At 47.7% G+C, this 121,896-nt stretch overlaps 1 protein-coding gene across 1 annotated transcript; it reads right to left on the reverse strand.

Annotated features, from left to right (window-relative positions):
• Nucleotides 1-56,658: 56,658 nt before the first annotated feature.
• On the reverse strand, nucleotides 56,659-120,653 carry LOC134936690 (scavenger receptor cysteine-rich type 1 protein M130-like). Its single transcript, XM_063931869.1, has 8 exons — nucleotides 120,520-120,653; nucleotides 95,051-95,172; nucleotides 86,545-86,689; nucleotides 86,263-86,373; nucleotides 82,618-82,751; nucleotides 72,961-73,136; nucleotides 58,531-58,796; nucleotides 56,659-58,374 (listed from the first exon to the last, which is right to left on the reverse strand). The coding sequence occupies exons 1-8, from the start codon at nucleotides 120,569-120,571 to the stop codon at nucleotides 58,124-58,126; spliced, it is 1,257 nt and encodes a 418-aa protein (XP_063787939.1). The 5' UTR covers nucleotides 120,572-120,653; the 3' UTR covers nucleotides 56,659-58,123.
• Nucleotides 120,654-121,896: the final 1,243 nt, after the last annotated feature.

Consider the following 121,896-nt stretch of genomic DNA (forward strand, 5'->3'; position numbering starts at 1 on the left):
TCTGTTACTACTCTGTGAACTTAGCAAGTTTGCGGCTGTATTCTAAGACTTGCCTGTCTAATCCTGTCTCACTGTGCTAGGTGTCAGGGGTCAGTTTAGTGGCAGTAAGCTAAAACCTGTGCACTGCAAGTGAGAATTAGGATTGTGGAGATTCTCCTTGTGTCTATCATTCCATCTCTGACCAAGGAGTTTACTGCCACACCCGTTGGTAACCCTTTAGGGTTTTGCTGTTGCCCTTAGCAACAGCATTTCGGGTTCTCTACGTATTAAAACACAACATCTTGCTTTTCCATCTGAGCAGTTCTAATACAAGGGAGATACCCAGTTCCTTAGCCTCTGGGCTTCTCTGTTCACTTTGTGTGTATTTTGTTACCCTATCACCTTCTGTGTACGTTATGTCATATCCCCCAGTTTGTCTGTGAGTCCATCTGTTTTGCATAACAGTTCAAACACCAGTACATTCCTGCAGACACTGGAGTGCATAACAGTTCTGACACCAGTACTTTCCTGCAGGCACTGGTGTGCATAACATATTCAGCAGCCTAATACTCCTGTTGAAATTTTGTGGGAATATGGAGCATACCCCTCAAAATACGTTGCAACAGGTGGTCGATCAGGTGCAGGTCCTGACTCGACAATTTAATGATTTGTCCATTAAAATGCACACCTCCCAGGCTGCTGGCGGAGCTCCCGCAGCAGCAGCACCTGCAGGGGTTAAGGAGCCGAAAGTAAATCTCCCGGATCGTTTTTCTGGAGATCGCTCGCAGTACTTTTGTTTCAAGGAGAGCTGCAAGCTATACTTCCGGCTTAGGCCTCAGTCTTCTGGGTCGGAGATTCAGCGGGTGGGCATAGTGATTTCCTTGCTACAAGGAGACCCACAGGTCTGGGCATATGGGTTGCAGCCTGACTGTCCGTCGCTTAAAAGTGTTGATGCTTTTTTTACGGCACTGGGCATGTTGTATGATGACCCTGACAAGACGGCCTCAGCCGAGGCTCAGATTTCGATCCTTAAGCAAGGGCGAAGGCCAGTTGAGGTTTACTGTACGGAGTTTCGGAGGTTGGCCCATGATACCCAGTGGAATGACCCAGCCCTGAGACACCAGTACCGAAGAGGTCTTTCTAACCAGATAAAGGACCAACTGGTACAATATCCCTTGCCTGATAGCTTGGATCAGCTCATGCAGTTATCCATCCGGGTGGATAGACGGCTGAGAGAGCGTAGGCTTGAAAGGGAGACTGAGATTTCCTTCCTTCCCAAGGGAACCTCAGACTCTGAGGAATTTTCTGAGGAGCCTATGCAGATTGGGGCTACCCGCCTCTCCTCGCGTGAGAAGACGCGGAGGAGACAGCAGGGGTTGTGTTTGTACTGTGGGAATAAAGGTCATGTGGTAGTATCATGCCCAGAAAAGCCGGAAAACTTCAGGGCCTGAGGGTGATGGGAAATATCCTGTCAGGCCAGAAGTCAGAATTTCCCAAGAAGACTTTTATCATTCCGGTGACCTTGAAGATCCTCGGTCAAACTGTCAAGACTGAGGCCTTTGTGGACATTGGGGCCGACGGGGTTTTTATGGACCGCCAATTCGCCCTGAAACACTCTGTTCCCTTAGTACCCTTGGCATCGGAAATTGAGATTTGTGGGTTAAACGGGGAACCATTATCCCAAGGTAAAATTACCTCTTGCACTAGCCAGATTTCTTTGTTTATTGGAGCCACACACTCTGAAAAATTGTCCTTTTATGTGACTGTCTGTACTTTTGCCCCATTGGTGTTGGGGTTACCCTGGTTAAGGGCCCACAATCCTCAATTTGACTGGGTCTCTGGGGAGATTCTTAGTTGGGGTACTGATTGTTTCAGGAGTTGCTTGAGCCTTCCAGTCAGGCTCTCGCAGCTAAGTTTGCCAGGATTGCCAGGGTGTTATGCAGATTTTGCGGACGTGTTCTCCAAAAAAGTTGCAGAGGTACTACCTCCCCATCGCCCCTATGACTGTGCCATTGATTTGTTGCCAAATGCTAAGCTTCCCAAGAGCAGGTTGTACTCCCTGTCACGTCCTGAGACTCAGGCTATGGCAGAGTACATTCAGGAGAACTTGGCTAAGGGATTTATCAGACCTTCACAGTCTCCAGTTGGGTCGGGGTTCTTCTTCGTGGGTAAAAAGGACGGTTCGTTGCGACCCTGCATCGACTTCAGGGAATTGAACCGTATCACGATTAAAAACTCATACCCACTGCCTCTCATTTCGGTCTTGTTTGACCAGCTTCGTACTGCCACCATTTTTTCTAAGATTGACCTACGCGGTGCGTACAATCTAATCCGAATAAGAGAGGGGGATGAATGGAAGACTGCCTTTAATACCCACTCAGGGCATTATGAATATTTGGTGATGCCTTTTGGGCTCTGTAATGCCCCGGCAGTCTTCCAGGATTTCATGAATGATGTGCTCAGGGAATATTTGGATAGATTCTTAGTTGTATACTTAGATGACATCCTAATCTTCTCCCATTCCCTGGAGGAACATCAGAAGCATGTACGCTTAGTCCTCCAGAAACTCAGAGACCACCGGCTTGGGGCGAAGCTGGAGAAGTGCGAATTTGAAGTTCAGCAAATCGCATTTCTAGGATATATTATCTCCCCAGAAGGTTTCCAAATGGAGGGTTCCAAGGTACAGGCAGTCCTGGATTGGGTGCAGCCCACTAGTTTGAAGGCGCTTCAGCGTTTCCTGGGCTTTGCGAATTTTTATAGACGATTTATCGCTGGATTTTCGTCTATAGTGGCGCCCTTGGTGGCACTCACTAAGAAAGGGGCGGATGTTGCTCACTGGTCTTGTGAGGCTAAAGCGGCTTTTGCCCGTCTCAAAAGGGCATTTGTTTCGGCCAAGGTGCTGCGACACCCAGATCCAGAGCGTCCTTTTGTGGTGGAGGTGGATGCCTCTGAGATGGGTATTGGGGCAGTGCTTTCTCAGATGGGAGTGTCTGATAATCGCCTTCATCCCTGTGCTTACTTTTCCCGTAAATTTTCGCCTGCCGAAATGAATTATGACGTGGGTAACCGGGAATTGTTGGCTATTAAGGATGCACTCGAGGAGTGGAGACACTGGCTTGAGGGGGCTAAGTTTGTGGTCTCAATTCTCACTGACCATAAGAATCTGGCATATTTAGAGTCAGCGAAGCGTCTCAATGCCAGGCAGGCACGATGGGCTTTGTTTTTTGCTCGCTTTAATTTTTTGATAACATATCGCCCTGGGTCAAAAAACATCAAGGCTGATGCGCTCTCGCGGAGTTTTGCTCCAATCCAGGAGACCACCGAGGAGCCGTTGCCCATTGTTTCCCCATCATGTATTAAAGTGGGCATTACCCAGGACCTCTTATCATTAGTCCTTAGAGCACAGGAGCAGGCTCCTCCAGACCTTCCGGTAGGTCTTTTGTTTGTGCCTCCTAGGTTAAGACAGCGAGTGTTCCTGGAATTCCATGCCAAGAAGTCGGCAGGTCACCCGGGTATTGCCAGAACTCGGGAGTTGCTATCTAGGGCGGTGTGGTGGCCCTCGGTGGCTAAGGATGTGGATCAGTGGGTTCGGGCATGTGACATCTGTGCCCGAAATAAGACTCCTAGAGGGGTTCCTGTTGGCCCATTACATCCACTCTCTATCCCATCTAAGCCATGGACCCACATTTCAATGGATTTTGTGGTGGACTTGCCCAAATCCTCGGGGATGACAGCCATCTGGGTTGTCGTTGACAGGTTTTCGAAGATGGCGCACTTCGTTCCACTGGTTGGGCTGCCATCAGCCAGACGCCTGTCTGAATTATTTATGCTGCATGTTGTGCGTCTCCACGGGTTGCCACTTGATGTGGTCTCTGACCGCGGATCCCAGTTTGTGGCCAAATTCTGGAGGGCATTTTGTTCCGATCTCCAGATTTCTGTCAGCTTGTCGTCAGGCTACCATCCGCAGTCTAATGGGCAGACTGAAAGGGTGAACCAGTCCTTGGAGCAGTTCCTCAGGTGTTATGTCTCCAAGTGTCAGACTGACTGGGTTGCTCATCTGTCCATGGCGGAGTTTGCCTATAACAACGCGGCTCACTCTGCTACAGGGATCTCTCCCTTCCTTTGTGTGTATGGGCATCATCCTAAGGCCAATTCTTTTGACCCCCTGGACTCCACGCCTGGTGGTTCCTCTGTGGTTTCGGTCCTTAGAGGTATTTGGCGGAAAGTGAAGAAAGCCCTTGTGTCTGTGTCATTAGTGACCAAAAGGATTTTTGATAAGCGGAAAAGACCCTGCAGCTTCAAATTAGGAGACTTCGTCTGGTTGTCTACCAAGAATTTGAAGTTGAGACAGCCATCTCATAAGTTAGGGCCCCGGTTCATCGGCCCTTATAAGATCACCAGGGTTATCAATCCGGTGGCATTTCAGTTAGATCTGCCCCGTTCTTTGGGTATCAATAAAACATTTCATTGTTCCCTTTTAAAACGGGCGATTAGTAATCCTTCTTCCAGTGGAAGACCTTCCCCTCTTCTGATACGTGGCCAGAGGGAGTTTGTTGTTGAAAGGATTCTTGACTCCAAGGTGGTTCGGGGTCGGCTGTCATTTTTGGTGCACTGGAAGGGGTATGGCCCGGAGGAGCGGTCGTGGGTGCGCAGTTGTGATCTTCATGCCCCCAGACTGATACGCTCTTTCTTCTCGCAGTTCCCCGATAAACCCGGTGGTAGGGGTTCTTTGACCCCTCGTCAGAGGGGGGGTACTGTTAGGGTCTCCTGCCCTGTGCTGCCACGTCGTCATGGCAACCGGGAGACAAGTGCTAGTGGAGTAACCTGAGCGCAGCTGATACTCCGGTTCGGGTCTTTTGCTGTGCAGTGGTTATAGGCTCTGTGCACGGCAGGGGATCCGGTGCTGGTTTTTGTGCTCACAGTCTGTGAGGTCTGAGTGGGGCGTGGACAGCACCTGCTTTATAAGGCCTCTTTTCAGGGTAAGCAGATGCTGCTGAATCTTTGTTGGTTAGTCAGTTCATGAAAGTTAGCCAGTACTGTGTAGCTTTGTATTTGTTTGTTGCTTACTGCAAATAGGCCTGGGGATTTGGTATTACACTCTGCCAATCCAGACCTAGCAGTAAGACTGGAGTCAGTCGTTTAGCTTGCTGGGGTTCTGTTACTACTCTGTGAACTTAGCAAGTTTGCGGCTGTATTCTAAGACTTGCCTGTCTAATCCTGTCTCACTGTGCTAGGTGTCAGGGGTCAGTTTAGTGGCAGTAAGCTAAAACCTGTGCACTGCAAGTGAGAATTAGGATTGTGGAGATTCTCCTTGTGTCTATCATTCCATCTCTGACCAAGGAGTTTACTGCCACACCCGTTGGTAACCCTTTAGGGTTTTGCTGTTGCCCTTAGCAACAGCATTTCGGGTTCTCTACGTATTAAAACACAACATCTTGCTTTTCCATCTGAGCAGTTCTAATACAAGGGAGATACCCAGTTCCTTAGCCTCTGGGCTTCTCTGTTCACTTTGTGTGTATTTTGTTACCCTATCACCTTCTGTGTACGTTATGTCATATCCCCCAGTTTGTCTGTGAGTCCATCTGTTTTGCATAACAGTTCAAACACCAGTACATTCCTGCAGACACTGGAGTGCATAACAGTTCTGACACCAGTACTTTCCTGCAGGCACTGGTGTGCATAACAAAAATCCACTTGCGAGCGAACAACTCGGAATGACCCCCCAAGTCCAAGAAACCTGCGGCTGCAGATTCCCAATAACAGAAACCTGCTTCAGGTACACCAAAGACCTCCGCATGACGGTGGACTGTACGCCCCAGAGGTGGGGCCAGTGGGAGCAAGACTCAGGCATTTCAGTCACGTCTGGGTGTCATCCGGCCTGGACCCCTGGGTGCAAGATATTGTGTCTCATGGGTACAGGCTGGAATTTCAAAATCTCCCTCCCTTCAAATCAGGTTTTCCAGCTCTGCTGGCGGACAGGACTGTCCTGTAAGAAGCCGTCCAGAAGTTGGTGGAGGAACAGTTCATTGTGCCAGTACCACCTCATGTGCAAAACAAAGGTTACTATTCGAACCTTTTTGTGGTACCGAAACTGGATTGTTCGGTCAGGACCATTCTGAACTTAAAATCACTAAACCCCTTTCTGAGGGTGTTCAAGTTCAAAATGGAGTGTCTGAGGGCAGTGATATCAGGTCTGGAGGAGGGGGGATTTCTGGTATCCCTGGATATCAAGGATGTATACCTCCACATTCCAATTTGGATGCCGCATCAGGCTTATCTTCGATTCACACTGTTAGACTGTCATTTTCAGTTCTAGGCCCTGCCATTCGGCCTCTCCACAGCACCGAGGGTATTCACCAAGCTGATGGCGGAAATGATGATTCTCCTCAGCAGACGGGGTGAACATAATTCCATATCTGGATGATCTGCTGATAAAAGCATCGTCCAAGGAGAAGCTGTTATGGTCCATAGCTCTCATGATCAGCTTCTCAGGGAACATGGCTGGATCCTGAATCTTCCAAAATCACATTTGGAACCAACCATGAGGTTGTCCTTTCTGGGAATGATCCTCAGCACAGAAGTGCAGAGAGTGTTTCTTCCAGAGGAAAAAGCGTTGGCGATATAAACAATGGTCCGGGATGTCCTGAAGCCAACCCGGGTGTCGGTTCATCAGTGCATTTCACCTTCTGGGAAAGATGGTGGCCTCTTACGAGGCCCTGCAGTACGGGAGGTTTCACGTTCAGTCCTTCCAACTGGATCTCCTGGACAAGTGGTCGGGATCCCATCTACACATGCACCAGAGAATACGTCTGTCACCAAAGGCCAGGATTTCACTCCTCTGGTGGCTGCAACTGCCTCACCTTCTGGAGGGCCGCAGGTTTGGGATTCAGGACTGGATCCTTCTAACCACAGATGCAAGTCTCCGGGGCTGGGGCAGTCACTCAAGTCTGGAAGCCGGCCTGCCGATAAACATTCTGGAACTAAGAGCCGTCTACAACGGTCTTCTTCAAGCGGCCCATCTTCTGAGAAATAGGGCCATTCAAGTGAAGTCGGACAATGTGAGAACAGTGGCTTACATAAACCGACAGGGCGGTACGAAGAGCAGAGCTGCAATGTCAGAGGAAACAAGAATCATCCTCTGGGCAGAAAAACACACGTTGGCGCTGTCAGCAATCTTCATTCCAGGAGTAGACAACTGGGATGCAGACTTCCTCAGCAGACACGATCTCCATCCAGGGGAGTGGGGTCTCCATCCGTAGGTGTTCAAGGAGATAACAGATCTTTGGGGCGTACCCCAGATTGACATGATGGCCTCAAAGTGAGTGGGTGAGGAGGCTATTATGGGGTGCTTGAAGGGAGAGGAGGATGACAGGAGTAGGCTGAATGCTGCTGGCATCAGGAGTATGAGAGGAGGCTGGCATGAGGGCAGAGGAGGCAACATGCTGTTAGAATTGGGGAGTGGGTGAAGAGAAAAGATGATGGTGTGGCTGAGAGATGCGAGGGGGAGATGATGGTGTGGCTGAGAGACGTGGGGGGAGATGATGGTGTGGCTGAGAGATGTGGGGGGAGATGATGGTGTGGCTGAGATATGTTTGTGGGGAGATGATGGTGTGCTGAGAGACACAGAGGGCAGGAGGTGACATAAGCCTGGTTGAACTTCTGTTGTATGATGATGACATTGGTTTTATATATATGCACTAAAGGGCATCTTTCTGGACCGTGTGACATCCTACATGAGTAGTGACTACCGATTGAAGAAGCCGTCTGCCCAGGGTGAATACATTTCTTCAGAGGAGAGGTTCCCCATTGTGAGAAACCATCGTATAAGTAAGGTGCATATGGAATAGAAAGGAATGCCAATATGTGGTGCCAGACACTGAATAGGTAGTGCTAGATACACCCCTCCAATGGAGCACGCCCTAATGTTGCGCACTACTATGGTGATGCATTATCCATCGGCGACCCTGAGCTGCCGAGTCACAGTGCGGGTAGGGCAAGGGGTACCTGCTTGTTTGAGATGGAGGAGCTGTGTTAGTGACACTGCAGCTACCTCTTGATATCTCGGTATTGCAGGAAGCTGAATCTAAGGGAAGCTGCAGCGCGCAGGCTCTTCACAGGCTTTTTTGAGAGCTGGCACTCTCCTCGTCAGCTCTGGTAGGTCTGTGTGTGCATTTTTAAATAAGTGAAAGTGGTGTGTGTACAGTACATTTTTTTAAACTTCTGACTGGTATTTCAAGTAGGCAAAACATTGTTTCAAAATTTGAGAGCTACTAGTGTGGTTATTGTAGGGCAGGGTTAAGGTTGCCGATGGCCTTACCAGCTGTACTGGGGGCTATATAGACTGTGTTAAAACATAAATAATATATACTGTATACATAGAAATGGTGGCATTCAGACTTTTCATCACCCAAACAATGAAGATTCACAGATGCCCACAGGCTATTGGGGGGTAACTGGGGCAAACTTACGCCACTTCGTGTGCTTTCTGGGCATGTGTGAGTCTTCTGAGAGCAAAATAAGATGGTAACTACAATCAGCAAAGTAAGTGATATGTTGATAGTCATGAGCTGAACATTGGCCTGCCCAGTTGCATATGAGTCTCCTGAGCATTCTGAGCCTGTGTGAGCCTTCTGAGCTCGTGTGAGCCTTCTAAACCTGTGTGAGACTTTTGAGCCTGTGTGAGCCATTTCAGCATGTGTGAGCCTTCTGAGCCTGTGTGAACCTTTTGAGCCTGTGTGAGCCTTTTGAACCTGTATGAGCCTTCTGAGCTCTGGCGTTTCTATAATTGGCGCAGTGTATGCGGTGCACATGGGCCCCTGAGTCCAGAGAGGGCCCCGCACCGCACACGCTGCACCCATTTTCTAAATACTCACCCCTCCGGAGTCCCGAGCCAACGTCCACGACGGTGTTAAAACTCTGTGAAAATGGCGTAGCAGGGATTTTCACAGAGTTCTGCGCATGCGCAGTACAAAAATCACTGGAAAAATGGCCACCGCGCCATTTTCCCGGATATCTGCGCATGCGCAATAGAGTCTGAGTGCTCTAGTGCTCAGACTCTAAGTGCTGCCGGTAGAGAGGCAGGGGACCGAAACGGATGAGGCTGTACCCGGACCTTCTCCTCTCTTAAAGCGCCCCTGCTTCTGAGCATGTTTGAGTCTTCTGAGAGCAAAATAAGATGGTAACTTCAATCAGCAGAGTAAGTGATATGTTGATAGTCATGAGCTGAACATTGGCCAGCCCAGTTACATATGAGTCTCCTGAACATGTGGGGCCTTCTGAGCATGTGTGTTTTGAGCATATGGGAGTCTTCTCATGTGTGAGCCTTTTGAGCCTGTGCCACCGGCATCCCGACAGCTGGGATGCCAAATACATCCCTTCTAAGCTTATGGGAGCCTTCTGAGCCTGTGTGAGCATTCTGAACCTTCTGAGCCTGTGTGAGCCTTTTGAGTTTGTGTGAGCTTTCTAAACCTGTGTGAGCCTTCTGAGCCTGTGTGAGCCTTTTGAGCATATGTGAGCCTTTTCAGCATGTGTGAGTCTTCTGAGCCTGTGTGAGCCTTTTGAGCATGTGTGAGCCTTCTGAGCACTGGCGTTTCTATAATGGGTGCAGTATGTGCAGTGCATACGGGCCCCTGAGTCCAGAGGGGGACCCCAACGCACACGCTGCACCCATTTTCTAAATACTCACCCCTGCGGAGTCCCGCGCCGACATCCACGGTGGTGTTAAAACTCTGTGAAAATGGTGCAGAGGGCAGTTTCACTGAGTTCTGCGCATGCGCAGTACAAAAATCACTGGAAAAATGGCCACCGCGCCATTTTCCTGAAGATCTACGCATGCGCAGTAGAGTTTGAGTGCTCTAGTGCTCAGACTCTCAGTGCTGCCGGCAGAGAGGAGGGGGCCTGAATGGAGGAGGCTGCACCTGGGCCTCTTCCGCTCTTAAAGCACCCATTCTTCTGAGCATATGGGAGCCTTCTGAGCATGTGTGAGCCTTCTGACCATATGTGAGCCTTTTGAACATGTGTAAGCCTTTTGAACCTGTGTGAGCCTTTTGAGCCTGTGTGAGCCTTCTGAGGATATGGGACACTGTGTGAGCCTTCTGAGCTTGTGTGAGCCTTCTCAGTATATGGGAGCCTTCTGAGCATGTGTAAGTCTTCTGATGGCAAAACTGGGGACTGCCAAATAACTTCAATTCCAGGCCCCATAGCAGCATCTCCGTTTACAGTAGCAATGGTTCTACTACTGGAGGCAGCCATGTTATGCAATGCATGGCATTTTCTACCAGTGTATCGGCCACATCCTGGATACTATTGCTCAGTAATAAAAGAAATACATTTATATTCAGTATTACTGCAAGCACTGTTATCTATTCAGATGTCTACCACATAATTAGGAGGTTATTCAAGTCGCATTGCTAAGTAATATGACTGCAATTTCCCCTCTGGTGCACAGGTCCCATCCTGCACCTGCGCACCCGGCCAATGCGATTACATAACAAATGCATCATCCTGATTGACTGGCAGCGACGGACCATTGTGGGAGAGATGCGAGCAAAACATGGGCAGGGCAGTGGCGTTTTCGGGCTGCTGCATGACGTCACGCAGACGCTCCGATGGGAACAATGTCAGTGGACCGTCTGCATATGCAGCCCAGCTGCGGCTGCAGAGGGTCGTCCGCAGGTGCTGCGACCGCTAGGCAGGCCATTCAGCATGCTCGGCGACTATGCCCTGTGAAAGGCGTCCCCCAGCATGTAATAGAAAGGATTGCAGATTCTGCTTTTTACTGAATAACCCCCTAAGTATAGAGCACCAAGGCCTTGTATTTATTTCCAACTTTAGTGTTCCCGTTTACTTCCACAATTCTGTGGTGTATTAGGCTTGTGACTACGTTATAGGGCTTTATTTGCATTGCCTTGCACATGAAAGGATTTATCTGATGATGGATTTCCCATCGCCTTTTTTCATGTGAAACCTCTTTTTACAGGTACTTGAACTGTAACAAACCCTTTTCTCTTATCACCATCTCAAGATAGCGATTACAAATCCCATTAATTAAAAAATGCTTTTTCTTCAAAATTTTCATGTTAATGTAGTAATAATAATAATAATAACCTGTCTTAACATATTTGAATGGCTCTCCTGAATGAAATTCAACATGATTGTTAATTTTAAACCCAACGCCTATTTAGAGCAGCCATTCCACAAAAGCTTTCTTTATGTACCTTTAAAGTAAACATGTATCTGATAGTGATAACAAAAAATGACTATCTCCTTTTCAAAATCTCTCTCTAGAGGAAAGATCAGTATGACTGCCAGTCACACACTTAGGGCCTAATTCAGATCTGATTCCTGACTTCTTTATTTCATGAGATAATACTGCTTCTGTTTTTCTCACTGATTTCCGAAAGCAAAAACAGGAGTTTGATTTACTTATACCGCTTTTCACAAACCCTGCTTTTAGGGGGTAATTCTGAGTTGATCGCAGCAGAAAGTTTGTTAGCAATTGGGCAAAACCATGGTGGTCATTCCGTGTTGTTCGCACGGTAAATTTTTTCGCATCGCAGCGATTTTCCGCTTAGTGCGCATGCGCAATGTCCGCAGTGCGACTGCGCCAAGTAAATTTGCTATGCAGTTAGGTATTTTACTCACGGTTTTTTCTTCGTTCTGGTGATTGTAATGTGATTGACAGGAAGTGGGTGTCTCTGGGCGGAAACAGGCCGTTTTATGGGCGTGTGGGAAAAAACGCTACCGTTTCTGGGAAAAACGCGGGAGTGGCTGGAGAAACGGGGGAGTGTCTGGGCGAACGCTGGGTGTGTTTGTGACGTCAAACCAGGAACGACAAGCACTGAACTGATCGCAGATGCCGAGTAAGTCTTGAGCTACTCAGAAACTGCACAGAGATGTCTTTTCGCAATATTGCGAATCTTTCGTTCGCAATTTTAAGAAGCTAAGATTCACTCCCAGTAGGCGGCGGCTTAGCGTTTGTAAAGCTGCTAAAAGCAGCTTGCGAGCGAACAACTCGGAATGAGGGCCCATGTGCACTGCAGGGGGGGCAGATATAACATGTGTAGAGAGAGTTAGATTTGGGTGGGTTATTTTGTTTCTGTGCAGGGCAAATACTGGCTGCTTTATTTTTACACTGCAATTTAGATTGCAGATTGAACACACCACACCCAAATCTCTGCACATGTTATATCTGTCCCCCCTGCAGTGCACATGGTTTTGCCCAACTGCTAAAAAGTTTTCTGCTGCGATCAACTTGGAATTACCCCCTTAAAACGTTTCTTAAAACGGGTCTGAGCAGTTAAACCCCCTTCACATCGTATGTTGTAACCAGTATATTACCATTTCATTACCGTTTTGGTACCTTTCACACTGAACCCGTTTCACCCATAGAAAACAGTGGTTGTCATTTTAAATGGACTTTTCTGGCCCACACATTATTAATAATTATTAATTATTAATAATTTGACTAGTCGTACGATGGAACCCAGCAGCTTCAAGCATCTTTACCATGTTTTTGTAGATTACTGCATCCTTCACTATCCCAGTGATTTGTCTACATATTGCTTCATCCCCCCTGATCCTAAGCAGCTCCCTAGCCTCCTCATCACTCCAATTTGCCATTTTAAACTGTATTCTGTATAATAAAATGCTTCTTCACTCTCATGTGTTTCCTCCAGTTTATTTCCTGCTTCTGCCTTGTGACATCATGCATGGAGACAGCCTATCACCTTCTGTGGTTTGGAAATACCGTTTCTGAGCCTTTCACATTGCACAATGAAACGGGTCTGAACCATGTAGGACCCTGCTTTTTAACCGTTTTAAAATACCAGTATTCTGTAACAGGTAAATTCAATGTGGCCCTCTCACACCGCAGCTAGAACCGTTTTGGAAGGCTTAAAAAACTGCAATTTACCGGGTTATAGCTGCGGTGTGAAAAGGGTATTAGTGATGCCAAACTAAAAAAAAATGCCCGTAGCTCCAGATAATTAATTTAGGCCGTAATTCAGACCTGATCGCAGCAGCAAATTTGTTAGCTAATGGGCAAAACCATGTGCACTGCAGGGGGGGCAGATATAACATGTGCAGAGAGAGTTAGATTTGGGTGGGGTGTGTTCAAACTGAAATCTATATTGCAGTGTAAAAATAACTCTCTCTGCACAGTTTATACCTGCCCCCCCCCCTCCCCCCTGCAGTGCACATGGTATTGTCCATTAGCTAACAAATTTGCTGCTGCGATCAGGTCTGAAATAGGCCCTAAGACTCACAGCTCTCAGCATGTCATGTCATTGCAGAGGAGGGAGAAGTTGGAGGAGAGTTTTATAATTTTCATTGCTCACTACATTTTGTGCCATGTGACTGTGGTTGTCATTGTAATCACATCACATGACACTGTTAAAACTCTGCAGAATTATGAATCATTAATAGCATAGCACCCTAAAGAAACATAAGGACAAAGGATGATTAGAAAACCTAGTCTTACAGGAAGCACATATGATTTACCGGCAGCGGCATCCTGTCTGTTGATACGCTCGCCACAATATGGCCCGGTGTCTTGCTGCACTCACCACAGGTTATATTCCCACTCGGTTGGTGGCATGGACCCACCAACCGAGTGGGAATACCCCGCATTTGACGGGATTCCGTCTGGCGGCATTTCACTAACCAGTGGCAAACGCAGGATTTCCATGGGGGGGTATCTGCACATGTATGTAATTATGCATACGTGCATATACAGTATAAATGTACTATATATATATATATATATATATATATATAGTTCTGGTTAAAAAAAAAAAGGCAGGGGCACTCAGATTTTTTTTTTTTTTTAACTTAAATGACGCAAAGTCACAGCATACCAACATATAGGGGCTGTGCAGCTCAAAACGTTGATATGCTGTGTCCTTGCATCATTACAGGGTTTTTTTTTACAAAATCTCTGAGTATCCCTGCCTTTTATATCAGGATTACAATTATTTACAGAGAGCACCAGAGTATCACTATGTATGTCAGAGGAGTGCCGGACTGCCATACAGCAGCATACTTACACACGCACACAGTATACACCACACATATATACACAGTATACAGCACACATACATGCACACACAGTATACTGCACACATACATACATGCATACACACACACACACACAGTATACAGCACAAATACATATACACACAGTAAAACATACATACATATACAGACACACACAGTATACATGCACACAGAATGCATACATACATACATACATACATATATATATATATATATATATACACACACACTATACATGCACACAGAATGAATACTTACACACACACAATGCATACTTACACACGCAGTATACATCATACTTACCTACATTGTATTTCTCCTCTCCGGGAGAAGCCCGGGAGAGGAGACGCTGCAGGTGTCTTTGGGGGGCGGGGCCGGACTGTGACATCACCAAGCCCCGCCCCCCACATCGGGAAATGCCGCTATTCGCGGGTCCGCGGGAAGGGGCGAGGCTAAAATGACGCAATCTCTCGATCCTGCTTGCATCACTAGAGTGCGAGCAGGATGCGGGAGGCCTGCCCACTCTTCCGGGGGTGCGGGGGGCTACCCCAAAAAACGGGAGCCTCCCGCAGCTTCCGGGAGAGTAGGTAAGTATGGTATACATACACACACACTCACACACACACACACACACACACACACTATACATGCACACAGAATGCATAGACAAGCAGTATACATGCATACATACATACATACATACATACATACATGCAGCATACATACATACATACATACAGTACATGCATGCATATACACACACATTAAAAGGAAGCACATCCCCACCCACTGCTGCAGAAATAGGAATAGTATGTAACTCACCCAGCCAGCATATTTTAGTAGTGGACACATGCAATACCTGCCCTCACCACTCACCAGGCTCTATCTGTCTCTATCAAAACGGCATGTACTGCCTGAGAGGAGCTGTGCGCTGTCGCTGCAGCTCCCCCTACAGGCACCCAGCAGCGAAGCTTCTCTCACTGTGTAAGGAGGGAGCTGCTGCAGGCGCGTGGGTGCAGCCTGTGTGACGCCTTCTTACACTGCATACACGCAGATACGTTTAGCAGCACTGATGGATCGGCGACCAGGGTGTGTTTCTAGGTACTCGGAAACCCCCCCTGCGTGTGCGTATGCTAACTGTCGGGATTTCGGCGTCGGTCTCCTGAACGCTGGAATCCCGACAGACGGTATATTAACTGCATCCCTCTAGTGTGCCAGAATCATTTACAGTATGTTGGAAAAGAACCCATGTTTGCATAGCAATGCTGCTTTAGTAAAGAGCACCTGTGCAAAAGTTTTTTACGTTTTAAGGTCATGCTTGAGCACAGTTGACTTAATTAGTATCTCAGTCAATCTGATTTAACCATCTGGCCTCAAGCATGAATATACTTTTAACATGGACTGTAATGTCAGAGTTTGAGAAACTGTGGTGTAAAGAGTTTGTGCAGATTGGTAGACCAAAACATTGAATATGTGGTTTATAACATGGACATAGCAGCACTGCCATCTGCTGGACAAAACAGAGCATGACCTACACTGTGGTGCATATTGGGGGTAATTCCAAGTTGATCGCAGCAGGAATTTTGTTAGCAGTTGGGCAAAACCATGTGCAGGGGAGGCAGATATAACATGTGCAAAAAGAGTTAGATTTGGGTGGGTTATTTTATTTCTGTGCAGGGTAAATACTGGCTGCTTTATTTTTACACTGCAAATTAGATTGCAGATTGAACACACCACACCCAAATCTAACTCTCTCTGCACATGTTACATCTGCCTCCCCTGCAGTGCACATGGTTTTGACCAACTGCTAACAATATTCCTGCTGCGATCAACTTGGAATTACCCCCCTTCATCAATATGCAGTGTTGAAAATGGAAATGTAAAAGTAGCGATATGGAAAGCGCGAGTGAATGGAATTTGATAATTTTCCAATGAAAGCAGTAGGAGAAGTGGCAGTATAGCTCACCACTGTAAATTGGACCACTTTGGGAATGTATCTAATGTTGGCGATACAGAGGATTATTTGAGGCTACGGATTGATACTAGCCTGGGGCGGAAAATAAGCAGCGCTGCTCTCTAGCATTTCTTACTATTACTTCGCTGGTCCAGCTTCCTCAGATGTGTGCATGAAGACTAGGGGTGGGCAACGTGCGGCCCGTGAACCGATTCTGCCTGGCCCCGCTGTCTCACACCAGTGTGCAATGACAAGCGGCCCGACTGGCTGAGCTGCTCGTCATTTACGCTACATAGCTCCCAGACGCGGCGCCGCAGAGGAAATCCCGGTCACGTCACAGGGTCTGCTGACCGGGATTTCCACTGCGGAGTCAGGCGCTGGGTGGCACGGGGGCAGGGCCATGGCAGGAGTGGGCAGCAGGCAGCAGCAGCGACTCGGTGCGGCACAGCGGGCAGCGGGCAGCAGATCATCTGGGCAGTGGATCTGCCACTGTGTAAAAAAGGTAAAGGGATCTGTGGCTAACTTTAAAAGACTGCTTTATTGGTTCAGGGTAGGGGGGGGGGATTAGGGACTGCTATATGGGTGCAGGGGAGGAGGGTGAAGAGGGGTAGGGACTGCTATATGGGTTTAGGGGAGGGGGGAAAGGGGGGTAGGGATTGCTATATGAGTTTAGGGGAGGGGGGGAAACCGGGTTTTGAGAAGTATGGGGTTTCAAATCCCACTGCTATGCCTCTCACCCCAACTCCGTACCCTAGAAAGCGTACACTTGTCCATATAATGCATATATATGAGGGGTCCAACATATGTTTAAGGCTATTGGGGATGAGGAATTTTATTATATAAATGTATATACATGTATATAATGAATGCCTTCCCACTGTGTAGGGCGTTAAACTCCTTATTTGGGAAAACCTGAGCACACCCAGAGATATTATCCACATCCATATAGAGTGTCTAAATTGTCAAATATGGTTGTCTTACCTGTCCCTGGTACAACCTCCATAAAGGCTGATCACCTACTGAAACTAATCTCTAATAATGTACACTGCTGCAGGTGTGACTCGGGGACCCACTTTTTGCGTACATCTCTGGGGCTATTGTAACATGGTCAGGCTCCTTACTTGATGATTTAGATTCTATGTGTAGAAGTGACTTGTACTTGTTTCTTTGTCACATACAGGATTCTACAGGCTTCACGGCTAGACGCCATGAAGGAGATTGACCTGCATAACGCAGGGACCACTGCTCTGGCAGTTTCAACACGCAGGGGATAGTGGCTACACCAATGGACTGCGGATACAGAATCCGAGTAAGGTAGGACAGGTCCGCCCTTCACAGGTAAGACCTGTTGGGACGCACGGGATACATGATTATCCATGCCAACTGCAGGTAAGTCGGTATGTCTTCCTTACGCAGCTGCACAGACCAGGAAATTATATCCTAAACCTTCACTGCAATTCCTTTGAACGTGATTCCACTTATTCCTCCACTTCCTTTAGAGGACGTTGGGGAAATCCAGAAAACCTGTGCCGCCAGGTTCCCAGGGACGGATTTCAAATTTGCCCTTTTTCAAACCCTTCGGTTTGTCGGTGGACCTCACTGCCTGGGGATCAGGCAGGTGGGAGCGAGACTAAAGAGATTCAGTAACACATCTGGGAGATATCCTGCCTGGACCCCTGGAAACAGTTGGGTTGCGCAGGGGTGCAGACTAGAATTTCTAGTATTCCTGCCTCACAGATTATTCAAATCAGGCTTACTAGCGTCTCAGGCAGAAATTGTACTACTACTGGAAGCTATCATAACATTTGTCAAACTAATGTCATTATTCCAGTTCCACCTCATTTACGTAACAGGGGTTACTACTCAAACCTGGGGTCATTGATTCCCTACTGGTGGGTGTTCAATTCGGGATGGAGTCTGGGAGTGGTGATCTCTGCTCGAGATGTAGAGGAATTCTTGGTATCTCGGGAAATCAGGGGTGTTATGGGCCACGGCAGTGGCTCATTCCTGTCTTGCATTTTGATTATGTATTTTATGTTATTCTTCTGTTTCTGTTCCCCTTGGCATTTATGGGGTGTCCAGAGTTTCACCCTTAAGGAGAGGGTACTGTTATGAACCACAAGCAGTGGTTCATTTTTGTTACTTTCTGTTCATGTATTTTGTATTATAGTTCTGTTTACATGCCAGGATTTCCCCTGTACCTGTTTAGAAGACTCTTGTTGGCTGCCGGTGGTGAGTCGTTGTAATTGCAGCCTGTTTCTATGTGTTTAGCCTCACCTGTCTGATAGTTGATCATTATGTGGTGAGTCTCTGTACTGGCTCTTGTCTGTGTTAGACTCACCTGCAGATGTTTGTGCAGTTACCTTGTGCCTAGCTTCCAGCCATCCTGATTGGGGCGTGTTCCCTTATTACCTAGCTACCTCTGCAGTTCTGAGCTGGTGATAGACGTTTGTAAAAGATACCTGTATGTTCCTGGTTGGTTTCATGTCCAATATTGTATCGGTGTCCAGGTCTTGTTTGATAGTGGAATCCTGCATACTAAGTTCTGGCAGAATCTGGAGTTTACTACTGTCCACCTGCATTCCTACCTTCAGTGAGAACCTGTCAGCTTCTGGTGAACTGCTTCCTGCCCTGGAGCGTTCCTGTCCTGGAATCCTGTAGTTTGCTTATCCTGATCCAGTAATCCTGTGTCTTGGTGTCCACCGGACTGTAGTCGGAATTCTGCCGGTCCTCCGGTCCAAAGAGCCAGTGTCTGCAGCTTTGGGGGTTCTTGTCCATCTGCCAGTATTCATACCGGTTTCGTGAGTAGCGGCTCTGCCGCATCCCTCGGCCTAGGCCGCAGCGTCTTGTTATATTTGTTTTGGAGTTTCTGCAGAGGGTTCTGCATTGGCTGTCCCCGCCAGTATACGACAGTCTCGTGTAGGCGTGTGGATAGCATTGCCTTTGCTGTTGTTAGTCTTGGTGGCTGAGCCGCACATACTTTCATTTAGTTCTGTATCGCCCCTAACTTTGTATTTCTGTCTTTAGTTAAAGGTTCCCCTTGTTCTTGCCCCGTCTCAGTTTATGCCTTGTCTCCTACTAAGACCAGGGGGCATCGGAGTTGGGCAGACATAATCCGCCCTTCAAACACGGCTGCCATGGGCCCAAGCAAACATAGTCTCACAGGCGTAGACTGACCACGTGGGTGAGACAACAGAGTCATTGGTTCTGTAGGGGTTGCTGCTGAACTCCGTTCCTAGCCGCAGCATTATGTTCCTATACTTGGGGCTCATCCCCCAGTTTCAGGAGTACCAAGTACAGTGAACGTAACATTATCACCAGCCATACAAAAAAAAAGAAACAAAGCTAAATAGTAGTTTTTTATTTTTTAATCCAGTCCAGTGTTCAGAATCCAGTCCAGTGTTCAGAATCCAGCCCAGTCTTGTTTTGTCTAGTTCAGAATCCAGCCCAGTCTTGTCTTGTTCAGAATCCAGCCCAGTCTTGTCTTGTTCAGAATCCAGCCCAGTCTTGTCTTGTCTAGTTCAGAATCTAGCCCAGTCTTGTCTTGTCTAGTTCAGAATCCAGCCCAGTCTTGTCTAGTTCAGAATCTAGCCCAGTCTTGTCTTGTCTAGTTCAGTATCCAGCCCAGTCTTGTCTTATTTAGTTCAGAATCCAGCCCAGTCTTGTCTTGTCTAGTTCAAAATCCAGCCCAGTCTTGTCTAGTTCAGAATCCAGCCCAGTCTTGTCTTATCTAGTTCAGAATGCAGCCCAGTCTTGTCTTGTCTAGTTCAGAATCCAGTCCAGTCTTGTCTTGTCTAGTTTGAAATCCTCCTATGCCTACTATGCAAGCCCTGCAGGCGTCTCAATCAGCCCTGAACTCTGCTTTCAGTGCTTTGAAACCTAAGCGGTTGGAAGTTTTGCAGCAATCCTTAAAGCAACTGCAAAACCTTCTGACCAAAATTTTGCTTATTCTGCCTGAATTTCTTGAGAGTTCATCTATCTCTAAAGAGACTCTTGCTTATAATATTGTGACAAGAGAATCCTCAGGTTTGGTTGGAGAGAAAAGGTTTAAAAGTTTTCTGCGGCCCAGGCTCTCAGAAGAGGAGCGTCTGCACCGCAGAAACTTAAATTTATGCCTATACTGTGGGGGTTTAGGCCACTATCTGCAGACCTGTGAGTTGCGCAAGCCAAAGTGTGGTGACAAGTCCTACCCTCTGGCCAAGTTGAGTCAGGATTCAAGACCTACTCCTGTCTCTACTGTGGCAGAGGTACTTGTCACAAAACCCACACTAAAAAGCAATCTCTCCTATAATTGGGGTCCTTGGGATAGGGAGCCCCATTATAGATTCAGGAACCAAAGGAGAATGTTTCTCTCATCTCTTGCCTTTCCTGTTGAATCAGAGTTGCAAACCCCGGTAGGGGAAGCGGTGCCCGATGCCCAGGGTCCTGAAGCGGTGCCCGATGCCCAGGGTCCTGAAGCGGTGCCCGATGCCCAGGGTCCTGAAGCAGAGCCCCTTGCCCAAGGTCCTGAAGTGGTGCCCGATGCTCGGGGTCCTGGAGTGGTGCCCGATGCTCGGGGTCCTGGAGTGGTGCCTGATGCTCGGGGTCCTGGAGTGGTGCCTGATGCTCGGGGTCCTGAAGTGGTGCTCGATGCTCAGGGCCTAGGAATGGTGCCCGATGCTCGGGGCCTAGGAGCAGTGCCCAATGCTCAGAGTCGAAGAGGGGCATCGAATATAATAGCTCAGGTGTCAATCCCAGAAGGGGTCATAGAAGCTTTTACCCCAGGTAGGGACTTTAAAGGCACAACCCCAGAAAGGGTATATAGAGCCATAGCCCCAGAAGGGAACTTGAGAAGTACAACCCCAGAAGGGATCTTTGAAGCTATGTCCCCAGGTGGGGTCTCGAGGGGCACAGCCCCAGAGAAGGGTCTAGAGGTAGTTTCCCAGAAAAGGACTCAAGAGGCATAGCTTTAGTGGAGGTTTTGAAGGTCAGAGCTTCAGCAAAAGTCCCGGAGGTCATAATCCCGGGAGAAGTCTCAATAATTATCGACTTAGAGAGGGAGTCCGATGGTCCGGCCCCAGCAAGAGAATCCGAGGCCACTGCCCCAGAGGGGGTCCCGAAGGCCACTGCCCCAGAGGGGATCCCGAAGGCCACTGCCCCAGAGGGGGTCCCGAAGGTCACTGCCCCAAAGAGGGTCCCGAAGGCCACTGCCCCAAAGAGGGTCCCGAAGGCCACAGCCTCGAGTAAGGTCAGTAGTGACCTGGTCCTAGCAATGCACTCCAGTCAGTCAGATAGGAAGGAAGCAGATCCTGACTCTGTTGATATCTCAACATCTATAGTCTTTGATGGGGACTTAGTCCAATTTCTGGTGCTTTACAAACACTACTTCACCATTATGCTGCCTAGGCCATTTTTGGGCATCACTTCAGAGAACCTTGTGCTCCATCTGATATATTCCTTTAGAAGGGAACCTTTGGAATGGGCGTCCAGCTTGATGGAAGCTAAAGATCCCATTTATCAGGATTCCCCGGCATTCAGTGATGCAGTTATTAGGAGATATGGTTCCAAAGAAATTGGTTCAGGTTCCTCTAGGTCACCCATCTTATCTGCTGAGACTCCACCTAATGTTACAAACTCGGCACAAAAGTCTCAGCCTGTTGCTTTGACTGCGGGATGTGCTTTTCTATCATGTAGCAATACTTCTTCTGAAGGTTCAGCCCCCAAGGGTAAAAAAAACAATAACTGGACTGAACACAGCATTGCTGGAAGGTAATATCAGTTCAGACAATGTTTGGGGAATTACTTTGATCAGACCTCAAGAACCATGTAAAAAAAAAAGAAGAAAAATAAATAATTGCTGACTATTGCCTTGTTAAAGAAAAAAAAAGGTTTTTTTTCCCTGTCTTGTGTCCAGTGGTCACCGTCAAAGAGGGGGGGGCGGGGGGGGGGGGCACTGTTGCAAGCTGTTACCACAGCTTGTTTCTGTTGTCTTGCCTGTTAGACCAGTGTGTCAGGTTTTTTTTATGTATCCCTTGTTTTGGAAGACCTGAATTTTGGGGTCCTCAGGGGGGGGGGGGTACTGTTATGAGCCACGGCAGTGGCTCATTCCTGTCTTGCATTTTGATTGATGTATTTTATGTTATTCTTCTGTTTCTGTTCCCCTTGGCTTTTATGGGGTGTCCGGAATTTCATCCTTAAGGAGAGGGTACTGTTATGAACCACAAGCAGTGGTTCATTCTTGTTACTTTCTGTTCACGTATTTTGTATTATAGTTCTTGTCACGATCCGGGTATCTGGACGCCATTACTTGCCTTTTAGATGTCTCCTGAGGCTGGCTCAGCGTTCCAGGGCCGGATCTCATCTGTGTTACTGATGTCCACACTCTGCATCTCCCTCCTGTCACTCTGAGACGCTGTCACAGCGGAGCCATATTTAATCTCTGAAAGGCGCCTCTCGCCCTCCGCTGCCTCCGCCGCCGTTCCTGTGTTCCAGTGTACAGTGTGGCGTCTCATGCCTGCCGCGGCCTCCGCTGTCATCCATGTGTTCCAGTATACAGTTGTCAGTCTGGCGTTTCCTGTCCTCCGTGGCCTGCGCCGCCATTGCTGCTGAATCTCCACATGGTTTTCCAAACTGTCTTTCCCTCCAATTGCTAACATGGGCACAGCCATGTTGGTTTCAGTCACATGACTCAGTCTCCACCAATCCCCTGCGCTGTTGAGTCTGCATAATTGTTCAGCCAATGCCTGCCTTGCTGCAGGTATAAGTATCCTGTGCCTGAACCAGGAAATCGTCAGTGCTGTGGTTGTCAAACCTAGTCCCAGTCTCTCTCTCTCCTGTGGTTGTTTCTCCAGGTTTCCAGCTCCTGATTCCAGCCTCCACTAAGAGACCCGCACCTGCTTTACATCCTGCGGTGCAGCCTGACTCTGCAGTCCTCCGTGATTGTTCCAGTTTCCAGCTACAAGCCCATCTGCTTCCAGCGGTCAGCTTTCAGCAGTATCCAGTCTTCTTAAAGTGCTGGTGTTGTTCCAGCGGATTCCTACCTACCGGCAGTATCCACAAACCATCGGTACCCTCCTTTCATCTCTTCCTATATACACGCTCTCTAGCATCATCCTATCACCTGGCTGATTCCATTCAGCATCCACTCCGTGTTCTATCACCTGGCTGATTCCATTCAGCATCCACTCCATGATCTATCACCTGGCTGATTCCATTCAGCATCCACTCCGTGTTTCTACCATCTGGCTGGTTCCATCCAGTATCTACAGCAGTCCGCTCAAGCTACAGTGTTACCAGCTTCACCTGTTACACCTGCTGGCAAGTTCCTCGGCTACCCTCACTACTACAGACAGGCCTGGTAAGGATATTCCATCAATGGGACTTTAACATCCGTTCCTCAACCTACCAGTGCTCTGTAGCTCCTACCAAGGTTATAGTGATCCAGGAACTGTATTATTTATCACTATTCATTCTCATATTTAATTACTGCTGTATTAATACAGAGTTTGTTAATAAATCTTTTATTGACTTTTAAACCTTGTTGTCATGGTCACACCTTCGGGTAATCATTCTACACTTACATGTCCAGGGGTCTGATCAAACCTCCCAAGTTCAACTTTGTCTCAGCCCCTACAACTGAGGCTTCCTCCTGTCAGCCTAGACCCTCAGTTGTGACAGTAAGCACTGACCTGATGAATCCAGCCGGAGACCAGGATCAAGCGGCCAGGCCGATGCAAGAACTGGCAGCCAGACTCGAACATCAGGAGGCTGCACAAGGCCATATCACCCGCTGTCTCCAGGATCTCTCTACTCGGCTGGATGGGATCCAAACGACCCTCCGGGGATCAGGCGCGTCCGGTGCGTCCACCACAGTGACACCAGCTGTAACCCCACCCACCTTACCCATTTCTGCTCCACGTCTTCATCTTCCGACGCCAGCAAAATTTGATGGATCTCCAAGACTCTGCAGGGGATTTCTCAATCAATGTGAAATCCATTTTGAGCTACAACCTGGCAATTTCCCCAGTGATCGTCCTAAAATTGCTTATATTATTTCCCTTCTCAGTGGCTCAGCCCTTGACTGGGCATCACCTTTATGGAAGAAGTCCGATACCCTGCTGTCTTCCTATACTGACTTTGTAACAACATTCAGGCGCATCTTCGACGAGCCAGGCCGGGTAACTTCAGCTTCATCTGAGATTCTCCGTTTACGCCAGGGAACGCGTACTGTGGGACAGTATCTTATACAGTTCAAGATCCTGGCATCCGAACTGGCATGGAACGACGAGGCCCTGTATGCTGCATTCTGGCATGGCTTATCAGAACGCATCAAGGATGAATTAGCTACCAGAGACTTGCCCTCTAAGTTGGATGAGCTAATCTCACTATGCACAAAAGTTGATCTACGGTTCAGAGAAAGAGCATCTGAGCGAGGAAGATCATCTACTCCAAAATCTTCTGCTCCTCCTCCTCGTCAACCGTCTCCATCCAAAGATGAGCCCATGCAAATTGGTCGTTCCCGTCTATCTCCCGCTAAGCGCCGAAGACGTCTTTCTGAGTCTCTCTGTCTCTACTGTGCAGCTCCGTCTCACGTCATCAATGCCTGTCCCAAACGTCCGGGAAACTTCAAATCCTAGCTCGCCAAGAAGAGGGCCGGCTAGGAGTAATGATCTCCTCTCCATCTCCTCATGATTGTAATCTCCCAGTCTCGCTTCAAATTGCTCAACGTTATAGGAACGTCATTGCCCTCCTAGATTCCAGAGCAGCTGGGAATTTCATTACTGAAGCATATGTTAAACGGTGGTCCCTACCCACCGAGAGACTTTTTGACGCAGTTATTTTTTCTAAGGACTCTACCAGTTCGTCTGAGAGTATGAGTTCTTCATTCAGAATTTATTTCTTTTCTAGTGATTCCAAGAGCCACACATCCAGTGGTTTTGGGCCTTCCATAGCTTCGTCTCCACAATCCATCGATTGACTGGACGACTACGCAAATACTAGCATGGGGTTCCTCCTGTGCTGAGACCTGTTTGTCCAAAGTGCTTCCTGTTTGTTCTTCCTCCTCCAGGTCGTCTGATGTTCCACATCCTCCATATCAAGACTACACGGACGTGTTCAGTAAGGCTTCTGCTGATATCCTTCCTCCTCACAGTGAATGGGACTGTCCAATTGATCTCATCCCAGGGAAGGTTCCACCTCGAGGCCGAACTTATCCGTTGTCCTTACCAGAGACACATTCCATGGAGGAGTACATCAAAGAGAATCTGGCGAAGCGTTTTATTCGACCTTCTTCTTCCCCAGCTGGCGCAGGTTTCTTTTTCGTTAAGAAGAAAGACGGTGGCCTGCGGCCGTGCATCGTCTATAGAGGTTTGAACGACATTACCGTCAAGAACCGATATCCTTTACCCTTGATTACAGAGCTCTTCGATAGAGTTAGCGGAGCAACCATCTTTACAAAGTTGGATTTGAGGGGTGCCTACAATCTCATCCGGATCCGAGAGGGTGACGAGTGGAAGACCGCCTTTAACACCCGTGATGGACATTATGAGTACCTCGTTATGCCCTTCGGATTGAGCAACGCTCCAGCTGTCTTCCAACATTTCGTGAATGAGATCTTCAGAGACATCCTATACCGCCATGTCGTGGTTTATCTAGATGATATCCTTATCTTTGCCAATAATCTAGAGGAACATCGTTTCTGGGTAAAGGAGGTTCTGTCGCGTCTCCGTGTCAATCATCTCTATTGCAAATTAGAGAAATGTGTTTTTGAAGTCAAATCCATTCCGTTTCTAGGTTACATTGTGTCCGGTTCCGGACTAGAGATGGATCCTGAGAAACTTCAAGCAATCAAGAATTGGCCAATACCCTTAACCCTCAAAGGGGTCCAGAGGTTTTTAGGATTCGCCAATTACTACAGAAAATTTATACGAGACTTTTCCACCATTGTGGCGCCTATCACTGCGTTGACCAAGAAGGGTGCTAATCCGTCCAAGTGGTCTGAAGAAGCTACGCAAGCTTTTCATCTATTAAAGCAACGATTCACCTCTGCACTGGTTCTGGAACAGCCCGACATTCACTCTCCTTTCATCCTTGAGGTGGATGCCTCCTCCGTTGGAGTAGGAGCGATGTTATCCCAGAGGGCTAAAGATGGTCATCTACATCCTTGCAGTTTCTTCTCCCGGAAGTTCTCCCCAGCTGAGCGCAACTATGCCATTGGCGATCAGGAGTTGCTAGCCATCAAGCTCGCTCTAGAGGAGTGGAGATATCTGTTGGAGGGAGCGTCTCATTCAATCACTATACTTACCGACCACAAGAATCTTTTATATCTGAAAGGCGCACAATGTCTTAACCCTCGTCAGGCCAGATGGGCACTTTTCTTTTCCAGGTTCGACTTTAAACTCCAGTTCTGTCCGGGCTCTCAGAATCGCAAGGCCGATGCCCTTTCCCGCTCTTGGGAGCAAGAAAATGAGTCGGAGTCTTCGGACAAGCATCCTATTATTAATCCGTTGGCATTCTCCACGGTAGGGATGGACTCTACGCCCCCACCAGGGAAAAGTTTTGTGAAGCCGGTGTTAAGGAAGAAGCTCATGCATTGGGCCCATGCTTCCCGTTTTGCCGGACATACAGGCATTCAGAAAACCCTTGAGTTTATCTCTAGGTCTTATTGGTGGCCAACTCTGAAGAAGGACGTCATGGAGTTTATTGCATCTTGCCCAAAACATGCCCAACACAAAGTATCCCGCCAGTCGCCTGCGGGGCAACTGGTTCCATTATCTGTTCCCCGTCTACCATGGACCCATTTGTCGATGGACTTTGTTACAGACCTGCCTATGTGCAACAAGTTTAATACCATCTGGGTGGTAGTTGACCGGTTCACCAAGATGGCACATTTCATTCCTCTCACCGGTCTTCCGTCAGCTTCCAAGTTGGCTCAAGTGTTTATTCAAGAGATCTTCCGACTCCACGGTCTTCCTGAAGAGATCATCTCTGATCGAGGAGTACAATTTGTAGCCAAATTTTGGCGAAGTTTGTGTCAAGCCCTCCAAGTCAAATTAAAGTTTTCCACAGCTTACCATCCTCAGACCAATGGTCAAACTGAGAGGGTGAATCAGGACTTGGAGGCCTTCCTCCGCATCTATGTGTCTTCCTCTCAAGATGACTGGGTTCAACTACTTCCCTGGGCCGAGTTCAGCCATAACAACCAATATCATTCCTCATCTTCTTCAACACCATTCTTCATCAACTATGGATTCCACCCTAAAGTTCCAGAATTCCAGCTGCTTCCAGCAACTTCTGTACCAGCAGTGGATGTCACCTTGCGCCAGTTTTCAAATAACTGGAAAAATGTACGAGCGGCTCTGCTCAAAGCATCATTTAGATACAAGAAGTTTGCAGATAAGAAGCGTAGGGCAGTTCCTGCTCTCAAGGTGGGTGATCGTGTGTGGTTGTCTACAAAGAATCTGAGGTTAAGAGTTCCCAGCATGAAGTTTGCACCTCGTTACATCGGTCCTTTTCAAGTTGAACAAGTCGTCAATCCTGTTGATTACAGACTCCAGTTACCCCCCTTCTTGAAAATACCCAGGACATTCCATGTCTCCCTTCTGAAACCGCTGATTCTGAATCGATTTCATTCTGCACTAACTCCGGCTCCTAAAGTTCAAACTCAACGAGGAGTTGAGTATGAAGTTGCCAAGATTCTGGATTCACGTTTCCGCTACGGTCAGTTGCAATATCTTATTGACTGGAAGGGCTATGGTCCTGAAGAACGCTCTTGGACCAATGCTTCAGATGTCCATGCTCCTGCCTTGGTTCGGAATTTCCACTCCAAGTTTCCTCAGAAGCCTAAGAAGTGTCCTGGGGCCACTCCTAAAGGGGGAGGGTGCTGTCACGATCCGGGTATCTGGACGCCATTACTTGCCTTTTAGATGTCTCCTGAGGCTGGCTCAGCGTTCCAGGGCCGGATCTCATCTGTGTTACTGATGTCCACACTCTGCATCTCCCTCCTGTCACTCTGAGACGCTGTCACAGCGGAGCCATATTTAATCTCTGAAAGGCGCCTCTCGCCCTCCGCTGCCTCCGCCGCCGTTCCTGTGTTCCAGTGTACAGTGTGGCGTCTCATGCCTGCCGTGGCCTCCGCTGTCATCCATGTGTACCAGTATACAGTTGTCAGTCTGGCGTTTCCTGTCCTCCGTGGCCTGCGCCGCCATTGCTGCTGAATCTCCACATGGTTTTCCAAACTGTCTTTCCCTCCAATTGCTAACATGGGCACAGCCATGTTGGTTTCAGTCACATGCCTCAGTCTCCACCAATCCCCTGCGCTGTTGAGTCTGCATAATTGTTCAGCCAATGCCTGCCTTGCTGCAGGTATAAGTATCCTGTGCCTGAACCAGGAAATCGTCAGTGCTGTGGTTGTCAAACCTAGTTCCAGTCTCTCTCTTCTGTGGTTGTTTCTCCAGGTTTCCAGCTCCTGATTCCAGCCTCCACTAAGAGACCCGCACCTGCTTTCCATCCTGCGGTGCAGCCTGACTCTGCAGTCCTCCGTGATTGTTCCAGTTTCCAGCTACAAGCCCATCTGCTTCCAGCGGTCAGCTTTCAGCAGTATCCAGTCTTCTTAAAGTGCTGGTGTTGTTCCAGCGGATTCCTACCTACCGGCAGTATCCACAAACCATCGGTACCCTCCTTTCATCTCTTCCTATATACACGCTCTCTAGCATCATCCTATCACCTGGCTGATTCCATTCAGCATCCACTCCGTGTTCTATCACCTGGCTGATTCCATTCAGCATCCACTCCGTGATCTATCACCTGGCTGATTCCATTCAGCATCCACTCCGTGTTTCTACCATCTGGCTGGTTCCATCCAGTATCTACAGCAGTCCGCTCAAGCTACAGTGTTACCAGCTTCACCTGTTACACCTGCTGGCGAGTTCCTCGGCTACCCTCACTACTACAGACAGGCCTGGTAAGGATATTCCATCAATGGGACTTTAACATCCGTTCCTCAACCTACCAGTGCTCTGTAGCTCCTCCCAAGGTTATAGTGATCCAGGAACTGTATTATTTATCACTGTTCATTCTCATCTTTAATTACTGCTGTATTAATACAGAGTTTGTTAATAAATCTTTTATTGACTTTTAAACCTGGTTGTCATGGTCACACCTTCGGGTAATCATTCTACACTTACATGTCCAGGGGTCTGATCAAACCTCCCAAGTTCAACTTTATCTCAGCCCCTACAACTAAGGCTTCCTCCTGTCAGCCTAGACCCTCAGCTGTGACAGTTCTGTTTACATGCCAGGATTTCCCCTGTACCTGTTTAGAAGACTCTTGTTGGCCGCCGGTGGTGAGTCAGTTTAATTGCAGCCTGTTTCTATGTGTTTAGCCTCACCTGTCTGATAGTTGATCATTATGTGGTGAGTCTCTGTACTAGCCCTTGTCTGTGTTAGACTCACCTGCAGGTGTTTGTGCAGTTACCTTGTGCCTAGCTTCCAGCCATCCTGATTGGGGCGTGTTCCCTTATTACCTAGCTACCTCTGCAGTTCTGAGCTGGTGATAGACGTTTGTAAAAGATACCTGTATGTTCCTGGTTGGTTTCATGTCCAATATTGTATCGGTGTCCAGGTCTTGTTTGATAGTGGAATCCTGCATACTAAGTTCTGGCAGAATCTGGGTTTACTACTGTCCACCTACCTTCAGTGAGAACCTGTCAGCTTCTGGTGAACTGCTTCCTGCCCTGGAGCATTCCTGTCCTGGAATCCTGTAGTTTACCTTTCCTGATCCAGTAATCCTGTGTCTTGGTGTCCACCGGTCTGTAGTCGGAATTCTGCCGGTCCTCCGGTCCAGAGAGCCAGTGTCTGCAGCTTTGGGGGTTCTTGTCCATCTGCCAGTATTCATCCCGGTTTTGTGAGTAGCGGCTCTGCCGCATCCTTCGGCCTAGGACGCAGCGTCTTGTTATATTTATTTTGGAGTTTCTGCATAGGGTTCTGCATTGGCTGTCCTCGCCAGTATACGACAGTCTCGTGTAGGCATGTGGACAGCATTGCCTTTGTTGTTGTTAGTCTTGGCGGCTGAGCCGCACATACTTTCATTTAGTTCTGTAGCGTCCCTAACTTTGTATTTCTGTCTTTAGTTAGAAGTTCCCCTTGTTCTCGCCCCGTCTCAGTTTACGCCTTGTCTCCAACTAAGACCGGGGGCATCGGAGTTGGGCAGACATAATCCGCCCTTCAAACGTGGCGTAGACTGACCACGCGGGTGAGACAACGGAGTCAGGGGTTCTGTAGGGGTTGCTGCTAAACTCCGTTCCTAGCCGCAGCATTACGTTCCTGTACTAGGGACTCATCCGCCCAGTTTCAGGAGTACCAAGTACAGTGAACGTAACAAGGGGTGAGTACTTCACATTCCAATCTGGCCGCCTCTCTAGGCCTATCTAAGATTGCACTACAACTATGTCACTTACAGTTCCAAACACTGAGCTTATAAGCAACACCGGGGGTGTTCATCAGGGCCATGGCAGCCTTTATACTCCCGCTCCACAAACCAGGAGTGGACATAATTCCATATCTGGGTGACCTTAACATCCTCCAGGAAAATGTTGTTACAGAGTGTTGCTCTCTTAAATCAACTGTTCCGGGATCTTGGGTGGATCCTGAAGCTTCCAATTTCGCATTTGAAGCCGTTAAGGAGGCGTTCCTTCCTATTTATTTATTTATTACCAGTTATTTATATAGCGCACACATATTCCGCAGCGCTTTACAGAGAATATTTGCCCATTCACATCAGTCCCTGCCCCAGTAGAGCTTACAATCTATATTCCCTATCACATGTACACGAACACACATTCACACTAGAGTTAATATTGTTGGGAGCCAATTAACCTACCAGTATATTTTTGGATTGTGGGAGGAAACCGGAGTACCCGGAGGAAACCCACACAAGTACGAGGAGAATATACAAACTCCGCACAGTTAGGGCCATGGTGGGAATCGAACCCATGACCTCAGTGCTGTGAGGCAGTAATGCTAAACATTACGCCATCCATGGTCCGTGATGTCCTGATGCCAGCCTGGGTATCGGTTCATCAGTGCATTCACCTTCTGGGGAGGATGGTTGACTCCTAAGAGGCTCGACAGTACGGAAGATTCCTTGCACGGTCTTTCCCACTGGATCTCCTGGTCTTATCGTCAGGATCTCATCTTCACATGCACCAGCGGATACCCCTGTCGCCAAAAGCCAGAATTTCACTCCTCTGGTGGCTGCAAACTTCTCACCTACTCGATGGCCGCAGGTTCGGGCTTCAGAATTAGATTAATCTAACCACGGATGCAAGTCTCAGGGTTTGGGAAGCAGTCGCTCAGGGGAAAACTTCCAAGGAAAGCGGTCAGTTCAGGAATCTCTCCTTCCAATAAACATTCTGGATCTGAAGGCCGTGTATAATGACCTTCTACAAGCGGCACCTCTTCTGCGAGATCAAGCTGTTCAGATTCAGTCGAACAACGTCACAGCGGTGTTCTACATAAACAGGCAGGGCGGAATGAAGAGCAGGGCTGCAATGTCAGAGGTGACAATAATCCTTCTCTGGGCAGAGAAGCATGCGCGGGCGCTGTCAGCAATTTTAATTCCAGGAGTGGACAACTGGGAAGCAGACTTCCTCAGCAGACAGGATCTCCATCCAGGAGAATGGGGCCTCCACCCAGAGGTATTCGCAGAGGTAACAAGCCGATGGGGTGTACCTCTGATAGACATGTTGGCCTCTCGCCTCAACGGGAAGTTTCAGAGGTACTGTTCCAGGTCACGAGACTCACAAGCAGTGGCGGTGGACGCCCTGGTACCTCCGTGGGTGTTCCAGTCAGTGTAAGTGTTCCCTCCACTTCCACTCATCCCATGGATTCTCAAGCTAATAAAAAGAACATGAGTTCAGGCGATCCTCATTGCTCCGGACTGGCCAAGAAGTGCTTGGTACGCGGACCTTCTGGTGTTACTGCTGGAAGTTCCGAGGCCTCTTCCTCTTCACGAGGACCTTCTGCAACAGGGGCTGTTCGCTTAGCAAGACTTACCATGGCTACGTTTCACAGCATGAAGGTTGAACGCCAGATCTTAGCTCGGAAGGGCTTTCCTAACAAAGTCATTCCTACCCTGATATAGGCTAGAGAGAGGGTAACGTCTAAACATTACATCGCACTTGGAAAAAGTACATGTCTTGGTGTGAATCCAAGAAGTTTCCTTCGGTGGAGTTTCAACTAGGACGGTTTCTTCTCTTTCTGCAAGCAGGTGGGGTTGTGGGCCTATGCTTGGACTCCATAAAGGTCCAGATTTTGGCCTTGTCTATTTTCTTCCAGAAACAATTGGCTGCTCTCACTGGGGTTCAGACTTTCTTGATAGGGGTTCTGCACATCCAGGCACCCTTTGTGCCTCCTACGACACCTTGGGATCTTAAGGTGGTGCTGCAGTTCCTGCAGTCGGTTGGGTTCAAGCTTTTACAGGGGGTGGAAGTTAAGTTTCTAACTTGGAAGGTGGTCACACTGTTGGAATTGTCATCTGCTCGACGGGTGTCAAAATTGGGTGCATTGTCATGCAAGAGCCCCTACTTGGTTTTCCATGAGGATGGAGCTGAGCTCAGAACGCGTCAGCAATTTCTTCCAAAGTTTGTGTCGGTTTTTCACTTCACCAACCTATTGTGGTGCTAGTGGCTACTGACTCCTCAATTACCTCACAGTTGTGAGGGCTTTGAAAGTTTCTGTGAAGAAAACTTCTCATCATAGGTAGTCGGATGCTCTGTTTGTCCTTTATGATCCCAACACAGTTGGGTGTCCTGCTTCTAAGCAGACATTTGCTCACTGGATCGGGTTTACTATCCAGAATTCTTATTCTACGGCAGACCTGCCATGTCCAAGATCTGTTAAGGCCCACTCTACTCGTACAGTGGGTTGTTCCTGGGCAGCTGGGCTTTACAGCTTTGCCAACCAGCTGCTTGGTCAGGGTCGAACACGTTTGCTGAAGTTCTACAAGTTTGATACTTTGGCATCTGAGGACCTAAAGTTTGGTCTCTCCGTTCTGCAGGATCCTTAGCACTCTCCCTCCCATACTGGGAGCTTTGGTACATCCCCATGGTACTAAATGGAACCCCAGCATCCTCTAGGACGTAAGAGAAAATAGGATTTTAATTACCTACTGGTAAATCCTTTTCTCGTAGTCTATATAGGATACTGGGCGCCCACCCAGTTCTTCGTTTTCCTGCGTTGCTACTTGGTTAAGTATTGGTTCAGCTGTTGCTGTTCCTCTTTCATGCATGGTTAGCATGGTTTCTTCAGGTTACATGATAATTGGCATGGTTGCTTCCTATTTCATGCTAGATAACATGTTTTCTTCGTGTTGCCTGCTGGTTGACATGGTTTCTTCATGTTTCATGCGGTTTTGCGTGGTTTCTCCATGTGGTTTTCCCCATCAAGGTAGCGTGTAAACAATGTAAGAACATTAAAATTTAAACTTAGTAGTTATCACCAGTGCTGTATTAAAGATTGTCAAATGTATACTGTATGTCACACATATTGTATGTGTATAATGATGTAGGTGTGATATCAGTATTATGCTCTGCTGTGTAATGTATTTCAGTATGTAGCCCTCCTGTGTGATGTCAATGTGTAGCCCTGCTGTGTAATGTTGATGTGATGTCAGTGTGTAGTCATGTAATGTATCTATGATGTCAGTGTATAGTCATGTAATGTATCTATGATGTCAATGTGTAGCCCTGTTGGTAATGTGGGTGTGACGTCAGTATGATTGAGAGTAGATACGCCCATAGGTGGCGGCAGAACGGTGGCATGGCTGCGGGATTGCATCATGTAAGCCACACCCCCGCTGTGTAATGCCGCCATTACCGGAATTATACAGCAGGGGGCGTGGCTATGATGACAAGATTCAACAAGAATCACGTCATCGCCTGCCCGGACCGCCCACTCTACTCGCTAAGTGGGCGGCTGGGCAGGGGGGGACCCCTGAAATCAGGAGACTTGCCTGCTCTTCTGGGGGTCTGGGAGGGTCACCCGATTTTCGGGAGCCTCCCGGCCATTCCGGGAGAGTAGGCAAGTATGGGATGGTCGTTGTCAGAAGGGGGTTGCCATCTGACCCCCATTTTCATCATTTTGGGGGCGTGCCCAGCGCTTCCTGAGCAGCTGGGCAGCCCCCACCTCACTCCGCAACACTGTTTAGATGCCGTGCAGCATCTGTTCAGTGATCACTGGCTGCTTTGCAGAGCAGCAGTGATCACAGGATAACCCATCTGTCCCCCCCCCCCCCGTCTCCCCCCCCCACACACACACACCCACGGGACACTGCGACCCACGGGTGGGACAGCGGACAGTATCCGAATAGCGGGACTGTCCCGCTGAAATTGGGACAATCGGGAGGTATGCTCACATGCTTTTTCAAAAGCAGCCAAGTATGGTGTATATGCTACAGTAGATATTGTTTTTCCTGTTATGTACATATCTTTGTTTCAAAACTGATGAGAGAAATGAAATAGTTCCCGCATTAAAGGAAATAATCTGACAATGTCACAGACTGTTGTTTCAGCAGTGTCCACTAGGTGGTGGTGAAGGAGGATGAATTGTGTTTTCTGTCTTTTGTAGCTCCTCAATAAACATCACTTAGGATATCCATTGTTATTGTCTTCATCTGGAAGATGATCATCAGTGTTTGTCATTTCAGTCAAAGCTATTATCATGTGAATCACTACCTTTTGTTTTTTTCAGTTCCTCGGACTACAGTACCTGTGAGCAGCTTCAGCGGCGTCTGGAGCAACACCGCAATCAGCAGGAGGCTTTGAAGATGGTGGTAGGCCGGAGAGCACAACAGAGGGTCAGCGCCATAGGAGCATTCAGCAGGAAGGGAACAGGCAACCGTGAGTAATCCAGAGCCAGGAATAGAAGTTCCACCAGACAGCGGGGCCACAGTCAGGTGAGCAGAGTAATAGTATGCGCAGTTTGACGATATAGGCACTGTCCATCTCTGAATAAGGTCCAATGGGGCAGATGTATTCACCTGGAGAAGGCATAAGGAAGTGATAAACCAGTGATAAGTGCAAGGTGATAAACACACCAGCCAATCAGGTCCTAACTGTTAATTTACATATTGGAGCTGATTGGCTGGTGCCTTTATCACCTTGCACATATCACTGGTTTATCACTTCCTTATGCCTTCTCCAGGTTAATACATCTGCCCCAATTATCCTCTACTGAACCAGGACCTGGCAGCTCAGCATTACCACCAGCACCAGTCTCATCCTTTTCAGCAAGAGTCCACTGTGTGTTTCTGTCCTCCAACTGGATACTGTGCACGTCTATAGAGAGTGGATGGGACTGAAGCCTAGGACACCCTGTGACTTATATCTAGATGAGCAAGCAGGATCCTAATCTTAACAATAGCAAATGTTACAGTGTGTTTGACCCCAAGCATTGTACATTCTATTTGTATGCCAGTTAGTGCTGGCATTGGTGCAGTTATCTGCTGGCACCTGCTCATTTCACAAAAAAGAAATTAGGTTGTGGTCTCCCAAATGATGTTATAGAAAGTTTTGATGACCCAATTGATAAAATATGTATCTGAGAATAAGATTCCAGTCTTAGGATTCCCCAGGCATCAATTTTCAATAACTTTAAACACATGTTGGGTTCTTACATAATTACATATACCTGTATATCTGTTCCTCTTCTTCTCAATGTATTGTATATCTTACCCATCTACTCTCACCCATATGTAGACGAGGGCTAAAGAGAAATTTCTAAACGTTATTATGAATATTTTTTCTCATAGTAGCTGCTATTGTATTATTTTGTAACTGATTATCAGCCCATCACTGATTGTAATAATGTCGCTCAATCTATACAGTTCCTACATCTTTACAGCATCTTATTTCCTATTGGCTGCTCCTGTCTGAGGAAACTATTTGCAGAGCTTAAGACAAAACTAAACAGGTCAGAATCTGTATGTATCATATTGTCAGGTGTCTGATGTGTGCAGTAATATGACATCTTTTACTAGATTACAATTTATTTGGGTACATTGATGGGAGAATCAGGGTTGTACTGTAGTTTTTAGTCTAGTGACAATTTTGTGACACATTTCTTCTAAATAGATAAACAAGATTTAGTTCTGTAAGGAACATCTATAATCTGCAAGAGGCGTTTATCTTATGTGTGAGGTACCATAGAGGATTTGTACTGCACAAAAGGTCTCCCAATATGATGATATTCAATACTTTCAACAGAATGATGTTTGCTCATTTTAGGTGTATTATTATTATTATTATTATCTATATATGGTACCATTGTCTGAGCAGGGCATGTACCAATTTAAGGGTCTTGGGGGGGTCATTCTGACCTGATTGCATGCTGCCGTTCATCGCAGCGCAGCGATCAGGTCAGTAGTGCGCATGCGCCGGTGCCACAGTGCGCCGGCGCATGCCAGACAGCCGACGGCTGTCGTAGCCCATCGATTGCCTCTGTCTGATTGACAGTCAGAGGCGTTCGCTGGGCGGGAAGGGGCGGCATGGTGGCGTTTGGCCGCCGTTTTGTGGGCGCAGGCCGGCCAACACAGACGTGGCCATACCATGCGGGGGGCATGCCACAGCGGCTGCGTTACGTCACACACAGACGCTATGACCATCACAACGATGAGAAACTGCTGGCCAGCACACAGGAGCTGCGCTGGCTGGGAGTTACTCTTCAAGTACAAAAGCATTGCCGCTGTGCGATGCTTTTGTACTTGTGCGGTGGGGCCCTGGGCCTGATATGCGGGGTGGACTAGTTCTGTGCTGGGCGTCCCCCCACATGTGAGTGTAGATGATCGTAGCTGTGCTAAATTTAGCACAGCTACGATCAGGTCTGAATCACCCACTTGGTCCGTAGATTTGCATACAAATATTGGCGTTGTAATTGGTGGCTTGATTTTGGACTTATGTGGCAAAACATCTGCCTGCCATTTACAAAGCATCACCATAGTGCTCTGGAAAATGTGACAGTTGGTGAACTCTCCCTATGCACCTGCTGGGTGATCTGCAACATTTGACCTGCTGGGAGGTCTAGAAACTGTAACAGTTATTTGCAGCCACCCACTAAGCAGGGATTTTCAGAAATTTGACTCCAAGCAAATTTCACTCAGCAAACCTTTTCCCAGTTGAAACCAGGCCCATGTGGTGGTTGTTGTTGTGGTTGTTGTTGTTGTTGTGGTGGTGGTTGTTGTTGTTGTTTGTTGTTTTTTACTTAAATAGAGCCAAAGGGATTTCATAGTGCTGGTTGTACAAGGGGAATAAAACTGACAATAAATCAGTTACTAAAGTATAGATGGATAAAAACAAGTAATCAGTTTTACATAAACATTATTACAATGTGCAATTAGTATAACTATGTAAAGTAGACAATGGGGAGAGGGCCCTGCTCACAATCAATAGAGGATATGGGTGGACACAATAAGGGAGAGAGGGCGAAGTAGCAGATGGCAAAGATCAGAGAGGTTTAGAGGAGGAGGGGTGGAAAGCTAGCAAAAAATGTTTTAAGGGCATGTTTGAAGGTCTGGAGGCTGTGTGAAAGGCTAATGGAGCTAGGGATGGCATTCCAAACATCATGATGTCACGTCTAGGGGGCGGAGTTACTGGCACTGGGAAATCTGCAGTAGCTCTACTACTGTGGTTCCAAAACTCAGTCCTCAAGGACCCCTTACAGTCCACGCTTTCCAGGTCATCCAGCAGGTGCACTGTGTATGACCAACTGCTACATTTTAAAAATCCACAGGTGACCTGGAAAAAGTGAACCGTTTTGAGTCCTTGAGAACCGAGTTTGGAAACCACTGCTCTAGTGGCTGTAGGGCACCAATCCAAGCACACTGCAAGCCACATGTAGGTGCGCTTGCACCCTGTGTGACAACAGTGCTGGCACACCCCCTGCCTGAAGTGATCCTACAAGCTGGTTGATAGAACAAACACATTATTGCATCCTAGTAGAGTATTATACTTTCTAAAATAAATTTCTGTCTGTGCCCTACTTGCCTACTCTAGTGATTAAAAGGGGGGGATGGGAGGGTGCAAGGGACACTGTACCCCTGCCCCCCACTGTCCGGGGGCTCCCGGCCGGAGCACACTGACATCACTTGCTCTTCCTATTGTGCAGCAGCAGATCCAGGAAGCCAGAGTGCAAACAGGACACTATACAGTGCAGGCAGAGACACAGGCATATCAGGTTTCGTAAAATACCAACGGAACTACCCAACCAGAGGAGAGATAGGAGGGGGAGAAAGCTGTAAGTGACCCAGGGATCTCAGCTTCTCCTCTTCCCTGCCTAGGTGTCTGGGTCTTGTGTAACCGGTTTTCCAATGAGAACATTTGGGTCATGAGAGAGACACAGAGTCCTACTGAGTCCTGTACCACTGTATAAGTAGTATAGAAGCTGCTGCTATTCTTACATATGACAAGATAAATTATTGATTTTATTTTTCAATGTGTATTTTAAGGTTGTTTAAGTTGTCTTAGGTTGTTCCACTGCAAGAAAACTTTATAAAATAATTGTCTCTCAATTAGGTGGAGCTATAAATTGTACCCTGGCATTCTTAAACTATTAGATTAAATGTAATATACATTTGTTTACATTTAATATACACAATCCATGCCTCCCAACATGACCCATTCCAGGGACAAGCGTTTTTCCAGATGCCCCAAACAATCTGAAAGGGGAATCATCAGAGAAAATGATTTTACCCCAGTACCCAGCAGTACAGTCCCTGTAACGTTTTCCAGAATATCAGTCTGTCCATGATGTTTTTCCTGAAGAGCAGTGGTTTCTTTGCTTCCCTTGTCAAGAGAAGGAAAGGTGAGGGCTACCATCAGTCCTGTGTCATGCCAGCAGTAAAGCATCCTGAGACCATTCATGTGTGGGGTTACTTCTCAGCCAAGGGAGTAGGATCACTCACAATTTTGCCTAAGAACACAGCCATGAATAAAGAATGGTTCCAAAACATCCTGCAAGAGCAACTTCTCTCAACCATCCAAGAACAGTCTGGTGATGAACAATGTCTTTTCCAGCATGATGGAGCACCTTACCATAAGACAAAAGTGATAACTAAGTGGCTCGGGGGAACAATACTTAAAAATTTTGGGTCCATGGCCAGGAAGCTCCCCAGACCTTAATCCCATTAAGAATGTGTGGTCAATCCTCAATAGGTGGGTTTGGGTAGACAAACAAAACCCCACATATTCTGACAAACTCAAAGCATTGATTACACAAGAATGGGCGGCCATCAGTTAATATGTGGCCCAGAAGTTGAATGACAGCATGCTAGGGCGAATTGCAGAAGTCTTGAAAAAGAAGTGTCAACAATGCAAATATTGACTCTTTGCATAAACGTAATGTAATTATCAATAGAAGCTTCTGACACTTATGAAATACTAGTAATTGTACTCTAGTATACCATAGTAACATCTGACAAAAAGGTCTAAAAACACTGAAGCAGCAAACTTTGTGAAAACCAATATTTGTGTAATTGTCAAAACTTTTGACCACGGCTGTACATAAATTTATTCCAGGACTTACCCTTCATAGTGCCTATTCCAATTTGTAGTCTGCAAATGCAAGGACCCTGTGCTAATTAAAAACACGTAAGAGCAGGTGGGAGGGGTGCTAGTTCAAGCTGAAGGAGTCTCTGCCATCAAGGGTACACACACGTACACAATACAGAATATATGGGGGGGCTGGACTGCACTCCCTAATTCTAAACATATTCTTGATTAGGCAAATATATTGGTGAAATACACATTCTTATATGCTATCTCTATTACTTGGAGCACAGATGGCATAGTGGTTAGCATTACTGCCTTACAGCACTGAGGTCATAAGTAAAAACCCTGGTCATGGCACATCTGCGTGAAGTTTGTATGTGCTATCCGTATTTGCGTGAGTTTTCTCAGGGTGTTCTAGTTTTTCTCCCACAGTCCATAAACACTGGTGAGGTTAAGTGGATTCTAACAAAATTAACACTAGTGTATAAGGACCAATGTGACAGGGACCTAAATACATTTAATATATTCTCTGTGCAGTGCTAAACTAGTGGCAATAATAATAAAAATAACAAGAATAATACAAATTGTACCTTAACATTGTATTCTACTTAATCTTCACAAATGTAAAACAAACACTTATCTACCAAAGGTTCCTGCTCTCATTTTAAACCACTGCTCTATGCTCCTCGCTCACGTCTCTCCCTTCTATGTCACCCCTGTCTGACCCTTCTCCTTAGATTGTAAACTCTCACGAGCAGGGCCCTATTCCCTTTTGTGCATTTCCTTACCTGATCTGAACAATCATTTTCTCCCTATTATCAAAAACAGCACCGAACCTTAGTGATCTATTAATACATCTATTAAGGTTTATATAGCTTGTATCATATGTTTTGCAATTATTTGTACTGTCTTCTGCAAAGTTTTATGTGTTATGTTTGCACTGTTTGTTTTCTGTTTATGTAGTTTGTAAGGCGCTGCAAACCCCTTGAGGCGCCATATAAATAAAGATTATTAATAATAATAAATAAATAAATAAAAGCCCCCTTTTTTTTGTGCTAAAACTTGACTTTTTAATAAGACTTTGGACCGTAGTCCCATGAGACATTAATACAATCTGGTGTTGGTTTAGTGCCAGTATGATGAGCTGAGAACACAACCACATCATTTCCAGCAGCTGGTTCCCAGAATAAATCCTATTACTCAGACTTGTTTGCAGTTGTGGTACAAGAGCCTAATGCACATCATGTACCCACGGGCCGAAGAATCACACATATGCTATTTGTGCAACAAGTATTAACATTAGGTGTACTGCTGAATTCCACACGGCAAAATGTAAAAATGCACCACAAAGCCGAAAATAACAGGGACAAGGCAACGCCAACTAAATAAAGGGCTTTACCACCTAAAATCCTGTTTGTGGTCTTATGCAACCCTTATATCTCTTAAGAGCTTCCCTTAGGCAGGATAATGGGCCTAATTCAGACTTGATCAATGCTGTGCATTTTTGCAGAGGTCTGTGATCAGATAGTCGCCGCCCGTAGAGAGTGAAAACCCGCCGCGTGTAAGTATGCGAATGCATGCGTACGCTGTGCGAAAACTTTGCCAGACAACGGACATCTGCCAACTCACTCACCATCGAATGATTTTTCCAGTCTGTGCGTAGCCCAGGACTTACTCCTACAGTGAGATAGAATCAGGCTGATCGGGGCCGAAGCTGACGTCACACACCCTCCCCGAAAATGCTTGTTACGCCTGCATTTTTCCTGACACTCCCAGAAAATGGCCAATTACCACCCACAAACCCGCTTCCTGTCACTCACCTTGCATACGCCTAGCGATTCAAATTTTCGCACCATTCTTTGGCTGTTTGTCGTCTTGCCTGCGCATTGCGGTGCATACACATGCACAGTCATTCAATAATCAGCCACTCTGCGATTTCGCACAACAGCGATTAGGTCTGAATCGGGCCCAACGTTCATTCTAAGGAATCATATTGTAAGTGACAGTGTACAGTGAATGAGTCAGTGTGTTCCTCTTTCAGAGGTGTGACTATAAGCCTGTTGGCACTGGGACAAATTTTGGTGCCACAGCACTTACTATGGTGGCTAGTTAACAAAGCTGGGCCTGAGCTGATGGTTAGTTGGCAAAGCTGAACACGAGGAAGTAGTAGAAGCTGGACTTACTGATTCCCATCAAACACTATCACTGTGCCGCAGAGGCTCTCTTTCTCTCCTGTACCGAGCTCTAATCAGATATTAGAGTTCACTACACCAGGCAAAAGGATGTGCCCAATCCAAAGGTACTTACGCTACGTACCCCTGGTGCCCCATGTGTGACAAATGCTTTACAGACTACATGCAAAGCCCGCAGCTGTATTGCTACACTGCAATTTATTTGACTTAGGACTCACCCCTCCCAAATCTTAATCTCTGCACATTTTACATCAGCCCCACCTGCAGTGCAACATGGTGTCGAAAATCAAAATTGTAAATTGATGAAAGAATTCTTTGCAAATTGAACACTGGGAAAATCCAAAGTGGTTAGCCAGAGACAACTCCAGCCGCAAAGTTGCCAAGGAATAATACTGGGTCCAGGCTGGCAACGTAGGATGAGGAGGTGGAGCATAAGGAAAGGGCGGATGCTATGTACTTCAAGATATGAGTAGAGAGTGGATTCTAGGGGGATGATTCGGAAGGTGCCGCCAGGGAACAGTAGGAAGACTACTCCGCCATCTTGCCCGTCACCCTGCTGAGGATAACACTGCAATCTTTCAAACATATACAGGGGTTTTTTTTTTGTTTTTAATTCCACCCTAGGGTTACTACTAATCTAAATTACACACTGCTGAATACATATTTAATTGTTTGAGGGTCAAGATTTTCGGAGGTACAGTAGTGAGTTCATTACTAAATAGTTGTAGTTATAAAATACCTCAGATATTGCGGCCCTTCGGGCCCGGATTCATATTGTCGCCTCAATGGACTACTTTACATACTTGTAAAACAACTCATTGGCCACAGTTCATAAGGTCTGGATCCCATGGTATCTTTTCAAATTGTATCCTCTCCCTGGGCTCTGCTAACTTCCCAAATCCCTCACTTTTTGCACTTTCTTTTTCTCCTCTTCTTGGTATCTTTTTTTATATGAATGGGTTTTTGTTCCATATCCCCTAATTTACTTTCCTTTTAAACTTTCTCCTTGTTATTCATTAATATTGTTTGTTTTTACACCCCAATGTGCATATACTTTCAAGGTACATACACACTAGACGACGTCGCTCTATGAGCGACATCGTCTAGGGTTTCCCCTCCCGGGCCAGGCGGGCGGCCGTAAACACTGAGCAATATGGTCGTTCATATCGCTCAGTGATGATATACAGCAGCCAGGCCGTGCAGACAGCTCCAGGACAACAGTCCAGATTGTGCATGCATGCACCACCAACACTGCGGGTCGTTAATGACTCGCGGTGCCGCACATCAGTCGTCGTCTCCGGCATACACACTTGCCAAGAAAGTGAACGACGTCATTCATTTTATCGGCAAGTGTGTATGCACGTTTACAGTGGTGCAAGTAGAAATAATTTTTGAGTGGTACTGAGTGCCGTAAAATGGGAGTGACCATGTATTGTGAGGGGGCGTGGCCACATGTCACTAGTGGGAGTGGCTACATGACACTAGCGGCGTGGCCACACGACACAGCCCCTTTTCTTTGCGCTCTCAAGGTAATGCCTCTAGTATAAGAGAAATATATAGTAATGCCCCCAGTATAATAAAAATATGTAGTAATGCCCCCAGTTTAATAACAATATATAGCAATGCCTCCATCATAACAGTAAAATATACTGTAGTAGTGCCCCTGGTATAATAGAAATATGTAGAATTGCCCTCATAATAATATAAATATATAGTAGTGTCCACATTACAATAGAAATATATAGTAATACCCCCATAATAATATAAATATATATTAGTGTCCACATTATATTAGAAATAAATGACCCCACACAGTGAAGCCAGAGACATGCCCGGCAGCCCAGCCTGTGAAGAACAAGCCACTCAGTGCCGATACGTCACTCGAGCCGAGTGAATGGAAACAGCTGCACTGCTGCTCCCAGCAAGGAACGCTGCAGGAAAGTGCAATCAGACATCTCTCTTCACGCTAGCCACAGCCGCCAGAGGAGGTAGCGTCATGTGATGTCATCGTCACGCTCCCAGTAACCCCGGAAAAGTGGGAGGCGCCGTCATACTGCCAAGCACTATGGTCTTGTTGCTTTGTGGCGCATTATAATTGTGGTAATGGCGGTCAGGGGTGCAAAGTTTGTTGGAGGTGGTACTGTGTACCCGCTGCCAAATTCTTAAGGGTACTCCGTACCCGAGCGTACCCGCATACTTGCACCACTGCACGTTTAGTCTTTCTCTAACGTCCTAGTGGATGCTGGGGACTCCGTAAGGACCATGGGGAATAGACGGGCTCCGCAGGAGACTGGGCACTCTAAAGAAAGATTTAGTACTACCTGGTGTGCACTGGCTCCTCCCTCTATGCCCCTCCTCCAGACCTCAGTTAGAATCTGTGCCAGGCCAGAGCTGGGTGCTTTTAGTGGCCTCTCCTGAGCTTGCTAAGAAGAAAGTATTTTAGTTTAGGTTTTTTTATTTTCAGAGAGCTTCTGCTGGCAACAGACTCTCTGCTACGTGGGACTGAGGGGAGAGAAGCAAACCTACTAACTGCGGCTAGGTTGCGCTTCTTAGGCTACTGGACACCATTAGCTCCAGAGGGATCGAACACAGGTACCTAACCTTGATCGTCCGTTCCCGGAGCCGCGCCGCCGCCCCCTCGCAGAGCCAGAAGTACAGAAGCAGCAGAAGCATGAAGACATCGAAATCGGCGGCAGAAGACTCCTGTCTTCACTTAAGTTAGCGCACAGCACTGCAGCTGTGCGCCATTGCTCCCGCAGCACACCCGCACACTCCGGTCACTGTAGGGTGCAGGGCGCAGGGGGGAGGGGCGCCCTGGGCAGCAATAAAGGTACCTTTTGGCAAAATAACACATATATCCAGTCAGGCACTGGATATATGTTCGAGCCCCCGCCATTTTTTACACATAGAAGCGGGACAGAAGCCCGCCGCTGAGGGGGCGGGGGCTTCTTCCTCAGCACACCAGCGCCATTTTCTCTTCACAGCTCCGCTGGAAAGACGCTCCCCAGGCTCTCCCCTGCAGTATCCAGGTGCAAAAAGGGTAAAAAGAGAGGGGGGGGGACATAAATTTAGGCGCAAAACGATCACAAACAGCAGCTACTGGGTAATCACTAAGGTACAGTGTAATCCCTGGGTTATATAGCGCTGGGGTGTGTGCTGGCATACTCTCTCTGTCTCCCCAAAAGCCTTTGTGGGGTCCTGTCCTCAGTCAGAGCATTCCCTGTGTGTGTGCGGTGTGTCGGTACGTCAGTGTCGACATGTTTGATGAGGAAGGATATGTGGAGGCAGAACAAGTGCAGGTGAATGAGGTGTCGCCGCCGACGGTGCCGACACCTGATTGGATGGATATGTGGAAGGTGTTAAATGATAATGTAATCGCCTTGCATAACAGGTTGGATAAAACTGTAGCCTTGGGACAGTCAGGGTCTCAACCCATGCCTGATCCTACAATGCAGAGGCCGTCAGGGTCTCACAAGCGCCCACTATCCCAGATGGTTGACACAGATGCCGACACAGAGTCTGACTCCAGTGTCGATGACGATGATGCAAAGTTGCAGCCTAAAATGACTAAAGCCATCCGCTACATGATTATAGCAATGAAGGATATATTGCACATATCAGAGGAAAACCCTGTCCCTGACAAGAGGGTTTATATGTATGGGGAGAAAAAGCAAGAAGTGACTTTTCCCCCTTCACATGAATTAAATGAATTATGTGTAAAAGCGTGGGATTCCCCTGATAGGAAAGTAGTAATTTCCAAGAGATTACTGATGGCGTATCCTTTCCCGCCAGCGGACAGGTTACGCTGGGAATCCTCCCCGAGGGTAGACAAGGCGTTGACACGCTTATCTAAGAGGGTGGCCCTGCCGTCTCAGGACACGGCCGCCCTAAAGGATCCTGCGGATAGAAAGCAGGAAGCTATCCTGAAGTCTGTTTATACACATTCTGGTACTCTACTGAGGCCAGCAATTGCTTCGGCCTGGATGTGTAGTGCTGTAGCAGCTTGGACTGATAATCTCTCGTCGGAGATAGATACCCTGGACAGGGACACTGTTCTACTGACCCTGGGACATATCAAGGACGCTGTCCTATATATGCGGGATGCCCAGAGGGACATTTGCCTGCTGGGCTCTAGAATAAACGCAATGTCCATTTCTGCCAGAAGGGTCTTATGGACTCGGCAATGGACAGGGGATGCCGACTCTAAAAAACACATGGAGGTTTTGTCTTATAAGGGTGAGGAATTATTTGGGGACGGTCTCTCGGACCTAGTTTCCACTGCTACGGCAGGGAAGTCAAATTTCTTGCCATATGTTCCCTCACAGCCGAAGAAAGCACCGTATTACCAAATGCAGTCCTTTCGTTCGCAAAAGAGCAAGAAAGTCAGAGGGGCATCTTTTCTTGCCAGAGGCAGGGGTAGAGGAAAAAAGCTGCACCATGCAGCTAGTTCCCAGGAACAAAAGTCCTCCCCGGCTTCCACTAAATCCACCGCATGACGCTGGGGCTCCACAGGCGGAGCCAGGAGCGGTGGGGGCGCGTCTCCGAAATTTCAGCCACCAGTGGGTTCGCTCACAGGTGGATCCTTGGGCTATACAAATTGTGTCTCAGGGATACAAGCTGGAGTTCGAAGTGACGCCCCCTCACCGTTACCTAGAATCAGCCTTGCCAGCTTCCCCCATGGAAAGGGAGGTAGTGCTGGCGGCAATTCACAAGCTATACCTCCAGCAGGTGGTAGTAAAGGTTCCCCTCCTTCAACAGGGAAGGGGTTACTATTCCACTATGTTTGTGGTACCGAAACCGGACGGTTCGGTCAGGCCCATCTTGAATTTAAAATCCCTGAATATTTATCTGAGGAAATTCAAGTTCAAAATGGAATCGCTCACAGCGCTCATTGTAAGTCTGGAAGAGGGGGATTTCATGGTGTCTCTGGACATCAAGGATGCTTACTTGCATGTCCCCATTTATCCGCCTCATCAAGAGTACCTCAGGTTTGTGGTACAGGACTGTCATTACCAATTCCAGACGCTGCCGTTTGGCCTGTCCACGGCACCTAGAATATTTACCAAGGTGATGGCGGAGATGATGTGCTCCTTCGGAAGCAAGGAGTTACAATTATCCCATACTTGGACGATCTCCTCATAAAGGCGAGGTCCAGGGAGCAATTACTGATCAGCGTAGCACACTCTAAGGAAGTGTTGCGGCAGCACGGCTGGATTCTGAATATTCCAAAGTCGCAGCTGATCCCTACGAAGCGTCTGCCCTTCCTGGGCATGATTCTGGATACAGGCCAGAAGAAGGTATTTCTCCCGGAGGAGAAGGCTCAGGAGCTCGTGACTCTGGTCAGGGACCTCCTGAAACCAAAACAGGTGTCGGTGCATCACTGCACGCGAGTCCTGGGAAAGATGGTGGCGTCATACGAAGCCATTCCCTTCGGCAGGTTCCATGCCAGGATTTTTCAGTGGGATCTGTTGGACAAGTGGTCCGGATCGCATCTTCAGATGCATCGGCTGATCACCCTGGCCCCCAGGGCCAGGGTGTCTCTTCTGTGGTGGCTGCAGAGGGCTCACCTCCTCGAGGGCCGCAGGTTCGGCATACAGGACTGGGTCCTGGTGACCACGGATGCAAGCCTCTGAGGTTGGGGGGCAGTCACTCAGGGAAGAAACTTCCAAGGGCTGTGGCCAAGTCAGGAGACCTGTCTGCACATAAATATCCTAGAACTAAGGGCCATATACAACGCCCTAAGCCAAGCGGAGCCTCTGCTTCGAGACCAACCAGTGCTGATTCAGTCAGACAACATCACTGCAGTGGCCCATGTCAACCGACAGGGCGGCACAAGAAGCAGGGTGGCAATGGCAGAAGCCACCAGGATTCTTCGTTGGGCGGAGAATCACGTGCAGGCACTGTCAGCAGTGTTCATTCCGGGGGTCGACAACTGGGAAGCAGACTTCCTCAGCAGACACGACCTCCACCCGGGAGAGTGGGGACTTCATCAAGAAGTCTTCACGCTGATTGCAAATCGATGGGAACTCCCACAGGTGGACATGATGGCGTCACGCCTCAACAAAAAGCTAAACAGGTATTGCGCCAGGTCAAGGGACCCTCAGGCGATAGCTGTGGACGCACTAGTAACACCATGGGTGTTCCAGTCGGTCTATGTGTTTCCTCCTCTTTCTCTCATACCCAAGGTGCTGAGAATTGTAATAAAAAGAGGAGTGAGAACAATATTCATTGCTCCGGATTGGCCAAGAAGGACTTGGTACCCGGAACTGCAAGAAATGCTCACAGAGGACCCATGGCCTCTGCCTCTCAGACAGGACCTGTTACAACAAGGGCCCCGTCTGTTCCAAGACTTACCGCGGCTGCGTTTGACGGCATGGCGGTTGAACGCCGGATCCTAGCGGAAAAGGGCATTCCGGATGAAGTTATTCCTACGCTGATAGAGGCTAGGAAAGACGTGACAGCAAAACATTATCACCGTATATGGCGAAAATATGTTGCTTGGTGGGAGGCCAGGAAGGCCCCTACAGAGGAATTCCAGCTGGGTCGATTCCTGCACTTCCTACAGTCAGGAGTGACTATGGGCCTAAAATTAGGGTCCATAAAGGTCCAGATTTCGGCCCTATCCATTTTCTTTCAAAAGGAACTGGCTTCACTGCCTGAGGTTCAGACGTTTGTTAAGGGAGTTCTGCATATTTAGCTCCCATTTGTGCCACCAGTGGCACCTTGGGATCTTAACGTGGTCTTGGGGTTCCTGAAATTCCACTGGTTTGAGCCACTTAAGACCGTGGAGCTAAAGTATCTCACATGGAAAGTGGTCATGCTGTTGGCCTTAGCGTCAGCTAGGCGTGTGTCAGAATTGGCGGCTTTGTCATGTAAAAGCCCCTGTCTGGTTTTTCATATGGACAGGGCAGAATTGCGGACTCGTCCGCAATTTCTACCAAAGGTTGTGTCTTCGTTTCATTTGAACCAACCTATTGTGGTGCCTGCGGCTACTCGTGACTTGGAGGATTCCAAGTTGCTGGACGTGGTCCGGGCTTTGAAGACTTATGTTAACAGAACGGCTGGAGTCAGGAAGACTGACTCGCTGTTTATCCTGTATGCATCCAACAAGCTGGGTGCTCCTGCTTCAAAGCAAACTATTGCGCGCTGGATCTGTAACACGATTCAGCAGGCTCATTCTGCGGCAGGATTGCCGCATCCAAAATCAGTGAAAGCCCACTCCACCAGGAAGGTGGGCTCTTCTTGGGCGGCTGCCCGGGGGGTCTCGGCATTACAGCTTTGCTGAGCTGCTACTTGGTCGGGTTCAAACACTTTTGCAAAATTCTACAAGTTTGATACCCTGGCTGAGGAGGACCTTGTGTTTGCCTATTCGGTGCTGCAGAGTCATCCGCACTCTCCCGCCCGTTTGGAGGCTTTGGTATAATCCCCATGGTCCTTACGGAGTCCCCAGCATCCACTAGGACGTTAGAGAAAATAAGATTTTACTCACCGGTAAATCTTTTTCTCGTAGTCCGTAGTGGATGCTGGGCGCCCGTCCCCAGTGCGGACTTTCTGCAATACGTGTATATAGTTATTGCTTAATAAAGGGTTATGTTATACAGGTTGAGTATCCCATATCCAAATATTCCGAAATACGGAATATTCCGAAATACGGACTTTTTTGAGTGAGACTGAGATAGTGAAACCTTTGTTTTTTGATGGCTCAATGTACACAAACTTTGTTTAATACTCAAAGTTATTAAAAATATTGTATTAAATGACCTTCGGGCTGTGTGCATAAGGTGTATATGAAACATAAATGAATTGTGTGAATGTACACACACTTTGTTTAATGCACAAAGTTATAAAAATTATTGGCTAAATTTATCTTCAGGCTGGGTGTATAAGGTGTATATGAAACATAAATGCATTCTGTGCTTAGATTTAGGTCCCATCACCATAATATCTCATTATGGTATGCAATTATTCCAAAATACGGAAAAATCCGATATCCAAAATTCCTCTGGTCCCAAGCATTTTGGATAAGGGATACTCGACCTGTATTGGCATCCTTTGGTTGATGCTATGTTGTTTGTTCATACTGTTAACTGGGTAAGGTTATCACAAGTTATACGGTGTGATTGGTGTGGCTGGTATGAGTCTTACCCTGGATTCCAAAATCCTTTCCTTGTAATGTCAGCTCTTCCGGGCACAGTTTCCTTAACTGAGGTCTGGAGGAGGGGCATAGAGGGAGGAGCCAGTGCACACCAGGTAGTACTAAATCTTTCTTTAGAGTGCCCAGTCTCCTGCGGAGCCCGTCTATTCCCCATGGTCCTTACGGAGTCCCCAGCATCCACTACGGACTACGAGAAAAAGATTTACCGGTGAGTAAAATCTTATTTTTAGTCGTACTCTTTCGTCTATTAAGTTTATTCTCCTTTCTATGCTGTTTGTACAATTTTGCTATGCAGGCACCATGCGTACCCTTTGTATTGTACCTTTCTGTTTTTGTATACTTAATAGAATAACTAATAAATAAAATAAAAAAAATTTAAACCTCATATATCAGGAGAGCTCTCTAGCTCTAAGTCTCATGCTCTCTAGTGGCTTTCTTGAGTATAGCAATCTAAAGATCAATGGCCCTCATTCCGAGTTGTTCGCTCGCAAGGCGAATGTAGCAGAGTTACACACGCTAAGCCGCCGCCTACTGGGAGTGAATCTTAGCTTCTTAAAATTGCGACCGACGTACGCGCAATATTGCGATTACAAACGAGTTAGCAGTTTCAGAGTAGCTCCAGACTTACTCTGCCTGTGCGATCATTTCAGTGCTTGTCGTTCCTGGTTGACGTCACAAACACACCCAGCGTTCGCCCAGGCACTCCCACCGTTTCTCCGGCCACTCCTGCGTTTTTTCCGGAAACGGTAGCGTTTTCAGCCACACGCCCCTGAAACGCCGTGTTTCCGCCCAGTAACACCCATTTCCTGTCAATCACATTACGATCGCCGGAGCGAAGAAAAAGCCGTGAGTAAAAATACTTTCATCATAGTAAAGTTACTTGGCGCAGTCGCAGTGCGAACATTGCGCATGCGTACTAAGCGGATTTTCACTGCGATGCGATGAAAAATACCGAGCGAACAACTCGGAATGAGGGCCAATATTCATATTACTGTAGAAAATAAAAAAGTGACTAAATAACATACAAATGCATATGTTCTTACTAGAGATATGCGCAGGACCCTATTTGGATTTGTCGGCGGGATTTGGATTTGCCAAACAGCCGTGGCGGGCTTTGGGTTTTTTCCCAAAATTGTCAAAAAACACCAAAATCACATAATTTGGGCGTTTTTTTGTCCCTGGAGTATTATTAACCTCAATAACATTAATTTCCAGTCATTTGCTGAAAATTTTGACCACCTTATAGCTCATAATGTTGTTTTCATCCACTTTAAGTCAAAATCTGCAGCGAGCTGGCTGGTTACTTACTACTAGGTGACAGAGCAGCGGCACAAACAAAGACGGTATTTTGTAGCATACATATCTATGAAACACTGTCACACAGCAGTGGGATAAATGAACGGTGGTGCAAGATGGAATTGTCCTTCGGCCCTCCCACCCACCCTTATGTACACACAGGAGGGTGAGCAGCTTAAGTAAAACAAAGCCCGTTTGTACATGGGCCTCCATATTGGCTTTTTCTCCTTCCAGTACACGAAGGGACTCTGTGATATGCCTATTTTTACAGTGTCGTGAAAATAATCCTCCACCATCCAAAGAAACAGCATACAACTTGAACCTAGAATCAAGCACGGTTGCTAAAATGTAGTGACCCGATTTCAAGATATTGGCAACCCTTGGATCCTGGAGAGGCAAAAAAAGAACTTGATCTACAAGTCCGGCATAGTTTGTGGATTTGCCTTGTTTTATTTTCTCCTTTAATTTCTCCAGTTGTTTTTCCAAAAGCCTAATGGGGGAATCACCTAGCTCAAGCTAGCAGTGTCGGAACTCACTTCACAGGTGGCTACTTTGAAGACCGCTTTCACACACGGTACTATTAACTATGCTGTACTGGGGTGCAGTGCACACAACAAACAATGTAAAGAGAGATGAGCAAACAATTGTTTTCATTTTTTTGGGGATGCAGTTTGTCCCACACTGCGTGGAGTCAGACCGCTTTCACACACACACTGTGAACGCAGAGGGCGGGGCCTGCATAGTCACTGCAGTACCACTGTAATGGACTTAGGGGACTGGTCACTGGACACAGTGACAGCACCACAGCCCCTTTGATGTACAATGACAGCACCAAAAAAAACCCACTACTTGTGCTGGACACTGACTGATCGCCCCTTTGATGTACACTACTGACTGACAGCCTCTTATTACACTACACTGACTGACACAGCCCCGGGCCATTATACCACTGACTGACAGCCCCTGATGGACATTCTGACTGACAGCCCCACAGCACAGCCCCTGATGGACACTCTGACTGAGAGCCCCTGATGGACATTCTGACTTGACAGCCCCTGATGGACACTCTGACTGCCCCACAGCACAACCCCTGATGGACACAATGACTTGACAGCCCCTGATGGACACTCTGGCTGATAGCCCCTGATGGACACTCAAACTGACAGCCCCCGATGGACACTCTGACTGACAGCCCCACAGACAGCCCCTTATGGACACTCTGACTTGACAGCCCCTGATGGACACCGACTGACAGCCCCACAGCACAGCCCCTGGACACTCTGACTGACAGCCCCACAGCACAACCCCTGATGGACACTCTGACAGCCTGCCTTAAAAGGACAAAGACTGACAGCGCACAACAGCAGAGCTCCTCGCAGCGTGGAAGCATGCAGGGAAATGGCGCCGAGCCACGGGACGCCGAGCCTTTATAGACTCAAAGTCTTGCGAGAATACGACACAGGATGATGCCGTTTGGCCTCTTTCGCGATACCGAGCCTGGCGGGTACTTCACGAGCCAGGCTCGCAAACGGCTCGGGGGCGATGTTTGGAGCTGTTCAGATTCCTGGGAATCCGTACTGCTCATCTCTAGTTTTTACACTAGAATTTCAGTGACTCTTTGTAATATAGTAAATCTCATGATCCTAACTTTGTCCCTCTTGTCCTAGTAGCATATCATAACTTACTTCTGCCAACAGCCTGCAGTCCAGTGTTTCCTACTTACTGGGTTTAGCCCAGCTCTCCAGTTACAATATATTCTGTTTGGCTGGGTGCATTTTCTGAGAGGTTTGCTCAGCATACAAGCTGCATTCTGTGTTGATAGCTGCTTATTAAGCACCTGTGTGAGCGTCCCTGTGGGTGTAATCTGCATAGTGTTGAAATCAGCAGGGAAGTCTGCCTATACTGTTCTCGCACAACATGCTGTCTCTGGTTCTGCTCTTTCTCCTTTCCCTGCATTCAGGCCTACTTCTTCCACCCAGAGTTTGCTCCAAAACCCAGGCATGGGTACCACCATATTGTTTACACTCCTGTGACCAGTTCTCAGCCAATCCGAGCCAGCCAGCTGTTTAGCTGATCGCAGCAACCTGTCTCTGACCTCCTCAGGGTATAAAGTGGATTGGAGTTACTAGATGCCAGTGCATTATTGCCTACAGTCTTGCTGTATGCTATCCAGTGATCTTCTGCAAATACACTATATGGACAATAGTAATTAGACGCCTGACCATTACATCAACACGGACTGTAATGACAATGTATTCATATACATATACTTTAATATGGGGTAACCCCCCGTCCCCCCTCCTTTTGCAACTATAACAGCTTCCACTCTTCTTGGAAGGCTTTCCGCAAGATGTTGTAGTGTTACTGTTGGAAATTGTGCCTATTCATTTTGTAGAGCATTTATGAGGTCAGGCACTGATGTTGGACGAGTAGGCCTAGCTCGCAATTTCCATTCCAGTTCATCCCAAAGGTGCTTGATGGGGTTGAGGTCAGGGCTCTGTGCAGGCCAGTCAAGTTCTTTCACACACCGAACTCATCAAACCATGTCTTTATAGTCCTTGCTTTGTGCAGCGGGGCACAGTCATGTTGTAATAGAAAAGGGGCTTCCCCAAACTGTTACCACAAAGTCGGAAGCACAGTATTGTCCAAAATGTCTTGGTATGCTGAAGCATTAAGATTGCCCTTCACTGGAGATAACGGGCCTAGGACAAACCCTGAAAAACAGCCCCATGCCATTATCCCTCCTCCACCAAACTTCACAGTTGGCACAATGTAGTCAGGCATGTAACATTCTCCCGGCATCCGCCAAACCCAGACTCGCCCATCTGACTGCCAAACAGAGAAGCTTGATTTGTCACTCCACAGAACACGTTTCCACTGCTCCAAAGTCCAGTGTCGGTGTGCTTTACACCACCCAATCTGATGCTTGGCATTGGGCTTGGTGATGTGAGGCTTGCATGCAGCTGCTCGGCCATGGAAACCCATTCCATTAAGCTCCCGCCACAGTTTTTGTGCTTACATTGATGCCAGTAGAAGTTCAGAACTCTTCAGCTATGGAAAAAGCAGAGTGATGGTGACTTTTACACACCACGCACCTCAGTATTTGTTGACCCCGCTCTGTGATTTTACGCAGACTGGCACTTCGTGGCTGAGTTGTTGTTGTTCCAAAACGCTTCATCTGGCCACCCAGTTCCCTGCACACGAACACCAGCACTAACACCGGGCACAAGTCTTGCCCGAGAACACAAAAATCTGCAGTAAACCTTCATGTATATCACAATGTACTGCACAGAGAAATATTCTTCACTTCCAAGTAACATAAACATAAGCACATGAGATCTTAGATATAACACAAAGATTACATGAAGAGTTTAGACAAAATGGTACAGTACATTGGAGCATATATCAAAGTGGAGCATCCTACCCTGTAGATGCTGGTTAGGCGGCTCAGAAAAAGACTCAACCACTGAACACATTTTTTTGTAACTCCACCCTGTCCTGATACTATTTCTGTTTTTTTGTGGTGACCCTAAAGGGGGGTGCACACGGTTAGATCCATTCTTAAAATCTAAGCAATCTGACTAGATCTCTCCGTGTATATGCCCCCCAGCGATAGCCGCGCAGCAGGCACAATCTAGCGCATCGCTCATTTCACCCGCGGCGTGAAATGAGCAGCCCCACCTCGCTCAGCACACATCTCTCTCCGTGTGTACTGCCCTTAAAAGTTAATGAGATCAGGAAGGAAGTAAAGCAAGGAATGGTCGAATCTAGGTTTGGAAGGTCTGTGACAGCACTGCAAACACTAGGAGAAGAAAGAAGACTTTTTTCTGGGACACTCTTAATTGTAATTGTGTACAGTATGTGTACTAAAACATAACTTTTTAATAAAGGCTTTATTTAAAATATTGTGCCTCAGACTATCAATTTGAACGGTTGTATTACCTTGTCTAACACTGCTACTCTGTTGAAGCAATGGGCCTAATTCAGCATGAGTAGTTTGAGAAAATTCACAAAACTACAACTCCTTCCACTAGCATGCGGGGAGCCGCCCAGCACAGGGCAAGTCCGCCCCGCATGCCGGGTCCTCCCCTCCCCCTCGGAAATACTAGCGCTTCACAAAGTGCCACTGAAATGGTCACGGAAAAGTGTCAAATGCAGCCTTTGGAGGGGTCTGAGTTGCATGCGCTCTGACCCAGATGCAAGTGTAAAGTTGATGACGGCTGCATCTGATTGGTCGCAAATGTGAAAAATTGCAGAAACAGTGCATAAAAAAAGTCACTTTACATTGCAGGGAACCCTGGTTTTACAGACAAAAAAAGTAGTATTTGTATCTGCTTTGTGGAGCAATCTAGATGCACTACCTAAGCCATTTGAGAACTTACTAGCTGCATATTCCAGCAATTAACTTTAAATTGTGTGCTGAGATGGTTAGCATTTTCAGTACTGTCAGTGAAGCCACGCCTCCAGTGGCGATCTAATCTCACCTCCTGCAGATATGGCAACTGGAGGGAGTCGCAGCTGCCGACCTGAGCATGTGACTATCTCTGAATAGGTCACAGAGTTGCAATGTTTTTCAAAATCACATATAGCGATTGCCCTTGCAACTGACTCTGAACAAAGGGGCAGATAGATTAAGTCTGGAGAAGTGATAAACTGGAAGGTGATAACATATCAGCCAATCAGCTCCTAACTGTTAAGTTACAGGCTGGGTTTGAAAAATGACAGTTAGGAGCTGACTGGCTGGTGTGTTATCACCTTCCCCTTTTTCACTTCTCCAGGATTAATACATCTGCTCCATCGCTCTTTGGCCCTCATTCCGAGTTGTTCGCACGTAGCAACTTTTTGCTGCTGGTGCGATCAACTTTACGCTGCCTATGGGGGAGTGTATTTTAGCATAGCAAGACTGCGATCGCTTGTGCAGCCATGCTATGCTAAAAAATGTTTTGTGTAAAACAAGACCAGCCCTGTAGTTACTTATACTGTGCGATGATTGCTGCGACAAAGGTCCTGGAATTGACATCAGATACCCGCCCTGCAAACGCATGGACACGCCTACGTTTTCCCAAACACTCCCAGAAAACTGTCAGTTGACACCCATAAACTCCCACTTCCTGTCAATCTCCTTGCAATCGGCTGTGCGAATGGAATCATCGCTAGAAGCACTGCAAAACATCAATGCTCTTTGTACCCGTACACCCGTGCGTGTGCATTGTGCCCCATACGCATGCGTAGTTTTGCTGTTATTTTAAATGATCGCTACGCAGCGAACATCGGCTGCTAGCGATCAACTCGGAATGACTACCTTTGTCTCCATATTCCTGCCACCAATGCATCAATCCTGGAAAAGCAAGTTTCTTCAATGTCCTCTCTAGAGTATTTCTGATCAAGACATTCAGATCTCATAACTCGCTCAGTTCCTCTGGCATTAACCTTAGTTTTCTAAGTTTGCAGCAATAAATTTGATAAGTGGATTTATGCAGAAACGGAGGACAAAAAAAAAAAAAAGTATAATCTAGAAATAGGTTTTATGTACAGTACAGTATAAAAGATAACAAATATTAAACTAAGACTTCATTAATCACATAGTGTGGATGAGCTGTCATTTATTGCAACCAATCAGATACTGGCTTTGATCAGTCAAGTGCATGTTTGAATAATGAAAGCAATTATCTGATGTGTGCTATTTATACAGTGTTATTAATTAGGACTTAAAATATCTCCATCACTAAAGAGAAATATATGATATCCGTCCCCAATCCTCATACCCCTCTCATGTTGCCTAGATGGATTGGAGTAAACAGAAGATGAAAACATTAGAACGAGTTACTGGGAACATTATAAAAGTTACAAGTATTATGTTATAAAGCAAAAATTAGGAAGCAAATATGCTCTAACCTTATGTTTTATCAACATGTATTGTAGGGGTCTATGTACCAATCAGCTCCTAATTGTCACGTTACAGGCTGGGTTTGAAAAATGACAGTTTAGAGCTGGTTGGTTGGTAGTTTATTTCCATCTACTTTATCTCTCTCTGAGGCTTAGTACATACGGGTATATTTACTAAGCCTTGGATGGAGATAAAGTACCAGCCAACCAGCTCCGTCCACTTTATCTCAATCCAAGTAAATAGACCCCTTAGACCCTAAAGTAATGAAAGTATAATGAAATGGTTATTATAGGACTTTGTCATCTTTATAAGAGATGGAAAGAGCTATACAGTATTTGTCTTGTTTTTGTAACATAATCCTGCTATTCCAGTGTACTGCTATTTCATGTAGAGTATGACCTAGTCTGCAGGTATGACATCATCAGAGTGAGGTATGATGTCACTGGGAGAAAGTCCAGCATCCAGTCAGAAACATGGCTGACAACAATAAAAATGGTGCAGACCTAACTCAAGACTGTCCTTAACTTGTGCAGAAATAAGCTTACATAAAGCAAAAAAAAACATCCCCAGTAACTTACTTGAGGTTAGAGTGTCTTAAGTGGGTATATAAACCTATAATAAAAAATGAACCATTATGAAATAAAACATTCATATAAGCATAAGTAACAGTTTTCATATCATGGCAGGCATTAAGCTGTATGAAATCCTCACAGGCTTCTGCGCTGCAAGCTTGGTTTGTCATCAGCTACTGTAGCTTGGCCTGAAAAATGTCTCGCCAGTGACCTTCATTAAGCTTATTGGCACTATGTCTGGTGTGCATAGGAAAAACATCTTCCTCTAATCTCAAATATCTTCAATTCTGATGAGTCTGAAACTTTTCCATATACATTTCTGAATTCTGTAAGATTTTATACAAGCCAACTTAATGTTCAGTTTAAATTAAATGAAAATTATGGGTAGAGGACATGTGGGGTAACAAGATGAGAAGGGTCTGAGGTATTTGGTGCTAATATGTCGCTGAAAGAGCCAGTTCACATTTATAAATACAGTTTTTGCATAGAATAAAATCAGTTCTCCTGAGCGACACTAAGAATCCTCTTCCTTCTCCTTGTGTGTGAGAACGCCCAGATCTTCCTTCTCATCATTGTACTCTGTTGCATTAACGTGGACCAATACTGGGCGGGAAAGAATCTTAAGAGCTTCAAGGTAACTTGGGGGCGGAGTCTGTGTGTTCTCCAGTGGGCGGGACAGGACTCGCAGTGCATGCATGTAGCTGGGAGGAGGGGTGATGGTGTTATGCAGGCGGAACCCATGAGGAGCCAGCAATGCATTCACTTCTGTCAAACAAATATGGAACAGCCATTAAATGCTCATTGTATGAACAACATTTATTTACAGATATTTTATACCTTTAGACCTGTTTTAATAAACATGATTATGTCAATGCAAATCCACTAGGGAAAAGTGCCCACTAAGGCTGGGATGAAACTTACCACTTGTGTCTTGGAGGATTGCTGGGGATGATGGAGGACTATGGCTTTCCTGGACAATAAGATTGGGGACCTCCCTGTGGTGAATGTTCCTCCGTGTCTGCATCTTACGTTGGTAGCGGGGTTGTTTGCAGAAAAGGGAGAGTACATTCTTGTGCAAACACTGAGTACAACCCTTGCAGGACTTGACTACTCGAACCCAGCAGAACACCACGATCATCAGGGCAGCAGCACATATTGTGAGCCACACGAGCCACGATTCCTCCATTCTGTGAGACAACAGACAAAACAGAGAGACAACAGACAACAGACAACAGAGAAAACAGGTCAGACATTACATGAACATCCTCTATCATACATCCCCTAACCATACGCTAACACACTTCACTTGACCATCCCCCGACACACATCACCTGACCAACCCCAGATACACATCTCTTGACACACATCACGTGACCACCCCCCGATACACATCACCTGACCACCCCCCGATACACATCACCTGACCACCCCCCGATACACATCACCTGACCACCCCCCGACACACATTACCTGACCAACCCCAGATACACATCTCCTGACCAACGCCAGATACACATCTCCTGACACACATCACGTGACCACCCCCCGATACACATCACCTGACCATCCCCCGATACAAATCACTGAATCGTCAAAATGTTGATTAAGCCACATGGTGAAATTGTCAAGATTAGCATTAGGATTAGAGAAATCTTGAAATTTCTTCAGTCTCAACATGACAAATGTCAACATGATGAACATGTCGACGTGTTCTCTGTTGACATATGACCATGTCAATATTCTCATATCGGCAATATGAATGTCGCTATGGTCACCTAATATACTGAACCCAATTATGGCACCATTGCCTGAAACAGATCACAGGACAATCTCTTATCAATTTTCATGGGAGATTCCTCTAACAAATGACACCTGACACACACCATGTGACCAATCCATGACACCCATCAGGGGTCCATTCACTGACACCCATCATGTGACCTTCCCATGATGCACACGAAGGGGCCATATCACATGAGCAAGCGCTGACAGAGCAATGGAAGGTACAAAAGCGATTAAAGCTTATGCAATAGCATGATGCAATGTATACATATGTTTCAGAACTCACAGCAAACAAACAGATCTTTCTATTTATGCCTTGGAGCTGTGTGGTCTATTACGTTCTGTCACTGCACATGAACTAATTTATAAACTACTGCAGTGCATATGGGCTTCTGGGAAAATATGAGTACCTGAGGTAACCAGGCAGTCTTAAGAGCATAGTAGACCCTGGGAACAGCAATGATAAAAAAAATAATTAACTTTCTTTCTGCGAGGTACATTGGGTTCCACAGGGAAAACATTGAGGGGGTGTAGAGTGGATCTTGATCCAGAAGCAGCAACAAAGCTTTAGCTGTCCCAAGATGCATTGGGGCCTCCTCTATAACCCCGCCTACAGGCACTGAGAGCTCAGTTTCGTTAACCAGTCCAATGCAGGAGAATGTGGTTCTTTGTGACTAAAATCTGCCTTCTGCAGATTTTAGTCACAAAGAAACACATTCTCACGACAGGAGAAGGAACCAGTGGCTAATGCCATACAGCCCAAAGAAGCTAGGTGCGTCAGGGTGGGTGCCCTGTGGAACCCAATGTACCTTGCAGAAAGAGAGTTAACAATGGTAAGTCTCCTTTTCTGCAGCAGGTTACATTGGTTTCCAAAGGGAAAACATCGGGGATGTCCTAAAGCAGTTCCTCAAGGGAGGGGACGCGACTTAGCGGATGTGAGAATCCGGCGTCCAAAGGAAGCATCCTGGGAGGCGAATGTATCAAAGGCATAGAACCTAATGAACGTGTTCACTGTGGACCACGTAGCCGCCTTGCACAATTGTTCTGCGGACGCGCCACGGCGGGCCGACCAAGAAGGTCCAACAGACCGAGTAGAATGGGCTTTGAAAGCTGCAGGAGCTGGGCGTTCAGCCTGTGCATAGGCTTGTGCAATCACAATTCTAATCCATCTGGCCAAGGTTTGCTTATTCGCAGGCAAGCCACATTTGTGGAAACCAAACAGGACAAAAAGGGTATCTGACCTCCTGATAGAGGCAGTCCTCTCCACGTAGATACGGAGAGCCCGTACCACATCCAAAGACCGTTCTTTAGAAGACAAACAAGAAGAGATAAAAGCCGGAACCACAATCTCTTGGTTAAGATGGAAAGAAGATACCACTTTAGGGAGATAACCGGGGCGAGTTCGAAGAACTGCCCGGTCACGGTGAAAAATCAAAAAGGGCGGACGACAGGACAAAGCGCCTAAGACTGACACACTCCTAGCAGAGGCAATAGCTAGCAGAAAAATGACCTTAAGCAGGAGGCATTTAAGGTCCACAGACTCAAGAGGTTCAAATGGAGACTCTTGTAGGGCATTTAAGACAACAGACAGATCCCATGGAGCCACATGAGGGACATAGGGAGGCTGAATCCATAAAACACCCTGAGGGAAAGTATGAACGTCAGGAATAGACGCAATTTTTCTCTGAAACCACACTGACATGGCCGATATATGAACCTTGAGGGAGGCCAGACAAGGCCTAAATCTAGGCCTTGTTGCAGAAAAGCCAAAAGCCTGGAAGATCTGAACGAATAGGCATCATAATTCTTAGCAGCACACCATGTGAAGTAAGAGTTCCAGACCCTGTAATAAATTCGAGAAAAACAAAAAAAAATTTCCCATGCACTCTGAGGGCTGTTAGTAACAAGAACTGTACACTATATAATAATAGCAAATGTAGAGCTCTTAGTTACATATATTTTGTAAAAAATATGATAAGCCTCCACGCTCTATTGCTGGAGGTCCCTAATACTAAGTATAAGTCCAGGGCGTGGACCCCACACAGTCAGCTCAGGCCCAATCACCCCAGGGCAGCACACCATTGAAATACTAAAGTATTAATATGTGTTAATAAGAAAGAAGCAGGAGCTATGGTGGTCATTCCGAGTTGTTCGCTCGGTAATTTTCTTCGCATTGCAGCGATTTTCCGCTAATTGCGCATGCGCAATGTTTGCACTGCGACTGCGCCAAGTAAATTTGCTATGAAGATTGGTATTTTACTCACGGCATTACGAGGTTTTTTCTTCGTTCTGGAGATCGGAGTGTGATTGACAGGAAGTGGGTGTTTCTGGGCGGAAACTGGCCGTTTTATGGGAGTGTGTGTAAAAACGCTACCGTTTCTGGGAAAAACGCGGGAGTGGCTGGAGAAACGGAGGAGTGTCTGGGCGAACGCTGGGTGTGTTTGTGACGTCAAACCAGGAACGACAAGCACTGAACTGATCGCACTGGAAGAGTAAGTCTCGAGCTACTCAGAAACTGCACAGAGAAGTCTTTTCGCAATATTGCGAATCTTTCGATCGCAATTTTGATAAGCTAAGATTCACTCCCAGTAGGCGGCGGCTTAGCGTGTGCAAAGCTGCTAAAAGCAGCTTGCGAGCGAACAACTCGGAATGACCACCTATGTGTTAGAAAGTAATACAAAAATAAGGGTGTTAGTAAAATACTCAAAAGAGTAGTATTAGTGGTAAAATAAGAGTGATACACAAGTGCTAAATAAATATTATGGCGTGCTACCCCAAGGTAGCCCGGTCACACCAGGCCTGGGGGGGTACCACTCCCCAAACCCACACACAGCATAATAATAATTATATCCACTATGGGTCATATAATTGCTTAATGTATGGCCACATGATACTGGAGGGAACACGTATGGCAGCCGAAAGTTCCACTGAATTGCCAGTGCGTCCACAAACGCTGCTTGAGGATCCCTTGTCCTTGATCCGAAGACCGGAATCTTGTGATTGTGTCGAGACGCCATCAGGTCTACATCTGGTAGGCCCCACTTGTCCACTAGGAGTTGAAAGACTTCCGGATGAAGACTCCATTCTCCAGCGTGAACATCCTGACGACTGAGTAAATCCACTACCCAGTTGAGGAGTCCGGGAATGAACACTGCCGATATTGCTGGCAGATGGCGTTCCGCCCAACGGAGGATTTTTGATACTTCCAACATTGCCATGGGGTTTTGAGTGCCGCCTTGATGATTTATGTACACCCCCGTGGTGGCGTTGTCTGATTATACTTGAAAAGGCCTGTTCTGTAATAGACGCAGGGCCAGTGTCAACGCATTGAACACTGACCGCAATTCCATAATGTTTATCGGGAGGAGAGATTTCTCCCTGGACCACCGACCCTGGAGAGAGTGTTGCTCCAACACCGCGCCCCAGCACTGCAGTCTGGCATCCTTTGTCAGGAGGACCCAGTTGGAGATCCAGAAGGGATGGCCCCTGCTCAACTGTTGGTCCTGTAGCCACCAGCTCAGTGACAGATGAACCTCCGGAGTCAAGAAGATCATTTGAGACCTGATCCGATGAGGCAGGCCGTCCCACTTGGAAAGGATTAACCTCTGCAGAGGGCGGGAATTAAATTGAGCATACTCTACTATGTCGAAAGCCAACACCATGAGGCCTAGTACTTGCATCGCCGAGTGTATCGACACTCTTGGGCGAGAGCGGAAGTATCTGATCCTGTCCTGAAGTTTCAGGACTTTCTCTGGAGACAAAAACAATCTTTGGCTGTGTGTGTACAGCAGTGCCTCCAGGTGCACCATGCTCCGAACAGGGACCAGCGAGGACTTTTTCCAGTTGATGATCCACCCGTGGGCTTGTAGGAATTGAACCGTCAGTTCCAGATGACTGTGGAGAACCAGTCATCCAGATAGCCGTAAGAACCAAATTTAAATCCCAACGCGGAACCGGGGGAACAAATGGCGGTTGAATTCTAAGTACTCCCTGAACGAATGTCTGGACCTCTGGAATGAGAGCCAATCCTTTTTGAAAAACACAGACAAAGCGGAAACCTGCCCTTTAAGGGAGGAAAGCCGTAGGCCTTTGGCAAGACCATCCAAGGCAGACAAAATAGGTCCGGTGTCAATCCGCGTTGCTCACACCAAGCAATGTAAATACGCCACACTCTGTGATAAATTCCACAAGTCACTGGTTTCCTAGCTTGGAGCATTGTGTTCACGACTGGACGAGACAAACCTTTTGCTCTTAAAATGCTGGATTCAAGACCCATGCCGTCAAAGCCAGACGATTTAAATCTGGGTCGCAACACGATCCTTGAAGAAGATCTGGTCGCAGAAGTAGATGGAAAGGTTCCCGACTACCATGTCATGCAGAAGTGTGTACCACTGGCGACGCAGCCAATCCGGAACAACAAGAAAGACTGGCAGGCCGGATTCGTTGAAGTAGACGTGGAATTAGAGGAATTGGCGGAAACACATATCCTAGGTGAAACTGCCATGGAGTTGTCAAGGCATCGATGAGTGTTGCCTGAGGATCCTGCGTGCGCGACCTGTATTGAAGCATGCCCCACAGAGACACTAGAGCAAGAAACACCTCCTGGTGAAGCTCCCACTCTCCCGGGTGAACTGTGTGACGGCTTAAGAATTCTGCTTCCCAATTTTCGACTCCCGGAAAGTGAATCGCGGAGATGGCCGGAACGTACTGCTCCACCCACCTGAGAATATGAGAGGCTTCCTTCATGGCGTGCCAGCATCGAGTTTCGCCTTGTCTGTTTATGTAAGCCACCGCCGTGGCGTTGTCGGACTGAATATGCACTGGATGACCCTGGACCATATTCTGTATTTGAATGAGAGCATACCGGATCGCTCTCAATTCCAAAATGTTAATCTTTAACTTCGATTCCTGACTGCTCCAGAGTCCCTGAAAGTGATGGGTTTGAAACAACGCTCCCCAACCTGTGAGACTGGCGTCCGTGGTGAGTAACATCCAAGACCAAATTGTGAACGGAGCTCCCCTGGTCAGATTGTGGCTGTGAAGCCACCAGTAGAAAGATTGACGAGTCTGTACCGACAACCGGCACAATTGTGGGTCCAGGTGAGGTCTCATCCGAGTCCAACAGCTGAGAAGTTGAGCTTGAAGGGGTTGGGCATGAAATCTGGCATATGGCACTGCCTCGAAGGTTGCTACCATCTTCCCTAACACCTGCTTGCATCTGAGAACTGAGACTATCGGCAATTGTAACAGCGCTCGAATTCTGGACCGTAGGTCCCGAATCTTTTCCTGAGGAAGAAACACTTTCTGACTCCTGGTGTTGAATAACAGTCCTAGAAACACCATCTTCTGAGAAGGAAGCAGTGACAATTTTGTTAAATTTATTATTCACCCGAAAGACTGCAGGGTGTTTATTGTGAGCTGTAAGTGCTGGTGAAGAACCGTCTCTGATGGAGCCTTGATTAGTAGATCTTCCAAGTAGGGAGTAATGTTGACTCCCTGACACCTCAGTACCGCCACGACATGGCCCATGATTTTTGAAAACACCCAGGGCCGTGGAGAGTCCAAACGGGAGAGCCTGAAACTGAAAGTGCCTAGGGCCGACTGCAAATAGTAGAAGATATTGGTGACCTGTGCAAATGGGAATATGTAGGTATGCATCCTTTATGTCTATGGAAGCCAAATATTCTTCCGGTTCCATGGACGCGATAATTGAACAAATGGATTCCATTCTGAATTTCTGGACAGAGAGATATGGATCTAACGATTTGAGATTAAAATGGGCCAAAACTAACCGTCCGGTTTGTTTACGAGAAAAATACTCGAGTAAAAGCCTTGACCTTTTTGTTGGTTGGGAACTGGAAGAATCACTCCATTGTGCAAAAGCTTGGCCGTCGTTTGAAGGAGAGCTTGCCATCTGGTTCCTCAAGGTCTAAAATATATCCTCGGGAGATGACTCCTGTCACCCACCAATCTGGTTTCGGCAGGAGCCACACTTCCCTGAACTGTAGTTACCGAGCCCCGACCACTAGTGATCCCTCCGGAGACCTCGAAACGTCATGCAGCAGGCTTTTCGGTAGACTTGATGGCTGGTCTACGAGTTGCCTGTGTTCCTATATCTCTGAATGCCCCTCTTCGAGGAAATTTTTAAAAGGCCCGAAAGGACTGGAAACTTCCTCTGCCCTGAGTACGAAAGGACCAAAACTTTGTGGGTTTCGGTTTTTGAGGAGCAACAGGAAGAAAGGGATTCTTGCCTCCAGTAGTATTGTAAATAATCTTTGTTAGTTCCGAGCCAAAAAGAAACTCTCCTTCAAAGGGCACGGCTGTTAAAGTCTGTTTTGAATCGGAGTCAGCGTTCCAAACCCGAAGCCAGAGCGATCTTCATGCTGTTATAGCTAAGGCAGATACACGGGATTGTAGCGCAGCAGAATCCAACAAGGCTTCACCTACATAAGTCAAAGCTTCAGAAATTTGTTCCACCAATTCAATAGCCTCCGGTGGATCGTCAGACTGCATTCCAGCCACCACTTGTGCTAACCAGTCATCCACGGCCTTAAGAACCCAAGCGCCAGTGAGGATTGGACGTAGAGAAATACCTGATAGGAAAATAGAGGCAATTCTTAAATCTACGTTTACTCTATCTGTAGAATCCTTCAAGGTAACGGATTGTACTGAGGGAATAACCGTAGCCTTCGCAAAGTGTGTAATAGGAGCATCTATCTTTGGGGTTGTTTCCCAAAATGTTGTGTCCTCCTCTGCAAATGGATACAGAAATCTCAATTTCTTAGGGGCCTGAAAACGAGAATCTGGTTTAAGTCAGGGTTCTTTAAAAATATCGGCAAAATGTGAATAGGAAGGGAAGACAGCTACTTGTCTTTTCTGCCTTTTGAAAAAGGCTGTTGAAGTCTCTGCCACTACCGTATCCTGGAGATTAAAGGGCCCCATACACTAGGACGATAATATCCGATTTCATCTGATTTCGGGCATTCGGCCCGATATATCGTGTGAAATCTGGCATTTTGGAGGTGTTTCCAATCAGATGCGCGTTCCCGTGAGCATCGGATCGGATCCTCCAGATTGAATGTGCTGCACAGTCAATCATGTCCGACCCCGCAGGCATGACTGGGATTGCCCAGGATCGCCCAAGATACATCGTATGCAAAAGGACAGCATACGATGTATCTTGGGCAATCCTGCCCCCCGGGAGGCTGTCGGGGTGATCGCCTGCGACATGTCAGACGGACATGTTGCGTAAGTGTATGGGGCCCTTAAGAGTCTGACGAATGACTTCTATCAGTAATCTAACACCTTAGCTGGTAGATAGCTCCTCCTCATCCCAAGCCGAAGCATCCTCCCACTCGGGGTCTACTTCACCTTCCTCTAAGGGAGAGACTACAGAATCTAACTCCTCCCCTGGGAAAGTTAGAGCGGGTAACGGCTGTGGACGTTTAGTGGCAGACGTACCCAAAGAGGTCACTATTTTGTTCAAGGACTGGGCTAAATCAGAGAGACACTTGCCCATATTTTTCGCCCACAGTGACTCCTCGGGAGTCTGACTGGAATCAGCACTCGATCTGGACTTCCCGGCTGGTCCGCTACTGGCGTTCCAGAGCATGTAGCACAGAGAGTACCCGCATCCGTGCTACCTTTTGAAAGTTTGGACCCACATTGTTAACATGCAAAATAAACAACCGAGCCTGCCTTCCCTTTTAAATAGTTGTCCGGCTTATTGGCCATAGCTTCTTTTTCTTTTTTTTTTTTTGTTACTATTGGTCCACTAATTCAGTAATAAGTAATAAAAAACCTCCACAACGGGGAATTAGAACTAAGGAAAAACTCCCATATAATAATGTGTCTAAAACACTAAATACCCCTCCGGTGTGAATAACAGGGTGAGATAGGTACTAACAGTGAACCCCACAGTAAGTAAAGGAGGTATCTCTAGAGTACTGTAAATAAAGGCAGCCCAAAATAAATACAGTGATACTAAGAATACTTGCTATAGCCTGGTCCCCCTCTGTAATAAACAAAGTGAGAAGCACTGCATGTGTGGGAGTGTGTATCAGCTGCGCAGCATCCCCCGTGCTGAAGCGCCTCCAGTGTGTAGAAGATGGTGCCTGGAGCTTCAGACCTCCCACAGAGATAGAGGGCGGATGTGTGCGCTGGACTAGGAAGGTGGGAAGCGTCTCCTTCCGTCTCACCACCGCTGCAAAAAATGTCCTTCAGGAAAAGGACCGCGCCAACACAACCCGCCGCCCGCGGCTCCCCTTCAGTAAAAGAACTGCGATCGTCACTGACAGTCTGGCGGCCAGCGGGAGGACTTCACCCCCGCACCGCCTGAACACATGTCCGCTGCCCTGAAAAAAGGCAGCGGTAAACATTAATGTACACAGCGCCGCAGGTCCCCCCCAAGGGGGGGAAGGGGGGGGGGGATACAACACTGAAAAGCTGCACAACAAAAGGAACAGCCCAATGCTGCCAATGCAGAAAGTGGCTGTCCTACCTGAGCCGTGCCTCCTCAGATTCTGTCCGGATAGAAAGCCCCAGTGACCGGAGTATGGTGACCCTCCAAAGGGACTAAGTACCTCATAAAACCAAATAAAACAACAAAAAAACCTAACTAAAAACAAGAGGTAAAGAAACTGTGGGGTATATTTACTAAGGTCCCGATTTTGACCGAGATTACGTTTTTTCTTCAAAGTGTCATCTCGTGAATTTACTAAGCAAAAATCTCGGCAGTGATGAGGGCATTCGTAATATTTTGGAAGTCCTAGGAAAAAATTACGAATCAATACACCATCGGTCAAATACGCCTGCAATTTGGTAGAAATCGGTCATTTACTAAAAAGTGCAAATCACAAACACTGCCGACAATAGCCAAACACTGCCGTGCTGAAATACAATTCGTGAAAAAGTGCTAAAAAAAAACAGACCTGCTTTTTTTCCCCGTGTTTGGATAGGCATGCACGGATCCATGAGATTCGTGCATGTTTATCAGTGGGAAGGGGATGGGAAAGTGTTATTTTTTTTTTTTTTTAAATGCGAGGGGTCCCCCCTCCTAAGCAAAACCAGCCTCGGGCTCTTTGAGCCGGCCCTGGTTGAAAAAATATGGGGGGAAAAATGATAGGGGTTCCCCCATATTTAAACAACCAGCACCGGGCTCTGCGCCTGGTCCTGGTTCCAAAAATACGGGGGACAAAAAGTGTAGGGGTCCCCCGTATTTCTGAAACCAGCACCGGGCTCCACTAACCAGATACATAATGCCACAGCCGGGGGACACTTTTATCTAGGTCCCTGCGGCCCTGGCATTACATAACCAACTAGTCACCCCTGGCCGGGGTACCCTGGAGGAGTGGGGACCCCTTCAATCAAGGGGTCCCCCCCCCTCCAGCCACCCAAGGACCAGGGGTGAAGCCCGAGGCTGTCCCCCCCATCCAAGGGCTGCGGATGGGAGGCTGATAGCCTTTTTGTAGTGTATGACAGGCAGCACACGGCAATGTTACAATGTAGCGCCTATGCGCTCCATTGTAACCAATGGTGGGAACTTTGTGGTCAGCGGTGAGGTTACTTTCGGTCAACCACTGACCACAAAGTTCCCACCATTGGTTATAATGGAGCGCATAGGCGCTACATTGTAACATTGCCGTGTGCTACCTGTCATACACTACAGGAGCACACAGCCAATCAGGAGGGTGCCACAACGTGGCGCTCCCTGATTGGCTGATGGAACCGTCTTAGACATAAGTCAGAGGGGGTTCCTGGCATTCGGGGAAAGGGGTCCCATGTGAAAACATGGGGCCCCTTTCAGTGCGAGGTCGGGTGTCCGTTTTGTTATTTTGCAAAGTACGTGGATTACAAATGGATTAAAAGAGGAGCCTTCTACACTGGATTTTGTGAGTATAATTTTTTCAACAGGTACACCATGGATTCTACATGGAGAAGAGGACCAACCCTCGTGTGAACATAGGTAAGTATGTGTATATGGAGGTGTGGATGTATGTATTAAAGTTATACTTTCAAGGTGTGTGTCTTCTGTTTTTATTGGGGTATTTTTTTAGTAGTAGTACTACAGGTACCAGCGGGCCTGGTTTTCCACCGCATGCTGGTACTTGTGGTTCTCCAAGTACCAGCTTGCGGGGGAGGCTTGCTGGGACTTGTAGTACTGCTACTAAAAACAATATTCATTTTTTGACAAAAAGGCTATCAGCCTCCCATCCGCAGCCCTTGGATGGGGGGGACAGTCTCGGGCTTCACCCCTGGTCCTTGGGTGGCTGGAGGGGGGGGACCCCTTGATTGAAGGGGTCCCCACTCCTCCAGGGTACCCCGGCCAGGGATGACTAGTTGGTTATGTAATGCCAGGGCCGCAGGGACCTAGATAAAAGTGTCCCCCGGCTGTGGCATTATGTATCTGGCTAGTGGAGCCCGGTGCTGGTTTCAGAAATACGGGGGACCCCTACGCTTTTTGTCCCCCGTATTTTTGGAACCAGGACCAGGCGCAGAGCCCGGTGCTGGTTGCTTAAATATGGGGGAACCCCTGACATTTTTTCCCCCATATTTTTTCAACCAGGACCGGCTTAAAGAGCCCAAGGCTGGTTTGGCTTAGGAGTGGGGACCCCACGCAATTTTTTATTTTATTTTAACACTGATTACAATTTTTTAAAAGGTGCACAATGAAGCCCAGCACGGATCTCTCAGATCCGGCCGAGATTCATTGTATTAAAGTCGGCAGTGTTTGACAAGTCACTCACGTAAAACACTGCCAAAAAAAACGAATGACATCGACATCGGTAAATCCGAAAATGCAGAATACGACAGCTTAGTAAATTAGTCGTCATAAATTCAAAAAGTTGCAACTTTACACTTTCGATGTCATTCGTGATTGAACTTTGACCTCAAATGGGAAAATACGAATTTTAGTAAATATACCCCTGTGTCTGTACTCCACAGGCACAAAACTAAAACTGAGGTACTGTTGGTCAGGCTGAAGATGGGAGGGGTTAGAGGGGGGAGGAGTTAGTTTTCTATAGGTTCTGTGCCAAACTCCTTTACCACACACTCTAGCCCAGCAGATAAGTGCGCAGCGTCCCCAAGATGGATGACGGAGAAAAGCTCTTTTCAGGGCTGCCTAGCATATCCCCACCTGTTAGTGACCTGCTCTGCAGGCACCAACGTAAAAACTGAGCTCCAGTGCCTGGAGGCGGGGTTATAGAGGAGGCGGTGCAGAGCATTCTGGGAACAGTCAAAGCTTTAGCCTGTTGGTGCCTCGGAATCAAGATCCAACTGCACACCCCCAATGTATTCCCTGCGTAATCCCAGTGTACCCCGCTGCAGAAAATACAATACCTGCGAAAAGAATATGACAAGGTATTATGTGACTGTAACACAGTAAAATATACATATGTGATAAATACTGTGTAATACTATATTATTTGACCCAAATGCACCTAGCCCAGGGTACAAAGTATACAGTAGTGACGGTTACTGTATATCTGAGAAACACTGAGAGTGAAACCACACAGCAGATACAGGCACACAGTCACAGGCAATGCAGAAATTATTATCACAATAAAGCTGTACTGGACTATTATAAATATATATCTCAGCGCGGTCCGTTACCGGATAATATATCAGAATACTTGTACAACATATTCTGTAAAGGTACACTTTTTCTCAGCTAACGCTGTATGTATCGAGACATGTAGGATACTCAAGTGAATGTAAAGTCACAGCTCTGTATACAGATGGCTTTACATGGGAGACCTTGCCCTGCAATCCCAGAGACCAGCTGCTGCTGCTATGCTGTAAGATAGCGCCCAGTATCTCTGTGAGGGAGAGTGTGAGGCAGCTCCAGGGCGGGAATCTGCGAGAAGATGGTGCCCTGAGCCGGGGGGACGGGCTATAGGTCAAGTGCCGGCTCCCCTATGCTGCACTTCCACGCGAGCCTTATTAATGGGGCGTTAGTACACCCGACCTGTACACCCGACGCTCAGGTGGTCTAGTGGGGTCCCTGCCCAGTGACAGTGTCCACACCAGCGCCGCAACCCGTCTCCCTAGGTCGCAGACGGAACGCGATTTAAAGGCGGGTTCAGCCTGGGGGACCCTCTTACCTCCTCCCCATAACAGCCACGCGAACCAGGAGAGCGTCTGCGACTGTGCCTAAGCCGGAGCGTCTCCGCCACAAGTACTCGGGAACCAGGCCGCGGGAGTATGCAACGCCGCTTGGGAGGTGATGGAGCTGCAGCGCTGAATGTCACACAGACATACAGCGCTGACAGCCCAGAGAAGAAATCTTTCAGAAAAGCTTTTCAGGGCTGCCCAGTGTAGCCCGCCTGTTAGGTGACCAGCTACTGCAGGCACCAACTCAAAACTGAGCTCTCAGTGCCTGGAGGCGGGGTTATAGAGGAGGCCCCAATGCATCCTGGGACAGCCTAAAGCTTTAGCCTGTTGGTGCCTCTGGATCAAGATCCACTCAGAGCCGCATGACTAAATTACGATGAATTCCGGGAGATTCTAGGTACTGCTAAAAGTCCTTCATCTACAGATCGCAGTAAGTGAGTTGGACAGTATGGGGTCGGAAGCTGCTTCAGGTACCTTGGGCCCTGATCATATAGTGCTTTGAAACTCCGTAAGCCAATATTGGAGATGATTCGCCATCTTACAGGCAACCAGGGAAGGGAGTAGAGGATGGATGTTATGTGGCTAGAACAGCCTGGCAGCTGTGTTTTGCACCAGCTGTAAGCGGTGCAAATTCTTTGCTGGGAGACCAAGGTAGAGGGCATTACAGTAGTCTAATCGAGATGATACAAATGCATGTATGAATTTTGGCAGATTTGGGTGGGTTATATTGTTTCTGTGCAGGGTAAATACTGGCTGCTTTATTTTTACACTGCAATTTAGATTTCAGTTTGAATACATCCCACCCAAATCTAACTCTCTCTGCACATGTTATATCTGCCCCACCTGCAGTGCTCATGGTTTTGCCCAATAGAGAAAAATGTTGCTGTTGTGATCAGGTCTGAATTAGGCCCTGAGTCAGGACAGATTAACTTGAGTTATGAAGCACACACTGGCAGCAGGCAGTATATATAGATTAAAAAACAACAATTTACACCTCAGCTGCCTCCCCACATGCTTCCTTACAGTGAATGGCTGTCAGCACTCTGATTAACAGATAGCTCCAGCCATCACCAATCAGCTTGCTGACAGACATTCACTGTGTGGCTGTAGGCTGGGAGGCAGGTACAGGATGCTGCCTGGACGCTCTGATTGTGTGTGCATTCACTGCCTGCCTCCCAAGAAGGTCCAGAGACACCAGCCGGGGGCAAATATTTATAATAATATATGTGCTCCTTCTTCAAAACTTGATCAAATTATAGTATAAAAAAATGTTATTAAAGCAAATTTGAGTTTGCGGAAAAATGTTACTTGTTACCTGGACCTGTATTAGTATGTTTTCTGAAGATACCAGCCACAAACCTATAAAAATCAGCTATTTTTGTTTTCAACAATTTTTTCTTTGCAGACCTGTGTTATGGCAATTACATAACATTCTAACACGTAACGGTGCCTCACCTGGAGCGGTTACACTGCAGGTATGTTGTCAGACCAGACACACATATATCAGCCACCTGGTGATCACAGTCCCAGACAGAGGTCCTGTTCTCCAGACACTGCAACATCACAGGTTCCAAAGGTGACTTTCCCTTTTGAATTGCTGAGAAAATGGGTCTCTGAGGCTTACACCCCATCTGTTGTACAGGACGGAGCACAAGAGCAGATTAGAATATAATAGGATACATAACACTGGTAATAGAGAATGTTTTTAGCAAAATTTGGCAAAACTATATTCACAATCATTACATACTGCTTAAGGTGCCCGACAATTCGGATAGAAATTATAATTATTAGACTGAATTAAGGGGGACATTTACTAAGCAGTGATAAGAGCGGAGAAGTAAGGCATTGGAGAAGTGGCCCCATCAACCAATCAGCAGCTCTGTATCATTTTATAGTATGCAAATTATAGATATTATGTCAGTGCTGATTGGTTGCCATGGGTAACTTCTCCACTGGCTCACTTCTCTGCTCTTATCACTGCTTAGTAAATGTCCCCCTAAGTCAGTCACTGATGAGTTCTGTAACCATATAAAAACAAAAGGCCATAGGCGAAGTACTGGTATACGTGTTTTGGTTTACCAAGGTTATTTGTAATATTTGTCATCATTTACTGATTTACAGCAGGGTGTGTATTATTTCTTATACTGCTTTGCTAATGAACACTGAAGTGTTGACGTCAGAACTCACCGATAAGCAATAACTTGAGAACTCACACTTCCTACAGATATTACTGACACGAGTATAAACATGTGACATGCTTATCAGACAATTAACATGGGATGAAGGTGGCTGCCCAATACCATTAAGCAGCGATAAGTATGAACCTGGTCTTCTAAAGTGAATGGCTGCACCTAAACCAGGGGTGGCTTAAGAGGAAAGAGGGCCCATGTGCAGGCCCTCTCCTCTCTATCAGCGCAGAAAGCTCTGTCTTTGTGATCAAGGCTAGTCGGCATACGCAGGTCTCCGGAAACATGGTGCCCGCACCTTAATCCCAGGGGTATACCCGCTGTGAATGAGCAAATCACCCAAGTTAAGTCTTCCGTTTTCTGTAACTGGACCTGTAAAGAACCTGTAACCTTATCCATTTCCAGGAGGAGATGAATGGACGTCTACACAAAACATGGCTACTATAAATACAGGGCATGCCATTCGGCCTGTGCAATACCACAGCTTGTTCAAAGCATATGTGCATATGAAGCAAATATTTTTTATTTAGGCACCTACACATCGCTCATCTTCTAGGGTAGTATCCACATTCAATCTAGCAGGCTTGAGATACATCATGACCACGAGAGAGATATTGCAGTGTCACCTGGATAATCAAATATTTACCAATATGCAGAAATGTTCCTTCAACTAGCCCAGCGTGAGCTTCCTCAGGCACATCATTTCAGCATAAGGCAAAGTGGTCAGGAGAAGCTTTTTGCTGTGCTCGATTGGTTGTTGACCAGAACGATCAAAACAATCCAGAGGGTACCACTTCTACAGACATTTTAAGTAAACCAGGACTTACGGCCCTCACTGTGTTGAGGCAACAGTGCTTGGTTTCAGATGGCCAGAATGACTGTTTCCAATTACCTACATCAGCAAAGTTACGTGGAACAGCCTGGTACAGGATTTCCCTATTGCCATTCTAACAAAACTACAGATTTTACCCATTAGTTAACTCAGTGGTCTCTTCTGGTATACATTTACGGAAAAGCATATGCAGGAAATCCAGGGACTTTAAGGAGGCTGCGTGAGTGGTTGAAGACAGTGGTAGCTAACATTAAAAAAAAAAAAGATTTGAGTACCATATGAGATGGGAAGGGCTGGAATTTTCAGTAGGTAAAACTGTGGCTCTCCACCTGCAACTTCTCCTGAAGATGTCCTCATTCAAACTAGGGCCTAAGCACATTGGTCCTTGCCAATATTGGGACTTACAGGCTAGAACCTTCCTTCTAAGTCAACTCAGTGTTTCATGTCTACTTTTTAGAACCAATAGAAGAGGATCATTTCCAAGATGAAAGAGTTCCTTCACCATCAGTAGAGGTAGATGGCCATCAGGAATAGATCATTCAGTTTATCACTAACTCCCTCAGATCCAGGAAAGTGATGCAGAATCCTCGGTCAAGAGTATTGCTCTTGGATTAAGTCGACTAATGTTCGCAATTGGCTCTGCTTACAAATCCTGCAGGCTGCATCCTGCCAAGGCTGGAGGGTTGCATCCAAAGACTGATCCCAAAGGTGGGACATTGTGAGCATCCACTACAATATTAACTACAGAAGACACATAGCATAGTCACACATTCTTTTTCACTTACTACAACAAGTAAACTAAGAGACCTCACATGCATGCAGCATTAATAAGGTGTGTACTGCTACCAATCCCTTCACAAGCAAACTGGTAATTTAATTTCTCTGCCGATGCTACTACAGATTTGGAAGAAGAACAGATCCATAACGCACACAAGTCCACCCTGACTCACATTATAGAGTTTATACACCACACCATCACAGACTTTGGGGGTCATTCTGGCCCGTTTGCTCGCTGCGTTTTAACGCAGCAGAGCTAACGGGTCCCTACTGCGCATGCGTCGGCGCCCCCTAGTGCGCCAGCGCATGCCAGACGGCCGAAGGCAGTAGCAGGGATACGATCGCCTCTGCCTGATTGATAGGCAGAGGCGATCGCTGGGCAGGAGGGGGCAGAACGGCGGCGTTTGCCCGCCGTTTCGTGGGTTTGGTCCGGCCAACGCAGGCGTGGCCAGACCGAACGGGGGGCGGGCCGCAGCGGCTGCGTGACGTCACAGGCAGCCGCTGCGGGACGGGGAGCGATGAGTAGCTCCCGGCCAGCACGCTAAAGCTGCGCTGGACGGGAGCTATTTTTGAAGTGCAAAGGCATCGCCGCTGTGCGATGCCTTTGCACTTCTGCGAGGGGGGGCTGGACTGACATGCGGGGCGGGCTAGCCCTGTGCTGGGCGTCCCCCCGCATGTCAGGGAAGAAGATCGTAGCTGTGATAAATTTAGCACAGCTATGATCAACTCGGAATGACCCCCTTTGAGTGTAGATGAAGAACCACTTGGAAAATAGGATGCATCAGATGTAGGAGATCCACGTGAGCGAGCATCAGTGATATGGGCCTGTGCTTACTTTGTTTGGCATGTGGTCTTACTGCAAATGCCAGTTTTAAGGCCTGAGCGTATACTCATTTTTTGATGGTTCTGGACAGGGGAATTAAAAGGGTTATACAGATTGAGTATCCCTTATCCAAAATGTTTGGGACCGGGGGTATTTTGGATATTGGATGTTTCCGTATATTTTGGAATAATTGCATACCATAATGAGATATCATGGTGATGGGACCCAGGTCTAAGCACAGAATGCATTTATGTTTCATACATACCTTATACACACAGCCTGAAGGTTATTTTAGCCAATATTTTTAATTCTTTTGTGTATTAAACAAAGTTTGTGTACATTGAGCCACAGAAAACAAAGGTTTCGCTATCTCAGTCTCACTCAAAAAATTCTGTATTTCGGAATATTCCGTACTTCGGAATATTTGGATATGGGATACTCAACCTGTAATATGAAATGCAAAACTCTTCCAGTATTTCATTTAATATTATTGCCCTTTTAAATCCTGTGACCACAACCATTGCAAAGCACCAGCTGTGTAGTAAATAAACCCCTAATTCTCCATCTAGGTCCAGCACTCCCTAATCTCTCTGTATAGTAGACCTGCTTTTGCCAGTTTATTAACTTGCTCCCTGCACTGCCTAGGAACCAAACATTAAACATTTATATTAAAGTTATTTCATAAATTTGATAAACAAAATCATAGGATGGCGGCAGATAAATAAAGACAACAATTTAAAAAATAAGATTTTAAACCTACCGGTAAATCTTTTTCTCCTAGTCCGTAGAGGATGCTGGGGACTCCGTAAGGACCATGGGGATAGACGGGCTCCGCATGAGACATGGGCACTAAAAAGAACTTTAGATATGGGTGTGCACTGGCTCCTCCCTCTATGCCCCTCCTCCAGACCTCAGTTAGAGAAACTGTGCCCAGAGGAGACGGACAGTACGAGGAAAGGATTTTTGTTAATCTAAGGGCAAGATTCATACCAGCCCACACCATCCACACCGTATAACATGGAATATACGAACCAGTTAACAGCATGAGACCAAACAGCATCAGTCCGAGACTGATCAAAACTGTAACATAACCCTTAAATAAGCAAAAACTATATACAAGTCTTGCAGATGTAGTCCACACTGGGACGGGTGCCCAGCATCCTCTACGGACTATGAGAAAAAGATTTACCGGTAGGTTTAAAATCTTATTTTCTCTTACGTCCTAGAGGATGCTGGGACTCCGTAAGGACCATGGGGATTATACCAAAGCTCCAAAACGGGCGGGAGAGTGCGGATGACTCTGCAGCACCGATTGAGCAAACATGAGGTCCTCATCAGTCAGGGTATCAAACTTGTAGAACTTCGCAAAGGTGTTTGAACCCGACCAAGTAGCAGCTCGGCACAGCTATAATGCCGAGACACCTCGGGCAGCCGCCCAAGAAGAGCCCACCTTCCTAGTGGAATGGGCCTTTACAGAATTTGGTAACGGCAATCCAGCCGTAGAATGAGCCTGCTGAATAGTGTTACAGATCCCGCGAGCAATAGTCTGCTTCGAAGCAGGAGCTCCAACCTTGTCAGCTGCATACAGGACAAACAGTGCCTCTGTTTTCCTAACCCGGGCCGTTCTGGCCACATAAATTTTCAATGCCCTGACCACATCAAGGGACTCGGAATCCTCCAAGTCCAGTGTAGCCACAGGTACCACAATAGGTTGGTTCATATGAAAAGAAGAAACCACCTTGGGCAAAAATTGAGGACGAGTCCGCAACTCTGCTCTATCCACATGGAAAATCAGATAGGGGCTTTTGTGAGATAAAGCTGCCAACTCTGACACTCGCCTTGCCGATGCCAAGGCCAACAACATGACTACTTTCCAAGTGAGATATTTTAATTCCACCGTTTTAAGCGGCTCAAACCAGTGAGACTTAAGGAACCTCAACACCACGTTAAGGTCCCAGGGTGCCACTGGAGGTACAAAAGGTCGCTGGATATGCAGCACTCCCTTCACAAAAGTCTGGACTTCTGGGAGAGAAGCCAATTCCTTCTGAAAGAAAATGGATAGGGCCGAAATCTGAACCTTAATGGAACCTAATTTTAGGCCCAAATTCACTCCCGTTTGTAGGAAGTGAAGGAAACGGCCCAAATGGAATTCTTCCGGAGGAGCATTCCTGGACTCACACCAAGTTACGTACTTTCTCCATATACGGTGATAATGTTTCGCTGTCACGTCTTTCCTAGCCTTTATCAGAGTAGGAATGACCTCATCCGGAATGCCCTTTTCTGCTAGGATCCGGCGTTCAACCGCCATGCCGTCAAACGTAGCCGCGGTAAGTCTTGGAACAGACAGGGCCCCTGCTGTAACAGGTCCTCTCTGAGAGGAAGAGGCCACGGATCTTCTGTGAGCATTTCCTGCAGATCCGGATACCAGGCCCTTCGCGGCCAATCTGGAACAATGAGAGTTGCCTGTACTCCTCTTCGTCTTATGATTCTCAATATCTTTGAGATGAGCGGAAGAGGAGGGAACACATAGACCGACTGAAACACCCATGGTGTCACCAGGGCGTCCACCGCTACTGCCTGAGGGTCCCTCGACCTGGCGCAATACTTCGGTAGTTTCTTGTTGAGGCGTGACGCCATCATGTCTATCTGGGGCAGTCCCCACCGACTTGCAATCTATGCGAAGACTTCCTGATGAAGTCCCCACTCTCCTGGATGTAGATCATGTCTGCTGAGGAAGCCTGCTTCCCATTTGTCCACTCCCGGAATGAAGACTGCTGTCAGGGCGCTTACATGATTTTGCGCCCAGCGAAGAATCCTGGTGGCTTCCGCCATTGCCACTCTGCTCTTTGTTCCGCCTTGGCGGTTTACATGCGCCACTGCGGTGATGTTGTCTGACTGGATCAGAACCGGTAGGTCGCAAAGCAAATTTTCCGCTTGTCGAAGGGCGTTGTATATGGCCCTCAACTCCAGTACGTTGATGTGAAGACAAGCCTCCTGGCTTGACCAGAGACCCTGGAAGTTTCTTCCCTGTGTGACTGCACCCCAAACTCGGAGGCTCGCGTCCGTGGTTACCAGAACCCAGTCCTGAATGCCGAACCTGCGACCCTCCAGAAGGTGAGCACTTTGCAGTCACCACTGGAGAGATACCCTGGCCCTGAGGGACATTGTAATCATCTGATGAATCTGTAGATGTGACCCGGACCACTTGTCCAGAAGGTCCCACTGAAAAGTTCTCGCATGGAACCTGCCGAATGGAATGGCCTCGTAAGTCGCCACCATCTTTCCCAGAACTTGAGCGCAGTGATGCACCGACACCCTCATTGGCTTCAATAGTTCCCTGACCAAAGACATGAGTTCTTGGGCCTTTTCCATCGGAAGATAAACCCTTTTCTGGTCTGTATCCAGATCATGCCTAAGAAGGGCAAACGAGTCGTTGGAATCAACTGTGACTTTGGGATATTGAGAATCCAGCCGTGCTGTTGCAACACTCTCAGGGAGAGTGATACGCTGTCCAGCAACTGTTCTCTCGATCTCGCTTTTATTAGGAGATCGTCCAAGTACGGGATAATTGTGACACCCTGCTTGCGCAGGAGCACCATCATTTCCGCCATTACCTTGGTGAAAATCCTCGGGGCCGTGGAAAGCCCAAACGGCAACATCTGAAATTGGTAATGACAATCCTGTACAGCAAACCTCAGGAACGCCTGATGAGGCGGATATATGGGGACATGAAGGTATGCATCCTTTATGTCCAGGGACACCATATAATCCCCTCCTTCCAGGCTGGCGATGACCGCTCTGAGCGACTCCATCTTGAACTTGAAAGTTTTTAAGTATAGGTTTAAGGATTTTAAATTCAAAATGGGCCTGACCGAACCGTCCGGTTTCGGGACTACAAACAGGGTTGAGTAATACCCCATCCTCTGCTGCAGCAGGGGGACTTTGACCACCACTTGTTGAAGACCCATTTTTTGAATAGCTTTTAACACTATGTCCCTCTCTGGGGGAGAAGCCGGCAGGGCCGATTTGAAAAACCGGCGAGGAGGCACCTCTTCGAATTCCAGCTTGTAACCCTGGGAAACAATTTCTATTGCCCAGGGATCCACCTGTGATTGAACCCAGATGTGGCTGAAAAGTCGAAGACGTGCCCCCACTGGGGCGGACTCCCTCAGCGGAGCCCCAGCGTCATGTGGTGGATTTTGTAGAGGCCGGGGAGGACTTCTGCTCCTGGGAACTAGCTGTGGCTGGCAGCTTTTTCCCCTTGCCCTTACCTCTGGCAAGAAAGGAAGATCCCCGCACTCTCTTGGTTTTATGCGAACAAAAGGACTGCATCTGATAATGTGGCGTTTTCTTAGGCTGTGAGGAAACATAAGGCAAAAAAGTTGATTTACCTGCCGTAGCCGTGGAAACTAGGTCCGTGAGACCTTCCCCAAATAATTCCTCACCCTTGTAAGGTAAAACCTCCATATGCCTCTTCGAGTCGGCATCGCCAGTCCATTGTCGGGTCCATAGGACTCGCCTAGCCGAAATCGCCATAGCGTTGGCCCTGGAACCCAGTAGGCCAATGTCTCTCTGAGCATCTCTCATAGATAGGACACCCTCTTGAATATGACCCAGGGTCAATAAAATGGTTTCCTTACCCAGCGAATCTATATCAGCAGATAAGGTATCTGTCCACGCCGCTACAGCGCTACAAACCCAAGCCGACGCTATCGCCGGTCTGAGTAAGGTATCAGTATGTGTGTAAATAGACTTCAAGGTAGTCTCCTGCCTGCGATCAGCAGGATCCTTGAGGGATGCCGTATCTTGAGATTGCAGCGCTACCTTTTTGGATAAGAGTGTCAACGCTTTGTCCACCCTTGGGGAGGATTCCCATCGTATCCTGTCCTTAGTCGGGAAAGGATACGCCATAAGAATCCTTTTGGGAATCTGCAGTTTTTTATCTGGAGATTCCCAAGCCTTTTCAAATAATTCGTTCAGCTCATGAGATGGAGGAAAGGTTACCTCAGGTTTCTTTTCTTTAAACATGTGGACCCTCGTGTCAGGGACAGAGGGTTCATCCGTGATATGCAACACCTCTTTTATAGCAATAATCATATAATGAATACTTTTAGCCAATTTTGGCTGCAACTTTGCATCATCGTAGTCGACACTGGAATCAGAATCCGTGTCGGTATCCGTGTCTACTATTTGGGATAGTGGGCGCTTTTGAGACCCAGGAGGTCCCTGTGACATAGTGAAAGGCAGGGCTAAACTCCCTGTACATTCCCTGGACTCAGCTTTGTCCAACCTTTTGTGCAATAAATTCACATTTGCATTTAAAACATTCCACATATCCAACCAGTCAGGTGTCGGCATTGCCGACAGAGACACCACACTCATTTGCTCCACCTCCTCCCTAGAAGAGCCTTCCGCTTCAGACATGCCGACACACGCGTACCGACACACCACACACTCAGGGAATTCTCTATCTGGAGACAGTTCCCCCACAAGGCCCTTTGGAGAGACAGAGAGAGAGTATGCCAGCACACACCCAGCGCCAATGACCCAGGGAAACAAATTACCCAGATAGCCCTTTTTATAATTATATCTATAACACAAATTATGTGCCCCCCCCCTCTTTCAAACCCTCTGTCACCGTGTTCAGCAGGGGAGAGTCCGGGGAGCCAGCTTCTCAGCGTGTGCTGTGTAGAAAATGGCGCTGGTGAGTGCTGAGGATCAAGCCCCGCCCCTTCAGCGGCGGGCTTCGGTCCCGCTCGATTTTTGGAAAAACTAGCGGGGGTTCTCATATATACCGAGCAAAGCCCATATATATATATATATCCTAACATGCCAGAAAAGAGGTTTAATTGCTGCCCAGGGCGCCCCGCCCTGCGCCCTGCACCCTTACAGTGCCTGCCGTGTGTGTGTTGTGTGGGAAGATCAGAAGTCTTCCGCCGCCTTTGAAGTCTTCTTTCTTCATATACTCACCCGGCTTCTATCTTCCGGCTCTGTGAGGAGGACGGCGGCGCGGCTCCAGGACGAACTGCAAGAAGAGACCTGCTTTCCGACTCCCTCTGGAGCTAATGGTGTCCAGTAGCCTAAGAAGCAGAGCCTAGCATTTAAGTAGGTCTGCTTCTCTCCCCTCAGTCCCACGATGCAGGGAGCCTGTTGCCAGCAGGATCCCTGAAAATAAAAAACCTAACAAAATACTTTCTTTCAGGGAAACTCAGGAGAGCTCCCTGTAATGCACCCAGTCTCCTCTGGCACAGTATCAAACTGAGGTCTGGAGGAGGGGCATAGAGGGAGGAGCCAGTGCACACCCATATCTAAAGTTCTTTTTAGTGTCCATGTCTCCTGCGGAGCCCGTCTATCCCCATGGTCCTTACGGAGTCCCCAGCATCCTCTAGGACGTAAGAGAAATATATACAAAGCCATTAAAAAGTGTTAATTTTACAAAAACTAATAAATGCTACTCAGAGATTTTTTCTCAAAGAGCTAGCCCTCTTTCTTACCTGTTGGCAGAGCAGTGGAGCGTCACTATCTTGGATGCTGGTGAAACACAGAGGACTCCAACCGCCCTCCACTAACACCTCTATGTGCCCATCGCAAGACGAGCGGCCCATCGAGAGTCTCCATGGGTTGTTATCTGTGGGGTTCCAATAAGCAGATAAAAGACAGAGATAACCAATTCCCAACACTAGCAGCCCATTTCCGATATCTGATCATCATTTTTCATTTGGCGCTCTATATATAAAGTATACAGAGCAAGAGGTTGGACATTAGTTAGTATGAGGTGGGTTCAATAAGTAAGATCTCTCACGTGTGTAATGTTCTCTATGTCATTCTAATTTCCCGCCAGGCCAGAGCAGGTAGACCGCTGCTTCCCCTTTTCGGCCATTAGACTGCGCCTTATACCAGTCATACTGTCCCAACATCAGCTGTAGGATGGTGGGGCTTGCGGAAACATGGTCACACATTGAGGTGCGTAGTGGATAAGATTTCTGTGTCTAAGGGGCACATCAGCCGCTGACATTCATCCCAACTTGTTAAGGTGTACGGTGATAACGTCATGTCACAGAAACAGGTTTGGGTTTGGTGCAGAGGCCCTACTGCCCAACATAGCATTATATATGAGAAATAAAGAGCTTCAAAGGCAAACAAAGACAAAAGGATCACAAAGCATAAACAGGAATCAGGATACCTTGTAACATGCAGCAAGGGCTGTTACCTTGGCACAAAACAGGTGGACCGCAAGCATGATCCATTTATCGTTGTACTCTAATGCCAATATTTATCAAGCCTTGGAGGGTGATAAATTGCACGGTGATAAAGTACCAGCCTATCAGCTCCTAACTGCCATGTTACAGGCTGTGTTTGAAAAATGACAGGAGATGATGGTACTTTATCACCAGGGCCGGCTCCAGGCATGTTCCAATAGAGCGGCCGAACAGGGCGCCGCACTTTATGAGCGCCGCTAGCTCTGGCCGCCATATTGGAGCCTGGAGCCGTCCCAGCACTGCAGAGTCCGTCCGTCTCAAAGCCCGGCCCCTGTGTAAACCACCCCCCCACCCCGCTAATCGGCGCCGGCCCCGGCCCGTGAGCCAAACAGAGCTCGCGGTCCGGCAGCTGAGGCTCATTGGCTTGCGGACCGGCGCCTAGTTGAAGCTTTACACCGCCGCGGCCGCCACAGATTGAGGGCTAGGAGAGGCGCACGCTGCGCTCTCCTCCCCGCCCTCAGCTAAACAGCAGCAGCAGACAGACTCGTCACTCAGCAACAGAAGCACGGTGAGCAGCACGGGGGCAGGTGGGGGGAGGGGGGGAATATCTTTCACTGGGGACATGTCTGGCACTGGGGGCATGGGACATGTGTATCTGGCATTCGGGGACAAGTGTATCTGGCATTAGGGGCATATATGTATCTGGCACTGTGGGGACATATCTGGCACTGTATGGGCATTTATGTATCTGGCATTGTGGGGGCATTTATATATCTGACACTGTGGGGCATATATGTATCTTACACTGTGGGCATGTATGTATCTGGCACTATGGAGCCATATCTGCACTGTGGGGGCATTTATGCTTCTGTCACTGTGGGGGCATGTCGGCACTGGGGGCATTTATGTATCTGGCACTGTGGGGGCATATCGGCACTGTGGGGGCATTTATGTATCTGGCACTGTGGGGGCATATCGGCACTGTGGGGGCATTTATGTATCTGGCACTGTGGGGACATATCTGGCACTGTGTTGGCATTTATGTATCTGGCACTATGGAGGCATGTCTGCACTGTGGGGGCATTTATGTATCTGGCACTGTGGGGACATATCTGTCACTGTGTTGGCATTTATGTATCTGGCACTGTGGGGGCATATCTGCACTGTGGGGGCATTTATGTATCTGGCACTATGGAGGCATGTCTGCACTGTGGGGGCATTTATGTATCTGGCACTGTGGGGACATATCTGTCACTGTGTTGGCATTTATGTATCTGGCACTATGGAGGCATGGCTGCACTGTGGGGGGCATTTATGTATCTGGCACTGTGGGGGCATATCGGCACTGGGGGCATTTATGTATCTGGCACTGTGGGGACATATCTGGCACTGTGTTGGCATTTATGTATCTGGCACTGTGGGGTCATTTATATATCTGGCACTATGGAGGCATATCTGCACTGTGGCCATTTATGTATCTGGCACTGCTGGGGGCATGTCACGTGGAGCTGGCACTGCTGGGGTGCATGTCACGTGGAGCTGGCACTGCTGGGGGGCATGTCACGTGGAGCTGGCACTGCTGGGGGGCATGTCACGGGCATGTCACATGGAGCTGGCACTGCTGGGGGGCATGTCACGTGTAGCGTCTGTGACTAGGCAATGTGTCTCAGTGCTCTCTACCTGGCGCAAAGTGTCTCAGTGCTGTGCCTGACGCAATGTGTATAGGAGGTTCTACCTGGTGCAATGTGTATTAGCTGCCCTACTGTGTGGTGTAATGCGAATTGCCACTATTATGTGGCCACGCCCCTTCCCCACGAAGCAACGTCCCTACATTTTTGCTGCGCGCCTTCGACGCGCACTGTCCATGCTTTGGCATATAGATATGGGAACAACAAGCATTACAGTATGTACATCATTTTGCCCTCCTAACTTAAAAATGTGCCCTCCTTGTGATCAGCACCCTGCCCTAAAAAGTGAACACTATCATGTGCAGCTGGCACTGCTGGGGGGCATAATGTGTGTAGCTGGCACTGCTGGGGGGCATGTCATGTGTAGCTGGCACTGCTGGGGGGAATGTCATGTGTAGCTGGCACTGCTGGGGGGCATATCATGTGTAGCTGGCATTGCTGGGGGTATGTCATGTGTAGCTGGCACTGCTGGGGGGCATATCATGTCTATCTGGCACTGCACATTATGTGTATCTGGCACTATACTGGAGACATTGTGTGTAAGGAACACTACTGTGGCTGTTATGTGTAAGGCTGCTAATTGTGTGAGTAGAGGGGGTGTGAAAATATATTTATTTATAGTTTTATGATATGAAGTTACGAGTCCACGCCCACTTTTCCAGGAGCGCGCGCATGGGGGAGCCTTTTAAATTTTCTTGCTCAGGGAGCTAGTAGGCCTGGAGCCGGCCCTCTTTATCACTGTGCAATTTATCACTCTCCAAAGGTTTGATAAATCTGGGCCTTTCATCACAAGATATACGAGGACTATTAAACAACACACTGGTCAGCTATATCATTGGCTGCATGTTACACAAACAGTATACTGCTGACCTATCTACAATGCACACGCCGCATGGCTGCACCTAATGTGCTAAGATCACTTTACACAGATTCCAAGAATATACACAGGTCTAGATCTGGTGGTGAAAAAGAAAATAAATATAAAATCAACTCTTCCCAAAACACCCCAACTTCTGAAGTTTACACCAGGTAAAGTGTAAACTTTCTTTATTGAAGCATATAATATATAGTAAAGTAGTTATAACAGTGTCATGTGATCTGCATGAAGCCGGACATGGAGCCCAGTCAGGTGTGCAGCCTCTATGAGGACAATACTGGGGTCATGGTGCACTTGTTTGCACTGTATACACTGGGTACTACGGAGCCATAAATACCAGTGAGAGCCAGCTCTGACAATAGTCTCTGTGGTTACCTGCAGGGTCTGTGACGTTCTGGTTACAAGAGACTACAGCAATACTGTCAGGGGCACAGAGCTGCACGGCTCGGCCCGTGTTCTCACACTCGCTCACACTGGTCTCGTTTCCTGCAATTGACAAGAGAAGAGAAACTGCTCAGGGGGTATCAGGTTCTGCTATATGCAGATACAGCAAAAGCGGTCAGCCATTACAGGCAGCGAATATGTGTATCGAATAAGGACGGGCCGATGTCATAAGATTAATCGCAGTACAAATGGAAACGTGAACGCCTGACAAACCTGTGCACTGCACCCCCTGGATGGCTCCAAATGAGCCCTGTGGAGAAGACTTCAGCGTCCATGTGATATTTGGTGCCCCACAGCCTGATTCTCTGCACACCACGTGCGCAAGTGGCGAGTCCGCGCTCCACTGATTGTCGCACACCTGCACACAAACACACAGCAATCAACTCACTTCTGTCACATACTTATCCAGGGTATGGGGCGGATTTAACAACGAGTGATATTCTTGTTATCACTCGTTACGAATGATAAATGGTGCTCCAGCCAACCAGCTCCTTACTGTCATGTGTTTGAAAAATAACAGGACGTGATTGGCTGGAGCAGCATTTGACATTCATAATGAGTGATAACAAGAATATCACTTGTTGATAAATCGAACCCCTATAAGTTATCAGATAGTCCTGGTTAAAATAAGCTACAGCAACTTATAGGAAATTATAAATATTAAATGAAAGAGGAGATAAAACATAAAATGTGCATCGCTGTAGAGCTCTGTTCACCGATTAAGGTCTGAGCAGCACAGAGCTATCTTTACGGACACAAACCGAGAGTTTTCGTACACAGTGCTTGCGCAGAAGCGACTCGCATTAGCATAAAGGAGTAAGGGGGACATTTACTAAGCAGTGATAAAAGGGGAGAAGTGAGCCAGTGGAGAAATTTCCCATGGCCCCCAATCAGCTGCTCTGTATACTTTTACAGTATGCAAATTATAAATGTTATGTCAATGCTGATTGGTTGCCATGGGCAACTTCTCTACTGGCTCACTTCTCTACTTTTTTCACTGCTTAGTAAATGTCCCCCAAAGACAGGCTTCCAGCTACAGCCACTTTACAGGCAACTCAGAATAAGCTCCTATAATGGGAGGTGTAGAATATAAAGCACCCCTGTATCCTTCTCATAGCGGAGAAGGCTGCTTATCGGATAACACCGTCTATATGCATTATTTGTAACCACAATTAGATTAGATGTAGCCTTGCTCATCCCACCTGTGGCTATTTGGGGCTGGGGCGTAGGGGGATTTGGTAAGTTTCCAATTATTAATGTGTTTGCTTTTGATACCCAGTGTCGGTCTGCACCAGGACGCATGTCCGCTCACACAGCAACTTGTTTACTGCGGAGCACGAATTATAAATTGGGGAGATTATTATGGGAGAATGAAAAAATAAATCAGTCGAACATAACTGTACGATCTACTGTATGTTTTTCTTTGCTCTGCCTGGGGAACTTGCACATTATTGCATAGCACGAACAGCTGTTAAACAGTGAAGATAGCCATTTGTCTACGGAGCGTTCACAGAGGGTCATTTGTGAACAGCAAACTATGTAAACAAGCTGCGCAATGCATATTTAGAAACACTTTCCCCATTGGATGGAACTCTGTGTAATTGCTTTCTGCAGAATCGCAGGCCAAGATTAGACCGCAAGTGAATAAGAACGAGACTTTCCAGCCCTGACAATTAAAAAGAAAACATCTCTCCTTCCTTAGTTAAAACATTTACATTTTTCTCCTAGAAAACCTCTTACAGAATTATTAATTTCAATTATTCATTCTGCCTCCAAGTCCCCAATCTCTACTACTTCAAGCTTATTTAAACACCTTTGCCCCACCTCATAACATCAGATTTATAACATGCGTATAGTCCAAGAGCTGTATCAGCCCGGAGATCTACTTAGCAGTGATAAAAGTGGAGAAATGAGCCAGTGGAGAAGTTGCCCATGGCAACCAATCAGCATTGACGTAACATTTATAATTTGCATACTTAAAAAGTATACAGGGCAGCTGATTGGTTGCCATGTGCAACTACTCCACTGGCTCGCTTCTCCACTTTTATCACTGCTTAGTACATCTCCCCCTGGGTATTGCTGACAAGTGGACCCTTGTCTGAGGGTTGCCCTCTGTAACGAAGAGGTTAGTGCAGTGAACTGCAATCTAAAAATGTGTTGGGAATATGCTAATGTAGGAACTTGAAGAGATTTGGGGTCCTATGATGACGGGCTGCAAGCTTGAATGTTTCGATACACTGAGATGTGCAGTACACTAAAGGTAGCTCCAATATCAGAATTCTTTCCACACAGTGGGCCCGATTCTGATTTGGAAGTAAAGTAAAAAAAAAAAAAAGCAAGCAACTTGGTATCTGGAACAAACCAGGTTTGTGAGAGCAAATGCATTTTTTGATACATCTCTGCCATTATCTGAAACCAAGGTCCCTAAACTCTGTGAACCAATTGTGGGTTTATTTTTATTACCTGCCTTGCTCCCAGCTATAAATAGCGATAATAGACACCAAAAATAGCTGCCAGTTTAGCCGCTGTAAAGTGATAAGATCTGGAGGAAATTGAGGTAGCGGGGAACTGTGGTTCGTGAGATGCAGGACGGAAAAAACTATTTACATAGAAACAGTGAGTGTGTGTGCGCATATATGTGAAATTAGGGAAAAATAACATCCGTAATAATGTTCCCCAATGTATTTAAATTGAATTTCATACATATTATAATTAAAGTCCTCACCAACATCTTTTTTTCTATCCTTTATTTTATACTTCCTAAATATTCATAGCAGAAGGACAACTTTTATGAGTGACATATTTCTATGATGCCGTTGTCAGAGCAGGGCATATCATATACCAAATTGAAGGTCTTGTTCTGTAGATATGTAGAAAAAAACATTCGCCTGTCATTTACAAAGCATCACCATTGTGCTCTGGAAAATGTGACAGTTGGTGAACTCTCCCTGTGCATCTGCTGGGTGACCTGGAACATGTGACATGCTGGGTGGTCTGAAGACTGTGACAGTTATTTGTAGCCACCCACTAAGCAGCAATTTTTTTCAAAATTCAAGTCCTAAGGGGGTGAAAAGGGGTATAAACCTTTGCCCTATTGGACAATCTTTTATGTGAAGTCAGAGGACCATGACCAGCTATAGGACTGGGTGGTGAGGAGCCTGTGCCTCTATTCGAGTAGGAGATGAGAAAGGAATGGCTCCCACCATTGGAGTTGCAAGATCTGCACATAAAATACTGTGGATCTCCCAGAACCCTTTGGGCTGTGGAGTATGTACAGTGAATAACCATATGGTAGTCTGGACATGGGCATCTATAGGTCAAACTGAATGTCATCCCTGATATATCAGACTAACAGGTATCATGGTTGGCGTAGTGTTTAGCATTATTACCTCACAGGTCATGAGTTCAATTCTTGACCAAGCCACTATCTGTGTGGGGTTTGTATGTTCTCGCCGTGTTTATGTGGGATTCCTACGTAATGTGTGCACTATATAAATTAATGATCATCATATCTCTTCTTAAGGAAGCAAGAACCTATTGTGAACAACAACATACGCCACCTTCGTGGAAGTTGAATGGAAAGTGAAAAAATAGCCAAAACGGATTAGTAAGGGTAAACTGACAAATGAAATTAGCCACGATGAAAAGAAAAATTTTCAGAGTACAATAAGACCTGCTGCGGGGTTAGTCCTGGGCTTATTACATACACTTGCAGAAAAGGAACAGTTTATATTCCTAGATTATAGAGAAGCTAAAGAAATATTTCATATCTCCCAAGGAATGCTTCTCCTTTTAGCACTTAAGACATCTTTCATTTATTTGTTTATCATATTCATAAAGAAAAACGGAAAAGTCCACAAGACATGCCTGCGCCCTAAATCCGTCTCTTATTAAATCTAACATCGGGGAAATTCCTAATAATAGATCAGAGCAAAATAAATAAACCTGGGAACTGTTAATAATTAACAGACAGTGCACAGGGTTCTAGTTTATATCACCGCACCTGAGGCAGGCTGAGGAGACACTTGTTATTGAGGCATGTAGTGTGACATCTAGTAGGACTCTAGTGGGTGTGATTCAGAGGTGCACGCAATGCCTATTCGGACGCAGTGGGCCTATAGTTTTAGTACTGTGCATACATCCGAGTTAAACTGCACGTGTGACGACATGGTCTCGCGACAACAGTTGCAGACAGGATATATAGGTCTATTTTTAGACAGCCTTGGATGGAGATAAAGTCGCTGGAGATAAAGTACCAACCTATCAGCTCCTAGCTGCTATGCCACAGGCTGGGTTTGAAAAAATGTCAGATAGGAGGTGATTGGCTGGTACTTTGGGAGTCATTCTGACCCGATCGCACGCTGCAGTTTATCGCAGTAGTGCGATCGGGTCAGAACTGCGCATGCGCCGGCGCCACAGTGCGAATGCCGGACGGACGAAGGCCATCGAACCGCTATGATCACCTCTGCCTGATTGACAGTAAGAGGCGGTCGCTGGGCGAGGGGGGGGGGGGGGTCGTGGCCGGACCGAACAGGGGGGCGGGCCGCAGTGGCTGCGTGACGTCACACGCAGCCGCTGCGGGCCGGGGAGCGATGAGTAGCTCCCGGCCAGCACGCTAAAGCTGCGCTGGTCGGGAGCTACTCCTGAAGTGCAAAGGCATTGCCGCTGTGCGATGCCTTTGCACTTCTACGGAGGGGCGGCACTGACATGCGGGGCGGACTACCCCTGTGCTGGGCGTCCCCCTGCATATTAGTGTGAATGATCGTAGCTGTGCTAAATTTAGCACAGCTACGATCATCTCGGAATGATCCCCTTTATCTCCAGTGACTTTGGGCCTAATTCAGAGTTGATCGCAGCAACAAATTTGTTAGCGGTTGGGCAAAACCATGTGCACTGCAGGGAGGCAGATATAACATGTGCAGAGAGAGTTAGATTTGGGTGGGGTGTGTTCACACTGAAATCTAAATTGCAGTGTAAAAATAAAGCAGCCAGTATTTACCCTGCACAGAAATAAAATAACCCACCCAAATCTAACTCTTTCTGCACGTTATATCCCCCCCCCCCCCCTGCAGTGCACATGGACCCTCATTTCGAGTTGTTCGCTCGCTAGCCGCTTTTCGCAGCATTACACACGCTAAGCCGCCGCCCTCTGGGAGTGTATCTTAGCTTAGTAGAATTGCGAACCAGTTTCTGAGTAGCTCGAGACTTACTCTTCCAGTGCGATCAGTTCAGTGCTTGTCGTTCCTGGTTTGACGTCACAAACACACCCAGCGTTCGCCCAGACACTCCCCCGTTTCTCCAGCCACTCCCGCGTTTTTCCCAGAAACGCCAGCGTTTTTTCACACACACCCATAAAACGGCCTGTTTCCGCCCAGAAACACCCACTTCCTGTCAATCATATTATGATCACCAGAACGAAGAAAAAACCTCGTAATGCCGTGAGTAAAATACCTAACTGCATAGCAAATTTACTTGGCGCAGTCGCAGTGCGAACATTGCGCATGCGCAATTAGCGGAAAATCGCTGAGATGCGAAGAAAATTACCGAGCGAACAACTCGGAATGAGGGCCATGGTTTTGCCCAACTGCTAACAAATTTGCTGCTGCGATCAACTCTGAATTATCCCCTTTATCTCCATCCAGGGCTTAGTAAATAGACCCCTCAGACACAGACGGCCTGATCCAGATGTGGTCCGAGCTGCTACCACTACGGTGGCCTCACAGAGGGCAAATCATATTGGACAGCAGTGTGTGGCAAGTGGGCGAATAGAATATTCTACAGACATCGGGAACAGTCCATGGTCAGGATATTCTACTTAAAGGAATTGGAGGAAGATAATGCAGTTGGGGTTGGGATAGCTGCACATGTCCACTATAGTTATTACCTTGCAATGCGTACAGATGTATCTTCTTACTTCTTTGCTCCGTGTGCTACAAGTCGCGTTACACATAACCTGTAAGTGGGGTGTGACTCGGTAGCGCCGAGCGTCTTTTTTGCAATTTTTTTCTGTGGAAAATGCATCTTGGACACAAAACAATGTAACAGGACGCACAAGCAGCTTCTGCTGATTAAAATGATCTGCAGCATGTCTATATTGTGTGTGTGGCTGCCAATGGATTTGCATACAAAATGCTATGCTCATTGAAAACACTGTAACGTGGCATTTCGGAACCAGATAGAGGCGCAATTACACACGCATTTTCATGGAAAAAACACACAAAAGAAGATGCTTGGCGCTACCAAGTCCCGCCATGGCATGGCACAACTTCAAGGGCTGTTTAGCGTAACTGCAGCAAGGATGTAAGAGGGGGTTGGGTATGGAATTCTGGCAGCAGGGATCCCATCGGTCAAAATACCGAAGCCAGGATCCCGGCCGGCAGCGGGGCGAGCAACAGAAAGCCCATTGCGGGCTCGCTGCGCTCACCACAGGTTCTATTCCCACTCTATGGGTGTCATCGACACCCATGAGTGGGAATAGCCCTGGTGCAGCTGTCGGCATTCTCGGCGGTTGGTATTTTGACCACCGGAATCCTGACCACCGAGATAGTAACTACATCCCCTGAAGCCAAATGTAAGTATGGGGTGGATATCACGGCCTCAGCAAACATCACGTTACAATGCAGTGACCTTTTTTATTTTAGATGCATGGGAGCACTAGGTTTAGGAGGTAATGCATTAAACTACACTATGTAGACAAAAGTGACTGCACACCCCCCATACTATAGTGTAATTTTGCTGTCAATCCTTTGCAGCATTAACTGAGTATCAGGGTTATATATGAAGAGAGTACACCTGTGGATCGCTCTTTGGAAGTCATTCCAAGTTGATCACTCACTAGCGGTTTTTAGCAGCCGTGCAAACGCTATGCCGCCTCCCACTGGGAGTGTATTTTAGCTTAGCAGAAGTGTGACCGAAAGGATCGCAGAGCGGCTACAAAAAAAATGTGTGCAGTTTCAGAGTAGCTTCAGACCTACTCAGCGCTTGCGATCACTTCAGACTGTTCAGTTCCTGTTTTGACGTCACGAACACGCCCTGCGTTCGCCCAGCCACGCCTGCGTTTTTCCTGGTACGCCTGCGTTTTTTTCAACACTCCCTGAAAACGGTCAGTTGACACCCAGAAACGCCCTCTTCATGTCAATCACTCTGCGGTCAGCAGTGCGACTGAAAAGCTTCGCCAAACCTTGTGTGAAACTACATCGGCCGTTGTGAAAGTACGTTGCGCGCACGCATTGCGCCGCATACGCATGCGCAGAAGTGCAGTTTATTTACATCATCGCTGCGCAGCAAACATTTTCAGCTAGCGATCAACTCGGAATGATCCCCTATATGGTAACTCACGCCTGCACATGTACAAACAGAAGAACACGCATGTTCATAAACCCAGCAAGCTCCAATGCAATACATTCTGTCTCATGCTGGGGGCCGCCCATCGCAGAACAAGGCCGCCCAGTATGCTAAAGGGTTACAGTCATTAGGTCGACCACTATTTGGTCGACATGCATTAGGTCGACATGGTCAATAGGTCAACATGTACTAGGTCGACATGGAAAAAGGTCGACATGAGTTTTTCACCTTTTTTTTTTTTGTAATTTGTTGAACTTTTTCATACTTTACGATCCACGTGGACTACAATTGGGAACGGTAACCTGTGCCGAGTGCAGCGGAGCGAGGCTCCTTGCCCGAAGCGAGGGGACACGGTGCACTAATTGGGGTTCCCCGTCACTTTACGAAGAAAACAACACCAAAAACAGTCAAAAAAACTCATGTCTACCTTTTTCCATGATGACCTAGCACATGTCGACCTATTGACTATGTCGACCTAGTGACCCTGTCGACCGACTGCATGTCGACCAATAGTGGTCGACCTAATGACTGTCGACCTAAGTGTGGTTGACCTAATGACCCATAGCAAATGGCGGACACCAGCTGCAACCGCAATTTACATTGTGGTCCAAGCAATTGTGGACTACCCTCTGCAGCCGCAGCTAGGCTGTGTATGGAGGCAGTCAGACACAATTTTTCCTGTCAGAGTGGCCGCGTGTGATGTCACGTTGCATTCGCACCTACTGTGACCCGAATGCAGGGTGGTACCTGCGCGTGCTCACCGCCGCCGAGGACAGGATACGACCTGAATTACAGCACCCCCCAAAGCAATAGCACGAGCTATCACTTTACTTTTTACCAAGATGGTCTCTTATCCGAGCCTGACAACAACAATTTCTTATTTCTGTGATATGCGGCAATTACAAGGATTTAACAGGGGGGGATGGGGGGGGGGGGGCGCACAGTTGATTGATAAAGCGGCCCTCTTGGGTCCCAAAGCTGGAGTGATAAATCAGCCAAAGCTGTTTACCTGGCTCCAGGGATATAAACCTGACACTGGATTTATACATTTCCAAATGGGATGCAGATAAAATGCCAGCTGTCAGGATCCCAGCGTTCAGGAGACTGGCGCCGGAATCCCAACAGCCTGTGAAATACCGGCAAACGAAATCCCGACCGCTACCAGATATACCCACTCGGTTGGTGGGTCCATGCCACCAAGTGAGTGGGAATAGAACCTGTGGCGAGCGAAGCAAACCCACTGCCGTGGTATACTGACAGCCGACATCCCGTCTGCTGGTAAATCATACTGAACCCTTCCAAATACATACACTATAAGATATGAGTGGGAAAGTGAAGTGTCTGGGAGGAGAGAAATGTTAAATATTAACTGTACCAGGTTGCTGGACTGATTGCTGATGAGGAAGACGATGCCCTCGCATGAATCCCAACTCTCCACCACCGATTCATTCTGGAACGTCACTAATGTGCTGTGAAGAGCAGATGCACCACTCAGCCCTAACCAGGATGGAGAAAGAATGTCACAAATTAGTCACTTAAGAGACCATGTTATGGGCCTAGCTTAAACTGATACACACTGGCCACGTACCAATTGAACAGAAGATATATACACTGCTCAAAAAAATAAAGGGAACACTAAAATAACACATCCTACATCTAAATGAATGAAATATTCTTATTAAATACTTTGTTCTTTACATAGTTGAATGTGCTGACAACAAAATCACACAAAAATTATCAATGGAAATCAAATTTATTAACCCATGGAGGTCTGGATTTGGAGTCACACTCAAAATTAAAGTGGAAAAACACACTACAGGCTGATCCAACTTTGATGTAATGTCCTTAAAACAAGTCAAAATGAGGCTCAGTAGTGTGTGTAGCCTCCACGTGCCTGTATGACCTCCCTACAACGCCTGGGCATGCTCCTGATGAGGTGGCGGATGGTCTCCTGAGGGATCTCCTCCCAGACCTGGACTAAAGCATCCGCCAACTCCTGGATAGTCTCTGGTGCAACGTGGCGTTGGTGGATGGAGCGAGACATGATGTCCTAGATGCGCTCAATTGGATTCAGGTCTGGGGAACGGGCGGGCAAGTCCATAGCATCATTGCCTTCGTCTTGCAGGAACTGTTGACACACTCCAGCCACATGCGGTCTAGCATTGTATTGCATTAGGAGGAACCCAGGGCCAACCGCACCAGCATATGGTCTCACAAGGGGTCTGAGGATCTCATCTCGGTACCTAATGGCAGTCAGGCTACCTCTGTCGAGCACATGGAGGGCTGTGCAGCCCCCCAAAGAAATGCCACCCCACACCATTACTGACCCACTGCCAAACCGGTCATGCTGGAGGATGTTGCAGGCAGCAGAATGTTCTCCTTGGCGTCTCCAGACTCTGTCACGTCTGTCACATGTGCTCAGTGAGAACCTGCTTTCATCTGTGAAGAGCACAGGGCGCCAGTGGCGAATTTGCCAATCTTGGTGTTCTCTGGCAAATGCCAAACGTCCTGCACGGTGTTGGGTTGTAAGCACAACCCCCACCTGTGGACGTCGGGCCCTCATACCACCCTCATGGAGTCTGTTTCTGATTGTTTGAGTAGACACATGCACATTTGTGGCTTGCTGGAGGTCATTTTGCAGGGCTCTGGCAGTGCTCCTCCTGTTCCTCCTTGCACAAAGGCGGAGGTAGCGGTCCTGCTGCTGGGTTGTTGCCCTCCTGCGGCCTCCTCCACGTCTCCTGATGTACTGGCCTGTCTCCTGGTAGCGCCTCCATGCTCTGGACACTACGCTGACAGACATAGCAAACCTTCTTGCCACAGCTCGCATTGATGTGCCATCCTGGATGAGCTGCACTACCTGAGCCACTTGTGTGGGTTGTAGACTCCGTCTCATGCTACCACTTGAGTGAAAGCACCGCCAGCTTTCAAAAGTGACCAAAACATCAGCCAGAAAGCATAGGAGCTGAGAAGTGGTCTGTGGTCACCACCTGCAGAACAACTCCTTTATTGGGGGAGTCTTGCTAATTGCCTATAATTTCCACCTGTTGTCTATTCCATAAGTGGACAGTTTGATTTCACAGAAGTGTGATTGCCTTGGAGTTACATTGTGTTGTTTAAGTGTTCCCTTTATTTTTTTGAGCAGTATATTATGGGTATGTTGGCGGGTGTGTACCAGCGATATATTTGTGAATAACATCATTCACAGATATATCGCATTGGCCCTGCAGCACAGCCAATGGCCTATATATCTTGCTGCATCGTGCTGCAATAACAAGCACTCTGCATAGGCCAACGGATTGTGGCATCACAACTGGGTGGGGGCATGTAAACACATCGGCCGACGATCCGTAAATGCGTATGCACTTACCGATCGTCATATAGTTCAACGGATCATCAAACTAGTGTGTACCCAGGATAAGGACGGGTACATACTTAAGACGCTATCTGCATGTTTTGCCTTATCGGAACGACAAATCGTGCTTATCGTCTAATGCACAGGTTCTCAAACTTGGTCCTCAGGACCTCAAACAGTGCATGTTTTCCAGGTCTCACAGCATCAAAAGTGAAATAATAAGATTTTAAACCTACCGGTAAATCTTTTTCTCCTAGTCCGTAGAGGATGCTGGGGACTCCGTAAGGACCATGGGGTATAGACAGGCTCCGCAGGAGACGTGGGAACTCTAAAGACTTTAGATGGGTGTGCACTGGCTCCTCCCTCTATGCCCCTCCTCCAGACCTCAGTTAGAGAACTGTGCCCACAGGAGACGGACAGTACTAGGAAAGGATTTTTGTTAATCTAAGGGCAAGATACATACCAGCCCACACCATCCACACTGTACAACTTGGAACATACGAACCAGTTAACAGTATGAAACAAAACAGCATCAGCCCGAGACTGATTAAAACTGTAACATAACCCTTATGTAAGCAATAACTATATACAAATCTTGCAGAATTTAGTCCACACTGGGACGGGCGCCCAGCATCCTCTACGGACTAGGAGAAAAAGATTTACCGGTAGGTTTAAAATCTTATTTTCTCTTACGTCCTAGAGGATGCTGGGGACTCCGTAAGGACCATGGGGATTATACCAAAGCTCCAGACCGTGCGGGAGAGTGCGGATGACTCTGCAGCACCGATTGAGCAAATATGAGGTCCTCCTCAGCCAAGGTATCAAACTTGTAGAATTTAGCAAAAGTGTTTGAACCCGACCAAGTCGCCGCTCGGCAAAGCTGTAATGCCGAGACGCCTCGGGCAGCCGCCCAAGAAGAGCCCATCTTCCTAGTGGAATGGGCCTTCACCGAATTTGGTAATGGCAATCCAGCCGTAGAGTGAGAGCCTGCTGAATCGTGTTACAGATCCAGCGAGCAATAGTCTGTTTAGAAGCAGGAGCGTCAAGCTTGCTGGCTACATACATTTTTAAGGCCCTGACTACATCAAGGGACTTGGAATCCTCCAAGTCACCCGTTGCCACAGGCACCACGATAGGATGGTTCATATGAAAAGATGAAACCACCTTAGGCAAAAATTGAGGACGAGTCCTTAATTCTGCTCTATCCACATGGAAAATCAGATAGGGGCTCTTGTGAGACAAAGCCGCCAATTCGGACACCAGCCGTGCAGATGCCAAGGCCAACAACATGACCACCTTCCAAGTGAGAAATTTTAAATCCACCGTTTGAAGAGGTTCAAACCAGTGAGATTTTAGGAACTGTAACACCACGTTAAGGTCCCATGGTGCCACTGGGGGCACAAAAGGAGGCTGGATGTGCAGCACTCCCTTTACAGAAGTCTGGACTTCTGGGAGAGAAGCCAATTCCTTCTGAAAGAAAATTGATAGGGCCGAAATCTGTACCTTAATGGAGCCTAACTTTAGGCCCATATCCACTTCTGTCTGTAGAAAGTGGGGAAAACGGCCCAGATAGAAATCTTCAGTAGGAGCATTCTTGGCTTCACACCAAAATACATACTTCCTCCAGATGCGGTGATAATGTTTCGCCGTCACCTCCTTCCTAGCCTTTATCAGAGTAGGGATGACTTCCTCCGGAATACCTTTCCCCGCTAGGATTTGGTGTTCAACCGCCATGCCGTCAAACGTAACCGCCGTAAGTCTTGGAACACGCAGGGCCCCTGCTGCAATAGGACTTCCCTGAGAGGAAGAGGCCACGGTTCTTCTGTGAGCATTTCCTAAAGATCTGAATACCAGGCCCTTCGAGGCCAATCCGGAACAATGAGTATTGTCTGTACTCTTTTTCGTCTTATGATTCTCAGTATTTTTGAGATGAGCGGAAGAGGAGGGAACACATAGACCGACTGAAACACCCATGGTGTCACCAGGGCGTCCACAGCTACTGCCTGAGGGTCCCTTGACCTGGCACAATACCTCCGAAGCTTCTTGTTGAGGTGTGACGCCATCATGTCTATTTGTGGAAGTCCCCACTGACTTGTTATCTCTGCAAAAACTTCTTGATGAAGTCCCCACTCTCCTGGATGGAGATCGTGTCTGCTGAGGAAGTCTGCTTCCCAGTTGTCCACTCCCGGAATGAAGACTGCTGACAGAGCGCTTGCGTGATTTTCCGCCCAGCGAAGAATCCTGGTGGCTTCCGCCATTGCTACTCTGCACCTTGTCCCGCCTTGGCGGTTTACATGAGCCACATCTGTGATGTTGTCTGATTGAATCAGAACCGGTAGGTCGCGAAGAAGATTCTCCGCTTGTCGTAGGCCGTTGTATATGGCCCTCAATTCCAGTACGTTGATGTGTAGACAAGCCTCCTGGCTTGACCATAGTCCCTGAAAATTTCTTCCTTGTGTGACTGCTCCCCATCCTCGGAGGCTCGCGTCCGTGGTCACCAGAACCCAGTCTTGAATGCCGAACCTGCGACCTTCGAGAAGGTGAGCACTTTGCAGCCACCACAAGAGAGACACCCTGGCCTTGGGGGACAGGCTTATTTTCTGATGTATTTGTAGATGGGACCCCGACCACTTGTCCAGAAGGTCCCACTGAATCGTCCTCGCATGGAACCTGCCGAAGGGGATGGCCTCGTAGGTCGCCACCATTTTTCCCAGTACTCGAGTGCATTGATGGACTGACACTTTTTTCGGTTTTAACAGGTCTCTGACCATGTTCTGGAGTTCCTGGGCTTTTTCCATCGGGAGAAAAACCCTCTTTTGTTCCGTGTCCAGAATCATGCCTAAGAAGGATAGCCGAGTCGTTGGAATCAACTGTGACTTTGGTAGATTTAGAATCCAGCCATGCTGCTGCAGCACTCTCAGGGAGAGCGACACGCTTTTCTGCAATTGATCTCTCGATCTCGCTTTTATCAGGAGATCGTCCAAGTACGGGATAATTGTGACTCCCTGCCTGCGCAGGAGCACCATCATTTCCGCCATTACTTTGGTGAAAATCCTCGGGCCCATGGAAAGCCCAAACGGCAACGTCTGAAACTGGTAATGACAGTCCTGTACAGCGAATCTCAGGTATGCCTGATGAGGGGGATATATGGGGATATGAAGGTATGCATCCTTTATGTCTAGTGACACCATAAAATCCCTCCCTTCCAGGCTGGAGAGAACTGCCCGGAGCGATTCCATCTTGAATTTATACTTTTTCAAGTACAGGTTTAGGGATTTTAGATTTAGAATGGGTCTGACCGAGCCATCCGGTTTCGGGACCACAAACAGGGTTGAATAGTACCCCTTCCCCTGTTGCCCTAGGGAAACCTCGACAATCACTTGTTGTTGACACAGTTTTTGAATTGCAGCTAAAAAAAACTATCTCCCTCTCTGGGGGAGAAGCTGGTAAAGCCGATTTGAAAAACCGGTGAGGAGGCACGTCTTCGAATTCCAGTTTGTAGCCTTGGGATACAATTTCCATCGCCCAAGGATCCACGTCCGACTGAACCCAGACGTGGCTGACGAGTTGAAGACGTGCCCCCACCGGCGCAGACTCCCTCAGAGCAGCCCCAGTGTCATGCGGTGGATTTAGTAGAAGCCGGGGAGGACTTCTGCTCCTGGGAACTAGCCGTAGCAGGCATTCTTTTCCCACTACCCTTACCTCTGGCGAGGAAGGAAGAGCCCCGACCTCTTCTAGACTTATGCGACCGAAAGGACTGCATCTGATATTGTGGTGTTTTCTTTTGCTGTGGGGGAACATAAGGTAAAAAAGTAGATTTACCCGCGGTAGCTGTGGAAACCAGGTCCGCGAGACCTTCCCCAAATATAACCTCACCCTTGTAAGGCAAAACTTCCATATGTCTCTTTGAGTCGGCATCACCCGTCCATTGGCGGGTCCACAGGGCTCGCCTAGCAGAAATCTCCATGGCGTTGGCTCTCGAACCTAACAGCTCAACGTCTCTCGAAGCGTCTCTCATATATAAGACTGCGTCTTTAATGTGACCGAAGGTCAATAAAATGCTATCCCTATCTAGGGTATCAATGTCAGATGACAAGTTATCTGCCCATGCTGCTACAGCGCTACAAACCCAAGCGGTCTGAGCAAGGCACCCATATGTGCATAAATTGATTTTAAGGTAGTTTCCGGTCTGCGATGAGCAGGATCCTTGAGGGCTGCCGTGTCTGGAGACGGTAACGCCACCTTTTTAACGCGCTTGTCCACCCTGGGCGAGGATTCCCACCGTAACCTGTCCTGTGAAGGGAAGGGATACGAGATAAGAATTCTCTTGGGAAGCTGCAGTTTCTTGTCTGGAGTTTCCCAAGCCTTTTCAAATAACGCGTTCAGCTCATGAGATGGGGGAAAGGTTACCTCAGGTTTCTTTTCCTTAAACATGCATACCCTCGTGTCAGGGTATGCATGTGAGGGGTCATCTGTGATATGCAAAACATCTTTTATTGCAATAATCATATAATGAATACTTTTGGCCACCCTTGGGTGTAACCTCGCATCATCGTAGTCGACACTGGAGTCGGAATCCGTGTCGGTATCAGTGTCTGCTACTTGGGACAGGGGACGTTTCTGAGACCCTGTAGGGCCCTGTGATACAGCCAAAGCCATGGATTGACTCCCTGTCTTTTCTCTGGACTCTGCTTTATCCATTCTCTTATGTAATAAAGACACATTTGCATTTAAAACATTCCACATATCCAGCCAATCTACTATTTGGGATAGTGGGCGCTTTTGAGACCCAGGAGGTCCCTGTGACATAGTGAAAGGCAGGGCTAAACTCCCTGTACATTCCCTGGACTCAGCTTTGTCCAACCTTTTGTGCAATAAATTCACATTTGCATTTAAAACATTCCACATATCCAACCAGTCAGGTGTCGGCATTGCCGACGGAGACACCACAATCATCTGCTCCACCTCCTCCTTAGATGAGCCTTCCGCTTCAGACATGCCGACACACACGTACCGACACCCCCACACACTCAGAGAGAGAGTATGCCAGCACACACCCAGCGCCACCGGATATCTATGCCAGTGTCCCCAGAGAGATAATAATTGCTGCCCAGGGCGCCCCCCCTGCGCCCTGCACCCATACAGTGCCGCCAGTGTGTGTGTGTGTTGTTAGCAATGGCGCCCAGCGTTACCGCTGCGCGTTAGATCAGAAGTCTTCTGCCGCCTTTGAGGTCTTCTATCTTCTTATACTCACCCGGCTTCTATCTTCCAGCTCTGTGAGAAGGACGGCGGCGCGGCTCCGGGACGAACGGCGAGGGTGAGATCTGCGTTCCGACCCCCTGGAGCTAATGGTGTCCAGTAGCCTAAGATGCAGAGCCTATCATTTAAGTAGGTCTGCTTCTCTCCCCTCAGTCCCACGATGCAGCGAGCCTGTTGCCAGCAGTGCTCCCTGAAAATAAAAAACCTAACAAAAAGTCTTTTTTCAGAGAAACTCAGTAGAGCTCCCCTGCAGTGCACCCAGTCTCCTCTGGGCACAGGATCTAACTGAGGTCTGGAGGAGGGGCATAGAGGGAGGAGCCAGTGCACACCCATCTAAAGTCTTTAGAGTGCCCATGTCTCCTGCGGAGCCTGTCTATACCCCATGGTCCTTACGGAGTCCCCAGCATCCTCTAGGACGTAAGAGAAATTTAGCTTCAGCTGTGGATTTTTTACAATGTGTCAGTGAGTAATGAGCCCACCTGTGCACCTGCCAGTTGATCTGGAAAACACAAACTGTTTGGGGTCCTGAGGACCGAGTTTGAGAACCACTGGTCTAATGTGTACCCACAATTGAGTGCGCCCGTGGGTCGCGTATTACATCTTCTGGTTGGCCGTGTGCGACCTGGTGCAGTGTCATGAAGGACAGAACAAGATGGCGTCCCGTTGTTCATTACACGGGGTATTGTGTATGGTCAATCTGGCATGGTGCAGGTAAAAATAAGAATTTACTCACCGGTAATTCTATTTCTCGTAGTCCGTAGTGGATGCTGGGAACTCCGTAAGGACCATGGGGAATAGACGGGCTCCGCAGGAGACTGGGCACTCTAAAAGAAAGATTAGGTACTATCTGGTGTGCACTGGCTCCTCCCTCTATGCCCCTCCTCCAGACCTCAGTTAAGGAAACTGTGCCCGGAAGAGCTGACACAACAAGGAAAGGATTTGGAATCCAGGGTAAGACTCATACCAGCCACACCAATCACACTGTACAACGCAACTTGTGATAACCATACCCAGTTAACAGTATGAACAACAACGGAGCCTCAGTAACAGATGGCTCATAACAATAACCCTTGAGTTAAGCAATAACTATATACATGTATTGCAGAGAGTCCGCACTTGGGACGGGCGCCCAGCATCCACTACGGACTACGAGAAATAGAATTACCGGTGAGTAAATTCTTATTTTCTCTAACGTCCTAGTGGATGCTGGGAACTCCGTAAGGACCATGGGGATTATACCAAAGCTCCCAAACGGGCGGGAGAGTGCGGATGACTCTGCAGCACCGAATGAGCAAAGGCAAGGTCCTCCTCAGCCAGGGTATCAAACTTGTAGAACTTAGCAAATGTGTTTGAACCCGACCAAGTAGCAGCTCGGCAAAGCTGTAAAGCCGAGACCCCTCGGGCAGCCGCCCAAGAAGAGCCCACCTTCCTTGTGGAAGGCTTTTACTGATTTAGGATGCGGTAACCCTGCCGCAGAATGAGCTTGCTGAATCGTGTTACAGATCCAGCGCGCAATAGTTTGCTTTGAAGCAGGAGCACCCAGTTTGTTGGGTGCATGCAGGATAAACAGCGAGTCAGTTTTCCTGACTCCAGCCGCCCTGGCTACATAGATTTTCAAAGCCCTGACTACGTCCAGCAACTTGGAAGCCTCCAAGTCCCGAGTAGCCGCAGGCACCACAATAGGTTGGTTCAAATGAAACGCTGATACCACCTTTGGGAGAAATTGGGGACGAGTCCTCAAATCTGCCCTGTCCATATGGAAGATCAGATACGGGCTTTTACATGACAAAGCCGCCAATTCTGACACACGCCTAGCTGAAGCCAAGGCCAACAGCATGACCACCTTCCACGTGAGATACTTTAGCTCCACGGTCTTAAGTGGCTCAAACCAGTGTGATTTCAGGAAATCCAACACAACGTTAAGATCCCAAGGTGCCACTGGAGGCACAAAAGGGGGCTGAACATGCAGCACTCCCTTAACAAACGTCTGAACTTCAGGCAGTGAAGCCAGTTCTTTTTGAAAGAAAATACTGAAATCTGGACCTTTATAGATCCTAATTTTAGGCCCATAGTCACTCCTGACTGTAGGAAGTGCAGGTATCGACCCAGCTGGAATTCCTCTGTAGGGGCCTTCCTGGCCTCACACCTAGCAACATATTTTCGCCATATACGGTGATAATGTTTTGCGGTCACGTCTTTCCTAGCCTTTATCAGCGTAGGAATAACTTCATCCGGATTGCCCTTTTCCGCTAGGATCCTGCGTTCAACCGCCATGCCGTCAAACGCAGCCGCGGTAAGTCTTGGAACAGACAGGGCCCCTGCTGCAACAGGTCCTGTCTGAGAGGCAGAGGCCATGGGTCCTCTGAGATCATTTCTTGTAGTTCTGGGTACCAAGTTCTTCTTGGCCAATCCGGAACGATGAGTATAGTTCTTACTCCTCTCTTTCTTACTATCCTCAGTACCTTGGGTATGAGAGGAAGAGGAGGGAACACATAAACCGACTGGTACACCGACGGTGTCACTAGTGCGTCCACAGCTATCGCCTGAGGGTCCCGTGACCTGGCGCAATATTTTTTTAGCTTTTTGTTGAAACGGGACGCCATCATGTCCACCTGTGGCAGTTCCCAACGATTTACAATCTGTGTGAAGACTTCTTGATGAAGTCCCCACTCTCCCGGGTGGAGGTCGTGCCTGCTGAGGAAGTCTGCTTCCCAGTTGTCCACTCCCGGAATGAACACTGCTGACAGTGCTAGCACGTGATTCTCCGCCCATCGAAGAATCCTTGTGGCTTCTGCCATTGCCATCCTGCTTCTTGTGCCGCCCTGGCGGTTTACATGGGCGACCGCCGTGATGTTGTCTGACTGAATCAGTACAGATTGGTTTTGAAGCAGGGGCTCTGCTTGACTCAGGGCGTTGTAGATGGCCCTTAGTTCCAATATATTTATGTGTAGAGAAGTCTCCAGACTTGACCACTGTCCCTTGAAGTTTCTTCCCTGAGTGACTGCCCCCCATCCTCGGAGGCTTGCATCCGTGGTCACCAGGATCCAGTCCTGTATGCCGAACCTGCGTCCCTCGAGAAGATGAGCACTCTGCAGCCACCACAGCAGAGACACCCTGGCCCTTGGGGACAGGGTGATCAACCGATGCATCTGAAGATGCGATCCGGACCATTTGTCCAACAGATCCCACTGAAAGATCCTTGCATGGAACCTGCCGAAGGGAATTGCTTCGTAAGAAGCCACCATCTTTCCCAGGACTCGCGTGCAGTGATGCACCGACACCTGTTTTGGTTTCAGGAGGTCCCTGACCAGAGATGACAATTCCTGGGCCTTCTCCTCCGGGAGAAACACCTTCTTCTGTTCTGTGTCCAGAATCATTCCCAGGAAAAGCAGATGCGTCGTAGGGATCAGCTGCGACTTTGGGATATTCAGAATCCAGCCGTGCTGTTGCAACACTTCCTGAGAGCACTTCCTCAGTGCTACGCTGACCAACAACTGCTCTTTGGACCTCGCCTTTATGAGGAGATCGTCCAAGTACGGGATAATTATAACTCCCTTTCTCCGAAGGAGTATTATAATTTCGGCCATTACCTTGGTAAATATTCTCGGAGCCGTGGAGAGACCAAACTGGTAATGACAGTTCTGTACCACAAACCTGAGGTACTCCTGGTGAGGTGGGAAAATGGGGACATGCAAGTAAGCATCCTTGATGTCCAGCGACACCATAAAATCCCCCTCTTCCAGGCTTGCAATAACCGCCCTGAGCGATTCCATTTTGAACTTGAACTTCTTTATATAAGTGTTCAATGATTTTAAATCCAGGATGGGTCTCACCGAACCGTCCGGTTTCGGTACCACAAACATTGTGGAATAGTAACCCCTGCCCTGTTGAAGGAGGGGTACCTTTATTTTCACCTGCTGGAGGTACAGCTTGTGAATTGCCGCCAGTACTACCTCCCTTTCCCTGGGAGCAGCTGGCAAGGCTGATTTGAGGTAACGGCGAGGGAGAGTCGCCTCGAACTCCAGCTTGTATCCCTGAGATACAATTTGTACAACCCATAGATCCACTTGTGAGCGAACCCACTGGTTGCTGAAGTTTCGGAGACGCGCCCCCACCGCACCTGGCTCCGCCTGTGGAGCCCCAACGTCATGCGGTGGACTTAGTGGAAGCAGGGGAGGATTTTTGTTCCTGGGAACTGGCTGCCTGGTGCAGCTTCCTTCCTCTACCCTTGCCTCTGGCCAGAAAGGATGCTCCTCTGACCCGCTTGCCTTTCTGAGGCCGAAAGGACTGCATTTGATAATACGGTGCTTTCTTAGGCTGTGAGGGAACCTGAGGCAAAAAAGTCGACTTCCCAGCAGTTGCTGTGGATACGAGGTCCGAGAGACCGTCCCCAAATAGTTCCTCACCCTTATAAGGCAAAACCTCCATGTGTTTTTTAGAATCTGCATCACCTGTCCACTGCCGAGTCCATAATACTCTCCTGGCAGAAATGGACATTGCATTAATTCTAGATGCCAGCAAGCAAATGTCCCTCTGTGCATCCCGCATATATAAGACAACGTCTTTTATATGTTCGATGGTTAGCAAAATGGTATCCCTGTCGAGGGAATCAATGTTGTCTGACAGGGTATCAGTCCATGCTGCTGCCGCACTACACATCCAGGCTGAAGCAATAGCAGGTCTCAGTAGAGTACCAGAGTGTGTATACACAGACTTCAGGATAGCTTCCTGCTTTCTATCCGCAGGATCCTTTAGGGCGTCCGTATCCTGAGACGGCAGTGCCACCCTTTTAGATAAGCGTGTTAGCGCCTTGTCCACCCTAGGGGATGTTTCCCAACGTAACCTATCCGTTGGCGGGAAAGGGTACGCCATCAGTAACCTCGTAGAAATCACTAGTTTCTTATCAGGGGAACTCCACGCTTCTTCACACAAATCATTTAATTCATCAGATGGGGGAAAAGTCACTGGCTGCTTTTTCTCCCCAAACATAATACAGGTTGAGTATCCCATATCCAAATATTCCGAAATACGGAATATTCCGAAATACGGACTTTTTTGAGTGAGAGTGAGATAGTGAAACCTTTGGTTTTGATGGCTCAATGTACACAAACTTTGTTTAATACACAAAGTTGTTACAAATATTGTATTAAATGACCTTCAGGCTGTGTGTATGAGGTGTATATGAAACATAAATGAATTGTGTGAATGTAGACACACTTTGTTTAATGCACAAAGTTATAAAAAATATTAGCTAAAATTACCTTCAGGCTGTGTGTATAAGGTGTATATGTAACATAAATGAATTCAGTGCTTAGATTTAGGTCCTATCACCATGATATCTCATTATGGTATGCAATTATTCCAAAATACGGAAAAATCCGATATCCAAAATATCTCTGGTCCCAAGCATTTTGGATAAGGGATACTCAACCTGTACCCCTTTTGGTGGTAACCGGGTTAATATCAGAAATGTGCAATACATCTTTCATTGCAGTAATCATGCATCGGATGGCTTTTGTAGACTGTACATTTGTCTCATCCTCATCCACACTGGAGTCAGACTCCGTGTCGACATCTGTGTCTACCATCAGAGCTAGCGGGCGTTTATGAGCCCCTGACGGCTTCTGAGTCGCCTGGGCAGGCGCGGGCTGAGACCCCGGCTGTCCCAAGGCTGCTGCGTCATCAAACCTTTTATGTAAGGAGTTGACACTGTCGGTTAAGACCTTCCACATATCCATCCAATCAGGTGTCGGCCCCGTCGGGGGCGACACCACCTGTATCTGCCCCTGCTCCGCCTCCACGTAACCCTCCTCATCAAACATGTCGACACAGCCGTACCGACACACCGCACACACACAGGGAATGCTCAGACTGAGGACAGGACCCCACAAAGTCCTTTGGGGAGACAGAGAGAGAGTATGCCAGCACACACCACAGCGCTATATAACACAGGGATTTACACTGCTAATAAGTGATTTTCCCAATAGCTGCTTGATTTTATCGATTTGCGCCTAAATTTATGTGCCCCCCCCTCTCTTTTTATCCCGTCTTGTACCTGGATACTGCAGGGGAGAGCCTGGGGAGCGTGCTTCCAGCGGAGCTGTGAAGGGAAAATGGCGCTGGTGTGCTGAGGAAGAAGGTCCCGCCCCCTCAGCGGCGGGCTTCTGTCCCGCGTTTTCTTTAACTTAATGGCGGGGGTTTTTACACATATACAGTTAGCTGACTGTATTATGTGTATATTTAGCCAAAGGTAATATAATTGCTGCCCAGAGCGCCCCCCCCCAGCGCCCTGCACCCTACAGTGACCGGAGTGTGTAGTGTGCTGTGGGAGCAATGGCGCACAGCTGCAGTGCTGTGCGCTACCTTAATAAAGACCGGAGTCTTCTGCCGCCGATTTCATCTCCTTTTTCTGTCTTCTGGCTCTGCAAGGGGGACGGCGGCGCGGCTCCGGGAACGGACGATCGAGGTCAGGCCCTGTGTTCGAACCCTCTGGAGCTAATGGTGTCCAGTAGCCTAAGAAGCACAAGCTAGCTGCACGCAGGTAGTTTGCTTCTCTCCCCTCAGTCCCACGTAGCAGTGAGTCTGTTGCCAGCAGATCTCACTGAAAATAAAAAACCTAACAAATACTTTCTTTCTAGCAAGCTCAGGAGAGCCCACTAGGAGCACCCAGCTCTGGCCGGGCACATATTCTAACTGAGGTCTGGAGGAGGGGCATAGAGGGAGGAGCCAGTGCACACCAGATAGTACCTAATCTTTCTTTTAGAGTGCCCAGTCTCCTGCGGAGCCCGTCTATTCCCCATGGTCCTTACGGAGTTCCCAGCATCCACTAGGACGTCAGAGAAAGGGATTTTGGCACGACCAAAGGGGGTAATTCTGAGTTGATCGCAGCACGAAATTTTTTAGCAGTTGGGCAAAACCATGTGCACTGCAGGGGAGGCAGATATAACATGTGCAGAGAGAGTTAGATTTGGGTGTGGTGAGTTCAATCTGCAATCTAAATTGCAGTGTAAAAATAAAGCAGCCAGTATTTACCCTGCACAGAAACAAAATAACCCACCCAAATCTAACTTTCTCTGCACATGTTATATCTGCCTCCCCTGCAGTGCACATGGTTTTGCCCAACTGCTAAAAAATTTCCTGCTGCGATCAACTTGGAATTACCCCCATAGGCCCGATTGCCTGATGTGCACCTGACCTAATATTACTGAGTGAAACCTATAAGGGAGATTTAGCAAAGCTTGGAGAGAATAAGGGTCAGATGTACTAATCCTTGAAAAGTGATACAGCGGAGAGTGATAAAGTACCAGCCAATCAGCCTGTAACGTGGCAGGTAGGAGCTGATTAGCTGGTACTTTAACACTCTCCACTTTATTACTTTTCAAGGATATATGGCTCATAATGTGTAGAGAGATAAAGTACCAACCAATCAACTCCTGTCATTTTTCACAGCCTGTAAAATGGCACTTAGGTGGTTGGTACTTTATCTCTCTCCACACCATGCTACATCTCCCCCATAAGCCACTGGCATCTAGTGACATGAAAAATGACAGGAGTTGATTGGTTGGTACTTTATCTCTCTCCAGGTTATGGGCCAGATATCCTTGAAAAGTAATAAAGTGGAGAGTGATAAAGTACCAGCTAATCAGCTCCTACCTGCCACGTTACAGGCTGATTGGCTGGTACTTTATCACTCTCCACTGTATCACTTTTCAAGGATATCTGGCCAATAATGTGGAGAGAGATAAATTACCAATCAACTCCTGTCATTTTTAACAGCCTGTAAAATGGCAGTTAGGAGGTTGGTACTTTATCTCTCTCCACACTATGATACATCTCCCCCATAAGCCACTGGCATCTAGTGACATGACTGCAGTACATGGAAATACGCTGAGGAGCTGATACAGGGCTGAACGCAAGTTGCCTGTAATTGTGAAATGCTAGCTATAAGCTGATTGGTTGCTGTAGGCAACTTCTCCACCAGTCCACTTATTCACTCTTTAGGTTTGATATATCCCCCCCCTAAGGACCCTATTCAGGTTGGAACGCTAATCTTGCTAAAAGCAGTTGCTGCAATCAAATAGTTACTGCCCAGAAATAGAGCAAAATGCCCATTGCAGAAATTGCAAATGCATCGCAAGGCACAATGTGATAACAATATGCAAATACCGGAATACTGAAGAGTTTTTCCATCTGCGCCAGGCAAGGACGTCCACAATTCGGCATACGCAAGAGGCCGGAAGTGGTCATCGCTGACATCAGAGACCCACCCAAAAAACGCATTGCAGTTGTTCAATAATTGTGCGGATTGCGTTTTCTCAAATTTTGCAATCCAACCTTAACAGGATCCTAAATACGTATATATGCCATATGCAGTGTTGTATACATCTCTGTAGCCTGGCAGCCCTGATCCACAAAGCTGGCATCATTACCAGGGCACACTATGGGCTATTTCACACTAGCCGGTTTTCACCGGACAGCAAAAAGCCAGCAAAACCCGGCCTGTTTTTTACTGCCCGTCACTGCCTTTCCACACACAACGGCTTTGAGCCGTGTTTAATGCTGTGTGTAGCAGCAAAAAAAAAAATAATAAGATTTTAAACCTACCGGTAAATCTTTTTCTCCTAGTCCGTAGAGGATGCTGGGGACTCCGTAAGGACCATGGGGTATAGACGGGCTCCGCAGGAGACATGGGCACTATAAAGAACTTTAGAATGGGTGTGCACTGGCTCCTCCCTCTATGCCCCTCCTCCAGACCTCAGTTAGAGAAACTGTGCCCAGAGGAGACTAGAGGCACTACAGGGGAGCTCTCCTGAGTTTCTCTGAAAAAAAGAATTTTGTTAGGTTTTTTATTTTCAGGGAGCCCTGCTGGCAACAGGCTCCCTGCATCGTGGGACTGAGGGGAGAGAAGCTGACCTACTTAAGTGATAGGCTCTGCTTCTTAGGCTACTGGACCCCCAGAGGGTCGGAACGCAGGTCTCACCCTCGCCGTTCGTCCCGGAGCCGCGCCGCCGTCCTCCTCACAGAGCCGGAAGATAGAAGCCGGGTGAGTATAAGAAGAAAGAAGACGTCAAAGGCGGCTGAAGACTTTGGATCTTCTCTGAGGTAATGCTGCGCGCCATTGCTCCCACACACAACACACACAGTGGACACTTAAGGGTGCAGGGCGCAGGGGGGGCGCCCTGGGCAGCAATTTTAAACCTCTTGGGACTGGCTAATGATAATATAGGGGCTGCGGAGGCACTATATGGTAAAATCCCCCGCCAGTATGGAAAAATAGAGCGGGACCGAAGCCAGCCACTGAGGGGGCGGAGCTTGGTCTTCCAGCACTAACCAGCGCCATTTTCTCCACAGCACACTGCAGAGAAGCTGGCTCCCCGGACTCTCCCCTGCTGAACACGGTGACAGAAAAAAATAAAAAAGAAATGTGCAAAAGAGCCTATTGACACACATACTGCACCGCCTTCAGGGAAGGCACCACCATGGCTCATCAGCCATCTTATTCAGTGGATATTTCCAGCTGCAACGCAGCAACCGGGTCACGTCCGTGCCCTCTGAGAAGAGCAATGTGTTTTCATAAATAACTAAAATGACTGAACAACAAAAAGCCATCCAGCTTTTTGCCGGCCATGTGAAAACCAGCTAGTGTGAAATAGCCCTATCCCTGGTAGGGATGGATATCAGTTTTCGATGGTTAGCAACCATCAATGTTTTTCTGCCAATGTTGGTGGTTTCACCATTCGATGGCAGCTTTCCAATGGCAGCCACCATCGAATGACGTGGATGCCATGGCCATCCGATATTAAAATACTGCTGAATTCAGTTGTTTAACATCGGGAACGGCCAGAGGATTGTTTTGTGCATGGCAAGTCATATGAATACTTTTTTCATCAAATTCTTTTGATGCAATGGTTAGTTACCATCACATCAAAAGTTTAGATGGCGGAAGCTCAGCCATCATTTGATGCTGGGCTTCCGATGTCCATCTGAAAGCAGACTTATTTACATATGTAGAGCGGATGTACCATTATTACATATATAGGGCGGAATTTACTATCCATCACATTTTGGATGCAACACATCTCCCAATTATCATTCTGCATAGCGATGTCAATGATGCCAGTATGCACATAGAATAATTACAGCAGTCCAAAGCGATGATAGAACCTCCTGATTTATGACCCAGGAGTCCCTCTGCGCATGCACCGGCCAATGTGCAAGTCTCGGGGGGCACTGGGAGGGATCCATTTGGATCCCGCTCAGGGAAGAATGCAAAAAGAAGCCCAGAGGCTTCTATTAGGCAATGTCATCCGTTGCCTATCGAGTACAATCTCCGGAAAGCATCGCATTCCGGAACTTGATACATATGGGTAATGTGGCCAAAGCTCAGAAAACTGCAGTTTTGGCTGCATTATGCTTTTTATATCTCCAGCCTATAGGACCTGATGGTTTACATATAAATCCGATAGTTGGGGGTCCACGCATGACCCGTTCTGCGCATGTGCAGAATGGGTCCTGCGATATCGCTTGCAGGCCCGCTCTAGCTGCAGTATGATAGATATGGTGGTACGTTTCAGAAAATGGGGGCTTACTGCCCTCTTCACCCGGCATGCTGTCGGGATGGTCATCAACCATCTATGATTTAAAATTACCAATTACCAAGTTAAAATACTTTTACCATTGATGGGGGATGACCAGATGGAGTCCCGCCATTAGTGATACAGAAGTACCTATTTTTTTTACTCATAGGTGCCAGTACATGGAGCCTAGCTCCGCCCCCTGAAATCCCGGCCCCCGGCCTTGACTGCCCCACAACCCATTGAATGGTAAAGTGGGTGAAACCATCAATTGTTCCCTTGCAGCTGGTTTAACAACATTGAGGTTAGACATCAACTGTACCATTGATGGTGACCATTGATTAATAACCATGATGGCCATTCCTAGTGTACTGTGCCCAGGGTCTGCGTGGTCAGATGCAGACTTCCTGGACCCGACTGACTGGATCCAACAGCCAGTCTGAGTAAGCTTGGGCTCCTGCAGACTGACGGAGGGCTGCTATCATCTCGAGTCGCGACCATCGTGATCCGATGCTGCATCTCCTACAGACGCGTCCTGCTGAATTTGCATTTTATTTTTGCGGTATTACGCAGCCGCTTCCCCGCACTTCCCTACGCTTGTGCATTACTGTACAACTCTGAATCAGGGCCATAGGGGTAAACGTATGAACTGGTGATATGGGGGAGAAGCAGTATCAGCACACGTTATGTGCGCTATACAGCTACTCCCCCATGTATGATGGCTGCGCCCCTGTCCATATCGGCGCTGCTATCTAAAAGATAGCAAGCCGATATGCTTGGGCAATGTATGAACGGTCAGCATCATAATGAGGTGAATCAGGAAGTTTTATAACGGCACGATGCGTGCCACTATAATACATTTACCTTATAGTTTGCAATTCACTCATCACGCCATCTTTGAACTTTAGGAGGAAGATGTATCGAATCTTCTAAAGAGGACAAGTGGAGAAGTTGCCAATAGCATCAAGCATCTAGCTATCATTTTATACAATGCACTAGATACAATCAGAATTTCGGCATTGATGAAAAGTCAACATGGTATAGTGATAATGTATTTGTAAGGTATCCCTACCCCCTATAACTACTAAACCTAAACTAATAAAAAAAAATAAGAATTTACTTACCGATAATTCTATTTCTCATAGTCCGTAGTGGATGCTGGGACTTCCGTAAGGACCATGGGGAATAGCGGCTCCGCAGGAGACTGGGCACAAAAGTAAAAGCTTTAGACTAGCTGGTGTGCACTGGCTCCTCCCCCTATGACCCTCCTCCAAGCCTCAGTTAGGATACTGTGCCCGGACGAGCGTACATAATAAGGAAGGATTTTGAATCCCGGGTAAGACTCATACCAGCCACACCAATCACACTGTACAACCTGTGATCTGAACCCAGATAACAGTATGATAAACGTAGGAGCCTCTGAAAAGATGGCTCACAACAATAAACAACCCGATTTTTTTGTAACAATAACTATATACAAGTATTGCAGACAATCCGCACTTGGGATGGGTGCCCAGCATCCACTACGGACTATGAGAAATAGAATTATCGGTAAGTAAATTCTTATTTTCTCTGACGTCCTAGTGGATGCTGGGACTTCCGTAAGGACCATGGGGATTATACCAAAGCTCCCAAACGGGCGGGAGAGTGCGGATGACTCTGCAGCACCGAATGAGAGAACTCCAGGTCCTCCTCAGCCAGGGTATCGAATTTGTAAAATTTTGCAAACGTGTTTGCCCCTGACCAAGTAGCTGCTCGGCAAAGTTGTAAAGCCGAGACCCCTCGGGTAGCCGCCCAAGATGAGCCCACTTTCCTTGTGGAATGGGCTTTAACAGATTTTGGCTGTGGCAGTCCTGCCACAGAATGTGCAAGCTGAATTGTACTACAAATCCAACGAGCAATCGTCTGCTTAGAAGCAGGAGCACCCAGCTTGTTGGGTGCATACAGGATAAACAGCGAGTCAGATTTTCTGACTCCCGCCGTCCTGGAAACATATATTTTCAGGGCCCTGACTACGTCCAACAACTTGGAGTCCTCCAAGTCCCTAGTAGCCGCAGGCACCACAATAGGTTGGTTCATGTGAAACGCTGAAACCACCTTAGGGAGAAATTGAGGACGAGTCCTCAATTCTGCCCTGTCTGAATGAAAAATTAGGTAAGGGCTTTTATATGACAAAGCCGCCAATTCTGAGACACGCCTGGCTGACGCCAGAGCTAACAGCATGACCACCTTCCATGTGAGATATTTTAATTCCACAGTGGTGAGTGGTTCAAACCAATGTGATTTTAGGAACCCTAAAACTACATTGAGATCCCAAGGTGCCACTGGTGGCACAAAAGGAGGCTGTATATGCAGTACCCCCTTGACAAACGTCTGAACTTCAGGCACTGAAGCCAGTTCTTTCTGGAAGAAGATCGACAGGGCCGAAATTTGAACCTTAATGGATCCTAATTTTAGGCCCATAGACAGTCCTGCTTGCAGGAAATGCAGGAAACGACCCAGTTGAAATTCCTCTGTGGGGGCCTTCTTGGCCTCACACCACGCAACATATTTTCGCCAAATGCGGTGATAATGTTTCGCGGTTACATCCTTCCTGGCTTTGATCAGGGTAGGGATGACTTCATCTGGAATGCCTTTTTCCATCAGGATCCGGCGTTCAACCGCCATGCCGTCAAACGCAGCCGCGGTAAGTCTTGGAACAGACAAGGTCCCTGCTGGAGCAGGTCCTTTCTTAGAGGTAGAGGCCACGGGTCCTCTGTGAGCATCTCTTGCAGTTCCGGGTACCAAGTTCTTCTTGGCCAATCCGGAGCCACGAGTATAGTCTTTACTCCTCTCCTTCTTATGATTCTCAGTACTTTTGGTATGAGAGGCAGAGGAGGGAACACATACACCGACTGGTACACCCACGGTGTTACCAGAGCGTCCACCGCTATTGCCTGAGGGTCCCTTGACCTGGCGCAATATCTGTCCAGTTTTTTGTTGAGACGGGACGCCATCATGTCCACCTTTGGTTTTTCCCAACGGTTTACAATCACTTGAAAGACTTCTGGGTGAAGTCCCCACTCCCCTGGGTGGAGGTCGTGTCTGCTGAGGAAGTCTGCTTCCCAGTTGTCCACTCCCGGAATGAACACTGCTGACAGTGCCACCACATGATTTTCCGCCCAGCGAAGAATCCTTGCAGCTTCTGCCATTGCCCTCCTGCTTCTTGTGCCGCCCTGTCTGTTGACGTGGGCGACTGCCGTGATGTTGTCCGATTGGATCAATACCGACTGACCCTGAAGCAGAGGCCTTGCTTGACTTAGGGCATTGTAAATGGCCCTTAGTTCCAGGATATTTATGTGAAGAGACGTTTCCATGCTTGACCACAAGCCCTGGAAATTTCTTCCCTGTGTGACTGCTCCCCTGCCTCTCAGGCTGGCATCGGTGGTCACCAGCGTCCAATCCTGAATGCCGAATCTGCGGCCCTCTAGAAGATGAGCACTCTGTAACCACCACAGGAGAGACACCCTTGTCCTTGGAGATAGGGTTATCCGCTGATGCATCTGAAGATGCGATCCGGACCATTTGTCCAGCAGATCCCACTGAAAAGTTCTTGCATGGAATCTTCCGAATGGAACGCTTTGTAAGAAGCCACCATTTTTCCCAGGACTCTCGTGCATTGATGCACTGACACTTGGCCTGGTTTTAGGAGTTTCCTGACTAGCTCGGATAACTCCCTGGCCTTCTCCTCCGGGAGAAACACCTTTTTCTGGACTGTGTCCAGAATCATCCCCAGGAACAGTAGACGTGTTGTTGGAATCAGCTGTGATTTTGGGATATTTAGGATCCACCCGTGCTGACGTAGCACTACCTGAGATAGTGCTACTCCGACCTCTAACTGTTCCCTGGACCTTGCCCTTATCAGGAGATCGTCCAAGTAAGGGATAATTAAGACACCTTTTCTTCGAAGAAGAATCATCATTTCGGCCATTACCTTGGTAAAGACCCGTGGTGCCGTGGACAATCCAAACGGCAGCGTCTGAAACTGATAATGACAGTTTTGTACCACAAACCTGAGGTACCCTTGGTGAGAAGGGTAGATTGGGACATGGAGATAAGCATCTTTGATGTCTAGAGATACCATATAGTCCCCTTCTTCCAGGTTCGCTATCACTGCTCTGAGTGACTCCATCTTGAATTTGAACCTTTTTATGTAAGTGTTCAAGGATTTTAGATTTAAAATTGGTCTCACCGAGCCGTCCGGCTTCGGTACCACAAACAGCGTGGAATAATACCCCTTTCCCTGTTGTAGGAGGGGTACCTTGATTATCACCTGCTGGGAATACAGCTTGTGAATAGCTTCCACTACCGCCTCCCTGTCGGAGGGAGACGTTGGTAGAGCAGACTTCAGGAACCGGCGAGGGGGAGACGTCTCGAATTCCAATTTGTACCCCTGTGATACTACCTGCAGGATCCAGGGGTCCACTTGCGAGTGAGCCCACTGCGCGCTGAAATTCTTGAGACGGCCCCCCACCGTGCCTGAGTCCGCTTGTAGAGCCCCAGCGTCATGCTGAAGACTTGGCAGAAGCGGGGGAGGGCTTCTGCTCCTGGGAAGAGGCTGCCTGGTGCAGTCTTTTTCCCCTTCCTCTGCCCCGGGGCAGAAATGAGTGGCCTTTTGCCCGCTTGCCCTTATGGGGACGAAAGGACTGAGTTTGAAAAGACGGTGTCTTTTTCTGCTGAGAGGTGACCTGGGGTAAAAAGGTGGATTTTCCAGCCGTTGCCGTGGCCACCAGGTCCGATAGACCGACCCCAAATAACTCCTCCCCTTTATACGGCAATACTTCCATATGTCGTTTGGAATCCGCATCACCTGACCACTGTCGCGTCCATAACGCTCTTCTGGCAGAAATGGACATCGCACTCACTCTAGATGCCAGGGTGCAAATATCCCTCTGTGCATCTCGCATATATAGTAATGCATCCTTTAAATGCTCTATAGTTAATAATATACTGTCCCTATCCAGGGTATCAATATTTTCAGTCAGGGAATCCGACCAAGCCACTCCAGCGCTGCACATCCAGGCTGAGGCGATTGCTGGTCGCAGTATAACACCAGTATGTGTGTATATACATTTTAGGATATTTTCCAGCCTTCTATCAGCTGGTTCCTTAAGGGCGGCCGTATCGGGAGACGGTAACGCCACTTGTTTTGATAAGCGTGTGAGCGCCTTATCTACCCTAGGAGGTGTTTCCCAATGTGCCCTAACCTCTGGCGGGAAAGGGTATAGTGCCAATAATTTATTAGAAATCAGCAGTTTTTTATCGGGGGAAAACCACGCTTTATCACACACCTCATTTAATTCATCTGATTCAGGAAAAACTACTGGTAGTTTTTTCACACCCCACATAATACCCTTTTTTGTGGTACTTGTAGTGTCAGAAATATTCAATGCCTCCTTCATTGCCGTGATCATGTAACGTGTGGCCCTACTGGACATTACGTTTGTCTCCTCACCGTCGACACTGGATTCAGTATCCGTGTCTGGGTCTGTGTCGACCATCTGAGGTAACGGGCGTTTTAGCGCCCCTGACGGTGTCTGAGACGCCTGAACAGGCACTAATTGATTTGCCGGCTGTCTCATGTCGTCAACAGTTTTTTGCAAAGTGCTGACACTGTCACGTAATTCTTTAAATACGACCATCCAGTCAGGTGTCGACTCCCTAGGGGGTGACATCACTAACACAGGCAATTGCTCTGCTTCCACATCATTTTCCTCCTCATACATGTCGACACAATCGTACCGACACCCAGCACACACACAGGGAATGCTCTGAAAGAGGACAGGACCCCACGAGCCCTTTGGGGAGACAGAGGGAGAGTTTGCCAGCACACACCAGAGCGCTATATATATACAGGGATAACCTTATGTAAGTGTTTCTCCCTTTATAGCTGCTGTTTTATATTAGCTGCCAATAGTGCCCCCCCTCTCTTGTTTTACCCTGATTCTTGTAGCAGGACTGCAGGGGAGAGTCAGGGAGCCGTCCTTCCAGCGGAGCTGTGAAAGAAAATGGCGCTTGTGTGCTGAGGAGAAAGGCTCCGCCCCTTCACGGCGGCCTTTTCTCCCGCTTTTTTCAGGAAAACTGGCAGGGGTTAAATGCATCCATATAGCCCAGGAGCTATATGTGATGCATTTCTTTAGCCATATAAGGTTTATATAGTGTTTTATTGCGTCTCAGGGCGCTCCCCCCCAGCGCCCTGCACCCTCAGTGACCGGAGTGTGAAGTGTGCTGAGAGCAATGGCGCACAGCTGCAGTGCTGTGCGCTACCTTATCTGAAGACAGGAACGTCTTCTGCCGCCGATTTCTCCGGACCTCTTCGCTCTTCTGGCTCTGTAAGGGGGCCGGCGGCGCGGCTCCGGGACCCATCCAGGCTGAACCTGTGATCGTCCCTCTGGAGCTAATGTCCAGTAGCCACGAAGCCCAATCCACTCTGCACGCAGGTGAGTTCGCTTCTTCTCCCCTTAGTCCCACGATGCAGTGAGCCTGTTGCCAGCAGGACTCACTGAAAATAAAAAACCTATTTAAACTTTTACTTCTAAGCAGCTCAGGAGAGCCACCTAGCATGCACCCTTCTCGTTCGGGCACAAAAATCTAACTGAGGCTTGGAGGAGGGTCATAGGGGGAGGAGCCAGTGCACACCAGCTAGTCTAAAGCTTTTACTTTTGTGCCCAGTCTCCTGCGGAGCCGCTATTCCCCATGGTCCTTACGGAAGTCCCAGCATCCACTAGGACGTCAGAGAAAAACAGAAATCATTTTCAAGATGTCGACATGTTAGATGATGTCATTTTAACCGGGTGTAGTATGTTATGCCGGCGGTCGGGCTCCCGGCGGTCACCATAATGGCGCCGGAATCCCGACCGTCGGCATACCGACAGCTGGGCGAGCGCAAATGAGCCCCTTGCGAGCACGGTGGCGCTACGCGCGCCATGCTATCTATTCTCCCTCCAGGGGGGGTCATGGACCCCCCATAGGGAGAAAAGCTGTCGGTATGCCGGCAGTCGGGATTCCGGCAGTGGTATGCTGGTCATCGGGACCCCGGCCGCCAGCAAACTGAAGACCACCCTTGTAACCATATCAACATCATAACGGTCGACAACAGCGACTACATACCCTATCAGACAGGAAGAACATGGGAGATAATTGCCCCGGAGGTCTCCATGGGTTTAGATATATATTTTATTTGTTTGAGGCCTTAAATACACATACATAATTAAAGATGCCACGATACTGTATCTACAGATGCAAACCTCAGTGAGCTGGCATCAGATCACGTGTACAGCATACAGCCAGATATGATGGCTCCCACACACAGGCATATTCTATGTTGAATATACAAACACAGATGAAGTGATGCAAACTCCGGGACTGTTGCCCCTGCGTGCAGTCACTGCCCAGTAACACGGCACAGTACGAAACGTTCTATAGGAAGTTACCGCAGGATTCCTGTTCCGAAGAGCTGACACTCTAAGCACTGGGAAAGGGAAAAGCTGATGGGTGCAGACATTGGGAGATAGATGAATCAGATTACGAGGAGAGAAGGGAAGTCAGGAAGTGCTGGAGGCAGAGACGGCTGGAGGAAGGGAAAGAGGGGTGAGAGAAATAAACTTAGATTAAACTCACCAAAACGGGATAACCACAGCAAATAACAGGAAAGGGGCAGTGCCAGCTCCATACCAGGGAAGGATAAGTAGGGAGGAGGGCAGGACTTCTGGGTACAGGAGGAGGGGAATTTAGGAGAGGAACATACGTGTGAGAGAGGAGGGGCAGAGATTTAGGAGTGTCTCAGGCAGGCAGTAGTACCTGTGTCTGTGTCTCACATAGGAGCAGTCTATCTGCAGAGACTTTCACACAGGATTAGCCTGTCTGCAGAACCTTTCACACAGGAGTGGTCTAATTGCATGCAAAGCCTTTCATACAGGAGTGGTCTATCTGCAGAGCATTTCACATAAGATTATGTGAATCCTAGGCTATCTGCAGAGTCTTGTACACAGGAGCGGTCTACTCTAAGGGGGTCATTCCGAGTTGATCGCTAGGTGCTTTCGGTCGCAGCGCGGCGATTAGGTGAAAAAGCTGCATTTCTGCATATGGGGTGCAGTGCTCACGCGCGATGTACTTTCACACAAAACTATGCAGTTTCACACAAGGTCGAGCGACACTTTTAAGTCGCAGTGCTGGCCGCAGAGTGATTGACAGGAAGTGGGTGTTTCTGGGTGGTAACTTGCCGTTTTCGGGGAGTGTGTGTAAAAACGCAGGTGTGACCGATAAAAACGCAGGAGTGGCTGGGGAAACGGGGGAGTGGCTGGCCGAACGCAGGGCGTGTTTGTGACGTCAAACCAGGAACAAAACAGTCTGAAGTGATCGCTAGGTAGGAGTAGGTTTGGAGCTGCTCAGAAACGGCACAATCTTTTTTTCAAGCAGTTCTGCTAATCTTTCGTTCGCACTTCTGCTATGCTAAGATACACTCCCAGAGGGCAGCGGCCTAGCGTTTGCACTGCTGCTAAAAGCAGCTAGCGAGCGATCAACTCGGAATGAGGGCCTCACTGCAGAGCCTTGCACACAGGAGGGGTCTCTAACTGCAGAGCCTTTCATAAAGGAGTGGTCTATCTGCAGAGCCTTTCACGTGGGATTAGTATAACTGAAGACCCTACCAGGCCTAGGCATCCAGTCTACAGTTGTTGTGGAACAAATTCCAGCAAGAGGGCTTGCTGGGACCTATACTCTTTCTGGAACCTGTAGTTTCCCTGCAGCTGAAGAGCCACAGGTCGTCCTAGCCTGCACTATACTCAGCTCACCTATTTATGAAGATTTGTGATCCTCCCCATAAAAGTAACTTAACTTTTCTCTTACATCCTAGAGGATGCTGGGGTCCATATTAGTACCATGGGGTATAGATGGGTCCACCAGGAGCCATTGGCTCTTTAAGAGTTTAATAGTGTGGGCTGGCTCCCTCTATGCCCCTCCTCCCAGACTCAGTTTAGAAAATGTGCCCGGAGGAGC

This window comes from Pseudophryne corroboree, chromosome 6 (genome assembly GCF_028390025.1).
Source record: "Pseudophryne corroboree isolate aPseCor3 chromosome 6, aPseCor3.hap2, whole genome shotgun sequence".
NCBI lineage: Eukaryota > Metazoa > Chordata > Amphibia > Anura > Myobatrachidae > Pseudophryne > Pseudophryne corroboree.

Coding starts and splice junctions, on each gene's coding strand:
- LOC134936690 (XM_063931869.1), bottom strand. CDS start 120,571: ATGGAGCTGGCACTGCCCCTTTCCTGTTATTTGCTGTGGTTATCCCGT. Junction 95,173..120,519: donor GCTGTGGTTATCCCGTTTTG/GTGAGTTTAATC, acceptor CATCCTGGTTAG/GGCTGAGTGGTGCATCTGCT. Junction 82,752..86,262: donor GAACGTCACAGACCCTGCAG/GTAACCACAGAG, acceptor GGAACCCCACAG/ATAACAACCCATGGAGACTC.